We start from the raw sequence: 143,217 nt of genomic DNA, 5'->3' as shown, positions 1-143,217 counted from the left end.
GAGACATGACACATTTTTAAAGTTTTCATCTGGATCATTAACATTTTCTCCATCACCCTCTTAAGTCTACAATGAAAACAATCTATCAAGCTCTGATTCATAGCATTTTCTGATTTCCATGGCGTCCCTGCTTCCACCACGGCTGATTTCAAGGCACCACCATCCTTGAAGAGACACACAGCAGCACGCTGCTCTACAGTGTTCCCATCAGAATGATGAGAAGACATAAATAATCTCAAAAGCATAAAAACTAGTCAAATGTGGTAAAATAATTAGGAAGTGATGAGTTTTGAATATGTATTACCTTTCTATTCATATAATTCATTCAATCGTGAGTCTATATAGCTTGGTTTTAATAATGACTGTGCTTAACAACCAACTTGCAAAATTCCTAAAAATTTAATAAGCAGCTCACAGGAGTTTGTACAAGCTGGCCCAACACACCACTGCTTAGACCACGTCTGCCCTCAGCCGTACTCTCCTTCTACCCTCCAACACTGAAAGCATTTTGCTTGGGTTTCTAAAATATAGTGTGTAACTTTGGCCTTTCCTTAAAATCTTTCAAGTGAGTCTCAACTAACGGGTATTCAAAGTCCTTCTGACTCTGGCCCCTGCACACCTAATCACACCTCATTAACATGAACCTTGTTGCACTTCTAGTCGAGCCAGGCGCCGCACTGCCCTGCTCTTCACACAGACCTTGCACATTCTTGACTCCAGGCTGGCATCCTCTCAGATTCTCTGGAAAGCCTTCCCCCTTCCTTTCGTACTCAAGTTCCATCCTACCTCCAGGATCCAGCTCCAATCCCATTGGTTCTACGACAACTTCTCTGGGTACCTCGTAATTTCTCCTAGTGCTGTATTACACTTACAGCTTCTACCATAAATGCACCGCTTAATGAAGTATTATTTTGTATCATCTTTTATTGTCGTCACACGTTGTTCTTAATTTCCCATTTAGAATGTGTACATTTCCAATTAGAATGTAAGGAAAAGATGCATGTTTTATACTGTGTGAGGATCCTGCCTATGTGCATCCATACATTCAAAAATATTTATTGAGCATCTACTCTGTATCAGGGGCTGTGCTGGACGTCAGGGATAAATTTGTGAAAGTCTTTGTAAAGTAACAAGACAAGTTTATCTTTGCCTACCTTCATGACAAGGCACACTCTAGGCACTAAAAGTAATTAATTAGATTAAGTTTAGGGGTAAAGTACGTAATAGAACGACCGAATTTCAGAGCTGGCTGGGATCTTAGACCAGGGATTCTCACTGGGGACAATGGTGCCTCCTCAGGAGCTTTCAGGAAACCTGTGGAGGATTTTCGGTCGCTCCCTTGCTCAGAGAACGTCCTGGGAGTCATGTGTGGTTACAGGGAGAGCGGCCACCCTGTGAGGCGTGGACAGTCCCGCTCAACAAAGAATTGTTGCCTCACACACAATTCTAAAGTGTTTCACTGGGAATTCATGAAGATGAATTACAAGTAGCAGAGTTAGAACTGAACTCCACTTTACATGAAACAAAAAGCTTTCTCTTGTCAACTGAAAAGCAAATTCGCCTGTTATCTTACCCTCAAAATGAGTTTATTTGGGAATAGCCAAAAAAGTTGCAATTCGGGATATGTGCGCCATGGCGAACCATAGGCAAATCTGGATAACAAAAGTGGGGAGCTACCTTTATAGAGACAAAGGGAGAGAAGGGAGGTGCTGTTCTAAATGAAAATCCATGGGGGAAAGTACCAGTTCAGGGTGACAACAGCTTCTCACTGGCTGAGCTGCAAGGTTTCTCATTGGCTGGGCTGTTGCCAGGTGGGGAGAAAAATCTTCTTTCAGCAGTAATTTTACTTCCTGTCCAAGATGCAAGCATCTGTCTGTTCCTGTTTGGTGTGTTTGAGGATGTGTCATAGGCTGTGGGATGTCCCCTACAGGCCTTCTCCATGCCATTTTAGTTAAAGTTTCTTTTACTAATTTCCACACTCCTGTGTGGTTTTGGGCATACAATGAATTTTCCACGTATTCAACTACGATATAAATTGAGGGAAAACTGCTTTCTTCTGTTCCAAACTTTATTTAGAGCGGTTCATTGTTACCAAAAATCACATCATGAACAGCAATTCGGTTCACGCTGTTTGAGTCACCAAATCAACACATTGTATCATTCTGCATTCTTAGTCATTATATATCTATATCCATATCTATTTTTCTATCTATATAAAATCTCACAAAATAATATACTAATTTAGTCCTGATTTCGAAATGTCAAATATTTTAAAAGTAAAAAATATTCTCTTGAATATGAATAACAACATATTATTATATTAAATACTATTTAAATATATTGATATACAATAAAGATATTAAATACAGTAATATAAACACACACAACAATTAAATAAATTATTTTCAATATAAGTAGTCGCAAGCAGCTGACTTTTTTTTCCTTTTTCTTTATTATGGTAACATTGGTTTATAACATTTTGTAAGTTTCAGGTGTACATCATTGTATTTTGACTTCTGTATAGACTATGTCATGTTCACCACTGAAAGTCTAATTGCCATCTGTCACTGTACAAATGTGCCCCTTTACCACTTTTGCCCTCCCCTCACTCCTCCTCCCCACTCGTAACCACCAAACTATTCTCTGTATCTGTGTGTGTGTTTGTTGTTGTTGTTTTTTATCTTTCACATATGAGTACAATTATATGATATTTGGCTTTCTCCATCTGACTTCTTTTGCTTAGCATAATACCCTCAAGGTCCATCCATGTTGTCGCAAATGGCAAGATTTCATCTTTCTTTTTTATGGCTGAGTAGTATTCCATTGTATATATACACCACATCTTCCTTATCCAATCGTCCTTCAATGGGCACTTAGGTTGTTTCTAAGACTGGCTCTTGTGAATAATGCTGCAAGGAACATAGAGGTGCATGTATCTTTTTAAATTAGAGTTTTCATGTTCTTTGGATAAATACCCAACAGTGGGATAGCTGCATCGTATGGTATTTCTATTTTTAATTTTTTGAGGAATCTCCATACTGTTTTCCATAGTGGCTACACCAGTTTGCATTCCCACCAGCAGTGTGTGAGGGTTCCCTTTTCTTCACATCCTGTCCAACACTTATTATTTCTTGTCTGGTTAATTATAGACATTCTGATGGGTGTGAGTTGCTATCTCGATACAGTTTTGATTTGCATTTCCCTGATGATTAGTGATGTTGAACATCTTTTCATGTGCCTCTTGGCTGTCTGTATATCTTCTTTGGAAAAATGTCTGTTCATATCCTCTGCCCTTTTTTTAATTGAGTTGTTCGTTTTTTTGTCGTTGAGTTGTATGTCCTTCAGTATAGTTGTGCTGGGGTATTTGCATATTAAAATACATATGACTTTTTTAGATCAATTTTCTTGCTTTTCTCCTTTATGTTACAGTTGGAACATTATATTGATGTTTTGGAAGTTTGTAGGCAGCCTCTATTATTTATGAGTTCGACTTCAGGATGTCAAGGGGTGTTCCAAAATATTTGTTACGAGGAGAGGGTTTCGGTCTGCTGAGGGAGAACCACGGCTGCTGCTGCAGGACCAAGCCCGGCCTGAAACCACTAAGTGTTTTTATCTCTGTGACAGCGCTAGTTTCATTGCTGTGGGGTCTTGTTTATCTCTTGCCCTCCTCGAGAGCATTGCCCACCTGGGGCAGCGTCTGTGTTCTCTTGAATCTTGGAGGCTAGCACTCTGAAGTCAGGCAGGAACACGTGTGATGAAACAGAGGCCAAAATAGTGGTCACTGCAAAGTGCAATGGAAATATTTGGCAAATAAAGCAGGTACTTGCCTGATGTGTCATTTACAATGTCATTTTAAGATACTCACAAAGGGTGGAGGGAGGAGGGCAAAACGGGTGATTAAGGATATGTGTGTGGTGATAGATTGTAATTAGTCTTTGGGTGGTGAACATGATGTAGTCTACACAGAAATCAAAATATATAACGATATACACCTGAAATTTATATAATGTTATAAATCAATGTTACCACAATAAAAGAAAAAGTAAAAAAATATATAAAAACGGTACTCATAAGGATGGTATCTGGAAATGACAATGATGACAAAAGGAAACAAGGTCTTTGTGGGTAGTTCTAAGAACTGGAGGCAGACCCCAGGGCAATCCAGCTAAATTTTAGCGCCTCCTGTTGTGTCCATCTCGTGTCAGAGTTATGTTTCCTACAACAGAATGGAGGTTTAAAACTCATCACCTAGAGGAAGGTTCTGAATACCTTGAAGTTTTGAGTCAAGGTTTAGAAAATGATGAGAAACAAAATGCTTGAAAATATATCTGGAAAGTATTGAGGAAAAAACAGCCTGGTGTTTATTATTATTAAACACATACCACTGCAGCCTCCTGTGTCTCGCCCTCTTGCTCCAAACAACACACATAAACACTTAAACACACTAGCCACCGTTTTGCACAAACTCTGTTCTGCTTTCATTTCTTTGTGGTGTCCCCCCTTAGGTCTCCGGTCAAAAATGCAGCAGAGGGGCCGGCCCCGTGGCCAAGTGGGTGAGTTCATGCGCTCTGCTTCGGCGGCCCAGGATTTCACTGGTTTGGATCCTGGGCGAGGACAGGGCACTGCTCATGGGGCCATGCTGAGGTGGCATCCCACATGCCACAACTAGAAGGACCCACAACTAAAATATACAACTATGTACGGGGGGCTTTGGGGAGAAAAAGGAAAAATAAAATCTTTAAAAAGAAAAAATGCAGCTGAGATTCACAAAAAACTAGTAATCAAATGTCTCCAACTTGTGTTACCTAAACAAAATCACTCTTGATGTGACAGGGACAAACCTGACCAAAGATGTGTGCTTCGTGCTATACCCTGGGGATGGAAACCCAGGTTCTCTGGATTGGAAGAAGAACCAAACTTCAGAGGGGAAACAAGTTGCAGCTGGTCACCCTGCTGATTAACCACGGACCGTGATTTCCCCAGTTCACCTGCCTAGGGTGTGGGCACCCAGAGGGCAATGGGACTCTGGGGCAATGGGACCCAGCAGGGTGAGCCAACACCAGTCAGGCAAGAAGAGGAGAAGCCAACTGCAAAGACAAGCAACTGCCTGTATGTCAGGGGATTTTCTGGGATGCATTATGAATTCTTTAGGTATAATAGAAAAATAAGTAACTTTCTCTGTTGTCCCTAGGGTCAATGCATCAGTTTTTCTTGTCACAAATTTTTCCTACTTTCTATTCACTTGCCGTCACCCTTCTAAATACCCACTAAGAGAAATAAGGGTGAGATCTTATCTTTCTCATCCATTAGTGAAAAAATGGTATTTCTGCCTCTGCTCCTCCCTCAGAAACCATGGCAACAGCCTTTCTACCTGGGCAGCTGCAGCTAGGGTTTCACCTTTGTTCTCCTGAGGAAAAGGCTGCCTGTGTCACTGCCCTCGATCAGAAAAGCTCCTTTGGATTCAAGTCCTTCCAGTCATACATTTTGGGACACAATTCCAATTTTGTGGATGTTTTGTTTTATCTGGAGAGATTGACCAGCTGGCCATGTTCTGTTGAATTGTAGAAGGTGTGAAGATTATGAAATGTGACATTAGGAAATGCACTTCCATCTTACAAAATGCCCATGAAATTTGGCAGTTCTGCCCTGGCCTTTGGGAGAAACGTGCCAACATGGTTTTCATTGGACAACACTGACATCATGGTGCTAATTCAGGTTTAGAGAGAGGGATTTCTTTGTCCACAAATGTGGGCTCCCAAGGTCAAAGGAGTTATCTTCTGTTCCTTCAGCAGAACAGAGCCTTAGCACACAAGGGCACTGCGGACGCAACGCTGGCAGTAACAGTGGTGTTGGCTGACATTCACCGAGGGCTTACTCTGTATTCAGCCCCATGTCATGTACTTCTTATACACTATCTCACGTATTTATCACAACAGACCTGTGAGGCAGTTACTATTATTACTTTCATTTTAAGGGTGAAGATGCTGAGGCTCGCATGGCTAGTAAGGGACAAACTGGGATTTGAACCCAAGTCTGTCTGGCTTCACAAGATTCTTACCCTCACACACGGCCTTCGGTGGGAGTTGAGTGGATTGGAGAACTCACTTTCTGTCACTCCCAATCTTCACCCCCAGATCTGAGCCATTGGAATTTCTGGATCTTTTCTTGGTTCTCCTGCTTGTGGTCCTGTCTTCCTGGTACTCATTTTCTCTTGCAATTGAGGGCTCAGATTGCAATCATTACTATTGTCTGGTGACCTGGAGCATAGCTGTCTGCTCTTAGAAATCACAAGGTGAGCATAAGTTTCTTCTAGTTCTATGGTAATGATGCTTGGCTCTCTTTAGCTAAGGGAACATGAGTCCATAGCTGTCATCTTTCTTGCTCTAATTTTGGAAGCACTCTGATTAAGAACATAGCCACTCTAGCTGTCAGTCTACTTTACGCGTCTGAAACGACAAGGTTTTCCTTTGTTCGCTTGCTCTGGGCACAGACTCCAAACAACAGGAATGATGGTTCTGTGAAGGTGTTTCTCATAGAATGAGAGCTAGATGGACACCTGGTTTGCACATTGGCCATGGGAAATCTTGAGTTTCCCGGCAGGTTACTAGGACTCCCATTTGCATGAGAGTGCCTCAGGGTCTTGGAAAAACGGGGTAGTGAAATTGGGGACGTTACAAACTCCTAGAACATCAAGATGGAGAATCTCAGGCAAAGACATGATGAAGGCTTCCCTCAATTTAGGGCGGCTGAGGGACCCCAAAAAGCAGAGAATGTACCATGTCTTGAATGAGGGAAGGAAAATGGATCCCCGGAGAAGAGTTCAAGGGCAATAGGGGAGAAATACTTGATTACTTGCCCACATTTCTCTAGATCTGGGAAGTATATCCCAAATTCCCCACAGGAGCAGGCTCCCTTTTGAAGAGAGCTCAAAGAATAGAACAGCCAGAATAAGGCCAGGCCACTGGAAGTTAGGCCAAAAAAGCTGTTGGCTGGCAGGGGAGAAACTCTTCTTCAGCTTTAAGGATTATGGCCGTGAAAGAAGAGAGAGCTGAGAACCAAATCCCAGTGATAGGGAAGTAACAGTCATACAACCAGGCCACCAGAACCAGAACAGGCAAGGTTAACCACAGCCGTGTTGAGGAAGCTTTAGGAGCAAGACCGAGAGGGCTGCCCTGAAGCTAGTAGGAAACGAAGGAGAGCTTGGGGCCTCATCACCCAGGGACCTCCTTGGAAAGCTCAGAGTCCACGCTGGTGCAATTGTCCCCAAGGACAGGGAGGCCTGGGGAAATATGTTCACCCAGTGTTAGGGGTTGAATTGTGTTCCTCCGAAATTTATATGTTGAATCCTAACTCTCAGTACCTCAGAATGTGACCTTATTTGGAGACAAGGTCTTTACGGAAAAAATTAAGTTAAAATGAGGTCATTAGGGTGGGCCCTAATCCAATGACTGGTGTCCTTATAAAAAGGGAATTTGGGGCACAGACAGGCACAGACAGGTACACAGGGAGAATGCCTTGTGAAGATGAAGGCAGAAATCAGTGATGCTCCTGTAAGCCAAGGTACGATAAAGATTGTCAGCAAATCACCACAAGCTAGGGCTGAGGCATGAAACTGGTTCTGTCTCGTAGCCCTCAGGAGGAGCCAACCCTGCAGACACCTTGAGCTTGGATTTCAAGCCTCCAGAACCATGAGATGATAAATTTCATCTTACAGGTTTGAGCCGCCCACCCTGTACTGCTTTGTTATAGCAGTGCCAGGAAACTTATACACCCAGCAAAGCCCTGAGACCACCAGGTATTGGAACACTTTAGTTATAACAGAGGGAACTGAGAAGGGATGGCAGCTCCCAATGGCACAATGAGGTTATGCCCCTTAAATGCTGTTCTCCATCCTGGCCGTGTTCTGGTGAATGACTAGACTATCCTCTCCCCTGAGGTACAAGTGTAAATCCCATAAGACACGGTATACTCAAATATTCATTCAATGAACACTTACAGGGCAACTACTATATTCCCAGGACCTTTAAGAGTTAAAAACCATGACAAATAGAATTGGGTTAAACATACAGTTGTCTCCTTTTAAAAATGTTTCAATGAACACATCATTGAAACCCATCTCTAGCATTGCTGCCCTGGCCAACCCTCCAGAAGGAAGGTGGGGGGTGGAGAGAAGAACTGAGTTAGTACGTGTGGGCATACAGCAAGGTTTCGTTTGTTTCGACAACGCTTTATGGTTCCTGTACGGAATATATAATTGAGAGCTCTAAATGCTAGAGGATTTCCCTTTTTAGAGTGGAAATCCTGTATGGAACAATGATCAAGATAACCATCGCCTCTTTTTCTTGGCTTTTCCTTAAAGGTGAGATTGGAACAGAGATCCATTGGTCTATTTAATCTAATTTTGTCAGATTCCACTAAAGCATTTGAAATTCTTGCTTCTGAGGAGCATTTTCTCTGGTGTGTGGTTTAGGAATACAAAAGAGGATGAAGGTTGGACATAAGCCTTAAACAAAAAAACTTCTTATTCTGGATAATTTTAAACATACACCAAAAGAGACCGACTAGAATAGTAAACCTGAGTGCATCAATTATGTAGCTACAACCATTACAAACTAGGGCCCACTCTTGTTTCCTTTACTCCTTGTGCTGTCTTCCACACTGGAGTATATTGAAGGAAATATCAGCTGTGACATCATTTCGTCTGCAAATATTCCAGTACAGATCTCTAGAAGAGAAAGATCTCAAAAAAAATTACCACAAAACCATGACCACACCTAAAACATTAACAGTTTTAAATATCATCTATTGTCCAGTCAGTGTTCAAGTTTCTGTGATGGTCTTATAATTTTTTTTAAAAGTTGGTTTGTTGAATGAAAATCCAAAAAACGTCCACGTGTTACATTTGGTTTATGTGACTTGAGTTCCCTTTAAGCTATAGGTTCCGCTCCCCCTTCTCTTTCCTTGAAATATATTTGTTTAAGAGAACAGGTTATCTTTCCTGTGGAGTCTCCCAGAGTCGGGTTCTGCCTGTTGTTTTCCCCGGTGGTGGTAGCATGTTCCACAGGGCTCCGTATTTCCTAAAACCTGGTTCTGAGATTTAGATGTTCAGTCTGATTCAGGTTTGGTATTTTGGCAGGACCACGTTACATACAGATGGTATTGGATCTTCCACCAGGAGGCACGTCACATTCAGCTCTCTCTCTTCCTGTGATCTTAGTGGCTATTGATAGTCATAGCCTAGATCTTATTTCATCTGGGATTCGCCAAATGATGATATTTTAATTCTAGTATTCTTTGAGTGTGGAGGTACAGCTCACACAGGCAAGGCAGATTCAACGCTTGATTCTTTTCAGACTAATTAGTTGGTTCACTAACATCCTCCGGAGGTGACCAATGAGTTTATTTTTAAAATATCATTATGAACTCATGACTTTTTAGTTTACTTAATATGTTTCAATCCATCGTTTGTATTAATGCTCAAACTGTCCCTTCTTTGGCCATTTGGAGCTGTTTCAAGTTGGTTCTTGAGTCTTGGACATAAGCTTTTTAACTGCTTTTGGGAAAAGGGCATAGAGATCCTTTCCAGAACTTTCACTCATGGAGGAGTGGTGTCCAAGTTTTTTTGATTGTGAACTCCCATTAGGAAATATTTTCAAGCATGAATCCTCTCTGTATGTTTATTTCTAAATTATACACATGTTCTATTATTTAATGTACTGTGTACCTAATAAAACATCTTCAAATAGAAATTTTAAATGATAAGATAAAGTTGAAATAAACAATGTTATAAAAATAATACCACCTAAGAGATCACTGTATAAAGCTCTCTTCGCCAACACGACAGAGCGGGGGAAGAATCTCGGCAATGGCAGAGAGCTCCACCTTTGCCTGGTGAGAAGCCAGGCATCGTAAAATAGAGAGGCCGCTGGCCTCCAGCACTGGGGCCTGGAGAGCTCAGCCCCGTTTCCTGCCAAGAGGCTGGCTATGAGCAGGGCCAAGATCCCTAAAGGGTCCTGGCACCCCACCAGGCTCTTTCAATGTCCAACAATCTGGCGAGCAGGCCTGAGTTAGATGAATGTTCTGGAGAGGAGACACACAGGCTGGCTTCATAGATGTGGAAACAGCATCCTATCCATTTTCTCTCTGAGACGGGAAAATCTGACATTAGAAAAGTGTGACTTTTTTAAAGAAGGGCATCAGCTCTCATTAAAAAAGAATTGATAAAGCAAATTAGTGCAAAAGTAGTTTTTCATTGCCTTTCTATGCTGATAAAAGAAGCCAAAGGATAAACAAATATTTATGATTCACGCTGCTGACAAAGGACTTGCTTAAGGAATCTGGTTGAGACAAACTCTCAAGTAAAGACTTTGCTGCATCACAAGTAGCGGCTTTGCTCCGCTGTGTTGTTATGATATTGTTTAAAGGTGAAGACTCTCTTACTGCCAAATCGTTTTGACATCCATCTAAATTGCAAAGTTTTGTGTTTGTCAATAACTCTGAAACATGACTAGAAAATCCTAAAATGTTGGACACAATAGCAGTTTATGCAAGGAAACTGCTGTTGTCTCTTCAATGTATCTGAACACGAAATCAACTCTCATGTTTCCAACAAAAAAACATCTTTTGTTCTCCAAAACAATAAAAATGCCAGAACAGAGGTTGGCTTTTGAAATGGTGGCCACAGTTCCTTGCCTCTTTTGTAAAAAGTTTAAAAGCAAATTTGAATAAAATAAAAATTTATCTTCTGACAATTTCTAAATTTAAACACAGAATTTTGCTCGTAATCGGCAATTGTAGCAGAGAAAGTTAAGAACTGGAAGGACCTTTGAGAGTAAGACAGTTTTAGGAGAAAGTAGAAATTTCCAAGTGGTTCCTCATCTGAAATTTTACTCTGAGGTCGCCACTCCTGGGTGTTAAGGATTGCTGACCCTAGGAGAACGCACACCTGCCCGGGAAGCAGAACACCGTGTTGCTAACATTTTGTGTGCATGAATCTTGTTTTCCTACTGATCAGAGAGACCCAGATGGGGACACTTTGCAACTTTTGGGTGACAGTCTCTTCAAATGATGGGAAATTTTTTCACCTACTGATTTTTTTTTTATATGAACATTTAAGCCCTGTTTTTGTAATGCCAACCACTCTTACTGAAAAATAAAATTTGGTCAATTTTAGAATCTATACTAGAGATTTATCCCAAAAGTTCAATTCTCAAAATTGGAGACACAAGGTTCACACTGAAACCTAAAGAGCCTTTATTTTGTCACAATCACCTTCACCTGAGAGGAGGGCTGGCTCGCTCTTCAATCACGTGATACTACCCCCCACCCTTACTGCTTCATTTGGGATTCCAAATGATTTTTCTACAAACGATCAACATCACCAATTTATCCAAAAAAGGAGACAAATAGATTACATCATCATGGAAAAATCTCCCATTCCGTTTGATTTCCCAACTGGATTAAGTTCTTAGAGGCCCCGGGCCGGCACAGAGCTCTCCTTATAATGTAAACAAGCAAAAACAATTCCAAACTATAAAATACTCGCAGGGAATCCAGCAAACGATTTACGATTTCCTGTGAGGACTACAACTTTTTTTCAAATATTAAATTTTTGTAAAAAGAAGTTTTTTGGTGCTTCTCTTTTGCTGATCAGCATGCGCCTGGTCTTCCCCTGGCTGAGCCAGCCCCACATTTTCATCCCTAAAAACAACTTGCTCCATAAAGGTGGCTCAGGGCCAGGGTGTCAGTCTCTTGGGAACAGGCTCACCAGTTAACAAACAAGTTTTTATGAAGCGTTTGCTAATGCCCAGTACTGTGCTAAGTACCGCAGGGAACTCCAAGACTTACAGGTATGGGTGGTATTTCATTCAGGGTTTATAATTGGTAGAGAAAGGTAGTGAGTTATGTAAAAATGAGGGAGCAACCAGACGTCCTTGTTGGGCAGCGTGGATCTGGAATGGAGTACCCGGGAGGGCCCATTGGAAAGAAAACGGATGTGTGGGTTGTTTTTTTATTACTTAAATTTTATATTTTGAGTAAATAATATATTCCGAAGGTTTAAAATTCCAAAGATCTTCCTTTCTTGCCTGTTCTTCAACTCCAACTTCCCTCTTCAAAAGCAATCAGTGTTACTGCCTTTTAGTATGTTTTTTCGGAAACGTTTTGTGCATTTATAAATAAGTGTGAATGGCTATTTCCTCCCCCTTTAGGGTTATGAATGGTAGCTACTCTGTGCCTTGAAACACAGAGTGGTAGTATGGTATAACTATTGAAAGCTGAGGCTCTGGAGCCTCTGTTCCATCTTGGCTCTATCATTTTTGACTAGTGTGACCTTGGGCCAAAGTCGCTGAGGCTGTTTCCTGATCTCTAAAATGGAGGAAAATAGGAGTACCTGCCTCTTAAGGTTGCTGTGAGGGGCAAGTGAGCTAACGTAATCAAAAGCTTGGAACAGTCCCTGGCATGTAGAAAGCACAGTAATGCATGTTAGATATCACCATTTTCACTTCATATATCTTGGAGATTCTTCCATATCAGCACAAATAGAGGACTCATTTATTTATTTACACATGCTTAAGATTTCACTGAAGGACATACCTATATTGTGCTCGGCCTTAAATGATGAATAATATTTAGAGAATTAGGAAAACTGGTGTTACAGCGGTTTCAGGAGGTAGAACAAAAGTAACAGGTTATCATTAATACCTCTAATTGGCTAAAATTGAAAAGACTGACCATCCCGAGTGTTGGCAAAGATATGGAACAACTGGAACTCTCCCGCAGTGCAGACAGGAGTGTAAAATGGTGTGATTGTGTTGGAAAACAGTTGGGCAGTTTGGCAATTGCTTATAAAGTTAAACACACATCTGCCGTATGGTTCAAACATTGCACTGCCAAGTATTCACCCAAGAGAAATAAAAACAGATATTCACGCGAAGACCTTGTACTCAAATGTACTTAGCAGCTTTATTTGCAACAGGCCAAATCTGGAAAGAGAGAAATGTCCATCAACAAGTGAATGAATGAACAAGTTTTGGTAAATCTATGCAACAGAATCCTCCTCAGCAACAAAAGTGAGCAAACTAATGATAAATGCAACATGGATAAATCTCATAATAATGTTGCAAAAGAGTACCTACTGCATGATTTCATTTATAGAAAACTCTAGAAAATGCAGACTAATCTATAGTGAACAGAAAGCAGATTAGTGTCTGAGGATAGAGGTGGGAAAGTAGGGGTGAATTCCAAAAGGGCACGAGGAAACTTTCGGGGGGATGATGAACATGTGTATTGTTTTGTTGAGATAGTTTCACAGGTATATATACGTTCCAAAACTCATCAAATTATGCACTTTAAATATGTGCAGTTTATTATGATAAAACATACCTCAATAAAATTGGGGAAGGAAAGCGAAATTATTTGTATTCAAAACAAAAGAGTTAAAGCCCCCATAATAAGCTAGTAGAAAAACCGAAAGTTTTTGAATGTCCAAATACAGTTAGTTTGAGTATGCATGCAAATATAGCATAATACCAAAATCACCTAAAAATCATTTGCATTTGGTTCTTATTTTGTGCTTTTCCTTCCTTGCTCTTGTATCCAAACTAAGAATATTTGTAGGGGAGGAAAAATCTTTGAAATGATTCGGGGTCAGTGAGCCGAGGAGTCGAAAGAAAGATTTCTTGGACTCTCAAGATCTGGCAGTAGTGCTCTTTTATTTAGAGAATAGTGTGGAATAGCATGGGGACAGGACCCATGGGCAGGCAGAGGTGGTGCGTGGGGACAGGGCCCATGGGCAGTCAGAGCTCCTGCTGCTGCTGCTGCTGCCCCCGCTGGCATGGGGACAGGACCCATGGGCAGGCAGAGCTGGTGGTGGGGACAGGACCCACGGGCAGTCAGAGCTCCTGCTGCTGCCCCGAGTTGAGGGTTAGGGCTAAATTTAAGGCATAGGTATATGATTCATCTCTTTACAAGACAAAGGAAAGAACATGAAAAAAAGTTAAAATGGTATCAGTGCAGGTGGGGTCTGGTCATTGGGTGATCCCATGACTTTTAGACAAGAATCAAATCGGATTAAGTAAAGGTTAGAAAGGTTAGACGCCACCACCCTAAACCAGTTACATGAGATTGCCAGACAGCAACCAACTTAAGTTCTTGCCTTCCCCATTAAGAGTTTCTAGGGACAAGGTCATCTCTCCTCTTCTTCCTGTACAGAGAGGGAGGCACCTTTTACAGATATTTACCTTACAAATGTAAATGTGTCCCAACAAGGGCAAGTTCCATTCCCCAGAGCCTCCTTCCCTGTCCCAGTTTATTGAAAGCAATCAGCCCCAAACAATCCCGATGCCAAAGAGACATATCTTGGGGTGGCCAATTTCAGGTCCCTACAAGGTCATCCCCCCCTTCCTTCACAAATGCAAATGTCTATCAAAAGGGCAAGCAAAATTCCAGTCCTCGGAGCCTGCTTCCCGTCTGTAGTTTTAAAAGCAACCAGCCTAAAATCCTCATCATAAACCATTTTAAAATTAAGCAGCCTAAAAAATCCTCATCACTATCTTCCTGTGTTCTGAGCCGGGGCCCCTGTAACAAAGACAGAAATAGTAAGAGAAAAACAATAGAAGTTTGTGAACGTGTATATCTCATATATGCATGGGAGAAACTTGGAGAAAGAGAAAGTAACTAAGCAAGGTGGCTTAGAAGTCCTGCTTATATAGCATCTTCAACAAAGAACAGTAAGTTTGTGGAGAAATGACAGGTGAAGGAAAGCGGTTTCAGGTTTCCAAGGGTGGCGAATTGGGGAGGGTAAGTATGCAGGAGGGAACTGATGGAATGAGGTTTGGGCAGGTTCCTCTGGAGCTGCCTCTGGGCTGAGAGTCTAGGGTCATCTCCAGCAAACGAGGATTTATATCCTGCCTTTAGGCAGAACAGGGGGAGGGGAGAGACAGCTTTTCCTGCATGTGCTGCTTCTTAATTACCTTCAGCTCGAAATAATTTTTACGTCAGAGGTGTATTTTGGGGTGACATAGTCTAGTTTCCTCCATCCTCGTTACTCATTTGGGGAATTTTTTTTCTTTTATTTGCCTTGTTGAGTCACTTAATATTTACTTACTGAATTAAACTTTTTTCCCCTTAAGTAGGACATGAGAAAGAGCCTGACTGGGGTGTGTGTGTGTGTATGTGTGTTTGTGTTTGCTCTTTGAGGCAAGACATGTGGAGATGTGGCTAGTAAGTGGCAGGGATTGAAGCCGAGTACCTGAGGGGTACTATAGATATTAAATCAATTTGCTGTTTTTCCTCTTTAACCTGAGGGGTGACTCAGGGCCTTGAGGGCTTGTGAGCTTGTTTTCAGAGGCCTGGTGAGCTATTCTGCAGGAGAAAGAGAATGCCTTCAGGGAGGTTGCAGTCACCCACAGCCGACAGCAGCCTTTGATGCCCAGAAGTCAGATTGCCCAAAGGCTTATCGGGAGTGACCCCTTTGTTTCCCTGAAGCCCCTCCTGCCAAGCCCCTTAGCTCTGTAAAACTCCCTGCTTTCTGTTCTTGGGGAGGTAAATTTGAGCGAACCCAGGCTCCCACCTGCTTGTTTTGGCTGATTCTGATGAGGATTTTAGGCTGGTTAATTTTAAAACTGCAGATGAGAAGCAGGCTCCGAGGAGCGGAGTTTGCTCGCTCTTTGTTGGGAGGTATTTACATTTGAGGGGAAACCTCCGTCTGTGGGGTTGCCTCCCTCTCTGTGCCAGGAAGAAGGGAGATATCCTTGTCTCTAGTGTTGACGAAAATAATCCATAACCAATCTATACATGAAAATTTGGGTGAGTTTATTCTGAGATTAAATCTGAGGATTATAACCCGGGGCCTTTCTTCCCGAAGGAAGAAAGGGCACCGAAGAAGTGGGGTGCACAGAGTGGTTATATACCCCCAGAGAGGATGTTTCACATAGGATTGAAATGTCCCTTTTACAACAGTCGCGAGGCTGCTCTGTCGGCACAGCGATTGATGGAAACAGCAGGTAGGTCTCCTGTCTCAGTGGACACAGCAGGGTGGCAGTCTGTTGTCTCCAGCTGAGTGGTCACAGGTGAGCTGGGTGGTCTAAGATGAGTGCAGCAATCAGTTCCTAGCCTAAGGGAAGATGCTTATCCCTAAAGAAATGCCAATGTCGGGGGAAGTCACACCTTTATCTCAAGCGCATTTGTTCTTGCCATAGGAATTGTCTAAGCAGATATACAATGCGTGCTCAACAGCCACACTCAGGCCCTTTTGGAAAAAACAAAGTCAGGCCGAATTAGGTTTATACCAAATGGCTTCCTCGTATATTCCAATATATCCTATTGCTTGCCATTTTTATTTGTCACTAGAAACTCTTAATCAATGCCAAAGGCAAGAACTTAAGTTAGTTACTGTCTGGCAACCTCATGTAACTGATATAGGGTGGTGGCTTCTGGCCTTTACTTAATCTGATTTGATTCTTATCTAAAAGTTGTGGGACCACCCAATGGCCAAACCCCACCTGCACTGATACCATTTTGACTTTTTTACGTGTTCTTTCCTTGTCTTGTAAAGAGATGGCTCACATACCTATGCCTTAAATTTAGCCTTACTTTCCACCCATGTTTTGCAGCAGAAGCGGCAGCAGCAACATGCTGGCAGCAGCTCTGTCTGCCCATGGGTCCTGTCCCCATGCCAGCGTCGGCAGCAGCTCTGACTGCCCATGGGTCCTGTCCCCATGCTATTCCACACTATTCTCTAAATAAAGGAGCACTACTGCCAGATCTTGAGAGTCCAAGAAATCTTTCTTTCGACTCCTCAGCTGACCGACCCCGCATCAATTCGACTAAACCTTTCTCCATCTCCAAGCTCCCATGTCTCAGTGTTTGACTTGCTGGGCCTTGGGTGCACGAACTTGAGATGAAGGGGTTGGTATCAGGATGTCTCAATTCAAAGCCATTGCTGTTTTCCTTACATCAGGGATTCTCAAACTTTTTTGATTTCAGAATCCATTTTGCTCTTAAAATATATTGAGTGCCTCAAAAATTTTTGTTTAAATGGGTAGGTATATCAATATTTACTGTATTAGAAATAAAACCAGATAATGTAAAAAATATTTATCAATTAATTTAAAAATAACAACCCATTGCATAGCATCATATTTTTATGAAAAATATAATTTCAAAAAAATTTTAAGGAGAAGAGTGGCATTGTTTTCCATTTTTGCCAGTCTCTGTAATGTCTGGCTTCAAAGTAGATGGCTGGATTCTTCTATCTGGTTCTTCATTCTATCTGTTGTGACTTTCCATGTCAGGTACCCTCTGGAAAACTTCACTGAATAGTCCGCAATAGGAGAGTGAATAAGGCAGATAGCATCTTGCTATTGTTATGAAAATTGTTTTCACTTCAAGGACGTCAGAGAAAGGGTTTTTGTCTACCCAAAATCTCTTCTCTGGAACAGACCTTGAGCCCACGTCTGTAGGATCATATTTAAGTCACAACATACAGCTGAAAAATCTATCCTGTTTTACAAGAGTACCATTGAAAGAGAGTCAACAACTTTCCCAGTTGCACAAAATATTTACCAGACAAAGCAGCTGGAGCCTCAGAAATGTTAGGCTGGAAGAAACAGATATGAGGCCAAAGATTGCAAGGAATGTTTATATATATAATTAATATTTGTCCCCAAAGCCTTAAAGAATGTATCTCATACTGGATTTTAAAAATCTTTATTATGGAAGACGTTTCTGAAAATTGACCCACTAAATTAAACACCTGGAGTTGCTTTAGCAATCAAGGGAGCAGTCCCCTGACCACATTTTTCCTGAATGGCAACAGTTTTCACTGTTTCCTAGACAACAACAGTTAGTCATCAAGGGCTCTTTAAGGGCAGAACGTGGTCTTCCAGTCCTGCCCAAAGCAATGGATTAATTTAAAGTAATTATGTAGCAGAAACCCAGTATTGTGAGTAAATGATACTGTTTGTAGCCACAGAATTTGGAAATTGGTGGTGATTGCACCTCCAGAAAAGGCCTAACTTCGTTTAATGTATAAATTACATAAAGCCTATTTAAGGAACAAAAAAGTCAGTAGGTTTTGGTTGTGCATTAGTTCCTGAGGTTAATTACATGCTTTCTCAGTGGGGGAAAAATAAAATACGTTAAAAAGCAGAGCAAAATCCCTCCTTCCACACACTCCAGGAGTTCCTCAGAGTATTTTTGTTTCCATCCAATCATGTTTAATTTCATTCCGTCAGGGTAGTGAGCAAGGTACCTCATTAATAGGTATAGAATGTTACTTCTGCAGGCTTTACTGGAACTAGTGGTACAGCACTTTGGAACTAAAGAAGGAGCTTGTTTTCCAAATTTAGAACAAAGTAACTTACTATGCATTGTAGGGATCAAAGGGAACCTACAAAAATATAAATTGTTTCATCATCAACAAATGTTTATTGAACCCCCACGATGTGCTCTGCCAGCAGTTATCCAAGTGTGCTGTGTGGGCCATGTGCAGCATATCCCAAAGTATGAGGTCCCCTCCTAGTAGGGAGTTTTACACTCTAGTTGTAAAAATAAGCACACAAGGTAATATTAGATCAGAACAGAGGTGTGGTGGATACATTTTTATACACTCATATGCTGCATAACAACATTTTGGTCACTGACAGACCACATGTACGTGGTCTCATAAGATTAGTATCATATAGCCTAGGTGTGTAGTAGGCTCTAACATTTAGGTTTGTGTGAGTACACTCTATGATGTTTGCACAATGACGAAATCGCTTAATGATGAGATTCTCAGAATATAGCCCCATCATTGTGATGCATGATTATTATTATAATTATAATATTATATTATTTTTATCATATTAGATCAGAACAGAGGTGTAGCAGAATATTCAAAAGGCTGAGAGTCCCTTCCACTACAGACTGAATGTTTGGGTCCCCCCAAATTCCTATGCTGAAATCTAATTCCCAATGTGATGGTATTTGGAGGTAGGATCTTTGGGGGTGATTAGGTCATGAGGGTGGAGCCCTCATAAGGACGGTTAATATCCTTTGAAAAGAGACCCCAAAGAGCTCCCTAGCCCTTTCTGCCATGTGAGGACACAGTGAGAAGACAGCTGTCTATAAATCAAGAAGTGGGTCCTCACCAGACACAGAATCTGCTGGTACCTTGATCTTGGACTTCCCAGCCTCAGGAACAGCAAGAAATAAATTTCTGTGTTTGTAAGCCATCCAGTCTGGGTTGTTCTGTTAGAGCAGCCTGTAGGGGAGGAAGATATCCTCTACCCTCTGAGTCCTTTGGCTGGGCTATGAATCAAATTCACATGAGACAGAACAACAGGAGAAAATCAAACAAAGCTTTGTAACATGTGTACATGGGAGACACTCAGGAAAACTGAGCAACTCACCAAAATGGCTGAGGCTCTCATCTTAAACATCATCTTCAGCTAAAGACAAAGGAGAATGTTGGGGGTAGTGGTTTGGGATTTCAGGGGGGAGGAAGACAATTTACATGGAAACGGGCCAACTAAAGACAGTGTGACCTGAGAGACATGTTTTACATTACATTACAGTTATCTTCTGGTATTAGCTCCTTCCTGGAACAGGCCCTTCTCTTTCAAATTCTTTCAGGCAGTTGGGAGGTAGGTCAAAGTTCCTTTCATAGTTTTTTGTTATTACAAATAAACCAAAGAGAAACATTTTGGGGTGGTTAATTCGGATCCCCGACAAGCCCAAACAGACTGAGACAACTTCTGTCTGGGATTGCCCCAGAAAGCTGTGTGGATATGCTGTGATCTGAGTACTCAAGATCTGAAAGAATATGGTCCATGTGGCATTATTAACGCCAACGTTCTTATTCATGATTTCCTGGCCTGAAACTAGGTTTGTGATCATGTTAAATGTTTGAAATACCTGGTGTAAACTTCTTTACTATTTTCCCCCTAAGATTTAAAGAAGCAGAGGACCAAAGAATGTCCGTTGTGAATTTTTTTTAATGAGTTAAGTGTAAATGATTCAGAAACACAAGGATTTTATTTCTTTTAAAATAAACGGAGCTCCCAGACCAGGGGGAATATATGTGGTCCAAGGCAGCTTGCTGTTTGCCACAGGAGGCTTGTTCTGGCAGGGAGTGAGGTTGGGGGGATCATTTGACCAGGGTCCTGGCATGGTCTTCTCTTTGTCACATGTTGAACAAACTACTGTCAAGGACGCTTTTTGATATTGAGCAAATTGATGATAGTGCCTATGACTAAATAACTTTCTCAGAAAGAAATCGGATTTTATTAATTAGATGTTTCCCTAGAAAAATTTAATGGAATCAATTCTGTTTTTGGTATTGTGTAGTAAAGAATCTAAACTTGACTACAGAAAGAGGTCTGGCCTTTATCCTCAGCTTCCTGATGAGGAGGGTTTTTGTTAGCCTGGGGTCAGTCGGAGTCACAGTGGATGCAGGGTGGGGGCTTTGAGTCACGTGGTATCAGTTGACTTCCTGAGGGGCTGGAACCAGAGATCACCCGCTGGATGGGGCCCCAATAAAGACTCTGGACACCAAGACTCAAGCAACTTCCTTGGTTGGCGATACTCAATGCACATTGTCACACATCAATGCCAAAAGAGTGACAGTGTCACCACTTCATGGGGAGAGGACAATAGAGACTCAGCATTTCACCCTTGCTTGCGCTCTGCCCCCATCCTTCTTCCCTTGCCTGATTCTAATCAGTATCCTTTAGCTCTATTAAAGCATACCCACAGCATAACAGCTTTCAGTGAGTTCTGTGAGTTCTAGCAAATTATCAAACTGAAGAGTGGTCTTAGGAACCCCTGAACTTGCGACTTGTGTCAGAAGTGAGAGTAACCTCTCATGTGGACTGTTTCTTTCAACTTCTCAGTTAGCTAAACTCTCCCAGGTGTAAATGGACTTCTGTATGTCCCGAAAAAACCCCTACCATCTCAGTTTTACTGCCTGAAGTCTCTCAACCCTGGCCTGTCCTAATAAAGTATAGGCTAGGATATTTCTCCCAACGTTTTGGTCAGGAGAAATTACATCAAAATGAAGATTAAGGGCAGTTTGGGAAAAGAGGACATATAGACACAGAAAGATGTCCATTGAAGTATTTTTCATAAGAGTGAATAGAGAACTGATTATATAAATTATGATATTCCATAGAGTGGATGTTATTTCAGTAATCAGATAGATATATATGTGCTAATAGGAAAAGATCTCAAAAATGGTTTGTTAAACTATAACAGGAAGGTACGGGGCCAGCCCCGTGGCCGAGTGGTTAAGTTCATGCTCCGCTTTGGCGGCCCAGGTTTCTCTGGTTGGGATCCTGGGCGCAGCCATGGCACCACTCATCAGGCCATGCTGAGGTGGCGTCCCACATGCCACAACCAGCGGCACTCACAACTAGAATATACAACTATGTACAGTGGGGCTTTGGGGAGAAGAAAAAGAAGGAGGGGGAGGAGGGGGAGGAGGAGAAAGAAGATTGGCAACAGATGTTAGCTCAGGTGCCAATCTTTAAAAAAAGACAAGAGCAAGGTCCAATCAATTAGCCTTTTTTTTTCCCCTCAATAATTATCCCCGAAGCAAAGGGGTAAATAGTTTAATGAAGAAACAGGTAAAGAAGGTTAAACAGTTTTCTTTGGCGGGGATGTGTCCTATCTTGGGTATGAGGATGCTTATTTTGGAACCTGAAAGAGTGAAACAGAGGAGGGAGAAAAGCCAGTCTGGAGTGTGTTAAAGAGGAGGTCACTCCTATGGGCAATGGAGCTGCTGCACGTGTCTGCTGCATGTACCCCAAGTCCCCCCACGGCCAAGGTCTGGGCTGGGGGGTGCTGACTCCCTGGAACTTCCAGGCTTGCACGCACAGTAGAATGTCTCCCTCCTGCATCCCTCAAGGCGGTAGCAGAGAAGAGCTCCTGGGTTCAGCCAAGACAGTGCTGTCAGGTTAGGCCTGCGTGCTTGGTTGTCACAGCAATGGCCAGAGCAAACTGTGGGCTAAGAGAATGTCAGATGGGACACAAAGACGTCTGACGTGGAGTGGGATTCTGGTATTTATCCCAATGCTGGATTTCCTGGGAGATGTAGAATTTCTGGAATCCCAGGTGCAATTGTGACCTGGGGAAGACTCAAAGTCAGAACTGAGATGACCAGACCAATGGCAGGCCACCACTGGGTTAAGAGCCCTGTTTCAACATTTCTCCCCTGCTGCTTCAGCAGCATCCTCCCCACATCCACTGATGGTGGGGGCTCTCTCCGCGCGCCCCCCCCCCCCCCCCCCCCGCCTACCCCCCGTCACTGTTGCTGGTCTTGTTCCGCTCTTTCCTCTCTCAGGCTCCAGGCCTAGGAGGGAGATCCATACTTCACTGCCTGGGATCTGTCACCCTCTAAGCCCCGCTCACCTTCCACATCCCCCAGAGACCCTGACTACACACCTGCTTATGAGGCGCTTTCTCGCCTCTGATTGTTTTACTCACTGACCACTAATTCTGTATTTAAACATACATGATCATGAATTTAGGTAATATTTGGGGGATTTACATCTTGTTTCCTCAGCTGGAGGGTTATTTCCTTAAGGACAAGAGCCATGAATTGTATTTCTTTGCACCTATCAATACTTGGTAAAAGAGGAAACATGCAATAAATGTGTGGCGGACTGTGGATGCAGGCCCCATTCTGAAAAGCTCCAAGAGCAGCTCATTTCAATGCAAATGAATAACAGCACCAGCACACCCATGGTGCATGTGTAACAAAGGACTAAATCTGCTTGTCCTTGTTACGGCAGTGAATAGATGATGAGCCAGCTTGGGTAAGCAAATTCTGCTATTGACCAAAGTCCATTTTCACAGGGACATTTCTGGTAAAGCCCTGAGCTTAGGTCTGCCAAGATAAGAATGCACATTAGCCAGCAGAGAACATGACAATAAAAGTGCAAGGGGGAAAACTATGCCTTAGAACAAAGAATACAATGTGCTTGCTTTAGGAAGTAAAACTCAAGTCACCAGCAATAGACTAATCAATACTTCCCCCCATCCCAACCTGAATGTTCAGGTCAGCTTCATGGGTAGGGGGCTGCCGCAGACCAGTATTTGCCGCTCTCCTCCACTCCCTGGATCATCCTCTGGAATATAGGTGGCTTTGCGACTTGCTTTGGCCAGTGAAGTGTTCACGGAAGTGGTGCATGTTACTCCCATGCAGACGCATTTAAGAACCAGTGGCCAGGGCCAGCCCGGTGGCACAGCGCTTAAGTGCGCACATTGCGCTGTGGCAGCCCCGGGTTCCCCGGTTCGGATCCTGGGTGCGGACATGGCACCGCTTGGCAAGCCATGCTGTGGCACAAGTCCCACATATAAAGTTGAGGAAGGTGGGCACAGAGGTTAGCTTAGGGCTGGTCTTCCTCAAAAAAAAAAAAAAAAAGAACCAGTGGCCAACTCTCTAAGCTGTCTTCCCTTGCTGCAACAATCCTGGGAACGGGTATTCAGATAGAAATGCAAAAATATTGGAGCAGGAGGATGGAGTGCGTTCATTCAACCTCTACTTGCCCAGCACTGACCATGTGCAAAGCTCCATTAGACACTGGGAATACGCCAGTACACAAGGCAAAGTCTCCGATCTTGTGGATTTTCCTGTCTGGCAGGGCAAACATCTATTTTTAATTTCTGTAAATCAGCATTTAATTCTGGCTGTGACTCATATTATGAAGGGAGGTAGAACATGTCAAGAGAGCATGTATCATGGACATCCTGAGGTCTGAGATTTCATAGGAGGCTTGATTTAAGAACAAGTAGGAGTTACCAGTTAAAGAATGTTCCAGGCTAAGGTCCTGAGGCAGAGAAGTGTGTAATCTGAAGATGAAACGGCCAATGTGGCTGGAAGAGAAAGCGGGGGAACAGTCCAACAGGCTCATGAAACATGTAGAAACCACATCGTATGGTCCTTGTGGGCTTTGTTAAAGATTTCAATCTCATGTTCTAAAACTTATTTGGGCAGTCTTGAAACAAGCAATTAGTGATCACGTGTCACCCTCCTATCATACCTTTCTTTAGCTCAGCAGCTCTTGTGCAGTGGCGTTGAGTTGGGAGAGAGTTAAGCAAGTTGAGACATTGCGCGTGGACCCCGGTCATAAGATCACTGAGTGGTGTCTCCCACTCCTCCAATGGCTACTGATGCGGGTTTGGTGAGCCAAGGAGTCGAAAGAAAGATTTCTTGGACTCTCAAGATTTGGCAGTAGTGCTCTTTTTTTAGAGAATAGCGTGAAATAGCATGGGGACAGGACCCATGGGCAGGCAGAGCTGCTGCTGCCAGCATGGGGACAGGACCCACGGGCAGTCAGAGATGATGCTGGCATGGGGAGCTGCTGTTGCCCCCGCTACTGCTGCCGCTTCTGCTGCCAACATGGGTGGAGAGTAAGGCTAAATTTAAGGCATAGGTATGTGAGCCATCTCTTTACAAGACAAAGGAAAGAACATGTAAAAAGTTAAAATGGTATCAGCACAGGTGGGGTCCGGCCATTGGGTGGTCCCACAACTTTTAGATAGGAATCAAATCGGATTAAGTAGAGGCCAGAAGCCACCACCCTAAATCAGTTACATGAGGCTGCCAGATAGTAACCAACTTAAGTTCTTGCCTTCCCCATTAAGAGTTTCCAGAGACAAGGCCATCCCCCTTCCCCCTGGCACAGAGAGGGAGGCATCTCCACAGATGGAGGTTCCCCCCACAAATGCAAATGCCTCCCAACAAAGGGCAAGCAAATTCCACTCCTCAGAGCCTGCTTCTCATCTGCAGTTTTAAAATTAACCAGCCTAAAATCCTCATCAGTTACCACCACCTTCTGCTGTCCCAGGGTATCACACAGGTTCTTGGGCAGAGATTAGGATCCGCTCTGGTTAAATTGGTAGAAAGGGATTTGTTATGGGTATTAAATCACTTATGAAATCATGGAGAAATGAATTCTAAGTTGTGTTTCCAGGAAGGACTCCCAAAGCCACGCCACATAACTGGGCCATCAAGAAGGCTTCTGCCCTGTCACGATGAGGATGCTGCCTGTTGAAGCTGGAACAGCTCCCATAGCTGCTGGCTCGAAACCACACACATCAGGAGATTGGATGTCACATGCCCTGCCTCCCTCCCCATGTACCTCAGCTGCAAATTCAGGGCTTGCACAAATGCAAAGGATCAGCAGAACCCACATCACATCCAGATGCTAGCTTCGGGGTAGGTGGGAAAAGTCATTTCAACTTTGTAGTCTCTGCAGCAAGGCAAACCCGCGGGAAGAGGGTTGAAAGAGATTTTGAGTGTATAATTCATGGTCTTTGTCACACCACATGTCAGAGGAATCAGCGTGACCAGAGAGGTCCCCACTTTTGAAAGTCTTCCAATTCTTACTTAGGTCTTTAAAACACTATGCTTACCTAGTACCACTCTCCTTGTCCTTCTACTGTCTTCTCCCCTACCAAGAATAAAGCCACTGTAGAAGTGTGTATTTCTCCAATTCTTTTGCATTTGGTTAAAGCATATGCATTCTGTCTACCTATTCCTTGCTTTAGGAATATTAGAAGCTGTAAGAGGGCAAGTTCTCAAAAAGGAGCTTTGTCAGAACCCAGCCCTGTGTAATATATATACACGTATATATACACACACTTGATTATTATACAAATGTTATATGTCTCATTGAGTTCCTCTATAACGCAGTTGTGCCAGACCACTGCGGAAGGTTTAAAAGGGAGCATAAGTAATGCAGTTGGGATGAGCTACACTGAGCATCCAGCTTAAGGACCAGACAAGGGTCGATATTTCAAAACTTTCTGGGCCTGTGTTCTTTCCTGTGACTAACAGGACAGTGCTTTTACAGCTCTCTAATTTTCTTTGCATTTCCTTTATCTTACGCTGCTTTTGTGATCAGGATATGTCTAGATAGAGCTTTGATTCTCAGGATTTTGTGTGAGTCTTGATGTTCTCCTGGTGCTGGGCACAGGGGAGGTGATAGCCAGGTTAGGAGAATGTTGGGAGCATCTAGACCCATCTGGGGCCTTTTTGAACTAAAACGGGTAAGTTCGTTATGTTACGGTTTGCCTTGTCTGCTTGTGTGTAAGGAGACAAGTTCACTGCAGGAAACAACTGAGGACCAATGTCCCCACAGGGGAGTGAAGATCCCGCGGGCAGGCTTGTTATTACCTCCTTCATGACAACTCACTGCATAATAAGGGATGCATGGCTGTCTGATGACAACAGGGGACTCAGTGTTAGGGGCTATGGAGAGACCAGGAAGGCATTGACTGCACCTAAGATCCTCTACTCAAGACTGGTCTCTGTCCTTTGTTACCTTGGCACCCCAAAGAGGGCTTAAGTACAAGGGGAGGACCCTACAGCAAAGAGAAACCGTTATTCCTAGTCTCTGGCAGTTATTTCTAGATCTTCCCATGAGCATCCAATTACCCCTAATGGTTGGAAATGTTGAAGTAAATGCCAGCTACCTAATAGTCCTGTTGGTGGTGACAGTTATGATCATGATGATATCAGAATCTGACATTTATTGAGTTCTTGGTATGTCACAGACACTATGATAAGTATCTGACATGCATCATCTCATACAATTATACAAAAGTACTCTGCATTAATATATTATTATTGCAACTTCTATTTTACTGAAGAAAATATTGAGGCTTACAGCTTACAGATGTCTAGGATCACACAAAAAAGAAGCAGTTGAGAAAAACCTAAATATAATAAATAAGATTTTTGTTCAGGCAACATATTTCAACTCATTTATTCTTTTGTCTATTATTTACCTCTGCATTTCTAAATAACATACTTATACTGTTATTTAGATTCTAGATATTATCTATTGTCTTCCTGCTAGGGCAGACAAAGATTTATTTCTGTTACACGTCTACAAATTTCCCCTTCCCACAGCTCTCCAATACGGTTATTCCAGAATTTTGTTTACTATAATGTCTACTGTTTATGTTGTTATGGCCATGTAAAAATTGTTCACAGATTAACCAGAAAGTATTCAAAATGTGTATATTTTTTTCTGTGGTTAACAACTGCTTCATTTTTTCAGTAATAGCTCTATTGAGATATACTTCACATGAAATACAATCTGCCTATTTAATGTGTGCAATTCATTGGTTTTTGGTAGATTCACCAAGTTGTGCAACCTCTACTACAATCAACTTTAGGACATTTCAGTCACCCCAAAAAGAAACTTTGTACTCTTTAGCTACCCACCCCCCCCCCCCCCCCCCCGGCATGTCTCCATCCCTCTCAGCTGTAAGCAATCATTAATCTACTCTCTGTCTCCATATATTTGCCTATTCTGGATGTTTAATAAAAATGCAATCATATATGTGGTCTTTTGTGTCTGGCTTCTTTCACTTAGCATATTTTCAAGGTTCATCCATTTTCTAGCATGTTATCAATATTTCATTACTTTTTAGGACCAAATAATATTCTGTTGTACGAAATCACATTTATCCATTCATCAGTTGATGGACGTTTGGGTTGTTTTCACCTTTAGCTATTAAGAATAATGCTGCCATTAACATTCATGTACAAATTTTTATGCAGACATATGTTTTCATTTTTCTTGGGCAAATGTCTAGAGTGGAATAGTTGGGTCAAGTGGTAACTCTGTACTTAACTTTTTGAGGAAAGGCCAGACATTTCCAAAGTGGTTGCACCATTTTATATTGCAGGGGAGGAAGACATTTCCTCCAACCGCTCTGGGTTCTTCTGGCTGGAGAACGAATTAAATTCACATGAGACCAAATGACAGGAGAAAATTAAACAAAACTTTATAATGTGTATATATGGGAGAGGCTCAGGCAAACTGAGCAACTTGACAAAATGGCTGAAGCCACCACCTTAAATATCATCTTCAGCTAAAGACAAAGGAGGATGTTGGGGGTGGGGGGAGTCAGTTATGGGAGATTACCAGACAAGTACAGTAAACAGGAGTAAGATTATTATGCAGATTTAAGTCCTTGCCTTCTGCATCAATTAACAGTTTCTAGAGATAAGGTCATCCCCCTTCTTCCTGGTACAGAGAGCAAGACACCTTTACAGATGGAGATTTCCTTTACAAATGTAAATGTCTCTTAACAAAGGGTAAGTAAATTCTACTTTTCAGAGTTTCTTTCCTGTCTGCAATTTTTAAAAATAACCAGCCCCAAATAATCCTCATGCCAAAGAGACGTATCTTGGGGTGGCCAATTCCAGTCCCCCACAATATTCCCACCAGCAGTGTATGAAGATTCTGATTTCTCCACACTCTTGTATCATCTGACTTTTTGATTCTAACCATCCTACTGGGTTAGTGTGAAGTGGTCTCATTGTGGTTTAGATTTGCATTTCCCTGATGACGAATGATGTTGAGTGTCTTTTCATGTGCTTATTGGCCATTTGTATATTGTCTTTGGAGAAATGTATGTTCAGATAATTTGCCCATTTTTAAACTGAGTTTTTTATTATTGAGTTGTAAGAATTCTTTATATGTTCTAGATACAAGTCATTTATCAGATAAATGACTTACAAATATTTTCTCTCATTCTGTGAGTTGTCTTTTCACCTTCTTGATGATGTCCCTCAAAGCACAAAGTTTTAAATTTTGATAAAGTCCAATTTGTCTATTTTTTTCCTTTGTTGCTTGTGTTTTTGGAGTCGTATCTAAGAATTGGCAAATCAAAAGTCACAAAAATTTACCTTTATGTTTCCTTCCAAGAGTTTTATAGTTTTGGCTCTTACATTTTAGGTCTTTGATCTAATTAGGTTAATTTTTATAGTGGTGTGAGATAAGGGTCCCACCTCATTCTTTTGCATGTGAATACAATTGTCCCAGCACTATTTGTTGAAAGAACTCTCTTTCCGCATTCAATGGTCTCGGCACCTTTGTGGAAAATCAGTTGACCATAGATAAATGGGTTTACTTCTCAACTCTCAATTCTGTTCCATTAATCTGTATGTCTATCCTCATGCCGGTTCCACACTGTCTTTTTTTTTTTTTTAAAGATTGGCACCTGAGCTAACAACTGTTGCCAATCTTCTTTTTTTTTCTTTCTGCTTTTTCTCTCCAAATCCCCCCAGTACATAGTTGTATATTTTAGTTGTGGGTCCTTCTAGTTGTGGCATGTGAGACACCGCCTCAGCATGGCCTGATGAGTGGTGCCATGTCTGCGCCCAGGATCCGAACCAGTGAAACCCTGGGCCACTGCAGCAGAGCACTCGAACTTAACCACTTGACCACAAGGCTGGCCCCCTCCACTGTCTTGACTACTGTTGCTTTGTAGGAAGTTTTGAACTAGGGAAGTATGAGTCCTACAACTTTGTAATTCTTTTTCAAGATTGTTTTGACTATTTTTGGTCTTCTGAGTTTCCATATGAATTTTAGGATCAGCTTATCAATTTCTACATAGAAGCCAGCTGGGATTCTAATGGTGATTGCATTGAATCTGTAGCTCAGTTTGAGGAATGCTGCCATCTTAACATATTAGGTCTGGTCCACGAACCTAGGCTGTCTTTCTGTTTATTTAGATGTTCTTTAATTGCTTTCAACAATGTTTTATAGTTTCCAGAGTATAAGTTTTACACTTCTTTGTTAAATTTATTCCCAAGTGTTTTATTCTTCTGATACTATTATAAATGGAATTGTCCTCCTAATTTCATCTTTGGATTGTTCATTATTGATTTTTGTATATTGATTCTAAAACTCTGACAAACTTGTTTAATACTTGTAATAGTTTCTAATTATTGCTACAGTTTAAAATTTGCTTTCTTGTACTTATTACTAATTCATCCACAAATTCTGGCAAAGCTTCAAAACTCCCTCCAATATGGCCAGATGAATCAGAAATTATTCCCCCATCCCTTTATTTCACTGAATTAACCCTCTTAAAGTCCTTTGTTTTTGACTACTAATGGACTGGCTGGCCCTAGACCTGGTACCTCACTCATTCTGGGATTCCCCTTTATAATCATCTTGGGATCCCTCTTCCTTTCGAGATCCCACGTTTTTCTTTATCTTGGCTACTCTGTCATTTTCATGGAGCACATCACCCACTGGCTCCCTGAGAAAGTGTACACAAGAGGGAAATATTTTGAGAATTTATTTGAAAAGATCTATCTCTTATCTTCCGCAATTCAGTTTACTTGAGAATAGAGAATTCTATATTGGAACTCACCTCCTGTAGAGTTTTTAAGTCACTACTCTATAATCTTCTAGCTTTTAAAGTTGGTGTTGACAGTCCAATGCCATTTTGAGTTGTGATCCTTTTTGTGTACCTAAGTTTTTCCTCATAGAAGCTTTTAGGATCTTCTATTTGTCCTCATTGTTTCAAAATTTCACGAAAAATACTTTGATATAGGTCTTTTATTTTTCTTCTTTATTCTTTTGATGGCTACTCAGGAGGCTATTTCAATGTGGAAACTTATACCTTTTAGTTCTCAGAAATTTCCTTATGTAATTTTTCTTCTTTTATTTTTTCTTCTCTTTTTCTGGAGAGAATAGACTATTGTTGGTAGTTTTTATTGTAGCTATTTATTTTTAGTTATTTTTGTAGTATAGAAACCATACTTGATGCTGACCCTGATATCAGTTCCCCTACATTAAACCCAGCATATATGGGGTTAAAACCAAAGCACTCTTTCCCTGCTTACTCCCTGGCTCCAGAATCCACTATCCACCATGGACACAAACAGCTAAGGTCACCCATCGGATTCCTTATCATCTCCTCCTCCCTGCAAACAGTGTCCTAAGGTCTGAATGCAGGCTGGTGGGAAAGCTCCAACCAGCAAGGGCACTGACTGCCCACTGACCCCTCACTACAAGCAGCCACATTCCTCACAAACCTTTAAAACCCCTCACCCCCCCCTCTTTTGGGGAGATGAGATGAAATGAGACAAATTTGAGGGCTTACTCTTGTCTCCTGGCTGGCATCATTGGAAAGATAAACCCTTCCCTTGCCATAAGCCTGGCATTCCAGTTTTTATTTGGCCTTTCTTGTGTGGCGGGTAAAGAACCTATGTTTGTAGGTGGTAACAATCTGGCGAGCCAGCCATGAGGCTCTTCCCCATGGCTCCATGGCCCTGGGCTGTCTGGGATTTCCTGGGAAGCAGTCCAGCAGCTGCCTAGATGATTTGCCCTAGAGACTGTCCCCAGTATTTTTCGTCTGACCTGGCACCGCTGACCCTAGGCACATTTTCTTATGGCAAGAAAACAGGTTCTAGATTTGTTTGTTTGTCTGTTTGTTTGTTCTTCCTTCTGGGGAGTCAACAGACTCTGAAATAGAGTAAGTATCCTTGGGGACACCTGTGAACTTCCTTCCCCTCCTCTGGGGTCCCTTCCATTCATGGAGGGGCCATCTTGGGTCCTTTCTGTTCACAGAGGGGCCATCTGGGTGCACATTTGGAGTGGGAATAGTTGTAGGACTTTCTACCCTCAATCTGGGAACCGGTTCACTGGTGTCTGGTTTTTCTGTGTCTGGGTCTGTGTGTCTGTCTGTCTCTGTGTATCAGAATGGGAAACATGCTGTCTGTCCCCAAGCAGAGCCCATTGGGGTTGATTCTGAGTAGATGGTCTAATTATAGTTATAAGCCAATGTCTAAAATGGATAATTTTATTTTGTAACACTGCATGGCCACAATATTCTTTAAACTCCAGAGGAAAAAATGGCCAAATAATAAATCCTTAAGTTAGAAAATTTTTAGAGAGCTCTTGTCATAAACAGCTGTTTTATTGGTACCTATGAAAAGACCAAATTCAAAGGAAAATACAATGACTAGTCTTAAAAAACTTAATCGAACTTGGGGTCTCAGCTTCTTCTTGTGGTTTTACAGATGCTAATGAAAACATTAAGTTAACAAAGAGAAATCAGAAAGAGAAGAGTCACAGGACTCATCCCAATGGGATGAAAATCTTTAACTAGTTATTAAAAAGGAAAATAGGATGAATAGAACAGACACAAGTTAAAACAAAGGTTTTAATAAAACACTGCCTAAGGTTAAATGGGCTAAAGGGAGCTCTTTATTGGCCCCTCAACATTAAAGGACATCAGACAAACCTGTTCTATTCATCTATTTGAAAAAATTTTTAAAAATCAGGAGGCAAAAATCACAGTGAGAAACCTGACTAGCAATTGTTTGGGGCAACAGTTAGGCTGTCGGGTTAATAAAACTATAAAGATTCAAGTGTTTTAAGCTAATATCATGTGAAGAGGTTACATCAATTTTGCTTGTACTTTTGGGGGGAATAATGTTATGTCTAACTGGGAATGCTTCCTCTACACAACATTGTAATGCCAAAACCTGTTAATGGAATTCTAATATAAGTTATAATTAGGAGTATAAGAGTTGGAAAAATTAAGATAAAGGTTTTTAAAAATTGGTATATTTAAATGGGGCAATTTTAGTTTACCCAAACTGGTGTATTTACACATGGAATTGGAAAAAGCCAGCTACAACAACAGGAAGCCTGTTTTAATCTTTTGAGCCTTCTAAATAAAATCGGAAATACTTTAGTACCTCTTTAAGAGAAAACAATTAAATAATTAAACATGCCAGCAGCCGAAGCCAAATCTGCTGCTTCTCTCGTTGAGATGCACCACTTCAGCTCCCCCGAAACTCCTGATCTAAAATTAAACAAGTGAAAATAAGTAAACCTTTGAGACAATTTGGAATTGTAATGGCCATTGCGGGGAGCCTCTGTTTCAGAAGAGTCCACCTTAGGGGTTAGCCTTAAAAGAGAGGATTCAAAATCTCTCAGAATGCAGTCTTTGATTAATATACAAAAGCTTCTAAAAGACAAAGTTATTTAACATGATATAAAATGATCTTTGGTAAATAAAAGCCTGTTTAAGTTTACTGGTTTGATTTAAAACAGACATGTCCTCTGAATTATCAGCATTGGATATGATGCAGACAAACAGCCTGGGTTTACTGGTCAAATGAGCTCATATTATCTCTGTTACAAAATTTATTAGCAAAACTAATAACTCAGTATAATAGCTGATTTTATTTAATGTCTCATGAGGTTTTTATAGACGATATAAATATAACTGTTGAGAACAGGTAAACTAATTAAATGTAAAAGGATAAATGTTTGAGGAGAAATTTTTTAACAATAATTATGTGTTATGATGTATGTACTTAAAACAACTTAAGATAATGGCTAAGTGATTTAATGTCATGAAGTTTTTGTGAGTAATCTAAACCTAATTCTTGGGAACAAATAATTTAGGTAAATAAAAATGGGCAAAAGTTTTTAAGTACAGTAATTGTGTTTTATGGTTTGTATACTTAAAAAACAGCTTCCAAAATCTTTTTGGTAACTTTAAACTTTAGAGTTTTACTAAGTTAAGCTAAGTAACAAAATCTGTTGAGTATCTAGGTCATTTTTGGATAGGATGAAACACTGAAACATTATTGCTTAACATGTCTAAGTTTATTTACTTTTGGCTTATTACAGAGAAACTAAAAGGTGTTTGGGTCTGTTAATAAACACATCTTGTGTTTTATTACTATAAAGTAACATGTTTCTAAAAATTATAGAAGGTATTTGAAAATTTGTCAATCCACAGAATGCTCATGTAAGGAAGGGTTTACAATTGCTTACTTGGTTTTTACTTAGAAATTAAGGTTTCTAAGGGTTAAAGATTCTAATTAACACAAGTAATCAAAGCTACTAAAAATTAATAATGAAATGTCTTTGTATACAAGGAAAATAAAGTATATGTTTTAAGTAAAAAGGTCTAAAAAATTTTTTTACTTGTTTTGTTAAAAAATAAAAAAATAAATAAATAAATAAATTTGTCCTAAAGTACTAAAAGGGAAAAAACAAAACCTGGGACAAATTCTAAATGTAAAAAACAAGTGACAAAAAGTTTATAAAAGTAAACCCCTGATGAGTTTTATGTATGGTCAAGTTGACTGAGATTAAAATAAATTTACTTAAGTAAATAAGTTTTAATGTCAAAAGTAAACTGTTACAAAATTAAAACTTGGTTTCCTCTTTCATAAAAAGATAATTTTCCTAAACTTTTAGTCTACCCTTGATAAAAAAAGATTACAAAAGGTTTTTTTCTTTGAGTAGTCTACCAGAAGGATAAGGGTTTTATGTTTTAGCAAAATAAATTTCCTACATTGTTTTTATCAGGTCCTTAATCACAGATGCTAAGGTTTTTCTTACAACTATTTAATTCTCTGCATTTTCCTAAAATTCTTTAACTGTCATCATGGTTAAAGGGATAAATAAACATTGTTTCATCAGGATCTATGATATTATATGGGTAAATGTCATTGATATAAATGTTTTAAAAATTGTATAATGTTAGGGTCCGGCCCAGTGGCGCAGCAGTTAAGTTCGCACGTTCCGCTTCTCTGTGGCCCAGAGTTCAAAACCCATGCTGTGGCAGGGTAGAGAAAATGGGCATGGATGTTAGCTTAGGGCCAGTCTTCCTCAGCAAAAAGAGGAGGATTGGCAGCAGTTAGCTCAGGGCTAATCTTCCTAAAAAAAAAAGAAAAATTGTATAATGTTACTAAAATTCTGATCTGTCCTGGGTAAGGTCATAATTCTGGTTAGTTTAAAGTATTCTATGTCACAAAAATGGTCAAGTGTCTTTGTTAATTGCAATTTTAAAATGTTTATTATTTACCGTCAGTTCTTATTTTACTCTGATGTTTTTGCAATTATGTTTCATCTTCAGATAAATTCAAGACTTTACTGAACCTCCCTTTCCAATAAGGTACTCAAGACATAACCAGTGTCTCTGAGTCTAGATCCTTATGTTTCAACCTGTCCCCAAATAAACTTTCTATCTTTTGCCAGGATGGGGAAGAGACAGTCTCCAGCCTGCCCTGGGTTCTCCAGGGAATCCAAAGACCTATTTAAGTAAGGACTTCAAATCTATGACAACGAAAAATGAAAGAAATGGGAAAGAGGAGAAGAAGCAACAGAAGAAGGAAGGAGATGGGGAGAGAAAAGGAGAGACAGAGAAAGGAAAGAAGGAAAGAAAGAAGTGAGGGAGTAAATTAAATTTAGAATGATTTCAAGATTTGATCTAAAAACTAATTTAATGGTTTAACTTCTTACAAATTTTTAACTAATCATCCTGTTTTCAGCCCCCCGTGCACTATACCCCTCTCTTCCTTCACAGTCAGCTGGTACCGTTACTGGTTCACTTACTGAGCCTTTTGGGATTCTGATATTGGAAAAATTTGTCCCCCAACCCTTGCAGGTAGTCAACTGTGAAGTCAGTCAAACTCATCCTCATGCTCTCCAGATTCCAAAATTTTGTTGGCATCTATCCAGTTCTCTTGATCTTTATAGATTTATGAAGTGCTTTTTTAAAAAAATCCCTTAATTCTTGTTTAAATGAAGTTCAAAAGGAGTGGAGATAAACACATGTTTACCTCTACCATGCTTTTTAATAGAAGTTCTGTCATCCTTTTGATAAATTCCTTTTCTGCTTAAATTAACGGAGAATAGTAGTATCAACTAAAATGCTAGAAATATATCTACAGTAATGCATTTTCAAGACAAGAGTTTTGAATAGGGCTGAATTAAGCCCATCAGACGCATAACTCAAGACACTGCCTGCCACCCGGTTACTTTAGAACTGAGTGACTGAGGTAAGGTTTTAAAAATTACCTAAGGTTTTTACTTTATACTTATTAACCTATTCAGACATATTTAGGCAAGGATTTTAAAAAATAATATCATACTTGTATATACATAAGAAGGAAAGTAGAAACAGAAATTGATTAAGGTATTCTTCCTACAACTTCTTTACATTTAGAGTCCTAGTCCTCCGGATCACATTTTTTTTTTTTTTAAAGATTTTATTTTTTTCCTTTTTCTCCCCAAAGCCCCCCGGTACATAGTTGTGTATTCTTCGTTGTGGGTTCCAGTTGTGGCATGTGGGATGCCGCCCCAGCCTGGTCCGATGAGCAGCGCCATGTCCGCGCCCAGGACTCGAACCAACGAAACAGTGGGCCGCCTGCAGCGGAGCGCGCGAACCCAACCACTCAGCCACGGGGCCAGCCCCTCCGGATCACATTTTTTAATATATATATTCTTTAGTTTCAATTGTGGTAAAAAAAAACTCTCACATGACATAAAATTTACCATCCATCATTTTTAGGTGTACAGTACAAGAGTGTTAAATATACTCACGTTGCTGTGCAACAGATCTCCAGAACTTTTTCATTTTGCAAAACTGAAACTCTGTCCCCATTGAACCTCAGCTCCTCTGCCCCCGCCCCCGTCCCGCCCCGTCCCCGGCCCCGCCCCCGCCCCGGCCCCCACCCCGGCCCCCACCACGCTCCCCACCACGCTCCTTTCTGTTTCTGTCAGTTTGACTACTTTAGATACCTCCTGTCGGTGGAGTCCTGCAGTATTCGTCTTTTGTGACTGGCTTATTTCACTCAGCGTCATGTCCTCAAGGTTTATTCATGTTGTAGCATGTGTCAGAATTTCCTTCCTTTTTAAGGAAGTAAGTTTTGTGGAGAAAGGAAAGTGCATCTCCCTTCAATAAGCAACGCTGGAAATATATTCGCTCTGAAACGCTGGATCAAAAACTTTAACGCTGTTGAAAGCATTCCTCAAAAATTTTAAATATATGTTAAACCCAAACCTAAGGACAGAAAAGAAAGGAAGGGTATTCCTCACTTTTGCAAAAATAAATAAATACAAGGGAAATACGATATCAAATATATATTATCCTTGTGGTTTCACGGCAAATAACCTCACCCACAGATAATGTGGTAACTATCAGAAGTAACTGCTTAACTAGCATTGTTAAGTGGAATTGAAATGCCAGCCCTTAGTTTTCCCAAAGGGCTCTTAGTGCCTCTGAGCCTGGAAGGACTGACAAAGCCCAGCGTTTAGCTGCTGTCGCCTGGTCGTTCTGTTGTGATCTGCAGATTTCCTCAAAGTCAGTTTCTAGGGTTGACTGTCACAGAGCAAAACCGAGTGCAGAGACACGGGGCAAACGGAAATTTTGTGTGAGCCGTGTTAGAGCTTGAACTGGCACGGGAAGCCTGGGCACTTGTTAGAGTTTGTATATAAAGAGGAATTGCCGAAACACATAAAAAAATATATATACATATTTTCCCAGCGAGAGCATTAGACTCCTGTGTATTAAGACATATGCAGCTGCTTGGCCCTTCACACTCACACGGCTGCTCCTTTTCGGAGTCCCTGGGAGCCTCCCGGCTCTTTGCTCCTCTTGCGTTTCTTTCCTTCCTGCCCTCCCTGGTTCTGCCACAGTTCTTTTCTTTTCTGTTCTGTTTCTTGGGGCCTGTATTGTTTCCTGCCGTCCCTGGTTCCCTGGCCCTTCCCCTTCTGCTCGCAGTGGATTCCTCTGCACAGAAAACTCAGCAGCCTCCCAAGCTGGGTGGGGTTCACTTGGGTAAATCACCACATCCTGGAGCTCCATCCAGCAGTGTTTTCTTAAGACCTGGAAGCTGGAGTCAGCGCATTAGAGGGGAAAAAAGTGAAACCATTTACTGAGATGGCTTTCCAGAGAATGTTTCTGTATAAATCTGCAAAAGGTGAATTTGACTGAAAATGGCCATGGAGGTAAGTCTTGGGTGGGGACCAGAAAACCAGTGAAAGGAAAAGAGCCCACGGGGTGAAGGTGGAATCCAGGTGGGGCAGACAGGCCTGCAGGTTGTGGCTGGATTCATGAACTAATGGTCTTTCTTTCTTTCCCATCTAACCCACTGAGGCTCGGTCCGCTGTGGGGCTGTGGCCTGGGACAACTGTCTGGTTCCATTGCTGTCTATTCTTGGGTAAACCTGGGCTGGACTCTGCTCTAATTTGAAAAGGATATTAAAAAAAGAAAGAAAAAGAAAAGGATGCCCAATTGTGACTTCTAAAATAGTACTCCAGGTGTATGGAAGTTTCTCCGCAGGGGTGGAGGCCGCTCTGCAAGGTCATTTTCAGGAGCCCCTGTGCAAATGTTTCTCAGCCATTCTGCAACATAGCGTTACAGAAAGACCTATTTTATAGGGAGGAAGCCATGAACATTGTAATTTCAAGAATACCTATTAAGCCCTGGCCCAAAGGCGGGATCTAAATTTTGTTAACAGAATCTAAAATTCCATTACACTTTTATCCCTTTAGTTTAAGTCTTTAACTCTCCCTTAAAAGGTAAGCAAATCCCAGGAGGGATAACAGATTGACCCTTAGGAATCAGACCAGACCACGCCCCCAACCTCTGTCCCCCACACCCCTTGCTCCGGGCAAACCAGAATTCACTCCTGGAGCCAAACCCAGGCTCTTTTAGTTCTTCATGCCTGGGAGCTTTTGAGCCTGTTTTTTCTGCCTGGAACACTTTCCCTTCTCTTCTCCTTTTAGCTAACTCCCAGTTCTTCAAAACCCAGACAATGTCAGTCACTGCTCAAAGTCTGTTCTCCAGGCAGCCTTAGTCCAACCGTGTGTTCCCTGACTACTTGGGTCTCTCCTTGCTGACAGCCCTTATCCCCATGTCGTCACTGGCATACAGGTCCATCTTCCCACCAGGTTAAGACTCCATCAGAGATATGAGCTGTGTCTTGTTCATCATGGAATCTCTTGCATCTGCCCACAGTATGTTCTGTTTCTGGAGTGAATGAAATCTTGATCGCCAATGTGTTTTCAATGGTGGGGGAGAGGGTTGCAGGGGGGTGCAAGGCTGGAGTAGAGAAAGTGAAAATGCCTGGAGAAAAGGAAGCAGTGTGCAAAGAGAGGAGGCTGGGGTCACTGAAGGCAAACTCCTCTGGGTGACAGTTTTGCAAAGGGCCAGACAGCTTAGAGAACGTGCTAAACCCTCTTTTACTACCGTCTCTTAGAAGGTAACTCTCATGGCTGAAATTTAAAATGTATTGGCACATCCGATGCATTTGCCAAAGTGGTGTTTAATGACTTGTATCTCATGCAATAAAATAGGGCAAAGTTAAAAACTCAAATTTGCTTTAGATCTCTATCTGCCACCATCTGTTGGTTCCCGGATCCTCGGTTACATCGTTCTTATTTTTACGTTAAACATTACCAGTAATAAAAACACAAAGAAAGGGGGGAAATAAAAACTCACATAGGGAAGTTCTGATTTCACACGGGCCTGACAGAGTCTTACTTTCTTCTCAGAAATCCTAGAGAGCAAAAAACAACAGGAAGATGTCCTATTGAGAAACACCCCCTCAACTTGACCATGAGTCAGACAAGCAAGAAAACTCCCTCAGATGGAGAAAGTAAATCCGAGACTTCATTTGTCAACAGATTCCTCAGGGGCTCAAACCTCGGGTCCTCCAAAGCTGACAGCAGGAAAGAGAACAATGACCCTACAACAGCTGATTTCCAGCCCAGCGACGAGACACAGAAGACAGCCGCCTTAGACACTGGTAAACTCCTGACTGCTATTTCTTTGTTTTTTAGAATAATGTTTTCCCCTAAAGAGATCATATGGGTTAAACCAAACCTAATATGTATGAGTCTCTGTTCTAAACATTTATTATATTACATAAATGCTTTAAATAGTTCACTAATTTTACTTTTGAATTATCAAAAGTAGTATACCACTACAGAAAGGTTTAGAGAAAATATCTTATTTCCTTTCATTCTAACATGAATGCCCATTTCTTTCAGCTTCTTTTCAATCTTTTGTTCGTATGCATGCATTTATGATCAGTCAGTCAGTCAAGAAACATTAATTGAGTAGCTACTATGTCCCAGCCACTGCTGTGTTAAAAATATAGCCATGAAAAACAGGACCTCTAGTACACAAAGAACCAAATGCAGACATAATTTCAGTGTGATGAGTGACATGAAGGAAAATAAAGCAGGCTGAGGAGATGGAGGGTGACGGGAAGGGGTGCTCTTTTAGATGGTGTTGGAGGAAAGGAGTCTGATTTGTTGGCATTTGAGCAGAGATCTGAATAAAGTCAGCCGTGGAGAGTGAATGAAACCAGCCACATAGATATCTGTGGGCATAGCTTTCCAGGCAAAGGGAACTGAAAATGCAAAGGCCCAGGGTAGCACTGAGCATGGAGTGCCTGAGAGCCAGCCCGGAGGTCAGGGATGCTGGAGCAGGATGAGAGATGGGGAGAGGACCAGGGTAGTAGGAAACAAGCCAGAGAGGCAGCTGGGGCCAGAATGGGCATCTTTTGCACAGTTATTACAGCTTACAAATCCCTCTTGAGCTTACATGGAGCTGTGATCCTACTCCTGGAACGAATTATTATACTGTTCAGTTCCCACGTTGCTACATGATGTTTGTATTCCTAATTTTATCAGCTGCGAAATACTCCATTGCACGCATCTGCCATAAGTACTTTAGCTCCTTCTTGCCCTTCATGACCATCTTTCCCTCCCCCCTATTTCCTGCTTACTGTAATTCACCTGTTTTTTAGTATAAATTCCTAGAACAGAGATTACAAATCCAAGGATTACGAAAATAAATATTGCCAAATCTCTAGTTATGTCATGCACAATGCCATCAATATATTTTCTGTTAGCTTAAATATATTTTTAAAACATGTTAAACTTTCTATGCAAACATATGCAACAGTAGAGAGAACAGCATGAGGAGTCCCCATGATCACCCCCCTCGAACATTATCAACCCAGGGCCAATCTTGTTTCATTTATACCCACCCTCATTTCCATCAGATTATTTCCATCAAATACCGAAAATAATGTCATTTTACCTGTAAGGAGATTAAATATATTTTAGGAAATAGAAAGCTAAAGTCTACCTTTAAAAGAAAATCTCTATCAGAAAATTGTTGTTTTCTGGTCCAGAGTAGGATTTGGAGCTTCAGGCACGTGGTTAATGAATACCCAGAACCATGATTAAAGTAACAGTGCCCGCCCAGGCAGCGGGTTATGCTGGCTGGGCAGCACCAGCCACTCAAGCTGTGCATGGCTTCTCTATTTCCATTTCTCCCAAAATTCTGTGGCTCCTGGAGTCACATTAATTCTGGTTCCTCCTCTCCGCTGCTGTTCTGCTCTCACTGCCTTTGCCCGGACCACTGCACCAGCTCCCCAACTGGTTTCTCTGCTTCTTGTCTTGCTCTTTAGCCAACCTGTCCTCCACACCGCTACGGGAAGTCTTTCTAAAGCACAGATATGATGGCATCTCTCACCTGCTTGACATCCTTCACTGAGTCTTTCTTGCCTTAAAGAGAAAGACTACACTCCCAAGCTCGGTCTTCAAGGTGCTGGCATTCAGTTGGCTGCCTCTTCGTGACCTCTGCATTCCTCCAACCTCACGTTCATTGTTTGCTCCTGACCTTCTGATTTACTTGCAGTTTCCTGAACTGGCCACGTTTCCCCAAGTGGTTCCCTCTGCCCAGGAAGAGCTCCCCTTCCCGGTTTATCCCTCCCTCACATCCACCTACCTGGCTGACTCCCACTCACCCTTTGAGGTGCAATTCATGCCCCACTTTCTCTTGGAAGCTTGCCAAGACCCACCCACTGGACCTGAGGTGCTTACTGTCGCCTGCCTGTGCTTCCGTGCACTGGTGCATGCCTCCACCATTGCACATCTCCTCTGTATGGTGACTGTGCCTTTCTTGTCTGTCTCCTCCATAAGACAGGTAGCTCCTTGAAAACAGGAACTTGTTGTCTTGGTTCCCTGTACAGCAGCACGCATGTTACAGGCATGTAATAATGTTTTATGAAAGCACTGAGATTCTTGGTCATAAACAGCAGAAACCAACCTTACATGTTTAAGTTGGAAGAAAACTTAATGAGAAGATACTGCTTAGCTCCCAGAATCATCCGGAGAAGAAGAGCTTGGTTCAGCGGTAAAGCAGCCAGGAAAAGGCCCCGAATTACCCCACAGAACTGCTCATGTGTGATCACCTTGTACCCTCCGCTGAGCACCGGCCCTCCCACCTCAGCTGGCCTGTAACAGCTCTGCCTCATCTGTTTTATATATTTAGTGACATAAGATATCTTTTGAAGAAAGAGTTTCATAGATTAAAAGAAAAAAAATGTATATATATACACACACGCACAGTCTGTAAGGAGATGTGTAGTTGGTACTCACATTTATACTTAGGTGTTTTGACAAAGGTTCATGATGTTGATTTATTTTGGTAGTTGAGGAAGGAACTGTAAAGCTAATATTCATTCACTCTTTCAGTGATTTATTCACTCAATTATTTGTTCATTCCACAAATATTTACAAAGTACCTCTCATGTATAAGGCAATGCAGAGTCCCCTCTCCCTGGGAGGCCCCAGTAAATTTAAGTCACTACACTCCTGAGAAATGAATCAGGCAGGAATTATAGTCTCCATTTCGCACATGAGTAAACCAAGGCTCAGAGAAGTTCAGTGACTTGCTCACCCGATGGACCCACGATTTGAACCAGGTCTCCCGTTGTGCTGTCCTGGACTTGCCAATCATATCAGACATTACAGAGCAACCAAGTAGGATGTGGTCTGAGAAGAGATTTCTGAGTGGGTCAGTTGCTAGGGCATTGTTGGTGACCTTTGAGAAACAATTTATTTGGATAGGTGAGTGTGGCAGCCAGAATGCAGAGTATTGGTAAATGCGGTGAAGAAGCGGGGCCAGCAAGTACAAACCATCTTTCCAAACATTTGACAGTGAAGGAAGTTATTGACAGAACAGTGACTTGAGGAGAAAACAAAGAAAAAGAAGGTGTGGTGGGGCTGGAACATGAGCATGATTGTAGGTTGAGCCCATAGAGATAAAAAGCTTAAAAACAAAAGAGAGAAAGCAATAAGATAACATGCAGAGAAGTGTTTTGAAACACAAAAATTTTAAACAACACCCACACTTAATGGGCTTTGGTACAAACTGTTCTGGGTTCAAATTCTGGTTCTGCTACTCACTGATTAAGAGTCTCTCTGAGTCTCAGTTTCCAAATTTATGAAATAGTGTAATTGTGACTCCTCGCATTGCGTTTACGCAAAATGTCCTGTACTCTCTGGCATGTGAGAGGCAGCCCCTCCCCGTCCCCCATCCCTACTCTCGTCTGCTCCACTCAAATGAGGGTTGCCAGATGAAATACATGCCCTATTTGGGATATACTTTTACTAAACAATGATTCCTTGATTAGCTGAAGCTTAAATTTAATTGGACGTGCTGTTTTTGTTTTTCCTAAATCTGGCAACCCTCCCCAAAATAAAATACCTTGTGTCCAGTGTGCCGTGATGAGAATGGAAGGCCGGAGGAACAGGTCAAATGGTGGATGCTGCTGCCTCCTACTGGTGGAATGTGGCAACACCAACCACCCCTGCAAAGATGTACACTCTGCAGGCGGACAGTACACGCTGTGGAGGAGAGGTGGAGTTTTTATTATCCTGCTAATATTTTGGTCTAGATTTATTACTACTGTAATCCTACTATCTTTTAATTTTCACGACTACCAATATATTTCTTTTTAGCTACGTCGTTTTACATTTTTGGGTCAGGGTTAGTGGATTAATCACTGCACATTCAGAACTATACTCTTTGTATGTGTTTTAAATTGTACGTTTTCACTTACAGACCCTCTATAAAGTCACTATCAGCACATGCACATTCATTTTTCCTTACCGCGGGATAATGTGTTTCATATGTGATATAAATGCTGGCACATGAAGGAGGTGAGGCGCTTGTGCATAACAGGTGCTCAAGAAAGTTATAGCTGGGGCCGACCAGTGGCAGAGCTGTTAAGTTTGTGCTCTGCTTTGGCGGCTGGGGTTCTCCAGTTTGGATCCTGGGTGTGGACCTACGCACCGTTGGCACGCCATGCTGTGGTAGGCGTCCCACATATAAAGCAGAGGAAGATGGGCACGGATGTTAGCTCGGGGCCAGTCTTCCTCCAAAAAAGGAGAAAATTATAGCTTTTGTTCTTATAGTGATGTCATGCTAATGTAGCGTTATTACAGAGGAACTTGGTGAGGGTGCCGTGTCAGTGGTCCCTAATAAAAAGCAGGGCAAATGAGGCTTTCTGAATGTATTCTTTGGCAAGAGTTGAGGAAATGCAAAAGCTCTTCCTCGCACTGCTCTCGCTGGATTTGTCACCTGAATGCTCTAAGAAATGGGCCTCAAGTGCTCCACCCGCTGCCTGTAGCCATCTCAAGCTCGCGGGCATGACTGCACTGCTTCCCCTCCTTCCTCTGTTTGGTCAGGAGGCAAATTCCTGTGCTGCCCCCCAGCAGCTGCATTCACCAAGGATGTCTGTGCAACGATAGCCAGCAGCGCTCGTCTTGAATGCTGTGCTAACATGTACACCTCTTCAGCCAGGAACACAACTCCGTCTACACCCTGAGGAGCCCAGGCCAGGCCATGAAAGAAAAGCCATTGAGCTCCTCAGGCTGCTTTGTAAGAAAAGGGTCCCTGGAGGGGTCAGTGTTGAGCACCTGGCAGCAGGAGCAGAGGTGAAGTTTGTCCCTGGTAAAAGCTTCTTCCTCCTCTTTGAGCTTTCACAAGGGGCCAGTTCAGGGTTGTCGTCCGTCATTCCACTTGTCTTCTTGTGCTTGTTATGCATCTTTAATACTATCTGTCATTAACTGCAAATTCTTTTTTATTCTTGTAATACAGCTAAGCCTCTCACCTCAGAAATGGACTTGGGATCCAGAATGGAGAAAAATGAGCAGTTCCTGCAGAAGCTGGGCAAAAAGGCTGTTGACAAGTGTCTCGATCTGAATAACTGCAGATTAACAACAGCGGACATGAGGGAAATGGGTCTGTATGCAGCTGACTTCACACAGAGGAACATGGGGTCTCTAGGTCAAGATGAGCAGGGAAAACACGCTCATTACTCACTTGGTATCCCGAGGTCTGCAGGGGGCACCAGACAACTCAGGAATAGTGGCTGCACCACTATTTGTGTGTGAGTGTTTATTGAGGTTATGATAGTTTACAACTTTTGACACTACTTTTTTTTTTAAAACAAGTTAATTAATCCTTCCTCAATCTTCAAAGATTTGAGCTGGGTCCGACCCAGTGGCACAGCAGCTAAGTTTACATGTTCCACTTCTCAGTGGCCTGGGGTTCACCGGTTCAGATCCCAGGTGTAGACATGGTACCGCTTGGCAAAGCCCTACTGTGGTAGGCCTCCCACATATAAAGTGGAGGAAGATGGGCATGGATGTTAGCTCAGGGCCAGTCTTCCTCAGCAAAAAGGGGAGGATTGGCAGTAGTTAGCTCAGGGCTAATCTTCCTAAAAAAAAAATTTGAGCTGAGTTTAGGAGGAAGCATTGTTTGTTTGTTTGCTTTTTCTGAGCAATTTTACCTCCCTACTAATTGCCTCTTGCTCCCTGAAAAACATCTGTTCTCGTATATGATATGAATTCATGAAACTCATCCATAAAATTGAGCCCTGCTGGGAATATAAAGGGCTTTTGTGTTGTTTAGTTATCTGTGAAATGAAAAGTATACCAGCAATTATTGCTTACACCTTTTGTGCACAAAAGTGTAATTACTATTTGTTAAAGCTGTGCAGGAGTTTGGTTGTGAAGAAATCCTTTCTTACGCCACCATCACCACCTTTTTTCCCCCTCTTTTTCTCAGATACCTTAAATCAAGCCTTTAATCAAATTAGACGTGTTTACCAACAGACAGGTACCAAACGAGCTTTGTTTTGAGTGTGTGTGTGTGTGTGTGTGTGGGTCCCTCGACTATTTTAATTGAAATCCATGCCACTATATTTGGGACACATGTCTTAAAAGGGGACCCTAACTGTGCCTGTGGTTCCCAAATCCCTGTGTGTCTCAGAATCACTCACAGAACTTGTGGAAATGCAGACACTTGAGTCCACCCCAAACCCACTGAATCAGAATCCCTGAGAGTGAGCCCCAGGAATTTTGGGTGTTTTTTTCCTTCTTAATGTGTTCAATGGACTTTTATACTTTAGAAAGTTAGGATCATGGTGAACAAGACGAAATTGCTTAAGTGCTTTGAATGCTGGTAAAAAGAAAACAATTTTTCACTTGTAAGTGTGGCTTTAGGATGTTGGAAAGGCTGGAGGAGCTGCAGCTGTAACTGTGGAGGCTCCCCATGCTCCAACTGCCGTCACCATTGTAACGTCCAAGACACCGTTTAAAAGCAAGCAAGCAAAGATGTTTACCCCTCTGCTTGGGCATTTCCACTCTCAAGTCTTGTTGCTTCAGGAGATGAAGGTGGCCTTTGAGAATCTTTTTTCATGGAGAGTGACTTCACTTTTAACGAGCAATGACAGACATTCAGACGGTTCCAATCAGGCTTTATGCCTCTCTAAACCTCCACATGTTGGTCCCTTTAAGTATAATGGGAGCTTTTTAAGGTGGTGATAGCTGGGTAATCAAGATTAAAAAGAAAAGTTAACAGGCACCCTCACTCTCAGCAGTCCTGGCCAACAGAGTGTGCCCCAGGCCTCCAGCCTGAAGATCCATAAGATGACAGGGTGATGGACATCAGAGGGTTTGCAAAATAAAAGGACTCGTACACGCATTACAGTGACAGTGGTAGTAGAGTTGCAGCAGTAGTATGACCACTCCCAATGCAATAAAGGAGGTCCTATGAAATCTTATGGAGACACTGCTGCATTTTCAGAGTGCAGTTACTTGCAGAAATAGAAAACATCCTGGGGAGGTGACATCAGCATCATAGCAGAGTAAGTTCTCCCAGTAATCTCTCCCCTCTGACATACAATGAAAAGGACATTCATACTCCAACAGAGGACATCCAAGCAGAACACAAAAGATGCCTGAGAGACCCACGCAGCCGTATGATGGAGGGTGGAGAGGCTGGAGCATCCCTTGGAGGAGGTGGAACAGGGTAAGAGGAAACTTCCCTCCCTCCCCTAAAGACTTTGATCTGGACAGCAGGAGGCCTCTGAGAGGGAAGGAACGGGGGGAGGGGACGTTTGTTCATGGAAACATCAAGGATTCCCTGAGGGCCCTTGCAGCCTAGAGGGAAGCCCTCTACCTAGGCGAAAGATTTTGCAGGGGGTGACCTCATGAAGCCAACACCCCAGGAAAACGGATACTGAGAGCAGACCAAGAAAACCCGAGAGCATGAAAGAGAAAGTATCCCCCCCCCCCCAGCACCTGGGATTGCGCTGAAGGCAGAGGGCTCAGAATATGCAGCTCTTGACCCCCTGGCAGTGACAATAGGCAATAACTGCAACCAAACAACACCAGGATGTGAAAAAACAGAGCCACTCCCTCTAGCAATATTAAACATTATATCGGATCTCCAGACCAGAGAGAAAATAACAAGTACCCGGAAATACATCCTGAGGACACAGAAATATGTAATCTAAATGACAAAGAATTCAAAATAGCTATCATCAAAAACCTCAACAAATTAAAAGAGGATGTAGAGAAACAACTCAATGACTTCAGGAGCTACTTCACAAAAGAGATCAAAACTATAAAGAAGAATCAATCAGAAATATTAGAGAGGAAAGACACAATGGAATAAATAAAACAAAATATGGATTCCCTGAACACTTAAGTGGACATCATAGAGGAGCATATCAGCATAATCGAAGATAGACATGTTGAAATGCTCCAGATAGAGGAGGAGAGAGAACTAAGACTAAAAAGAAGTGAAGAAAGTCGCTGAGAAATAGCTGACTCAATTAGGAAATGCAACATAAGAATTATAGGTATTAAAGAAGAGAAGAGAAGGAGAATGGAGCAGGAAGCTTGTTCAAAGAAATAATAGCAGAGAACTTCCCAAATCTAGGGAAGGAGATGGAAGTCCATGTGGAAGAACCTATCAGATCTCCTAAATATGTCAATGTAAAAAGACTTACTGCAAGGTATATAGTAGTGAAACTGGCAAAAGTGAATGACAAAGAAAGAATACTAAGGGCAGCAAGACAGAAGAAAATAACCTACAAAAGAACCCCTATCAGGCTTTCAGTGGTTTTATCTGAAGGGACCTTACAGGCTAGGAGAGACTGGAATGACATATTCACATCTTTGAAGGACAAAACCTTTCAGCCAAGAATACTCTATCCAGTGAAAATATCCTTCATAATATGATAGAGAAATAAAAACTTTCCCAGACAAACATAAGCTAAGGGAGTTCGTAGCCACGAGACCCACTCCCTCAACAAGAAATCCTCAAGAAGACCTTCATACCTGGAAAAAAAAAGGGAGAAAGGGGTTGCAAAGCATGCAGGAAGGAGATAAGTAGGTAGACAGAATCAGAACAGGATAGCAAATACTCAAGCATAGCATTAAAGACAAAGGGAAGGAAAACACAAAAAACAAAGATAATCTTGTCATTTTAACCACAAACTCATAACACAAGATGGAATAAGATGTGAGAACAACAACTTAGGAGGAGAAGAGGAAAGGGACTGACTTGGTTTGGTCTAAGGAAATAAGAGTCCATCAGAAAAGGGACTTTTCTTATCCACGAGATTTTGAATACAAACTTCATGGTAACCACTAAACAAAAAAGCAGAACAGAGATGCAAATAATAAATAAGGAGAAAACAAGGAAACACAACATAAAAATCTACATAACTCGACTGGTAGACCAAAGTATACATGACGAGAAACAAAGGAAATGCAAGAAAAGTGGAAAATGAGTGATAAAAGGGCAGCATCAAGCCCTCATATATCGATAATCACCCTAAATGTGAATGTATTGAATTCTCCAATAAAAAGACACAGAGTGGTAAGATGGATTAAAGAACAAGACCCAAAAATATGCTGCCTCCAGGAAACACATCTCAGCTCCAATGACAAACACAGGCTCAGAGTTAAGGGATGGAAGATGATACTGCAAGCTAATGGCAAACAAAAGAAAGCAGGTGTTGCAATACTTATATCAGACAAAGTAGACTTCAAGATAAGACAGGTAAAGAGAGACAAAGAGGAGCAGTATATAATGATCAAAGGGACTTTCCATCAAGAAGAAATAACTTATAAATATCTATGCACCCAACACAGGAGCACCAAAGTACATAAAAGCAACTATTAGCAAACCTAAAAGAAGTTATTAATAATAACACAATAATAGTAGGGGACCTCAACACTCCACTCACATCAATGGATAGATCATCCAGACAGAAAATCAACAAGGAAACAGTGGAATTAAATGAAAAGCTAGACCAATTGGACTTAATAGATGTATATAGAACACTCCATGCAAAAACAGCAGAATACACATTTTTCTCAAGTGTGCACGGAACATTCTCAAGGATAGACCATATGTTGGGAAACAAGGCAAGCCTCAATAAATTTAAGAAGATTGAAATAATAACAAGCATCTTTTCTGATCACAATGCTGTAAAGCTAGAAATTAATTATGAGAAAAAAGCTGAGAAAGGGACAAAGATGTGGAGACTAAACAACATGCTATTGAACAAGCAATGGATCATTGAAGAAATTAAAGGTAAAATAAAAAAATATCTGGAGACAAATGAAAATGAAAACATACCATACCAACTGTTATGGGATGCAGCAAAAGCCGTTTATTAGGAGGGAAATTCAATGCAATACAGGCTCACCTTGACAAACAAGAAAAATCCCAAATAAGCAATCTCAAACTACACTCAAGTGAATTAGAAAAAGAACAAACAAAGCCCAAAGTCAACAGAAGGAGAGAAATAATAAAAATCAGAACAGAAATAAATGCTATGGAAACAAAGAAGGCAGTAGAAAGGATCAATGAAACAAAGAGCTGGTTCTTTGAGAAGATAAATAAAATTGACAAACCCCTAGCTAGACTTACAAAGAAAAAAAGAGAGAAAGCTCAGATAAATAAAATTGGAAACGAAAGAGGAGAAATAACAATGGATACCAGAGAAATACAACGGATTATAAGAGAGTACTACAAAAAACTATATGCCAACAAAATGGACAATCTAGAGGAAATGGATAAATTCTTAGACTCTTACAACCTCCCAAAGCTGAATCAAGAAGAAATAGAGAATCTGAATAGACCAATTACAAGTAAAGAGATTGAAACAGTAATCAAAAGCATCCCAAAGAATAAAAGCCCAGGACCAGATGGCTTCCCTGGGAATTCTACCAAACTTTCAGAGAGGATTTAATACCTATCCTTCTCAAGCTATTCCAAAAAATTAGGGAAGATGGAATGCTTCCTAACACATTCTACAAGGCCAACATCACTCTGATACCAAAGCCTGACAAGGACAACACAAAAAAGGAAAACTACAGGCCAATACCACTGATGAACATAGAGACAAAAATCCTCAACAAAATATTGGCAACCCGAATACAGCAATACATCAAAAAGATCATACATCATGATCAAGTGGGATTTACACCAGGGACACAGGGATGGTCCAACATCCGCAAATCAATCAATATGATACACCACATTAACAAAATGAGGAATAAAAACCACATGATCATCTCAACAGATGCAGAAAAGGCATTTGACAAGATCCAACAGCCATTTATGATAAAAAACTCTTAACAAAATGAAGATAGAAGGAAATTACCTCAACATAATAAAGGCCGTATATGACAAACCCACAGCCAACATCATACTCAATGGGGAAAAACTGAATGCCATCCCCCTGAGAAAAGGAACAAGACAAGGATGCCCACCATCACCACTCTTATTCAACATAGTACTGGAGGTTTTGGCCAGAGCAATTAGGCAAGAGAAAGGAATAAAAGGAATGCAAATAGGGAGTGAAGAAGTGAAACTCTCACTGTTTGCAGATGACACGATCTTATATATAGAAAACCCTAAAGAATCCATTGGAAAACTATTAGAAATAATTAACAACTACAGTAAAGTTGTGGGGCACAAAGTCAACTTACAAAACTTAGTTGCAGTTCTGTACTCTAATCACGAACTTACAGAAAGAGAACTCAAGAATACAATTCCATTTACAATCACAACAAAAAGAATAAAGTACCTAGGAATAAATTTAACTAAGGAGGTGAAAAACTTATACAGTGAAAACTATAGGACATTATTGCAAGAAATAGATAATGACATAAAGAGATGGAAAGAGATTCCATGCACATGGATTGGAAGAATAAACATAGTTAAAATGTCCATACTACCCAAAGTAATCTACAGATTCAACGCAATCCCAATCAGAATTCCAATGACATTCTTCACGGAAATAGAACAAAGAATCCTAAAATTCATATGGGGCAACCAAAGACCCTGAATTGCTAAAGAAATCCTGAGAAAAAAGAACAAAGCTGGAGGCATCACAATCCCTGACTGCAAAATGTACTACAAAGCCATAGTGATCAAAACAGCATGGTACTGGCACAAAAACAGGCATACAGATCAATGGAACAGAACTGAAAGCCCAGAAATAAAACCACACATATACGGACAGCTAACCTTCGACAAAGGTGCCAAGAACATACAATGGAGAAAGACAATCTCTTCAATAAGTGGTGTTGGGAAAACTGGACAGCCACATGCAAAAGAATGAACGTAGACCATTATCTCACACCATACACAAAAATAAACTCAAAATGGATTAAAGACTGGAAGATAAGTGCTGAAACCATAAAACTCCTGGAAGATAATATAGGTAGTACACTCTTTGACAATGAACTTAAAAGAATCTTTTTGAATACCATGTCTTCTCAGACAAGGGAAAGAAAGAAAAAATAAACAAGTGGGAGTTCATCAGACTAAAGAGCTTCTGCAGAGCAAAAGAAACAAGCATCAAAACAAAAAGGCAGCCCACCAATTGGGAGAAAATATTTGCAAATCATATATCCGATAAGGGGTTCATCTCCATAATATAAGGAGCCCACACAACTGAACAACAAAAAACAAACAGCCTAATCAAAAAATGGGCAGAGGATATGAACAGACATTTTTCCAAAGAAGACATACAGATGGCCAATAGACACATGAAAAGATGTTCAACATCACTAATCATCAAGGAAATGCAAATCAAAACTACACTAAGATACTACCTTATGCCTGTTAAATTGGCTATAATCACTAAGACTAAAAATAACATGTTGGAGAGGGTGTGGAGAGAAGGGAACCCTCATACACTACTGGTGGGAATGCAAACTGGTGCAACCACTATGGAAAACAGTATGGAGATTCCTCAAAAAACTAAAAATAGAACTATGATATGACCCAGCTATTTCACTACTGGGTATCTACCCAAACAACTTGAAATCAACAATCCAAAGTAACATACGTGCCCCTATGTTCACTGCAGCACTATTCACAATAGCCAAGACATGGAAGCAATCCGAGCACCCATCAAGTGATGATTGGATAAAGAAGATGGGGTATATATACAATGGAATACTACTCAGCCATAAAAAAAGAAAAAATCATCCTATTTGCAACAACATGGATGGACCTGGAGGGTATTATGCTAAGTGAAATAAATCAGACTAAGAAAGACAAAGACCAGATGATTTCACTCATATATGGAATATAAACAAACACATGGACAAAGGAAACAGTTGAGTGGTTACCAGGGGAAGCGGGGGGTTGGGCACAGGAGGTGAAGGGGAGCGCTTATGTGGTGACAGTCAAGAAATAATGTACAAGTGAAATCTCACAATGATGTAAACTATTATGAACTCAAATTTTTAAAAAAAGAAAGCATCCCAAGAAATAGGAAATGTAAATGTCACAATTTCCCCAATTGCACGGCTGAGAGATCCCTGCTTTGTTGAAAGTCAACATGCCTACCCCTGCTCTATTCTCTTTCAGCGCAAAACTGTATCTTGTGCATATAGGCATGGAATCCTATTTATTACAAATCACGAATTACAGATGCAAATGTGTGTTTTCTTTTGTTCACTTCTAGTTGCTTTGCTGCCTTTTCTCCCAGACTTGGAAGAACTGGATATTTCCTGGAATGATTTCATAGGAGGAACCCTCCATTTAATCACCCAGCAAATGCATCTTGTCAGCAAGTTAAAAATCCTAAGGCTGGGTAGTTGCAGACTTACCACTGATGATGTTCGAGCACTGGGTATGATGAATGCTTCCCTTAAAAGACGGCTTCACTTGAAGCATCTTTGCAGCCTGACCCCCAGCTGCCCCTATGGGTGCTCAGAGAGAAGAGCACTGTGCCTGATGCAATGCTATGCTGAGCACTTGCATAACTTGTAAGGTGCTCTGTAACCTGTACCTGCCATTGTGCTAAGTCCTGGGACAGAGAAGAGAATAAGGCTGACCAGCTGCCTGCTCTGATAGAGTTTAAGTGGAGATAATTGTAAAACTTGCTCACTCGGGATCTGTTACCTCATCTGCAGAATAGAGGAGTTGGGGTAGATAATAGTTAAGTTCTTTTCCAATTCCAAAATAATCTTTTCTATCTTCCACTTCCATTTTAAAAAAATTTATCAAAACAAGATTTTCAATTAAAAGCAATGGTTTAAGTAGAACTAGAATCTCAAGTTAGTTTATATACTGAACATAGAATAACATAGAACATAGGGTAAGATGGGTCATGCTACCAGCCCAACTGCTTTACTAAAAGGCTTGCTGGTTTTTAGATGTCATTAATGTTTTTTTAATTCTCTTTTTGGTACGAAGTTTTTTATTTCAATGACGTATTTTGATCATTTACATCTTTGCAAGGATTTCTGCAAAAACAACATAATTCATGCCAAATGTCTTCTCTCTAGTCCCTCCATAGGAGACGGGGGCCAGCTGATGGCTCCTGGCCCTCCCTTCCTATAGTTGAGGAAAAACATCATGCATCTCAGAGCTGGCCAGATCCTAGTCCCACTTCTAACTAGCTTTGTGACCACGGACAAATGATTTAACCTTTCTGAGCCTCAGTTTTCTTATCTCTGAAATGGGGTTGAATTCATGGGGTGGTTAAATAATTTCTGTGAAGTACCCACTATATGCCTAGCACTTAGTAGGTGCTCAATCATTGGTAGTTCTTCCTTTCACTATTCCCTCATCCAAAATTCCCTTTCTGTGGTTTCACATGATTGATTTAGGCCCCCTGGTTAGCAGCTGGTTATTGTGTAGCAGAGTCACAAATTTAACATACTGTTACTCAGGCATGAAAAGAAAATGTCATTTATTTTCTATGGTTAATCTTTTTCATGATCCTCCACTCTTAAGAAACCAGGAAATGGACTTTCTGCCCTGCGCCCCACTCCACACTTCTCTGGTCCAGGAGAGAGTCTGCACCTTTGTTGCTCTCATGTTTTTTGCTCTCTCCCCTCTCCCAGAGTCTTTCTCTTCTCTGGAAGGACTTCTGCATCCTCTCCCATCAGAAGGGGCTTTCGTTAGCCTGACTGGCAGATGGAGTACAGGGAGGATAAATGGTTTTCTGATAAGAGAACATAAATCAGGAGGCGTTTCAACATTATTACACCTGTTACAGTTGCTTAGTGCGGGTGGGCAAATGCCTGGCACTCCAGGACCGTGTGCCCTGCAGTCATAGCTAAGCAATCATGCACTCTTTCACCCCGATCCTGGGGGACACTTCAGGGCTATAGAAAGCCACCTGCAACTGACTGGGGATGGCACACGAAATAACACCTGTGCCGGGAAAACATGCATTTTCACATGGGGCTCCTGGACTCTCAAAACCTTAATCTGTACAACGAATAACCAATGGGAGAAGTCTAAGCCCAGTAGTAGACAGTGGAAGAGAGGCTTCTGGACACAGGGGACTTTCCAGCACTCTTTTTTTTTTTTTTTTTTATAAAATCTGCTTTTTTTTTTTTTTTAAAGATTTTATTTTTCCTTTTTCTCCCCAAAGCCCCCCAGTACATAGTTGTATATTCTTCGTTGTGGGTCCTTCTAGTTGTGGCATGTGGGACGCTGCCTCAGCGTGGTTTGATGAGCAGTGCCATGTCCACGCCCAGGATTCGAACCAACGAAACACTGGGCCGCGTGCAGCAGAGCGCACGAACTTAACCACTCGGCCACGGGGCCAGCCCCCTTTCCAGCACTCTTAATTGTTTGGTGTTAATAGTGACTGCACATCGAGAAGTGCATCCTCCACGTGTGTGGCCCTCCACCCTCTTCTGCTCAAGGCAGTGAAATCATTCCTAAGGCTGACCTCTCTGTCACTTCCCCTCTCCTCTCCCAGTCTCCACTCCGTAGCCCTTGGCTGCTTTCCTTTGTGAAATGGACTCAGAAATGTCATTTCGCCTCTCTCCCTGCACCCTTGTCTACCCACAAAGGCTGTGTGTCTGTTAGGAGCTGCTGGGGCCTGATGCCTTATTATTAGTTCCCCTCAGCAATGGTTGTTCAGTTGTCTGTGATATTCTTGGTGTCAATGTGAGCTTTACCCCTGTGGTGGCCAGGGCCCTGCCTGGCCTTACTGCTAACTCTGGCCGAGCTTCCCAGCAGTGCTGATCCCAGACAGGTGGATGCCAGGAAGTAGATGGACCAGTCCAAAAATTTTCTACCACAAAAACAACTCAGGAAAACCACCCTGCTGACAGGTGGATTTTTTTAACAGTAATTTTTGCTCATAGGCGTGGCTTCAGAACTTCAGAGAGATTAGAACTGCTGTGTCTGTAAATAGGGAAGCTCGCCCTGTGGGGGGTGGGCCGGAACTGGACCCTTTTCTCCGTCTGTTCCTTGGCATCTAACCAGCCCCAGCTTCAATATTCCATAATTGATGGTGGGACTGATTTTGAAACCAATTCCCTGCTTTGTGAACTAGCAATCAACCTGATCTTTGGGCCCTTTTACAACAGGAGACGCAATTAAAGTGATACCTCAACTTGAAGAGCTGAATTTGTCCTGGAATGGTAAAGTGGGAGGAAACTTGCCTCTCCTCCTTCAGAATTTCCAAGAAGGGAGCAAGATACAAACGCTTGAGCTTGTGGATTGTGCCCTCACGTCGGAAGATGGGGCGTTTGTAGGTAAGTGGAATTTGGAAGAGTCCTTCCCAGAAAAGAAAAAAGTGAACTGCCCATGATTGGATAGCTGAGGAGTCTAAGCAGCTGTTGTCTCTTACCCTGGATTCTAAGAGCGGCTCACTACCTCCTTGGGTCACTGGAAGCTGCACCCCCCTGCTGCCTGCCTTGACTTTCACACCTTGCATTCTTACTGAGTTGCTCTCCTTGCTTGGATTCCCTTCCTTCCAGGTCGGTTGCTGCCTGTGCTGCAAAATCTTGAAGTCCTTGATCTTTCCATTAACGGAAACATCGGCGGCAGTGTAAACAGTATTGCTCAGGGATTAAAGAGCACCTCAAATCTGAAAGTACTCAAGTTACATTCATGTGGATTATCACAAAAGAGCGTCAAGCTGTTGGGTGAGTTAGCTATATGTGTGTAAGCATATATATGTATACAGATATTTAATTTTAGTTTTAAGCTGTTAGGAAATAAAATATAAACAGTGGTTGTATTGGAGAATAAGATTATAGGTAATTAAAATCTTCACGTTTTATTTATTTTCTACATCTTTTACAGTGAGCATATACTTTCATGATTACAATAATAACCTTTTAAAACAGCTGACTCTGAAAAGGCCAGGATATTTTAGGTTTGAGATAGACTCTGGGCCAAATAAAAGTTTCTGTGCTCCTAAAGCTCTCTATTTTTCTCTTGCTTTTGAAAACATCAGCATTATTTTCTGCTCAGTGCTAGGAAGGAATTGGTACTGATAAAAAGAATGGCTTCAGAGGCATCTGTAGTTAAAACTTGCTCCTCTAGATAAAGTAACCCTATTAAGGGAGTATATGAAGTGAAATTGTGTTTTTCCCTTCGACTTACAGAGCCTGGAAAGTTCTTCTCACTGGCAGTTTGAGTAAGTCTAGAATTCTGTGAAAATAAATGCCAGTGCTCAAGAGTAGCTGGAGGAGAACCAGACTTGCAGGATTCCATTCAAAACCGTTGCCCATCAGTGCAGATCACAGGGAACACGCATTTGAGGCCGTGGTCAGGCCCAAAGAGGGCTAGATGGTAGGAAGTCTAGAGTTATTCCTCTGTCTTGGCTTTTGTCAACCGCATGTGTTTTCTCAGTCTTCCTTCTGCACACTGCCGCCTCCCCTGCTCACCTCCCGCCTACCATCTTGTAATTGGCAGAATGGGATTTTGACTTTCTTTGTAGATGCTGCTTTTGGACACTTGGGTGAGCTGAGAAAATTAGACCTCTCCTGCAACAAGGAGCTGGGGGGAGGCTTTGAGGACTCGGCAGCTCAGTTGGCCACGTTGGAGCGTTTGGAAGCCCTGGATCTTCACCAGTGCTCGCTAACGGAGGATGACGTGGTGTCGCTGAGTAAGCACGAGCTGCAGGGCCAAGGGAGGACTTTTGGAGCCTTGGCTTATGTTTGGAAACTTGGAAAACTTGAGACGTACCCTTAAACTTACTGTTTATGAAGTTATGGTTATGGGAGGATCAAACCACAAAAGTTGTGTGAATGCCCCAATGTAGCGTTTGTCATGTATTAAGTGCCCAGGCAATGTTAGCGAATCTACATTCCTCCTATACACGTCTGCAAATGAGAGATGTGGCACTTGAAGGAGAAAATTTTGCATTTATGTTGCTGTTTGGAAATGAATCTGTTAGTCTCACAAAGTTTATTACAAACAGGGATGTAGAGAGAAAGCTAAAACGAAGGGTGTTGAGGCTTTCAGACTAACAAGAGAAGTCAAGTCACTTAAGTACAAATGAAGTTACAGAAAAAGTCAGTGGGGTGGTGCGTAATGGGTGTACATTACAACTTCAGGTAACTACACTTACTCTCCTGCCGCAGACACAGCCCTGTAATTACAACGTGTAATGGACAAATGCGGTTTCCCGTAACAAACAGCAAGCCTAGCCTTGAGATTGAGGGTTTTGTTCCATTTGCGGCCACAGTAAACCTTCAAAATACATCCAGAATCTGACTGTGGCTCACCATCTAGACTCTACTACCCTGGTCTAGGCCACTGTCATCTCATGCCTAGATTTTTGTGAGAGTCCAAATGGACTCCCTCTTCCTCTGTCACTCTGACTTCATTCTCTCTACTCCTTCCCCTCATTGACTCTGCTCCAGCCACACTGTCTGTGCTGATCCTCATGTACACCAGCCATGCTCTGTCCCTGGGGCCTTTGCCCTTGCAATCTCCAGAGAATGAGCTCCCCTCGGGTAGGGGTGTGTCTTCTCCAGCATCTCTCCATTGCTCAAGCACAAGGTCTGGCACATAATTGGCACCCAGTAAATGCTTGTTGAATTTCGGATCGATTGAATGAATGACTCAATGAAGAACAAGAATGAAAAGAATTTTTTAGTACAATTTGGGGAGGAAAACACTAAAATAGATTTTTAGGTCTAATATCTATCTTTTAGACCTGGTGAGTTATTTCCTAGACTCTTATCCCTCAATTTGGGAAAATGAGAAGAGTTCAAGACTTTCGTGAAGATTTTAAAGTAATAAAATCCCTTTTTGGGCTCCAGGTGGAGCGTTATGGGGTATAACCATCCCCTTTACTTATGAGGGTCAGACCTGAGGAGGCACTCCTGAGTTATCAGTCCACCACATCCGAATAATGAATTTCCCTTGGTACAACTGAACAACGCAAATACCACATCTCATTTCTCAGAGGAAGATTAAAGTGTTGGAAGACCTCAATTGTTACCGCTAGTACGCCAGAGGGATGAGCCTCTCTTATCTAGATTCGCAGCCACCAACATGGGTGAACAGCCCTGGAACGCCAGCAATTCTTTAATAACTGTAGAAAATTGCATTTTTCTCCTTCTGTTTAATTTTTTAAAGATGGCAATGAAAATGCATCCTGTTTATACCTCTGATGTTAAATAATTTAACATTCTTTCACCTGATCATTCTAGATATATCTCCAAAGAAATGGAATTATAGATCATTTAGCCAACAACTTTTGATTGATCTTCTAATTGTATGAGGCACTCTGCTGTGGACTGAGAGGAATTCACAGTCGAGGAGCTTCCGTCTGGTCAGGGTAGGACTCAACCAAGGACACGGTGAAATATGAAGTGCTGTGGGGGTTAGAAGAGGGAGAAATCCTTCCCTCTGTTGAGATCACAGTGCCTGCCTGCCTTCCCTTCCTTCTGTGTCCTCCTTCCTTCCTTATGTAAATGCTTGTGCCTCCGATGTCCCAGGTTTCGATGCACACACCGGGGACGAAGCAGGCCGACACACACAGCTCACCTTCAGTGAGGGAGGACAGAAAACTGACACACACACAAACAAAAAGATCACAAAATGCCGTGCTGTGAGAAAAATAAAATTGGGTGACGTGATAGGGACGATGGGGTACCTGTGGCTTCAATGGCCCTGGGGGGCTCTGAGGGGGTGAGCCAACCCCCCAAAGGCCCCAGGATACTGCATTTCCCACCTTGGGAAGAACTGGGGCAAAGCCCTGGAGGCAGGAAAGGTAGTGGAGAGAGCGAAGGAGAGTCACACCTGGCACAGCGGGGGCCCTCCACACCCCTTCTAGTGCTGTCACCAGCACTGTCCTGATTGCTCAGTTCACTGCCTTCCTGGTACTTAGCAATCATCTTCTGAGAAACGAATGATAAGAGCGAACAGATACTCAGCAGTTAGTGTCCCACACATGTACCCAGCCCTTTCCATATACCAAGTGGTTTTATCTTCCCTATGACTCTGAAGTAGTATTGTTATTAAAAACTGCGGTTCAGAAAAGTTAAGTAACTTGTCCAAAATCACACAGTTCTTTGGTGGCAGAGCCAGGATTAGAAGCCAGTCCTCTCTGTCTCCAGCGTCTTTGCTCTGAACTTCCAGCCCGAAGAGGCTTGAAGTAGGAGAGCCCAGGCTGCATACCGGGCAGAGTGACTGCTGTGTGTGGTGTGGGAGGTGGGCGGGGTTCAGACTGGGGAGGGGTGTGCCTGTCAATCAAGATTGTGGGAACTTACCGCCCAGAAGACCCTTGGCGAGATGGCGCCTAAAACCTGTCGCGGGTGGTGTTTTCACAGCCCAGGTCATCCCCTTACTCTCGAGTCTTCAAGAACTGGATTTATCCGCCAACAAAAAGATGGGCAGCTCTTCTGAACACCTCCTCAGCAGGCTCCGATTTTTACCGACATTGAAGTCGTTGCTAGTCAACAACTGCGCTTTGCAAAGTGAGACCTTCAGCGCCCTGGGTAAGAGAGGTCCCCAGGTCCCGCGGGCCTGGGGCAAGAGCAGCTGCCGCGGAGGCCGCTCTGCCCCACAGAGGAATTTCAGCCCGAGGCTCAGCCACAGGCAACTTTGGGAAGTACTGATTTGTCTTCTTTTCAGGAAATATGCTCTTAAAGGTGACCTCCTGAAGGCCACATGGATGACTCTGGCATTTGCAAATTTTATACTTAAAATTTAAAGTGTATATAGCCAACTCTGGAGGTCCATGGTCATAGTAACTTGTAAATTCGCTGAGGCGCCAATATAAACGGGGATTGCTGTGAGTCTGATGGGGAAAGGGAGGCAATCTGAGTGCATGAGCCTTGCCCACTGCCTTGCATCCGCTTCCCAACAGGGTTTCTTGTCCTCTCTCAGGAATCTGGGTGCGCCTGAAAGTCATGGATTCAGCCCAGCCCACATCAAGGGTTTACTAAATCTGACATTTCTTGGACAAGAGCATCACCAGGAAAGAGAGGGGGATGTTTTGAGGCAAAGAGACTTTGCAGCATTTTCCCAAACATACACCCAAGCAACCAGCCCTTCGGACACACGGGGCCTGCAGGGGTCCCCACCACCACCTCCAGGTTCAGTGATTCGCTGGAAGGACTCACGGCTCTCAGCATACACTTGTGCTCACTGTTAGATTTATTACAATGGAAGGGTACAAAGCAAAATCAGCAAAGGGAAAGGCGCGTGGGGCAGAGGCCAGAGGGAACCAGGCACAGCTTCCAAGAGTCCTCTCCCAGTGGAGTCACACAGGACGCGCTTCCTTCCTCCAGCGAGTTGTGATGACACCTGTGAAATGATGTCTACGGGGGAGGCCCACGTGAACCTTCCAGTCCAGGGTGTTTACTGGGGTTAGTCATGAGGCACCCTCTACCTAGTACGTACCAAAATTCCAGGCTCAAAGGAAAGCTGGTGTGCAGCACAAATCATACTATTTGTACACAAATGCTTTAGCCACCATGAGCCACCCTTATCAGTTGGGGGTAGGGGACTGCGGTGAGGGTGGGTGGGAACACTTCCGAATTCCAAGTTCCCCGGATGTCAGCGGGGCCCAAGCTCACAGGAGACCCCCATAGGGATCGCAGCCTCAGGCTTGCTGGCCTAACTCTGTTTTGCACACGTGCTCCAGATCAGAGTGGTTGGATTCTGGTGCTTCCTGGATGACGATGAAACTGAGTCCTTCTCTCTGACCTCCTCAGTGTTATGTCAGTTAACACTTCCTTAAAAATGAACTCCAGGGGGCCGGCCTGCTAGCGCAGCGGTTAAGTGGGCATGTTCTGTTCTGCGGCCTAGGGTTCGATGGTTCGGATCCCGGGTACGGACATGACACCGCACGGCAAGCCATGCTGTGGCAGGCGTCCCACATATAAAGTGGAGGAAGATGGGCCTGGATGTTAGCTCAGGGTCAGTCTTCCTCAGCAAAAAGAGGAGGATTGGCCACAGATGTTGGCTCAGGGCTAATCTTCCTCAAAAAAAAAAAAAAAAAAAAGAACTCTATTATGGACAAGGCCTGTTATTAATGAAATAAATGTATTCTGTTAAAAAAAAAGCTATTTACTAATATCTATTACTAAAAATAAATGCATACCATTTACCCAAAATTCCAAGTATTGGGGTACCCCAAATACCCCAATACTTTCTATTTAGGGTATGCTTGCCCTCCTTTTCGGCCCAAGTATTTTGTTCAACCCGTATGGACTTGGTCCTTTCAGTGTACTGCTCCCAACTTCCCCCAGCATTGCTCATCTTATGGTCCATGTGTCTGGATGGAGAAAAGTAGCAGAATGTGTGCCTTTCAGACCTGGAGTTCTTAATCTGGAGGCCACAGCCCCCCTTTAAGAGAGTCGTCTATAGTTATAGCTGGGGGAGAGGGCTGTGACCTCCCTAAAATTGATTGCAGTGTTTTTGTGGGCAGAGTGTATGGTACATTTTCTGGCTCTAACGCATCTGCGATCAGACTGCCTGAATTAAATCCTGGCTCCGGCTCTCGTGACCTGAGGTTCTTAACGTCTCTGTGCTGCGGTTTCCTCGTCCGTAAGACATAAAATGGAATAATAGTATCATAGCTCATAGGATTGTAAGAACTACCTGGGTTAATACAGATAAAGTTCTTGGAAAGGTGTCTGGCACGTAGTAAATGCCCAATAAATGTTAGTTGTTAATATTATTATGGGGAGAGAGTCTATAAATGTCATTTAAAAAGTAAATTGGATCTTATCACTACCCAGTTTAAAAAAAGTCAATGGCTGCCTGTAACACCTCCAGTAAATCCAGATTCCTTCATGTGGCCAGATGATGTGGCCCCGCTACCTCCTGGCCACTCCCCCTTTGCTCCCTGAATCCAGCCTCAGCTGGCCTCTCTCGGTTCCTTCCTGTCACCGGGCTCTCTCCTGGCTGCAGGCCTCCTGGTCTCTGGAATTCCCCACCCCATTCTTTCCAGAGAGCTCCGACTTCAGGCCCCCATGTAAATGGCCCCTGTTAAGACATCCCATCTCTATCTAAATCAGTAGCTCTGTATCTTTTTTACAGCTTTTATGGGAATTTATAATTATGTCTTTATTTGTGTGATCTTTTTAATGTCCATTTTTCTCCCAGATTCTAACCTCCTTGAGGGCAAGGATTGTGTTTATTCTTCACTGCATGTCCAGGGGACATTTTAGGTATTTCTACATTTAAGTAAGTAAATAGGTAGTAGGTAGACAGACAGGCAGGCAAACTTCTCAAAGAGGTCTGTAATCCCCCAAATGGTTAGGTAAACACACACGCAACATATTCTATTGTTCAGACTAATGTTCAGTTAGGAAAGTTCCACAAAAAATAAATTTGGGGACACCATGATGTTTTATAAATATGCTTCCTAGTTGGAAAAGGTTGAACTTTTTAAAGAAAATTTTGTTCTTAATTTTGTGTCTTCTGCCATCAGAAGACACGGCTCTTTCCAATTACAGCTGCTCAATCAATGAATCATAATCAAGGAGATATGTTAAATTCCATCATCTGACATAAATCTATCATTTAATTTGAATTAAGAAGTAAATCAAGTAAATATATATTTCTCTACATCGCTTTTAGAAGAAAAATTTCCATTTCTTATTAATAGCTTTCTGTATCATATGAGTGGGAGGGGTTTACTTATTAGATAGTATAAAAGAATATATATTTGTCCCTTGAACATATATTATTTTTTAGAAAGAAGGTAGAATAGTTTAAAGGGTAGTTAACTACCATAGCTTGTGAATAAAATCATTCTGGTTAATTTTAATGTTAGAGGAAACTGAGAATTAAGCAGAAAAATTTTAAATTTCCTTTAAAAATCTTTCCCAAATACATTACTTCCCCTCCTTGTCTCTGTAACTGCAGTTGAGTAAACACAAATGCATTTTGGGGTTTCACAGTCCTAGGGAGGTTTGGCCCCATCTCTGAATTTCAGCAGTGACTATACAGTGGCTATATAGACCAGGACACCCTCAGGAAATCTTGACTAGCTGTCCAGACTCCTTGCCTCTTTCTCCTTCTTAAATGTGAGCTGAAGGAAAAAAATCCCCATCAATAGCGAATTCCGCTTAATCATCTTTTACTTTACCGAAGTTTCCAAGATTTCTCCCAAATAAAAATAGACAACATAAATTGAGGCCATGAATTTAATGCACGAGAAAACGGTCTCTACAATGTTCTTAACCTCAGTTATATTAACATGTTGCCCCAGCTTAGGTTCCTCAAACTGAAGGCTCATGACCTTTAGAAACCTAAATTATTGCTATTCTTATCTCTCTTAATTTTAGCTGAAGCCTCCATTCACCTCCCTGCTCTGGAGATATTCGACCTTTCTTGGAATAAGTGTGTTGGTGGCAACCTGAGTCTGCTTCTGGAAACACTAAAGCTCTCCACGTCCCTTCAAGTGCTAAGGCTGAGCAGCTGTTCCCTGTTGACAGAGGACGTGGCTCTCTTGGGTTCGTATCTCCTGGGTCCGTGCGGTCCAGGCACTCGGGGCCCAGTGTGCCTGCCCTGCAAGCCCAGGGGGAGAGAGGTGGAAGAGGCTACGTGAGCCTTCAGCGTTCTCCAGCCAGCCCAGTGTAATTAGATTTCAGTCATGTGCCGTCTACCTTCATGAATTTTACCCTGTCCACGTGGTACCTGCACCTTTTCTTAATTTTTTCTTTATATTGACTCTTTAACTTAATTGCTTTTATTAAGCAGGAAACTGATCATCACGGTAACTGAGATACAGGGATCCGTTCTCATCTGGAGGCCCCTGGGATAAATCCACTGTCAGGCTCACTCGGAGTTGGCAGAATTCAGTTGCTTGCAGCTATAGGACTGAGGTTCCTGTTTTCTTGCTAGCTCAGTTTGGGGCTTCTCTCAGCTACTAGAGGCTGCCCACGTTCCTCGATACATGGCCCCCTCATTTTCATGGAGCAACAAGGGGGTCAGTTCTTCTGTTGCTTCAAATCTTTCTGTCTTCTTCGTCTTTGACCTACTTCCTCCTCTGCCACCAGCTAGAGAAAATTCTCTGCTTTCAAAGGGCTCATGTGATTAAGTTTAACCCCACTTGGATTTTCTGTGTTTCTTAAAGTCAACTGTGTCATATAATATAACCTAATCATGGGAGTAAAATTCATTGTATTCATAGTCCTGGGGATTAGGGTGGAAATATGGGGGCCACCTTAGAATTCCAAACTACCCCAAGAGGTTTCTCAATGTTATCAATCTTCTCAAAGAATCAGCTTTTGGTTTTATTTTTTTTTCCTGAATTGGACACCATTAAACATATCTAAGTTATTTCATTTAAAGTCTGTAATTAAAATTTACTTCTTCAACTTTTTTTAATCTGTATCAAATTGTATTAATCATGGCTTGAGCCCTTATATATTTTTTCTTAATTTTTACTACTTGGTTTTTTCCTTAGGTCAAATCTATACTTTTACATTTTGTCAAGGATATTTTTTCCTTCTTTCAATTTTTAGTCAATAACAGGTATTACTATGTGTGATTGTAACTGTTGCCACTTTTATATTGCTTTGATTGTTTATAACAGAAACAGTCTTTAAGGGGCCGGCCTGGTGGCGCAGTGGTTAAGTCCACATGTTTTGCTTCGGCAGCCCGGGGTCCGCTGGTTCAGATCTCAGGTGCGGACATGGCACCACTCAGCAAGCCATGCTGTGGTAGGCATCCCACAAATAAAGTAGAGGAAGATGGGCATGGATGTTAGCTCAAGGCTCATCTTGCTCAGCAAAAAGAGGAGGATTGGCAGCAGATGTTAGCTCAGGGCTAATTTTCCTCAAAGAAAAAGAAACAGTCTTTAAGAATTTGTTAATCACTAGTACTTATGTTTTATTCTTTTATAAATAACAGCATTATTTTTTTTTCATATACTAAGCTACAAAAAAAGTATTTCCATGGCCTGTGCGCTATTACCCAGGTTTTTTTTTCGTGAGGAAGATTGTCCTTGAGCTAACATCTGTGCCCATCTTCCTCTATTTTATATGTGGGACTCCTGCCACAGCATGTCTTGATGAGCAGCGTGCAGGTCTGTGTCCAGGATCCAAACAAGTGAATCCTGGGCTGCGGAAGTGGGCCACATGAATTTAACTGGTACGCCACAGCGCCAGCCCCTCTATTACCCAGATTTAAAAATATACAATGAATAGAAAATAGTAAAATATTATAAAGTACTCACATGATTGGAAAATTCAAACAGTATAGGAAAAGTAAAAGGATGTCTGGGATTTGCTTTAATATACTAAAAAGCAAGAAAAAGTAGAGGGGAGGGAACCAGATGAGCCAGGATTGGTTCATGAAGACAAACCTTGAAGCTGAGTGAACAGGACATGGAGGTTCACTCTCCTAGTCTGTCTACTTTTTGTGTGTTTGGAAATTTCCATAATAGAAAATGTTCTAAAGAGAAAAAGCATGCACATTGTCTTAGCACTTAGTTGGGTCTTGAGACCATGGTGAATAATGTTGTGAGAGGAAAGACAGGAAGGAAGAGGACACCCAGGGACGAGTGCAGCTGTTGAGTGTATGGACTGCGAAGCTCTCTAACAAACGGTGGAGTCAAACTGCCGCCAGTGAAGTGACGGGGATGGAGCATCATCCTGCTTGGTCTAGAAGCCACGAGTGGAGGGAATGATTGAAAGACCAGGGCACATTTTGTCCTACAGAGGAGAATTTGAGGGGACCTGACTGTTGTCCAACACTGCAGGACTGGCATAAGGAAGGATCTGAGGTTTCTAGCAGGCTCGGGGGGCAATGAGGGAGAGGCACTGAAGGCAGATTGGCACCCAGAGGAAGGGCTTCCTCCTGCCAAGAGCTGCTTCACTCTTGGGGGCAACCTGAAAGGATGCTTCAGGCAGAATAAGGATGGGTACCAATAGAGAAGCTGTGAAAGGGATCCCTCTCTGCTCATCGATCTGGAAGTTGGATGAGGAGACCTCCAAGGTCCCTGCCAACTCCAAGCTTCTACGCTCCTCATCTATCTCTGTAATCCAGTCCTGCTTGTGGCTGACACAGGAAGCACCTGCTCTTTGACTTGGCTGTCTCTCCTACTTCTCCTTACGGAAGTAATTATCTTTTCTTAGCTTCAGCATTAACTATTATTTATTAAGTGCCATCTTAGGCAGTACTGTGACATGTGCTATTCAAAGGGAAAATTGTCCAGTGTATTAGAGGTCTTTAAGGTGAATTAGAAATTAGCCAGGTATATTTTGTACATGGAAAGTGTTCAATTAAATAATTGTTGAATGAAGAATGACTGAGTGAATAGTGAACAGTTAAACAGTATTAAACAGCAAGAAGACTATTTACAAATGGTCCTCAGTTAAAGCCAACATGCCATCACTCCTCACATTTAATTAGAGAAAGTCTGTGGGAAGAGCTGGGACCCCAGTGGAGCAGAGAGCAGGAGCCAGACAAAAAAGAAATTCTTTGGGTTGCAAATTGCAAAGGGAGAAAAATCCATTTCAAGTTGTACTTGGGATGCACAGAGAGGAAGTTTGTTACTAATGTAATTTCAGACGCCTTGAATAAAGCTGTTAGCTAGTACAAATCATTAATCAATACAGTCTCATCGTTACTAATCCTGGAGCTACTGTGTTGTGTTATTGGAAGTGGGAAACAAGCATGGTAGAAAGTATTCCTGTATTTTGGCATTTAGAGTGATTTTGTTTTTCAGCATCGGTAATACAGACAGGTCATCTGGCCAAGCTAAGGAAGCTCGACCTGAGCTACAATGACAGCATCTGTGACGCAGGATGGACCATTTTCTGCCAGAACGTGTGGCTCCTCAAAGAGTTGACTGAGTTGGATATTAGTCTTCGGCCATCAACTTTCCGAAACTGTGGACAATGGTTTAGGCACTTGTTATGTGCTGTGACCAAACTTCCCGAGATCACCGAGATAGGAATGAAAAGATGGCTCCTGCCGGCTTCACAGGAGGAAGAACTCGAACGCTTTGACCAAGATTCCAGAAGCAGCATCCACTTTGACCATGGTGGGTTTCAGCAGGCTGATTTCCCTTAACTCAGCCACCGACCATTCTCCAGAGGAGGAAAAGAACACAAATGAATCCCAGTGTAACTAAAGGACTATCAGTTTCTGGGCCATTTAATGGGATTTATGTTACAAGAGCTTTGTAAAAGCATGTATATAATAATAGGAACATGTCTTTATCTTATGAAACAAGGATGACTTTTTTTGATGGATTTTCAATTGTTTTCCATATATAATTAGTTCACTTACTGTTTAGAAGGCCTACCAAAAATGTTTAGATTCTGGTAATACATCTCCTTTTTTCTTGCCCTGGAATTTTCTGCCTCGTCTTTTCCTGTATGTTAAATGTCCTAAATATAAGGGTGTGTGTGTGTGTGAAATTCTAACATGAAAGGCACTAGCTTTGTAAATTTGTAATCTTTAGTTTCATGTTATCTTTACTATTCTTTTATGTACCTCAATGTAGTCTATTTACATTTTTTATCAGAAAGTATACCCTTCTGTGGTTTATTATTTTATGTTTTGGCACCTTTTATTCCAGATATGAACCAAAAAACTAATAATGATCACTGACATAAATCTTAGTAAAAAATGGTCAAAAATTCAAAACCCAGTATCAAAAACACATCTTGTTGGGCCGGCCCGATGGCGCAGTGGTTAAGTTCGTACATTCTGCTTCTCAGTGGCCTGGGATTCGCCGGTTCGGATCCCGGGTGCGGACATGGCACTGCTTGGCAAAAAGCATGCTGTCGCAGGCGTCCCACGTATAAAGCAGAGGAGGATGGACATGGATGTTAGCTCAGGGCCAGACTCCTCAACAAAAAGAGGAGGATTGACAGTAGTTAGCTCTGGGCTAATCTTCCTCAAAAAAAAAGCAAAACAAAAAAACCCCACACATCGTGTTAAAATAAAATCTTTTATTGTTAAAATAAGCAAATTAACATATTACCTCTGTGCATTTCTTTGGCATGGAATTTGCTAAATAAAACTTATTTAATTCATTAATTAAAATTTTTTGTTGCTCTAAGTGATTTTTGAGATTTTTGGTTTTCTTTTCCTAGAGTGTGAAACTCGTTGCACAGCACAGGTGTCTGCTCACACATTTCTACTCTAATATACTCTAATCAAGTTATGTTTTACTTTCTTCTTACTATATTCATAATTAGTATTGCAATCATTGCTTGAAAGATGTAGGATTTGAAAGCAATACTACTCCAAAAGAAAAAGTTATCAGGATGAGGAGGTGTTGAGCGGCGTAAATGAGGATGTTTTAGGTAGTGTGGTACTCTTCATTTTTCTGGCCATTCCCGTGAATTCCCTGAAGACCTCTGCTCATGCAAAAACCTATGAACAAGTGTTCAAAGAAGCTTTATTTGTAGTAGCCAGAAACTGGAAACAGACCAATGTTCTTCAGGGGGTGAATGGTCAAACAAACTATGGTACCAGGTAATACTACCCAGCAATAGAAAGGAAGAAACTATTGATAATGCAACAACTTGGATGCACTTCAAGTGAATTATGCTGAGTGAAAAAAGCCAATCCCAAATGTTACATACTATGTGATTCCATTTATATGACATTCTTTTTTTTTTTTTTTTAAATATTGGCACCTGGGCTAACAACTGTTGCCAATCTTTTTTTTTTTTTTTTGCTTTATCTCCCCAAACCCCCCCGTACATAGTTGTATATCTTAGTTGCAGGTCCTTCTAGTTGTGGGTGACATTCTTGAAATAATAAAATTACAGAGATGGAGAACGGGTTAGGCATTAGGAGAGGGGTAAGTGGTAGGTGTGACCGAAAGCAGTACCACAAGGGAGACGCAGTGGTGGGACGATTCTGTTTTTTGTTGTGCTGGTGGCTACAGGAAGCTACATGTAACAAAATTGCATTGAGATACACACACAGATGAGTGCCTGTATATCTGTGGAGGGTACTGATGTATATTTTCTGGTTTTGTTGTTGTACTATAGTTCTGCAAGATGTCAACACTGAGGGAGGGGGAAGGGTGCATGGACCTCCCTGTACATTTCTTTGGAACTTCCTGTGAATCTACAATTATTTCAAAATTAAAAGTTTTTAAAGTAGACAAGATAGTATAATGAACCTCCCTGTACCTATTATATGCTTCTATTATCAGCTTATGGCCGATCTCGTTTCATTTGGATGCCCCGCGCCTACCTCTCCTTGATGATTCTGAAGCAAATCCCAGGCATCATATCATTTTATCCATAAATATTTCAGTAAAAGTAAGAATGTTTATTTTTATACATAACCATAATTCTGTGAATAATTTGAGTGTGGTAGGCATCCAATTCTTAGATATTTTGCCTTCTTAATCCATCAGAGTTCATTACCTCAATTCAGTAATCTATAGAATTACTTTTTATTTCCCTTTACAGGTTTTCCTTTTACGTCCTTCTTTCCTTTCTTATCTTTCGGAGAATTCTTTCCTTTCTTTTGCATTTTTACCAGTTCTTCAAATACCCCAAGTCCTTTCCGTACCATCATTCCACGCCACCATGCCTGAATCTGAAAACAAGATAAATGCAGACAGCATCAGCTGGTATCGATATGGACTGGGGAGGGTTACAACTCTTTGTTCTGGTACATGGTTTTAAAGATGTGGAGAATGGAATGTGATTAGAACTCTAAACCATATTTTCTCTCTTTCTCAACCGGTCAGTCATCCAGGCAAATTTTGAAAAAAGTATCTGGTGCTTTTTATGTGCCAGGCGCTGTTCTAGATATTTGGGCAACAGCAGCTAAATACCAATGTCACTGACTTTGTGGAGCTCACGTTCCAGTGAGGGGAAGAGACAATGAACAATGAACATGGCAATGTATACTTTGACAGATGTGATAAGTGACATGGAGATGACAGTGCACAGTAAGGAGAATCGGGAGTGCCTATACTCAGCCTTCCCTCGAGTTCCCGGACTGTCTGTGCTCCTACCTACAGCCAGCTCCTAATCCCCCAGCATCTTGCTGCCTCCCACCTACTCAGGAACAGCCCTCCTCCAGGAGTAGACTCTGAATTCCAGTTGTTCGCCATTCCTCCCAGAATAAAGGCTCAAGTTCCTACAGTGGCTTACAAGGCCCTGTCTGATCTGCCCCCTCCCTCCTGTCTCCCCCTTCGCTCCCTCTGCTCCAGCCACGCGGGCCTCCTCACTGCTCAGACCAACAGGCACAGCTCAGGGACTTAGCATTCACTGCTCCCTTGGCCTGGAACACTCTTCCCAGTCTTCAGATGGCTCGCCCCTCCACTTCTTAAAGTATTTATTCAATTGTCATTGCCATGGACTGAATTGTGTCCTGTCCCCCTAACTCAAATTCCTGTGTTGAAAGCCCTAACCCCCAGCATGATGGCATTTGGAAACAGGGCCTTGGTAGGTAATTAGGGTTAGATGAGGTCATGAGGGTAGGGCCCTCGTGACGGGATTGGTGCCCTTATAAGAAGAGACACCAGAGAGCTTGCTCTCCTTCTCCTGTCATGTGAGGGCACAGGGAGAAGGCAGCAGTCTGCAAGGCAGGAAGAGAGCTCCCACCAGAAACTGACCCTGCTGGCACCCTGATCCCAGATTCTAGCCTCAGAACTGTGAGAAGATACATTTCTGTTGTTTAAACCACAGTCTATGGGATCTTGTTGTGGCAGCCTGAGCTGATGAAGGCAGTCACCTTTCCAATGAGGCCTACCCTGACCACCGCATTTAAACTGAAACACCCACAACACACCCACCCACACACTACTTCTGGGAAACTCAGTTCCTCTTAGCTTAAACTTTTTCCCAATACCACTTATCACTTTCTAACACAGGATATAATTTTATGTTTTATATTTCATGTTTTCATTCCTTTCCCATTAGACGTTAAGCAACATGAGAATAGAAATATGTGTCTGCTTTGTTCCTTGATGTCTCTCCAGTGCCTAGAACAGTGCCTGGCACACAGTAGAAGATCAACAAATATTTGTGGGATGAATGAATGAATGAGGTGGGTAGGGGTATGCAGTTTTATAAGGTGGATCAAGGGCAGGCATGAGGATACTGAGCGGAGACTGAACTAACTGAGGGCTGGAGGCTTGTCCATATCTGGGGGAAGCGTCTCTGGGAGACGGAGGAGCCAGTGTTCGCTCTGAGGCAGGAGTATGCTCGGGCCTGGGAAAAACACCAAGGATTGCATTTGTGACCGAAGGAAAGTGAAGATGGGAAAGACGGGATGGGGAGTGAGAGCAGCAGATCAGTTAGGGTGGTGATTTTCCAGGGGGACAGTATTGTCCTCTAGAGCATTCTGGAAATGTTCAGGGCTTTTTGTTGTCTTAAGGTTTAAAGTCTTCAACCGTGTGACATGCACCCTGGTCGGCAAAGATTTTCCGAGGGTTGTGCAGGCTTGGATAGTCTGGAGGCAATCTGTTTCCAGAGCTTCAGCTTCCACGTGTACCCCAGTTCTGAAATGTACTTACCTAGGAACACAGCTGCTGATCCTCCATTCCCACCCACCCCTTCCCACCTGCCCCCCGGCACACCTCTCACCCACCTGCATCAGACTAGAGTGTGTTGCCCTGGACTCCACAAAGCTCTGGGACACCAAAAAAAGGGGCAATTCAAAATAGCAGTATTGATGTTGGCCCTAAGGACTGGGTAACCAATCCTTCTGCAAGACGGGTGGTTTCCAACTCTTGGCTTCCAAGAAAATGGAAGGAAGACCAGTTGGTTTGCCAGCTTAGAGCCTATTGTCTGATTTTTTGGGATACAAATCTAGAAGAAGTTCAGAGATGTGGGAGGCATGGTCATTTAGAACAAAATAATATTGATAAAAAAGGGAAAAAAAGCTTCTTCCATTCTTGTTAACTTTTCTATGGGAACAAGGTTTCTTAGTGCTTCATCTGTAAAAGGAAAAATAGGAGTAGAACCGATGCCAAACCCTGTCTCGTTCCAGCAATAAGTAATATTTATGCAAGGACACACAAACTGTGGGAAGAAAGTCTCTCTCATTTGTTTCTGTATTTCCCCCAAATCCTATAGGTCAAATAATTAAATTCCAAAATTTGTAATAGATTTTATATTGTTTTGGTCAATTTTATACTACTAATGACTGTAACATGGCTCAACCCAGAGTATCAAAAACCCTATAGTCACAGAAAAAGTTTTTTAATTTTAGAATTTAATTGGTATAAATATTTTTGTTGCCTGAAAGTATGAAAGGTGATGTGACTTAAAAATTATATATGTAAATAAAACATTAAAGTCAATTCTGAGGGGAGAGCCGAATGGAAATACATGTTCTAGAAGAAAAAGAAGTGACAAAATTTCTGCTTGTTCAAGTATTTTGTAAACTGATGTTGACCGACATATCAAATCATAATATGTATTTAGATTCCATTGGATACATTTAAAATATTGAACTAATAGCTCTATTTTAAAATATCAATATTTAAATTCACTAGAAAGTAAATCCTTTGCAATGATTTAAATTTAGTGGCAAAAAAGTGTAAAATGTGCAAAGAGACTACATGATTTTTCAAAATGCTTTTAGGAAATCGCCAAAAAGTATTATTTCCGTTCTTGCAGTGTAGTCATTCTTGAGTATATCCATCTTAAAATAAATGTTTTAATATAAATTACTCTTCTTTTTCCTTTATGTTGCAGCTAAGACATTAATTTATTAAAAGTATGCGAATTTGGTAGGTTATATTATCTATTAGTTTAATTTCAGAAGAGTAAAGGAGGTTCACATAATATTTATCACAAAAGGGAAGCGTGAGGTCTGACATGGTTGAGGGCCATTGATAGGCGGTCTTGCAGACCAAAGACTAACTTACTCCAGGTAAAATGGAGAAGCATTGATTTCAGCAGAGGAGGGGCAAGATCTGAGCCATGTTTTAATAGCGTCAGTCTGACTGCTGAGTGGAAGGTGCTATTGTAGGGGGAGTAGATGTGGAAGTAGGGACACTAGTCAGAGGACAAATGCAGCCAGTACCACTGGCTTGGGCCAACTGAATAAAGAATATTGAATATTGGCTGAAGTGGAGACGTTCCTGGTCTGTCTGGGGTTTCCTGATGTCTCCATGGGCCTGGTGGGCAAGAGGAGAGGGCCAAGTCTCTTAGCCCTTTGATTCGAGTTAGTGGCAGGGCAGAGCTCTGCTCTCTAGAACACTGTTCCAGAAATGCTTTCAGTTCTAATATTTCAGCCTTATCTTACTGACTTTGTTAATATAACCTTTTCACTCCAGGGAACAGTCCAGGAATTTTAGAGCATTTGGGGACTTGAGGTTTTGGTTTCTTTTGCCTGTTTGTTGGCTTCTTATCTGACAAAGAGATAAGAGACATAAAAGACAAAAATGCTAGGATGATGTTCAAAAATTCACTTAGCCCTGGGGGACACAAAAGGAAACAAGAGTCTACTCCACAGGGAGCCAAAGGATAGACGTGTGGAGAGCAGCCCCATAATGTATTTAACGCTGCTAAGCCCTCTCCAAAGCAAGCAGAAATGTGACAGCCAGAATTTTCACTGATTTTACCTTTGTTGCCATAATTTTCTCCTTTCTTTTTTTCCGGAGGTAGGCCCGTATGGCCTCAGTGCCTTCAGCGCACACTTCTTTTGGGGGGTCTTCCATAGGATTGTCCGTCAGTGTCAGGGTCTTTAGATTCGCTAGACTATCCAAATTCTCCGGAATGCAGGTGAGCAAGTTGTCCTCCAGCAGTAATTCTTTCAAAGCTGAAACGATTTTTTTTTTTTAAATGATGGATTTATCTTTAAGACAAGCAAAATTAAAATGTGCCTTCTTTAGTTCAGTCCCTTTGAAATGTTTGCTTCCTGCTGTGCCGTGTAACGATAGACATCAGATTTAACGAGGCAAACCAAGTTCTCTTTATAACAACTCAGAGTTGTTGGAGCCAGTGTAAATAAGTATTAGAGACAAGAAAAGAGCAAACACTAAAAAGTGCTGAGATCGTTTTCCTCCCAGGGACCAAGGACAGGATCAAAATGTATGGTCGGAGCATCACATAGGAGTACCGTGTACCCACCCCTAGCTTCTAATCATTGAATGTCTTGTGCGTAGGCAGCAGCTTCCACTTATATTCCTTCATCCTCCTTTCATTAAAGAAGAATAGTCATAGTTTGAAAACAGGTCTATAAACTCGAAAATTCAGCATGCTATGGCAAAAAAATTTTTCTTAATCTGGCCCCAGTAGGAGCTCAGCAAAAACTTGTTAAGTGGATGAAGGGACTGATGGATGTACAAATAAAGAATGGTTTAGCCTAGTGGAAAATGTTTTGGTGTTTAAATATGAATCATATATGATTTATCATGTCAATCATGTAGCTCCAGAAAGTGCCCCCTCCTGATTTCACCACTCTGGGTCAATATGTTTTTTTATTCAAGTGACTTAGTGACCTAACACAAATTTACTGCAAGACCCTCAACTCCAGATTCTTGCATATAGTAGGTATTCAGTTAATTATTGTTGGTGGTGTAATGACTATATAGATGAATGCTAATTTTCTTCGCAGTTGCTATTTACTTTTGTTTTCAGTTCCCAATAAACAATCTTACTGCCTTTGTGAGGCTCTTAGCTGTATTAAGCAGGTACCTGGCCTTTCTCACATTGCTGGTGAGTCCTGCAAGGAGGTAATGGGGTAGGTGTAAGCTCTCTAAACACTGAGACTGGCCTTTAGTAAGGCAAAGAAGCCTTCATCACAGGAAATGCTGGCCTCACACTCTACTAGGCTACAGATCTACTGAGATTCCTCACCTTGTGCTTGGCAAATGGCATCTGGAAGTTGCTTAAGCAGATTGTGGCGGCAATCCAGAATTTTCAAGTTAGGCATTGATCCCAAGGACACAGGCAGGTACTGCAGATGATTGTTCTCTATATGCAGCTCTTTCAGACTCTGAATAACATGAGAGTACACCACAATGATCCTTACATCGAGAAATGAAATTATAATAACCAGACCCACCTGTGAGTTCCCACGCTCTTTCAATGGGGGCCATTAGCCACTGGGATTAAGGGGAAAACCTATCTAAAGAACATGATCAAAAAATAAAATTATTTTTGAGTTAAGCCATTAGACGTGGTTCTCATTTATGCAGGGAAAAGAGAGCATGGGAACCTAGTGTTTATTTGTTTTATGAGAACTTTATGGAAAAACTATTGGCCCCGGGGGTTGGTCAGGAAGGCAGTGGAAGCCTCTAAGTGTAACGAGGACTGCTTACTTGCAGCTGGACTTCCAGCATGGATGAGTCCACATGCAGCCCGGGGGGACACTGCCATGCTTTCTCAGTGTCAGCCAACTGAAGGAATCAGTGGTGTGTACGTCTTTGCCTGCTCATTTGGGGAGGCTTACCTGTAGTCTCCTGATGGATTCTGGCATGGAGGTGAGCTTGGTTCCCTGATCTTGCCCAATGTATAATTTCTCTAAAGACTCTAAAGAAAGGATTTCTTCCGGAAATGAAAAGAACTGATTTCCGGTTAGTCCAAGCATCTTCAATTTTGAAAGTGAGCTGAAGTCTGGAGGTAACTAAAAGTATTCCAAAAAGATAGGTTTCAGGTCAAGGTTATTTTTAATAGCAAGACAATAAATTGGGCTTTTAGTTTAGGTTTTTTTTTTTCACTTTTTTTTTTTTTTTTTTTTGCTGTGGAAGATTGGCCCTGAGCTAACATCTGTGCCCATCTTCCTATATTTTATATGTGGGATGCTGACACAGCATGGCTTGATAAGCGGTGCATAGTCTGCACCCAGGATCTGAACTGGTGAACCCTGGGCCTCTGAAGTGGGACGTGCAAACTTACCATTGAGCCACTGGGCTTGACCCAGGCTTTTAGTTTTGAGGCAGATTATTAAACAAAAAGTAGAGCAATTTTAGCAATTCCTACTGATGAAAACTTTGCATATATATTTGCATATATTGTATTCATACTTGCAGATCTAAAGCCTGGAGTTCCACTTTTTCCCTGAGCCTCTCTGCTCTTCTCTTTTATGCACTCCTTTAAATTGGAGCAATTTCTAACCTACTTTATTGCAAATTTTTGAACTGTAGTGTAGCAAATGCTTGACACTATTGAAAGAAAACAGTACTAAAGTTAGTGTAATATTGCAATGAAAATATTCATAATGAATTTGGTTATTGGAACTGATCAATTTAGTGACATGACCTCTTATCCTAAAAGGCTTTAATTCAGAAACTGTGAAACTTCAGTTGAAATCTCAGTTGGAAGCAAACACCGAAGGCTATCACGGTTTTATATCTTGTCACACCCTACCCTCCAGTGAACACCGAGGCTGAGTGCCCGTGCGGGTATCATCCACAGACTCCAGGCTTGCAGAGTTGGAAGGCCTTAAAAAGGTCCTCTAATCTAACGCTCTAATATGGTGGTTGAATACGTTCCATAGCTAGCCATCCAGGCCAAATTTAAACATCGCCTCCTGGAATGAAAAGCTCCTTACTCTGGAGGGAGACCTCTAATCATGTTATTTCCTTCCTTTGTCAAGCCAAAATCTGCATCACTATTGTGTCCACCTATTGCTCTCTTTCTGGCTCTCTTAAACCACATGAAAAAAATCTCATTTTTAAAATAATGTCATAATCACCTTATTGATTATGTTAGAGATATCTATTTTCTTGTAGAAGAGAAAGCCCAGCCATATATCTCAACAGCTTCTTACCTCCCTCTGAACCACCGTTCCTTCATCTGGCTTTATTCCTAACTGGGAAACCCTTCCTCACAGGTGCCTTAGGCTGGGTGGAAGGGACGGGTGGAATAGATAAATAATTGGTGAATAGGTCAAAAGAAGGCCCAGTGCAGGCAGGCACGATTCAGAATTTAGTGAGTTTTTTTCCAGTACATATTTTTATATTTTTATGACATATATGAATATCCATAAAATGTGTTGTGTGTATGCGTATAGGTAGTTTTGTGTGATTAAAAATTTATAAGTGGTATAAGGTTCTGCAATTTGGTGTTTTGCTTTTTAATAAACACCATGATTTTGAGATCCATCCACGTTGGCACAGATAGCTCCAATTCACTTAAATTATTGTATAGTATTCCATTTCACAAATACGCACAAAATTTATTTGCACATTCCTCTACCACCTGACATTTAGATTGTCTCCCATATTTCATGATTATCAACAAGGTCATGATGAACATTTTTGAACACGCTACCCTGCACACATGTGGGAGAGTTTCCCTGAGACAACTCTGTTCTGTTTGTCTAGAGACAAATCTGTTGCATTTCTCCCATGAGCGGAACATTAAGGCCTAAGGCTGTATGTGTCAGAAAAGGGCGCTGTTAAGCAAACCCTGCTAGGAGGTGGTCTTTGTTAGGAATATAGACCCTGGAGCCCAGCAGCTCTGGGTTGGAACTTGACCCTGTCAGGTACGGGTGTGGCCTTGACAAGTTAGGGAAGCTCGCTGTGCCTCATTTTCCTCATCTGTTATCGAGGATCGTATCACCCACATCAGAAAGTCATTGTGAGGATTAAAGGAGATAATTCATGTAAAACACAGCCTTGTGACTGGCACATACACAATGCAAATAAACATTAGCTACTATTTATGATTCCTATTGTTATTTAGGGAGAAAAAAGTAATATAAATGATCACCTTTTGGATATATTTGTTAAACCTGGACTTTTGCCCATCAAGTCAGTTGGAATTTGCTGATGTTTAGACAGAGAACCACACCAACTTAGGGCAGAAAAAGCCCGTGAGAGCATAGTGACGTAGCCAGGAGGGGAGTCAGTACCTGCCATATTTTATTATCATCCAGTGCCAAGATCTCCAGGTCCTTCAGCGCACAGATCGGCAACGGACAGTGTACTAGGTGGTTCTGGCTGAGATCCAGGAAGCGCAGGTGCACCAGCCTCCGGAAGGAGCGCGGCAGCGAGCGCAGGCCGGTGCAGCGCAGGTAGAGCAGCAGCAGCGAGGTCCACTTGCAGAGGAGGCGCGGCACCTTCTCCAGGTGGTTCCCGCTCAGCGCCACCTCCGTCATCCCCGGGAGCTGGGCGAGGGCGCGCGGGATGGTGTGGAGGCGGTTGTGGGATAAATCCAGCACTGACAGTTGTCTGCACTGGCACAGCGACTCGGGTAGGCAGGGCAGGCTGTTATAAGCCACAAAGAACTTTTGCAGCCTCTCCAGGTTCCTGATCTCTTCTGGGATGACACTTAGTTTGTTCTCATCCAGGTCAATGATCTCCAGGTTGTAGAGAAGACACAGCTCAGGAGGGAACACTTCAAATTTGTTTTGCTTCAGGTAGATCTCCCTGAGTTTGGTCTCGTTCACTATTTCTTTGGGCAGAGATTTCAGGTGGTTTCCAGCCAGTCCCAGCAGCTCGAGATGGTGAAGGAGTTTAAAGATGACGACGGGGATCTCCTCCAGGTCGGTGTGGTAGAGGCGAAGCTCGCGCAGCGTGCGGATGCCGCTGAGGACGGGAAGGGAGGACGGCAGCAGAGGGTTGTCGCTCAGGTCCAGGCCCTCCAGGCTGCTTAGCTCCCCCAGCTCGGGGCACAGCGTCCTCAGCTTGTTTTTGTTCAGGTAAAGGATTCTCATGTTCTTTAAACGCTGAATATCCCTGGGGATTTCTTCAATCTGGTTGTTTTCCAGATGCACTTCTTCTAATTCTTGTAATTCTAAGATCTCTGACGGAATGGTAGCCAAGCTCTGATTCGAAGCATCCATGAAAAATGTTCTATCAGAGGCCTGTTGTGGATCATTTTTCTGAGGAATTTTAGATGACTGTTCTACTGATTTTATGATGTCATTTGCCATTATTTTGATAGTAGGTTGAAATATTCAAAATCTGAAACGTGTATTGTCAAAAGAAAAAGAAATTCGAGTTTACCTGCCACTAGACTTGGTATCCTTAAGAGAAAAAATTAAAATTTAGTTGATTAAATGCAGTGCTTGACATTATGACGCAACGTAAAATGCAAGTTTTTGTGTTTCATGTTGGGAGAAGTATTGAAGCATAGATTCCTCTTTCTCCTAAAAGGTTGACTCATGACCAAAAAAAAAAAAAAAAAAAAAAAGGATTGTCTATTTTCAGCTTTTAAAAATGCCTATCTTGATTCTATTTCCAGGTAGGATGTAGAAGTTTGCAAAAGATCATTGCTCTTACCGTAAACACTGAGAAAACACTAGGAAAAAGCAATATTTTAAAATATCGTATTTTTCCTTAAAGCCACCTGAGTTGTGCATGCAAAGAAGGCCAAAAAAATTAAATTCTGGAGATGGACTAGCCTCTCCTAAACAAGCAGAGACCAGAGGGCACTTTCACGCCTGGCGGCATTTTCAAGTTTGGGGACTGGCAGTTAGGAGTCGAGCTGTCCACAGGCATAGGCAAAGGAACTTCTGGGACACGGAGAAACCAGCCCAACTTGTAACCGCCACATGTGAGCCAGCGTGGTGGATGAGAATCTGGAGCAGCCTCAAATGCAGGGCCAGGTCTCCCCACCTTAGACTGGGGTTGACTCAGTGGCCTTGGGGAAAGTTGTCGGCTGGACTAAAAAGCAGAGACAGACCCTGTCCTCTCACGGTCTCAGATCCCTAAGCCTGGCTGCAGGGAGGGGCTTAAATCCCTAAGCAGGACCTTTGCAATTGCAGTGAATCAAAATGCACTAAAGCTGCAACCCAGAAAGAAATTAAATGAAGAGAGAAATGATGCCCAGGGATTAGAATACTCAATAATGTTAAGATGTCGGTACTATCCAAATGGATCTATTGTTTCAATGCAATCCCAAGCAAAATCTCAGCAAACTTTTTTTTTCCTTTTTGGTAGAAGTTAACAAGCTGATTCTAAAATCTATATGAAAATGCAAAGGACCTAGAATTGTGAAAGACAGTCTTGAGTAATAAGAACAAAATTGGGAGATTTACATTACTAGATTTATAAATCTTATAAATCTAAGATGTTAATATTGTATTACAGAAGACCACATCCTTTGTCACTAATACACACCTACACGTACACCCAAAGCCTAAGGGGGAAAGGGGAGAAGACTATGACATGATGGTGGCCAGGCTGATTGTAGCATCTTTGACTTGCCTTCTAGGATGGGGGCTTTCCTGCTGGAGTGCTGGGCCTCTCATTCGGCACAGAGGCCCGGTCCCTAGATGGAGGGGGTGTGTTTCCAGCCCCTCACTTAATATTACTGCTCCTTGCAGCACAACAGTTCAGACCCTTGTTACTCTATTCCTAGCCTCAAAAAGAGCTCTGGGACAGTGTTGGTCTCTATTATTTAAAGAAAGCAAAATATTTATCGTTGATTAAATTATGTCTAGAACGAGCTGTCTCCAACATTTTTGTCATTTGGTCATCAGACAGATTAAATTAATCTAATACTGTTCAGTCCTGTAGGATAAAAATCTCCAGTTTCCTATACACAAACTCCTGACAATGCTGAAGGCTCCTAGATCATCCACAGTATCCAGACTGAGGCGATGATACAGACAAAATAGAACACCCAACACATTTATTACGTGCTCTAGGCTTTACTTAAGTTATTCAATCTTCCCAAGAACCCGAGGAAGGTGGCACCGTTATGAGCCCTGTTTTACAGATAAAGAAACTAAATTCGAGAAAGGCTCCTCTCAGAAGATAGGAGGAGGTGGGAGGAGGAGCGGAGATTTGACTTAACCTCGCTGAGGTTTTTAACATCATTTGTTCACAGGAAGCCTGGTTTTTATTACAATCATTCTTCTTGGGTGTGAGGTTTCAGCCTTGATTTTCTTTTTCAGCCTTCCAGTGGTCATCGGGGGAAATTTGTGTGGACCGGCCATCCTGATTAGGGTTAACACAGGTGCGTCTGGGCTTCCAGACACATAGAAGAACTTATTTCTCCAAACGTTCATCTTGCTGCCTGATGAGACCTGCCTAGGATTGAAGGGAGAACTAAGGAGTTACACAATCTTCCGTGGAGCAAAAACGTTAAGATAAGCTGTGCTCACTACAGCTGTGCATATTCAACAGGATCAACTGTTCAAAACTAACCAGGCCTTTCTGTCCCTCCTTAGTATATGAGTGAGCTGTCTTTCCAGGAAGTCAAGGTCCAGATGTCAAGATTTAGCCTTGCAAGGCCAAACGCAGGCCGAAGATAAAAACTAACCAGAAAAGTCCAGAGAGTCAAGGAAAAAGAAATTCAGTCTTCAAGGCCAGACGCATGCTGGTGGGAAGGCGCCAACCAGCAAGGCCGCATGCTCCCTCTCCCCTCCCTAAAACCCCAGCACATGCTCTCCCTCCCTTCCCTAAAACCCCAGATTAAAACCCCTACCTTTTTCCCTTCAAGGAGGTGGATCTGAGTTCTAACTCCCATCCCCTTGTCTGGCTGCCTTTTGATAGTAAACCTCTTTCCTTGCCACAAGCCTGACGTTTCAGTTATTGGCCCTACTTTGTGGCGCATAAACGAACCTGTGTTTGTGTGTGGTAACAGAATGTCTGAAAGTGTGTGTACATATATTGTTTCTCCTTAATGATATATCCCACATGTGTCCCGAACCAATTTGGCCCTCTAAAAGCTATATATAGTATATCTATTAGCAGACTCAATGAAAGGAGGTTGTAAAGCCAGGATTTGCAATAGTTATACCAGTAATTCAGCCACAGTAAATAAGAATGGGGAAGATTGATTTCTTATTGGCATTTTTTCCTAGAGATTGCCACCTGAATGTGGTCAAATTACCTTATTACAAACCAATATTACTGTGGAGTTTCTGTTGCATTGGAATAACTGTTTCATCATCATTAAAAGGAGCCAGGGTTGGGTAGTTTAATAACTAGCCCTTCTTTGTGTACCTTTAATGTCTGAGAAAACCATTTAGGAAAATAGTCAATCCTCTCAAATTGACATCAAGTGTTGATACTTTTGTTTCCAAGTCTGATTACAACTGGCTAGATAAGATTAGGGTCCCGAGGTTAATATGGTGTGTGACTCTCTCTGATAGCATAAATAACCATTTATGATTGACCTAGGACTGGAGAATCATGTAATGGTGACACTACCCTTTGCTTTGATAAAAATTTCTGGGAAACTATTAGATCCCATGGAAAAATTTTAAGTCTCCACTCAGTACTGAGGTGAATTCCCATATAAGCTTCGGACTTGAGTAGAAAACTTTTATAAGTAAGAAACTTTAGATTTTCGGCAGGGGCAAGAGGGAATCTAAATGGCTTAGCCAATTATAAAGGCAGGATTCTGGGTATGATATTACGATATAATAAGAAATATATATTTGGTCTTTGTTCTCACATTCCTGATACGAGCTTCTAAAACGCTTGGAATTTTCTGAGTGAAAGGAGCATCTTTTGTTATTCATAATAAGCCCCCTTCAAACCTACCTGAGTTTATGCTAAGGAGGTAACTCTTGCTGGTCCCATGATAGCTTCAGGATAGCGGCTTGTTGGCAGAGGAACCAATCATGTGATTAGAGTGTTGAAACTTTCAGGCCCCCCTACCCAACTCCAGGGAGGGGAGAGGGGCTGGAGATTGAGTTAATCACCCATGGCCAATGATTTAGTCAATCGTCAATCATGCCTATGTAATGGAACCTCCATAAAACCCCTCAACAATAGGGTTTGGAGAGCTTCCGGGTTGGTAAACACATCAAGGTGCCGGGAGCGTGGTGTGCCCCTTCCCCATACCTTGCCCTATGCATCTCCTCCATTTGGTTGTTCCTGAGTTGTGTCCTCCATGATAAACCAGTTATAGTAAGTAAAGTGTTTCCCTGGGTTCTGTGAACCATTAAAGCAAATTATTGAACCTGAGGAGGGGGTCGTGGGAACCCCTGATTTGTAGCCCATTGGTGGAAGTACAGGTGACAACCTGGGACTTGTGACTGGCATCTGAAGCGGGAAGCAGTCTTGTGTGACTGAGTCCTCGACCAGTGGGGTCTGTTCTAACTCTGGGTAGTTAGAGTCACAATTAAACTGTAGGACACCTAGTTGGTGTCCAGAGAGAACTGGAGAATTGCTTGTTATGGAAAACCCACACGTTTGGTCTTACAAGTGTTCTGTGAGTAGAAACTGATCATGGTTAGTACTGGGCTATTGACATGCTTGATATGTTTTCTTCTTATGAGAAATGGTAGAAGGGAAAAAAAAGCTATAATCTTGTAATGAGCTCTGAAAGTTTTGTAGAGCAAAGAGTTCTCCCAAGCTGGGATTCAGTAACTGTGTCCTTTTGAAAATCTCTGATCAGTCATCTGAAGGTGAAAAAGGCCTTAGAGGAACGTTCTTTAGCCAGAATTGTTGGCTCGTGCTGAGCAGTGTGCGCCCATCCCCATCGTCGCCAAATTATTGATCTGAAATAACTTCTCACACTTGTTTCCTTTCAATAGATCCCAAAGTGGTATTTTATCCCTTTTCAAAAATGTATCTTCCCCTCATTCCTCTGCCCACACCGCTAGACAAAACCTTTTCTTTTTCTTTGGAATTTGGTTTTTCAAACTGTCATCTTGCCTAATGAGCATGAAGGTTTTGGGCACTATTCCACCACTAAGCACTGAGAAAGTTTCTCTTCTCATCAGATAATGAGAAGGTAAATTTTTCATACAATTCAGTCATCTTTTATCCATGGGCCAAACCATTTGTAATAACAGAACACTCATTTTGCCATCTGCATACTCAGTACCTAAACAACACGTATGCAGGAACAGCACCGGAAGTCAGCACTTCAGATGCTCAGCAGAAAATTCAACCAGAAATTTCCTCTGTTCCGGCATTTGTTGAGTCATCTGATAGTTGGGAAAAATAGCTAATGGATGTTAGCTACTAACTCCCCCAGATCCTTCAGTTCCACTTCCATATTATCAGGAAACAACGTAGCACATTATCTGTGTTTCCTTCCCTAAGTCATAAGTAAATACCATGTTGTTGGCTTTTCAAACAGAGTTACAATAAAAGAAACAATCATTTGAAAAATATTTCTGGATCTCCTACAAAACTATAGTCAAAGATACACCTGTTAAGTTACTAATATAAAGATCTACCTACTCAACCTTCCTACTACAAGGGGCCAGAGGAATGTAAATGCTGCCTTTTATTGAAGCACGGGGATTCCACACCCTCATATATTCTCTTTGGTTTTGACTTCTAGTAAAGCTCAGATTGAAGTCAGACCTCCACTCTGGGTTCTGGACACATAAGCACCTAATGAATCAACTTAAGTTTCCTTAAAGCCCCTCAGCAACATTTCTCTCCCCCACCCCGCTACCCCCAATCAGTGGTTCTCAAGGGGAGGGTTTTTTTCAAACGGCATCCCTTCTCTGTCTGGAAATCATTGGGGATAATGAGAAGTGTACCCATGGAAATGAGTTTTACAGTTGATCACCCTATTTGATGTACATTTTGACATTGCAGGCTGTAGTTCTGTGTAAATACTTTTGTTTTTGTCTTGCTAAGGCAGAACAGTGCTGTGGGTGCTGTTGGTCTGATTACAGCAGCTCTTTTCTGTTTGTTCTGTTCTGACCCTGTTTATGAGTCACTCTCTAGAACAAAAGTCTGATTTTGCGCTTCTTGCTCCCTTGGAAGAGTCTCTCTCCCTTCTCCTGGAGTAGTAATTAATTAACCCTCAACCTCTCTTTACTTTCCTCCACCTTCTTAACCCAGAATACTTTAAAGGAGGCATGGGGAAGGGCAGACGCTGAATTGTACCTGCACTCACACTTTAGTATTTAATCCACCTTTCAACATTGTTGGTAGCACATGGAGAAACGAACACATAAGTGTCTGTTTTCTACCATCATCATGTTTAACTTGAAGAAATGTTATTTTGAGTGATGTTTAAAATATTTGGGGTACACAGGGTTTCAAGAGACCCCTGACTTGCCGAGGACAACAATTTCTTAGCAGTGGCGCACTGGTCTGGAATTGCCTGTGGGGAGCATGAGGGAGAGAGGACCGGGACGCTTTATTTGTCCTTTGAACTGTGTTCATAAACGGTCTGGTTTCACCTTCTCACAGGCAAGCAGTCTCTGGCTGGCTCCAGAGTCCTCTACAGGGCCCTTGGACTTCCTTCTCTTTGATCTATGGCAACCCCAGACAAAAGGCTTTTCCTTCTCTCCTTCCACTTCTTCTTCCTCTCACATCCAAGTACCAAATCCTGACCACGTTACTATGTAACTATCCTGGGTTCTGTCCCCTTCTCCTTGTCCCAAGTCCAGCCTTAGCTGAAGCCTTATTACCTCTCCTGGGCTCCTGCAGCTACTTCAGATTTCGTCTCCCCTCGGCCATATCAAACCCATCCTCCATCAGCTGACCCCGATCTGAGGGCTCCCAGCGCCCTCCCCCATCGCAGTTGTGCTTCTCAGAGGACGCACAGGACTCCACGTGGATCTGGCCTTGCCTGCTGCCGTGCCCCCCGCCCCGTATTCATCTGGGCAGCCCCAAGTACCTGCGCTTCTCCAGCACGCACCAAGCCGTTCTGCCCTCAGGCAGGTTCACTCGACCAGTCAGGATGTTACCTCCTCCCAGAAGTCCTCTTCGATGCCCCTGCCCTTCCACAAGACTGATCTACATGGCCCTTTATGCTGCCTAGCTCCGCGCCCTATCCATGCAGGTGCTCTATCTGCTTTTGCACTTGGCCCCCGCCGGTCTGTGCGCACTTTGGGGAGGGGACTGTGTCATAATCGTTTTTGCAGCCCCGGCCTCTAGCCCATCACCCGTGCTCCCTAAACCTCGAGAACTCCTCCCTGAAAAGGAGCCGGGGCGCCCTCCCTCAGAGTGTCTTTAAACCAGGGCGGGGTGACCTGGACCCAGACGTGGTGACCAGGGAGCCTCCATCGCATCTGCGGTCACTGCCTACCCACTCTGGCCTCAGGACTCAAGCGGATAATGGCAGGGGACCGCGCAGCCGGCTCGACGCCGCGCTCGGGGTTTTGCAGACCGCGGGCACCCCCACGCGGCACGCCGGCGGCCTGGGCGAGGCAGGCGCATGCGCGCGGTCGTCATGACAACGCCGCCGCCGCGGCCCGCAGGGTGAGAGAGACATGTGGACCGGCGGCGAGGAGGCTCCCTGGACGGAGTCCCAGTCTCCCCCTCCCGCCCCCGCTGCGACCCCTGCCTCGGCCGACGGCCGCGGTAAGCTGCAGGGTGTCCTTCGGCGCCGGGGCGAGCTCGGGCCCGTTCCCCCGAGCAGGCTGCGGCCGGAACTTTGGGGCGCCCCCAAACGCGGGCGGAAGGGGAGCCCAAGTCCCAGCAGCGGGGCCGCCCTTCGCGCTATAGGTTGTCCTGACGGAAGGTGTGTCTGTCGCTTTGCTCTTACGGTCTCCGGGAAGGATGTCTGGATGCTCTTCTCGGGCCCTTTTCTGGGGAAGCTCCAGCGGGGCCCAGTGGGCAGGAGGGTCTCGAGAACATTCCGACTGTGCATCTCTGTGCCGCTCCGTTTTAAATATGTCTGCGTCCGAGGATTCTCTCTAGCAAAGGAAGCACAGCTGCACTACCTTCGTCCCCCACCTTTGCAGTTTGGATGCTTGTTTTAAGTCTGTGAATATGGCACTGTACCAGGAGCCTGACGTACTCCTCAGTGCACCCGTGGGATGGGCATAGTTATGCTCTGCCTTCAGCATCAGAGGAAATTTAAGATCGGAGAATTTAAGTCACGTGTTCAAAGTCACACAGCCGATTCTGGATAGGCACCCAAGTCTGACCCTCGACGCTTTGCTTTCCCAGTACTTGCTGTTCCCGTATAGGAGGGCGTAGGGAACCACCTCCAAAATGAGCCCTGTCCCTAGAAATTTTAAAACGTGCTTCTAGGTGAAAATTATTTGAAATTCAAGACACAGGTGTGGATGAAAAATGAAGTTTGGGTTATACGTTCTTAACATTTTCCTGTGTAACTGGTTATTCCTAGTTTTTGCTTTACAAATTGTAGACTGATTTATGATGTTTCTCCTAATATGAATACAGTATAGGGAATAAATTATTGGTGCCATAAAATCCTGACTACAATATTTAGGTGAATTTTAAATAAAAGAGAGAGTAGCTGAAAAACAGAGCAGAAACTTTTAAATACTCTAAATCCAATGCCAGTTAATTAAATAGGTAAATTCTTGTAACTTTCTTTGGCTACTTGTAGTCTAAGATTACTTCGTGCCTTCACAGAGTCTTGAGTTGTAAGGCTGACACATTTCTGCTTGTCCTGGGTGTTGCAGCCACCCGCTCTCAGTGATTTTCTCGGGGCGTCTGTCTTATTTTTAATACCGAGGAAGGCAGTTGGCAGAAGGGAGGAAAGAAGCCCAGTGGGAGCCCAGCTCCAACAAGTGAATCTGTTTGAGATCTACTTGCTTTGTTTCCCGTTGAGGACACTAACGTAGCGTTTTCTAGATTGCATTCTGTGTGAACCGTGGTCACGTAAGTCTGGGAAATGGAGCGGTTTTATCTTCCCTCCCCTCCAGGCTCAACGATTTGAAGAGTTTTTGTGCACCTGAGTGTTTTAAACGTCCTGAGAAGTGTTGTAGATAGAGAGGTCTGTCTAGCCTTGTTTAGTTCAGCACTTCTCGAACTTATTTGACAATAAAACCCATTCTATTTAGAACATCTTTGGTCATCTTGCAGATTAGTATTCCACAGAACACAGTTTGGGAAATATTGTGCTAAAAGATTTTTTAAGCACATGAAAATTTCCGAAAATAAGTGAAGGATTTCTTATGTCCATCATCCGTGAGACAGAAATTATGCTAACATTAAACATTTTCAGAGAATATCTGATGACATGGAAGATTGCTCACAATATAATGTTAATTGAAAAAAGATATAGAACTATACTGAAATATTCCAGTTTTGTTTAAAAATGCTTATATGTGCATATAAAAGAAAAGCAACAGGGAGGAAATACCCCAATCTCAATTGTAGTGGTTCTTTGGCAGTGGGATTAGCTGATGAATGTTTATTTTGTTTTTGATATTGAAATTTCAAAGTTGTCTAGAATAAGTGTGGGTTAAATTTATTTTTAAAAAGCTTATTTTATAAGCCAGACAGAGAAAGACAAACTCTGTATGATTCCACTCACATGTGCAAGATAAACACATGGACAAAGAGAACAGTTAGTGGTTACCAGGAGGAAGTGGGATGGGGGTTCGGCACAAAGGGTAAAGTGGTGCACCTGTAATATGACTTACGAATAATAATATACAACTGAAATTTCACAACGTTGTAAACTATCGTAACTTCAATTAAAAAACCCAAATATATAAAAAAGTTTATTTTAAAAAACTGTAAGAAAAGTTTATTTGCTTTCATTTTTAATATAATGTTCCTCATCTTTAATCTTGTTTGCAAATTTTTAAGCAAACTGATTAGTTCATATAGTGCAGAAATCCACTCAGCAAAGAACATCTCTGAGATGTAGAGACTTGGAGAGGCTGGCTCCTAAAGACACCAGGCTGGTTCAGTAGTGAGATCTCTGAGCACAGATTTTCCAAGAGACGTACACAAAAGGTAGGACAGAACCAAAGACAGTGGTATGTGCTCCTAGGAAAGTGACAGTGTTGTTTCCACCCCAGAAATTCTGGGCCTTGAAAAATGCTTTTAAAGTAATATTGAGGGGGCCGGCCCCGTGGCCAAGTGGTTGAGTTCGTGTGCTCCACTTCCTCGGCCCAGGGTTTCGATGGTTTGGATCCTAGGCGCCGACATGGCACCACTCATTAGGCCATGCTGAGGCAGCGTCCCACATGCCACAACTAGAAGGACCCACAACTAAAAATATACCGCTATGTACCAGGGGGCTTTGGGGAGAAAAAGGAAAAATAACACCTTTAAGGTAATATTGAAAACATAAGACGATTAAGGAAAGCTGCAGGTATAACAGAGGAAGGGGATCTCTTCTGCTTTGTTTCCCTCTTCTTTATTAAGGACTGAACAGGGAGAAAATCACCTTTAAAAAGAGGAAGTGGAAGGCCAGGGTAGGTGAAGAGCTTCTCTGAGCCAGACCTCCACTTGGTGTTAGGAAGAACTGACAGCTATATTCAAAAATGCCTTCCACTTGCACGGTGGAGAGGGTATCCAAGAAGCCCACGGAGCTTGGTGGCTTTTCAGATCCCTACTGAATTTAGATTCTCTGATAAAATTGTCTTTTTATGAAGCCATTAAAGAAACCTTGAGTCACCGTAACCCAGAGCGGCAGAGCAGAAAGAGGCTTTGGAGTCAGTTGATTCTGTACTCTGCACTTATTAGCTGGATGATTTTGGACGAAATATGTAATTTCTGTGGATATCATTTTCCTCGCTACCAGGCCTGTTACATAACTGAGGTTAGTTCTCCCTTTATGTCACTTCCAAGTTAGTGTCTGCCCACCCTCAGTGGTGCTCCTGTGGCTCTGGTTCTCCAAACAGCATTTTTATTCTCTCACGTTCCGTCCTTCTTTTTCTCTAGTCTTCATTCTGTCTCCCTTTCTTCCCCACCCCCGAATCTCTACACACACACAGTCATATCTTTGAAATAAGTGTAATATATCTATATCTGTATCTATACTTATTTTTTTTTTTGGAAAAAAAGCTCCTGGGATAACTTATATGTAATGAAGCATAATGCATTTATTTTTCAAAAGCTCCAGAACCGTTTGACAGTCTCCAGGAACATTATAATAATCTATGTATGGAAAAGTCCCAGAAAATTAATCCTTTTATATTGCACATACTCCAAGAAGTGGATGAAGAAATTAAAAATGGGTAAGGAAGACAAATCCTTGATTACATGTGTAATATTCACTGATACAGATTTGTGTGAAAATCCTGGAATACTGAGTGATTTTATACTTGCAAATCCTTGGTGAGACAGACCTCTTTTTTGATTCAGAGCAGTAGATGACTGACGCTGTTAGTAGGGCTTGGAGGTAGTGCAGGATTCTGGGAATGTAACTGTGGGCCCTCCAGGACCAAGTCCACTGTCCCCATCCCTTATAACAGAGTGATTAAGAATTGCCTTTCAGAAAATTTGCAAAGTCACAGAGCCAGAGCATGCACAGAAGAAGAAGTCTTGACTTGAAATGACCACGGAACCAAAGTTTCTCCTCCCCATGGAAACAAAGGACCAGGACATGACCGGAACGTAAAAGTCAGACTCTTATCAGAAGTGAGAGGGTCCCTCATTCAGGAAGATCCAACGTTAAAATTCCTTCCCCATCTCAACATAAGTGTTTAGAATCCTATCATAAAAGTTTAGAGCCTCATCATAAAAGTTTAGAACCTCACCATAAACATTTAGAAACCCTGTCATAAATGTTTAGAAGCCCAACAATCAAAATCTGTCCTGCCAGCGTTTCCGCATGCCAGCCTGCTCTCCCTAATCTCTTAAATTTCACTCCAAATCCTGAATGAGGGAGACACATCTGAGGGCACGTGCCCCCTGTCTCCTTGTGGATCGATCTTGCAGAATAAAGCTGCTTTCTTCCCCAAAAGCTGATGCTGTGATTAATTGGGCTCTTCATGTGCATTGGGTAAGAGAACCCCAATTTTGTGCAGGAACAGGAAGATCCCTAGATCAGCAGTCTCCAAGTCTGGACTCCGGATTTGTCCTTAACTCCTGTGAGCTGCGGTTATTTAGGCAAATTATTGAAGTCTTCAGTGTCATTATCTACCAAGTGGGATACTTTGTTTTTTTGTGTGTGTGTGCAAAATTATATAGCGTATATTAAATTGCTTTGCAAAATCTAGAATATTCAGTAAAGTTACTTGGTTTAAATCTATATTGTGGTATGTACTTGGTTCCAGTAAATGCTATCCGTGATGTTACTTTTCACACATGAAGAAAAAATACTTTTCTTTCTTTACTGGGTTTCTTTTTTTGTATTTTAACAGGTTGGAAAGAATCACATTAAACATTGCTGGTAACAGTCGCTTAACACCAGTAGAAAGAGTAACAGGTGAAGATTTTTGGATTCTTTACAGAATTTTAAAGAAGAATCCATATATTACTGGTATGTCTCCTTAAGAACCATTACCTCCTGTTTTCATTGTCCTGATTTTAAGTATTCATTACAAGAAGTATCAGCTTCTATTCGTCTGTGTTCTTCAGGTTTGGATGTTAGATATAACCTCCTAAGTGATGTTGGCGCATACTATGCTGCAAGACTGCTTCAGGTATTAATTTAGAACAAAATGTTCTTCGTTCTGTTTTGTTTTTCTCCCAGGAGCCAGTTAAGAACGAGTCTGTTCTCTCGAACGTGCAGGGTGTGAGCACCCCACGCTTGCTAAGTTAACCTGTATTGCAGACTTCACTTTGGAGACCCCCCGAGCTGAAATGCTGCATTATGGTTGCATTCTATTTAAGAACGACTGTGCTCTGCCAATCAGAGTAGGTGTACTTGAAGAAAAGGCCCTGTTTCAACCTTAGAAGATTGACAAATGTGTTTATCTGTGCTTTCAGTTACAATGTTTAAAGCAGCATATATCATTGTTTTGATTCCTCCCTTGAATTGGCTTTTTAATTTCCTAACTTCTTGTCCCAATCTCATCTGCTAAAAGTGCTTCTAATAGCTTAAAATGATCTTAAAATTCTCATCCATAAAATGGCATACAACATAACGACAGAGTGAAGATATAAAAAAATAGGAAGTAGACAAGTTATTCTTAGCAATCACAAATAAAAATGCTGCAAAAATCATCATCATCAAAATGGTCTTAGTTCTGTTTACCATGAAGCCGCCTAGTCAATGGCACACACACAAAACACTCGTCTTGCAAAATGTCTATGGTCCTGACCCTGTGCTGTATTTATAACACTTGAAATACACTGAAAGCCTGTTTATGGATTTAGTCTCAGTAGAGCTGGTACCTAGAGTTCCTGAGTCATCTTTTGCAAACTTGTTGTACACTATGCTTAAATACATAAAGTACATCCATACTTTGAATCATTGGTCAAAACTGAATATAGTATTTTTCTTTCATTTATATTGCAATTATGTTTAAATGAGAATGGTGATTTTTTCCTTAAAGGTAGTTTCTTTTGCTGGACTTTCAGATTTTCTGGGTTATAAAGATTTTCTTTGGAGGTAAACACTTAAAGCAGCTCTTGTATATTGTTGATTGGTTTCTAATAATACATGTGTAAAGCCTTCTTTTCTTTCCTTATTTTAGAAACAACCTTATCTCATTTACTTAAACCTTATGTTCAATGATATTGGCCCAGAAGGTGGAGAATTGATTGCTAAAGCACTGCATGTAAGCATTTCTGTACCTTACACGAACATCATTTTATGTGGGAATTTTAATTTTGGATAGCTTGGAACCAGCAGAATAAAATGTTAATGTGTATAAATGTAAATTGTATAATGTAACATATTATTTTAATATTGTGGGAATGTCTATTTTTATTGCACTTCAATTTATTAAAATGTGGACATTATATGAACAGTTTTGAAATAACTTTTAAAAATAAAAAGCTTCATTAACATATAATTCACAGACATAAAATTTACCTTTTTAAAGTGTTCAAGTGAGTGGGTTTTTTAGTATATTCACAGAGTTGTGCGACCATCAGCACTATCACTGTTTTTAGAACATTTTCACCCCAAAAAGAAGCCTTGTACTCATTAGCAATCCCTCTCATGCTTTTCTCCCCCACTCCCCAGCCCCTGACAGTTACTAATCTACTTTCTGTCTATAGATTGCCTATTTTGGACATATAAATGGAATCACACATGTGGCCTTTTGTGACTAGCTTAATGCTTTCAAGGCTCATCCATGTTGTAACATACTTCATTCCTCTTTATTGCCGAATAATATTCCATTGTATGGATATATCACATTTCGTTCGTCCATCAATTAATGGACATTTGGGTTTCCACTTTGTAATGAACAATGCTACTATGAATATTTGCACACATTTTTGGGTGCACATGTTTTCAGTTTTCTTGGGTATATACCTAGGAGTGGAATTGCTGGGTCGTTTGCTAACTGTTTAACCTTTTGAGGTACTGCCAAACTTTTCCAAAGTGGCTGTCCCTTTTTACAATTCTACCAACAATGTATGAGTGTTCCAGTTTCTCCACATCCTCACTGGCGCTTGTTATTGTCTATTTTGATTTTAGCCATTCCTATTGGTATGAAGAGGTTTTGTGCTTTTAATCTGCAATTCCCTAATGAATAATCATGCTGAGCATCTTTCCACCTGCTTATTAGCCACTTGTGTATTTTCTTTGGAGAAATGTCTATTCAAATCCTTTGTGCATTTTTAAATTTGATTATTTGTCTTTTGAGTTGTAAGAGTTCTTTATATATTCTGGATACAAGTCCCTTATCAGATATATGATTTTCAGATATTTTCTCTCATTCTGTAGGTTGCCTTTTCACTTCCTTAATAGTGTCCTTTGAAGCACAAAATTTTTTTTTTTTTAAAGATTGGCACCTGAGCTAACAACTGTTACCAATCTTTTTTTTTTTTTTTCCTTCTGCTTTATCTCCCCAAACTACCCCCCGCACATAGTTGTATATCTTAGTTGCAGGTCCTTCTAGTTGTGGCATGTGGGATGCCGCCTCAATGAGGCCTGATGAGTGGTGCCATGTCCGCGCCCAGGATCCGAGCTGGTGAAACCCTGGGCTGCCGCAGCAGAGCATGCAAACTTACCCACTTGGCCATGGGGCCGGCCCCTGAAGCACAAGAATTTTTAATTTTGATAAAGTTCAATTTATCTATTTTTTCTGTTGCTGTTTGTGCTTTTGGTGTTATATCTAAGAAGGCTTTGCTTAACCCAAGTCATGAAAATTTACACTTACATTTTCTTCCAGTGGTTTTTTGTTTTAGCTTTTTCATTTAGTTCTTTGATCCATTTTGAGTTAATTTTTGTATATGATGTAAGGTAGGAGTCTAATTTCATACTTTTGCATGTGGATATCCAGTTGTCCCCATACCATTTGTTAAGACTATTCTTCCCCCATTAAATTTTCTTGACACCCTTTTTGAAAATCAATTGATTATAAATGTGAGGGTTTATTTCTGTACTCTTCATTCTAGTCTATTAATCCATATGTCTATCCTTATGCCAGTCCCACACTATCTTGATTACTGTTGTTTCATAGTAAGCTTTGAAGTTGAGAAGTGGGAATCATCTTTGTTTGTTTTTCAGGATCGTATTGGCTCTTCTGGGACCCTTGCATTTCCATCTGAATTGATCAGTTGAAAAGATCAGTTCATTGATTTCTGCAAGAAAAGCAGCTGGGATTTTGAGAGGAATTGCTTAAATCTTTAGACCAATTTGGAGAGTGTTGCCATCTTAACAAAACTAAGCCTTCTGACCCATGAATGTGGGCTGTTTCCATTTATTTAGATCTTCTTTAATTCCTTTCAGTGATGCTTTGTAGTTTTTAGTGTGCAAGTCTTGTCTTTCTTTTGTTAAATTTATTCCTAATGTTGTATTCTTTTTGATGCTGTTGTAAATGGAATTTCTTTAATTTTATTTTTGGATTGTTCATTGCTGGTGAATAGAAATACAATTGATTTTTATATACTGATCTTGTGTCCTGCGGTCTTAGTTCTAACAGCTTTTTTGGTGGATTCCTTAGGAGTTTCCATATATAAGATTATGTCATATGCAAACAGAGACAGTTTTACTTCTTTTCCAACCTGGATGCCTTTTGTTTCTTTTCTTGCCTAATTGCCCTGTCTAGAACCTCCAGTACAATGTTAAACAGAAGTGGTGAGAGTGGACATCCCTGATTTCTTCTTGCTGCCACGGGGAGTTTGAGTTAATTTTAAAGATAATTTTTTGCACTTATACGTCCTAATATTTATTCATTAGATCAATGAAATGTCTGTAAATTTTCTTTGGGAAAGATTTATCAAAAGTATGGAAAAAGAGGAATTAAGCTTTGCAAATGCCTGAGAAATTGTATCACTTTAAAAGTGAAACGGGGGAACGTGGAGTGGTTGCTTAATGGGTACAGGGTCTCCTTTGGGGGTGATGAAAACGTTTTGGAACTAGCTAGGAGTGATGGCTGTACAACATTATGAATGCACTAAAAGCCAGTGAATTGTACACTTTCAAATGGTCAATTTTGTGTTATGTGAATTTCACCTCAATAAAAAAAGTGGTATAATTTTCTTAGAAGATAAATGTATAGCTTTTCCAATGAAAGGAATGTTTATTAAAATCTGCTTCATTTACTGGTCATTGTTTGGACAGCTGTTTTCTGGGCATTCTTTCTACTAAACTATTAAATTAGATTTTTATCTACTATGGGACACTGAATGTTACCTTTAAGGAATATATTCCATTCTATCTCCATGAAAAACTGATGAGTCTACAAATAGTAATACAGTCTCCTAACTCATGTAATCTAAAGAGAACTCTGTGGGTTAAAAACTTAACCAAATTTTGGTTCTTTTCCTTTTCAGAAGAATAAAATTCTGAAACACCTAAAAATGACCGGAAACAAGATTGAAAATAAAGGTGGAATGTGTTTTGCTGCAATGCTACAAATTAATTCATCCTTAGAGAAATTAGATCTGGGCGACTGTGACCTGGTGAGTAAACCGGTTACGAGAAAATCACCCAGATATTGGATCATTCTCCCTGGAAACCAGCATAGAGGATCGTTAGGGAGACCAGCTAAATGACAGTCTTATGAATGATTAAGCTTGCCCCTAATGTCTAATATGAGAGAAAATGCTTTTTTTTTTTACCTAGCCATAATAGTGCTGTTAATAAAATCAGATTGTAGTAAATACTACTATAAAGAACACTCACAGTATAATAAAAATCTTCCTAAACTTCCATCCATAACCCTTCTTAACCTGTATGGGATTTTTAAAGAAAAAGATTGTGTTCATTTTAATTAAATACTACTTCATCAGTATAATATAAATTTTTTACTTTAGGAAACATTTTGCAGTGAGTATTTATGTTGTAGTGTAAAAAACTAAAATGATGATGCCAAAAGCTGCTCTGGGCCTTCATCTGGCCTGATAATGAGAAATGTGTGTTTTTTGCATGTCTTCAAATTCCAGGCTTCATTTTCTCAAACATGCTTTCACACCTTGAGGCCTACTGTTGGGAACCCGTTGTAAAGCCTCAGATTAATACAAAAGCACTGGGACACACAAACAATAAGACAGCCCAGGAAACTCTTTTGGGTAACAGGTTCTGAAGCTTAAAAAGGTTGTAGAAGCAGCCAGTACGGTTCTGGGAAAGCATTAATTCAATATATATTATCTACTCATACCAAGTCTAGATTCTAAGGATACAAGAGTCTAAGGATACAAGAATGCATTGGATATGGTCTCTGCTCTTATAAAGCTTACATTTTAGTTGGGAAGACATCTATGAACAAGTAGAGAAAAGTGCTACAAAGATGGCCAAGTACTCTGATAATAGCGAGGAGGTAATCTGCATGATAGGATGGTTGTATAAGAGCTGAGGAAGTAATACTTAGGAGTCATGAAGGATGTGAAAACCTGCCTTGGAGAGGGTCCATGGCAGAACATCCCAGGCGGGGGTCCAGCACACAGACTCTAAGACACTGCGTCCCCAAAAGTGGTATCGGTAGCAGTACTGATACACACTAAGGTAATTTTAATACTTGTGTATTTATTTTTTACAGATGCTTTCTATTTATTTCAAGGGATTATGGTTTTCCATTTATGGTAATGATACAGTTTTAAAATATAAGTGAAAAAGTGAGTTGATTTAATGGAAAAGTATTAGATAAATAGTAAACTGAATTCAGAGATGGCAAAAATCATGAGGGAGGTACATGAATAATGAAATTTTGAATCTAGTGAGTTTTAAGAACTGAAAAGTCAGAGTGGCTGGGCGGAGGGAGTTAAAAGGTGCCTCAAAGTGAAGGTGGAGAAGTTCACAGAGGCCAGATCCAGCAGTTTGTGTGGGTTGTGGTTGTGGTTGTGGGTCACGGGTCAAGGGCCAGAGGAAGAAGAGGGGATTGTATTATAAATGCAAATCAAGGAAAGGCTTTGAGGGGTGTCATGATCTGACTGGTACTTTCAAAAGATCATTCTGGTTTCTCTGTGGGGAATTAAGAGAGTGGCAAGAGGAAGCCCACTGACCACTGAGGAAGTTACTACAGTAGTCCAGGTGGGTGACGAGGACTGGGGGTGGGGTGGTGGCCATAGAGATGGACTAATTTGAGACATCTTTTGGAGGCAGAATCTGTAAGACTTACTGATCACCTGGGTGGGAGGGCAAGAGGAGGGGTGGAGTGTGAGGAGGCCCAGGTTTTCTGGCAGACAGCTGGGTGTGTGTGGTGGTGTCCGTCACAGAGATAGGGGAGGATTAGGCCTTTCCAATAAGGTAGAGAGGGAGGCCTGTGGGAGCCATGAAAAATGTGGTTAGTATCCCTTTCCCGTCCTGCCACACACAACGAGTATGAATAAAAGAATGCTGGGCAAGGAAACGTGCTCTAAGCAGCCTAGAGCCCTAGCTGTGATCCACGTGAGTCTGTGTGTCTGAGATCTGCATCCAGAACCTTGGGGAGCAAACCTAGAGGCAAACACGCTAGGAAATGGATACTGCAACTTTAAGAAACTCCCCATGCCTGTTGTAGATAGATTTTAGGGCAGGAAGAACACAATAACAATTCATTTCTGAATTTGATCAACCTACAATTTAAGGAGGAGGAAATGCTTAAACTTTTAAAAACACAATTTGATTTATCAGAATCCAGATTACTGATCTTGAAATATTTATTTAGGGAGATTAATTTATATACTCTGTCAGTTTCCTTAATGTATTTACCTGTTTTTAGGGAATGCAAAGTGTGATAGCATTTGCTACAGTTCTAACTCAGAACCAAACAATTAAGGGAATAAACCTAAACCGACCTTTACTGTATGGTGAACAGGTATGTATTCAAAGTGATGGCAATTAATACTGCTACATGCCAAGAAAACGAAGGTACTGCTTACTTCAGGTTATGTCAAGATACATGAATGCATTGTATTTTTATAATTGTAAACCACTGTTTACAAAGAAAAACATTTTCCCCCTAAAGATTGGCACCTGAGCTAACAACTGTTGCCAATCTTTTTTTTTTTTCTGCTTTTTCTCCCCAAATCCCCCCAGTACACAGTTGTATATTTTCATTGTGGGTCCTTCTGCTTGTGGCATGTGGGACGCTGCCTCAGCGTGGCCTGATGAGTGGTGCCATGTCCGCGCCCAGGATCTGAACCCGTGAAACCCCGGGCCGCTGCAGCGGAGCGTGCGAACTTAACCACTGGGCCATGGGGCCGGCCCCAGAAAAACTTTTATTTAAAGGAAAATTATTAATTCTTGCTAAGAGTTTAACTAAATATGATTTTAGATGTTGCTTACTTAAGCAGTAAACATATCTTTTTTCTCATAAACGCAAATTCTCAGTGAGTAAACCTGTGAGGGGCAAAGTAGTTAGGATGAAAGCATAAATGACTCAAGTTTTAAAGACTGGATTAGAAGAGCCCAGTGTGAACTATCTTATTGCTTGTTTGTTGTATTGATGTGACTGAAGCATTACATCTTTGAAATCATGAAATGATGGCAAAGTGTGTGTGAACCGCAGTCGGGCAAGCCTGGACTTGACCTGATAGGTAAGCTGCATGCTGGGGACAGAAAGAGTAAAAACGTGGTTCTTACTTTGAAGAAGGCTTCTCCTTGCTCCCGTGGCTTTCCTTTCTTATCAGTTGTAAAAAGCCAGGGAATAGGAACTCATTTTATTATTGATCTAAACAAAAACAGAATATCTCCTAAAAGGAAATGTCCAAAGCACTTTACTTTATATAGTCTTTAAATTATCTACTTCACTGTTCGCCATTAATGAGCAATTGAGAACTAGCCATATTTTAAAGGATTTTACATATTCATAAGTGTATTTTGCATTCTTTGCCTACATAGATCTCTCCCTTTAAATTATTACTGCACTTTTCTGTACTAAAATTTTTGGAATTTTACACGTTAATTGATTCATGTACATAAATCTAATCTGTTCAACAACACACCCGGAATCCTCAAATACAAGAATGCTACTTAAAGACCAGCAAAATACCCGGCTCAAAGTAAGCATCTAGTGAATTGCTTCATTCATGCTTCATTCACTCAGGAAGTATTTGAATGGAGCCCTAAACCAGATGCAGTGCTGGGTGCTAGAGATGTCAGCCCTTGTCTTCAAGGAGCTTTCAGTCCACGTGGAGGGAGACCGACAACTCTGGAGACTGCTATGTTCAGGATGCCTTTGGGAGCATGAGGAAGGAGATCGAAATCAACACAAGGGGACAACAGGTGGCAGGGAAGGTGCTCAGATTGAGGACGTGACAGGAGATCTGAAGGCTAAATCAAACTTTTCTGGGTTAAAGCCCTGAGAAAATATGTTAAACTATATGAAATCACATTAGAAGCACAATTCCTCTTTTAAGTATGAGTGGTGTCATTAGTCCTAAATCCATCTGAGACTAGTTATTAAATTTAAGCCCAGGGCCCTTTCTCAGGCCCAGGCCCTTGCTGTCAGCTTAACTATAGCAGCTTTCTACTCCTTTCCAAGGCAGCCACCATCCTCTCCATCCTGAGAGTACTATTCTCCTGTTAAATGGCTGTGGAGTGAAATCCTCCTGTGTTTCTTGATATTTGCTGTTTGCAAATATAAGCCTGCAAACCTATTCCATTTAAGGGTTTTACTGTTCATTATTTAGGGAGCTTGGAAAAATACCGGCGCCAGTTGCCACCCTAGGCAAATGATTAAGTCACAAACTCTGTGAATAGAGCTAAAACCCTCTTACTATTTCTGACACTGGTTCCCTCCCTTAATAAGGGTGGTCGCTCTTTCAAACTTCATCACCTAAAAATGCAATCAAAGCATAAAACATGAATATGTATTGAGTATGTTCTCCGTTCCAGGCACCATGCAGAGCAATACTGGACCCCCTAATTGATCAGTTTGCATTTGTTAAGATCTCAAACCACGGCTTCCCGTTGGTTCTATCTTTTCAGTGTCAAAGCAATAATTTAAACAGATCAGATACAGGATTATAGAATACTGAACAATAATAAATGCTTTGCAGTTTTCTATAGAACACTTATTTTGTGCCAGGTACTTTTTGTTAACTAATTCTTTGAGGGAACTATAATTTCACCTATTGTAAAGAAAAGGAAACTGAGCCTGAGATGAAAGGTAATGCCAGCATTTGGACAGTTTTATTATAAACCTCATGTACTATCTGCTATTACTATGTGGCTTCATTTAACTTCTAAAGTTTTTCTCACAGTACTTTTACTTAATTAGAGCATATATAGTTATCCATGTTTGTGATCAGCATTTCCAGTGACTATAAAACTTATTACAAGTACAGCAATCATGTGAGAGGACTCCTCCTGACCATAAAATACTCTGGCACACTCATTTTAAGACATGCTTTGATTTTGTTAAAAATTTAAAGTGCTTGGTATTCAAATCCTCACTGAGGTTATATACCTTTTGCCTGGAAGCAGCTAGATTTTGGAATTAAAAAAAAAAGTCTTCCAGTAAGACTGGAGAAAAGACTGACCAGAAAACAAAAGTAAAACATATTTAGAAATTTGGGATGATTATAAAAGGGGGGAACTGGATATATCCCAGGGTTAACAAGTCTATTTTTAAGACAGAATCGAGATTGGGGAAGGTCTTTGTATTTGTCTAGAAACTATTAAGAGTGGAGATGAAGAGCGCAGTTCAGGAACACATGGAGGGTGCAAGAAAGGTTTAAACTCTTGAGAGAACAGCAAAAGAGAGCTCATATGCTCAATCCATCATGGGACCAATTGTTTTGATTTTTTCCCTTCTGGAATGATTTTTAAAAGATGATTATTATGTTTTTTTTAACCAGCCTCTTTTGCATCACTTACTCACTGCATTTTACAAATGCAGGTGCCTCTTTCTAAGTTAACAAATCATTTGTGGGAAAAATGTTTTTTTTTTAAACAGCCTGGCCAAACAAATGCAAATTGTAGACTAACAGTCTTAACTGATATAATCTTTTCAGAAAGCTAATTTAAATAACAGCATATGTTTGGAATAAAAATATACAGCTTCAAAATTATATTTTAGAAAAAAGATTTTATCCTTTTAGGAGGAGTCTACAGTTCATCTAGGCCACATGTTGAAAGAAAATCACTGCCTTGTTGAACTACACATGTGTAAGCATCAGATAAAAACTGATGGCATAAGACAGTTATGTGACGCCCTGTATCTCAACAGGAGCCTCCGCTACCTTGATGTCAGCTGGTAAGTGATCATTTATACAGTATGTAATTCGGAAGTTAAGTTGTGGGAATAATCTATATAAATGTTCAAAGTACATAGGATAATTTGTTAGACACTAATTCCAAAGATTAGAAAATGCAACCATTGTTGTGGCCTTTTTATCCTAAGCCTTAGCATTTATTTAGTTTATACTGATACTATATCTCCTAATAGACTGCACAATTATGTGCAGTCATGTGCTGCATAACGACATTTTGGTCAACAACAGAGTGCATATATGATGCTGGTCCCACAAGATTAGTACCATATAGCCTGGGGGAGTAGTCAGTATACTATCTAGATTTGTCTAAGTACGCTCTATGCTGTTCGCACAACAATGAAATCACCTAATGACGCATTTCTCAGAACATATCCCAGTCGTTAAGTGAAGCACGACTTAAACCAGAATGGAAACAATATTTTACGGCGTATTTTCATTAACTCTTTTGGAAATTGAGTGATTAAAATAAATCTTTATTAAATTAGAAAGTACAGTTTATTACTCTATAACAGTTTTCAAGCATGTTATCTCTATGAATAAAAGAACAATACTTCATCTTTTCAAATATACATATTTTTCCTTTTCCAGCAATAAAATAACTCATGATGGAATGGTGTATTTGGCTGATGTGCTGAAAAGCAATACTACCCTGGAAGTAATAGATCTTTCTTTTAACAGAATAGAAAATGCAGGAGCAAACTATCTCAGTGAAACTCTTGCTTCACACAACAGGAGTCTTAAAGCGTTAGTATGGTTTTATATTTAATCAAAATAACAGAAAACCTTAAATTTTTAGAAGACTAACCTCAAACCCCTTAAAGCTGTTAAGATTCATGATAAAGAATGAACAGTTTCTGATGTATTAAGTTGCAGTAAACATTTCAATTTCTATTTTTTTAAAGTCATGCCTTTTAAAAATTAGACTGACTCCAATTATGACTGCTTAAGATTAATGAGAAAATTCTTATTGCTTATATTATTTATCCTGAATTCTAATAGAAAAATCATAATCATTCAATGTGATCAAGACTTAAAAATCAGAATGAATCAAAGAAGAAAATATTATTTGGATGACTTTATCCTGAAAAATATATCTGTAATCCACCCAAACATTTACTGAATAATATAAAACAGACTGTCATTTCCAAAATGTAGGTAGTTTTACTGGGTGCATGAAGCATCTAGTTAGAAAACTACGTTTCTTGGATTTTAGGAATTCTATTGTCAATATTTTGACTACTACATTAAATATATTTAAGAGTAATGCCAAGACTTTACACAATAAAATGTTTGTAATGTTGTTCCTACCTTATGCATTCTCTCTTTGTGGAACTATTAGTTTCCAGGGTGATTACTTCTTGGTTTTCCATAGATTGTCGGTGGTCAGCAACAACATAGAGGGAGAAGGACTTGTTGCACTTTCACAATCAATGAAAACAAATCCCACTTTCTCTAATATCTACATTTGGGGAAACAAATTTGATGAGGCTACATGCGTGGTAAGTTTTTTCCTTCACTGAAGGCTTTTTCTTGGGTCTTCTCTATAACGTCAGACATTTACAGGTACCTTAGAAATGGCTACAAAGTATAATGAGACACTGCAGTTTTGATTAATTTTAACATAAGTCCCAAAAATTAGCTCCTGGAAAGTTTTGTGGTTGAAATAGCAAAAGATAGCAAATACTACATGAAAGTACAAAGATCACTGAATTACACAGTCCCAATTCCTTCAAAGTTAAAAAATTTTAAAAGTCACCATTGTTGACTTATTCTAAATTTGATGTGGCACAATCCCCAATCTGCTACCACTAATTAAACCAAGACATGGAATTTGGAAAGATATAAGTTGCCAAAATATTTGGTATGTTGCTTATGTAAATACAGAGAGCACTTGCTACTTACTTTCAAAACAAACAAAAAGTGTAGTAACAAATAGTTTTCATTTGGAAAGAATGAAGAAAATTAGATGTTAAAATTCTCAAAATCTGCAAAAGGAGTAATCAAAATTCCACCACTAAAAAGAGTAATAAAATGTACGCTGTTTTTCTTTTTACAAAATCCCTTAACTTTAGCAAAACATCATATCCATATTCTACTCATTAGAAGCTGAGTAAGCTGAGTTTGGAAGTACTAGTGACAAGCTGAAGCAGAAAGCAACTAGACTTTTACATCTTTTATTGGCTAAATTTCTGCCTATAATCACCACCTTATTGACAAACCAGTTTAACATATTTGTATGACATGCTCACATAGGTACCAATGTTCCATAAGAGATATCCAAAGAAAATTCTGCAATGAAGAAATAATTAGGTGGCCAGCCAGGCCAGCATCTAATACTATGGGAAGTGTCCTTCTCAAACGAAATCTGTAGATTAGCTTCAGAGGGTTCATGAACTCCACAGAGTTGTATGCCAAAATCTGTGATTGTTTATTTTTCTGAGAAATGCGTCCCTGGCTACCATCAGATCTTCAACGGCATATACAACAGCTCTCCTCTCTCATTTAAGAACCCCTGCGGGACTTGAAAATTTTGACCATGGGACCTTTGGTCCACAAAATTGGTAATACAATTATTAACTCTGTGAGTCATACAACAACAAAACGTACCCAATACATTAATACTTATAAATAAGTTTTGTAAGATTATAATTTCATGGTGTGGAATTAAATCAATAAAGGTCTACAATAACTGGAAAATATTAAAATTCAGCAATGTTATTCAGAATATTTTATTTTAAACTGCAAGTTAGCATAGCTAATTTGAATACTGAAATTTGTTTAAGCACTGTAATATGAATAAATTATTTTCTTAATGATAATAGTTTTTCTTTTCTTGAAAATCCTAGGCATATTCAGACTTAATTCAAACGGGCCGTCTAAAACCAGACAATACAGATGTGGAGCCATTTGTGGTGGATGGACGTGTGTATCTTGCAGAGGTCTCCAATGGCCTTAAAAAGCATTATTACTGGACACCAACTTATGGAGGAGCTTGCAGCGACTCGTCTAATGCAGGTTTTACTCTTGTGCCAGTAGGTCAACATCTATGAAAAACAAGCTCTAAAATGATTTTCACATATTTGTCTTACTACTTTCACAGAGGTTAATATTTTACTTCTTATTAAATTTTTCTTTCATAAATTAGGACAAGTTACTTTTGTCAGATGTGTTAAAAGATATGATGACTATATTAAATGTTATATAACTGTCCATTGTGAAAAACTGAGTAACTTTTTAAAAGAAATTTTACAAAATGGAGACTAAAATTTCAACCCTGGAGAAAGAAATCAAGGAACTAAACTTATTTCTTTTTATAAGGAAAATATAATCAAGTAGTAAAAATAGCATACAAGAATCATAGGTATATAGGTATCCTAACTGAAAATTGTCATGAAGTGGTACAGTGGTTTCAGGTGGCAGATTCCCAAGGCATCTCAAGGGGTTTAGAGGCTGAAAAAGTACTTTATGTATCTTATTGAGATATTACAGATGGGTGTTGATACAATTTCACAAACACAGGCAAATATATATAAACATACACATATACAAATACGTATCAATCAACGTATACTTTCCAAACAAGTCAGTGCTGCCAGTGAACTTTTTAAGATAGTTCTCTTTTAGAGGATGCCAGTAACGTTTTAATGATTTGATAGCAAATAATTACTAGTGTCTGTGGCCAATCTTGTTTTCAAATTAAGATTCCTATAAAGAGGCAATTGACACGATGATCCTTTGATTACAGACCTATATTCACAAATGTATTAATTCATACGTACCAAGAAGAGGCTGCTTGATCTGAATGATTTATTACTGCTGAGCCCAGGCAAAGTGTGAAAAAAATATGTAGATAGTTTTAAAAGGTAACTTTGAGGTTCTACAATCTAAAAGAAAATAGCATTTATCTCTAAATGTTGAGAGTGAGATGGCGGAATAAAGGGGGCGGTCAGCTTCACAGTTGTCTAAGTACTGGCCTTCACTTAAAGTACTGTGAATTCCTCAAATCACCGCTGCGTTTACTACAAAAATTTAACACTGCAAAAAAAAAAGTCACAGCTGACACTGCCCATTCCTTTAGGTTAAACAAGATAAATATCCCCTACACACTATTTAATGACTTCTGAAGTTTAACAGATCGTTCCTTATATTCAGCACCTAACACCACCTTTCCGTACTCTCGGGGAAAGTGGGCACAGATGGTGGTGGTGGTTATGAAATGGAAAGAGCATCTGGATAAATTGTATGAGGCATTATTTTCACTTAATGTTATAGTTATTGAGCCAGAAAAGACCTAAATGCCTTACCAAATCCATTCTCACGCTTTCAGAGAGATGAATTTGAATTATCCAGGACAGACGGTTGCTATCAGGTTGAGTCTGTGCTGAAAAACAAAATCTTAAAACATCTGGAATAGGTTGAAAAATACACAAGAATTCATGTTAATAATAACAAAACATGTGAAATGGATTTCAGGGTTTTTTTTTAAAAGACGTTGTCTATATGTTTTATTAAAGAATACCACAATCTGGTGATGGAATTAATAGAAATATGACCTTTCATTGATGCGAAAAACACTTATTGAAGATTTGCTGTCAACAAATATTTACATTAGAACTGACAAAACTAGACAGACCACAGAATTCTACAAGTGCCTTTATGTATCTTGACACTTACACTGATTAGTTTTAGTAGTTACTGATTTTACTCTTAGTTATTGGGTTTTATCCAACCTTATTCTACAATGTTCTTCTCTACATGTTCCAAATCTTATTTTCTTTCCATTTTAAGATCTCTCCTCTGCAGACAGGTTTTTTACGAAGTTCTTTTACATTATTACATGCTGAATATATCTGGAACTAAATATCTGTATCTAAAAAAGCTATTACGTCCCAGGAAAGTCAAATGTCTCTGTATTGTTAAAAATGCAATAGGAAATGAATAAAATTTTTTCTTTTAATCAAATTTGAAAAAGTGCAGAATTCAATAGATGTAATAAAACCACACTATAAGGATAAATATAAACATTTTAAACTCTCATTACATTTGGAAAACATTAAGCTGGTGAGGAAATGCCCCTTCTAGCAATTGGAGAGCCAGTAAACTTAAACTTGAATTTAAACTGACAAACTTCTTACACGCGAACCGACAGGTGCTAAATCAGCATTTTTTAAAGTGCGAACGAAGCATCAGAATTACCTGGGGCAAAGGTTAAAAATACAGATTCTTAGAGTCAGATCTACTGAATCAAAATTTCTGAGGATAGCCTGGGGAATCTGCATTTTCACAATCCAGGTAATCTTTAATCTCATTAAAGCTGAAGAACAAATGTTCTAGTATTCTTATTCTTCAAATTAGATTTTATACTTTTAAATGGAAGTATAGCAATCATACAGAAAAGTACAGAAATCTTAAGTGAACAGCTAGATGAATTATCACAAAGCTAACTTGTGTTAACTATGACCCAGATAAAGATAGTAAATGCCAGAAGCTTCCCAGAAGCTCCTCCAATCCTCTGCCAATAGATAACTGCTATACTAACTTCTAACACCCGAGTACTTTTGCCTGTTTTTGAATTTTATATAAATGGAATCATACAGTATATACTCTTTCTGTACCTGAATTTTTTGCTCAACATTTTATTAGTGTGATTCATTCATGTTGCTTAATATAGCAGTAGTTCACTCATCTTTTATTGCTTTGAAGTATTCCATAATATACTGGGTGGCAGAGGAGTCTACATGATTCTGGAAAGAGAGAGCCTCTCAGGCTAGGACACAGCCACCATCAAAGCAAGCCTTAGTAAAGCGGTTTGCTTTTCTAGGCTACTCTTTGTTCCTGTATGCTATGCAAGAGACCCACAAACTCCTATATTCCCCCAGGGGAGACTCAGAAGGTAGCTGAATAGGAAGCACATAGGCTTATCTCGAGCCTGCAGTGGGGTGGCATGTACTAAACCTGCATCCTGACCTCTGCAGCGGACTGCTTGAGACAGAGTTAGAAATCTCCAAGTTTTCCACACCCAAGAGAACTAAGGGGAGGCCAGTTGAGCCAAGAACTACTGGGCTCTGACCAGGCTAGGAACAACTTGATCACATATTTTATAACCCATTGCCTGTTGCATCAGAAGCCAGTAAGATGCCCAGAAGATGGAAGAGATGAAGACACTGTCTTCACTAATGTTATTATGTCATGTAAGCCTCTTCCTCCATATATCTGGACACCATTTTAGAGAGAAGACAAAGGGCAGAGACAAGATGGCAATTTTCCAAAAGTTTCAGCATTACCTTATGATATTATAAATTATATTCCCTTTATATCAGACTATGTTTTAAACTGGCTAGGACTAAAAGTTAATTTTTTCCAGACTTCCCACTGGGTGGGAAGGACATGTAAGTTCTTGTAGGAAAATTCCACTTCCTCTGCACATCTGAATTGCAGTGAGTAAACCTGCAACCATATATCAGAGTTTCTTTCCCTTCTCTTCTTGGCAGTCACCCTTTAAGATCCAGCTCAAGTGCAGTCTTGCATTTCAGTGCTGCAGATCGTCTGCTCATCATCTTACAAGGGTTCAAATTTGAAAGCAAAATAGCAAGAAATACAGTGGTTTCTACTTTTCTCCCTATACATACACACCTATGATACAGTTTAATTTACAAACTGGCATAGTTAGAGATCAATAATAACTAATAGTAAAAATAAAAATTAGAACAATATGCTGTAATAAAGGTTACTGTAGGTCTTAGCCACCTTAGCATACGATTCTTTTTCCTTATAAAGTCAAGAACTTTTACCTTTTCACTTAAAGGAAGCACTTTATGGCTTCTCTCTGGCATATCCAAATTGCCAACATCAATACTTTCACACTTTGGGGCCATTATTAAGTAAAACAAGGGTTACTTGAATACAAGCACTGCAATACCATGACAATCAATCTTAAAACTGAGACAGCTACTAACCAGCGGGTAGCATATACGATGTGGACACACCGGACAAAGGGATGATTTGAGGGACAGAGTGGGACAGTGACAGACTTAATCATACTACTCAGTACACAATTTAAAACATGAATTATTTCTAGATTTTTCCATTTAATATTTTTGGACCACAGTTGACGTGGGTAACTGAAGCTGCAGAAAGTAAAACCACAGATAAGGGGGAACTACTGTGTGTCTTATCTACTACTTAAACCATATCCACCTGGCTTCTACTCCCACTATTATTACTGCAGCTGCCTTCTCAAAAGATCATCATGCTCCAATTAACCAATCCAGTGTAGTCTTTGATATCATCCTATGTACCATGTGACCAGTACCAAGCCACTTTTGTCTTCATGAAACTTGTACCACCCAGGTTTTCTTCCTGTTATCACTCTCCATCTTTTTATTTGTCTTTTGCTCATTCTTTAAATACCTTTCCCCCAAGATTTGTCCTCATTTTTTGTCCTTCTGTACCATGTCCCAGGGCTGCTTAATTATTTCTATGACAATGATAATGCTGCAAGATCTTCATCTCTAGCTTTAATCTCTCCTGGGTTTCAGGCCCCATTTTCAACTACTGCTAGATGTTTTCACATGGGTATCTCACCACCAATCAAATTCATTACATCCAATGTAAAGTCTTCTCTTCCATAAACCTCCTTATTTTCCCTATCACAGTTAATGGCATCACCATCTTCTCAATTGCTAAGGATCAACATTTAGGTGTCTACATCAGGGCTGCCTAACTGCAAGGAACACAAACTCAAGTCTGTTTAAGAAAAAGGGAATTAACTGTAAGCATGTAACAGGCAAAAATCACTGGTATCCAATGACAGGAAATGAAGTATAGCTGTGCCACCTCAAGAATGGGACTACAAAGCCAGCAACCATGGCCACTTCTATATCTCATAGGGCCTCAAGTGCTTGTTCTGCAAACCCACTTCATCCCTTTGCTCTGCTCTATAAATCAGCTTTCTCTGCTTATTCATAATTTCCTTTAGACTTAGACTTGCTCCACTGCCTCTGGACCAGTTCTAAATTACCTTTTCATTTATGTGTATACCAATACCTAAGTTTCTGAATGTCACAGCTCAGATTCTTTAGGAAGAATCTAACTAGCTCAGTCTGGCTTAAGAACCATTTCTCCCTACTAAGAACTGTTCAGCTCGCTGTGGTCGCAAGTATGGAATCGTGTTACAAATGTGGCTGTCTAATCCCTGTCTTCAGCAGTCCACTGTGGTTGGGTGTGTGAGATCACGGGTTATAACCTGGCTATGTAATCCACGCCTTCAGCACAGGCTAAGGATAGAGGACTATTTCAAGTAACATGGTATACGTATATTGCTAAACATGTCTTTAACTCCTATCTCCTCTCCATTTCATACTTCCTCTCCATTCTGCCTATCTCGGTCAACTGTGTGAAAATTCCTCCCATCAGCCATCTCTTGTCTGCCCATCCAGGGGAGTAATGGCCCTTTCTCTGTCCAGTCAACTCCTGTTGACTGCTCAGCATTTCCTTTCCTGCCTTCTGCCACTGTAACACTCGACACTCTGGCTTGCTTTATTGCTAGTTATATTCAGACTTGTCTTTCCCGTTTGACTGTAAACTTAAGGGTGGAGTTTATCTTACTCATCTTTGTAGCTTTATGTATTCTGATTTCAGTAATTTTCCAGCATTTGAAATACTGGCCAGATATTTTAATCCAAGTATCTGTTCACATCCACAATGTTTATTTTAGTAATTCTTCTTGAAATTAAACACCCTATTTCTGGATGGTTACTATATTTACGTGCTAATTACCTAATTCCTTAAACAAATATACCAAATCTCTCTTGAATGAATGGGGGCAGAGGTTGCAGAGAGAACAGAAGACCACATCATGGTCTTACGAAATTAATGCTCCAATAAGTAAATCTCGATATTGTTCATAAATAATGAGTAAAAATGTAGAACTGACAGAAATTGCATTAAAATACAATTTCTTTTTACTTGGTGGTATTTCTGTCCAAGTTCTGAAGACTCAAAATCTCTGGGTATAAGATGGCAAGTTATATCAAGAGCTTCATTTTTAAATGCTTCCCAAAGGAAGAACACTAAGAAATGGTTAGGATAATAGTTCTCAATGTTTGGTCTACCTTAAAATCACCTGTGGGGCTTTTCCAGTATGTACGTCCCAGAGACTGTCTGATTCAGTAGGCCTAATGTAGAGTGGGGTTTGGATGTCATTATTTTTTAAATATGTTTCTGATATGCATCAAATGTTAGAACTATTATTCTAGGGTATTTTAAAAACAAGTACATTTCAACTACTCTCATTTGCACAATCTCTGTAGAATTGAAACATACAGAACAGTGATAAACTGTTGCAATAGAACTGATAGAATCTTTTCTTTTGAAAAAATAAAACAATTTTCTAAAATTTGTCTATCAAAATCATCCTATGAAATTAAACATAAAATAAATACCATTTAAAACAGCAAAAATCACTTATATATAATCTCCTGGTTTCTTTTTAAAAAGTCTAAAATCTAACAATACGGTAGGAATAATCTAATATATAAATACAAAACAAAATTAATTTAGAAAATAGTTTGTTTCTCAGTAAGATCATCAGCATCCTAAACAGACATTCAGAAAACTTAGTAATACTTGAATAATTAAGAATAAATCTTTCCCAAAACACTGCATTGTAACAAATATACATAACAATGGACTTAACTAAAATGATAATTATGAGAGTTAGAATGATACCAGATAACAACTAAAATATATGCATATTATTATAAAAGACTAGTAGTACTATGAGAAGAATGAAAACACAGGATGGTCAGTCTTCAAGCTTTCTTTCTGTCATTCTGGAAAAGCATCAAGCCATGTCAATTTAAAATAAAATTATTTTAGCTACGAAGCAGATAATGTGATGAAGAAAAAGCACTAATAAATCAACCTTAGCTACTCCAATCCACTAACACTAAAAATAATAATTTGAAGGCTAATCTATGCAAAGGCAAAGTGCTAATTACCATATTAGAACACCTTTGGTAACTACTGCCCTCATAGAATTATGACATCACTGTAGCAGTTTTAAAAAGAAACTTTGTTCATTAGATGCTTGGATTAATGAAGATGTGAATTAAATATAACCTCTCCATTTCAGCAGACTTCTTAAAGAGGCTGTCTTTTAATTTTCCTTAATTTCTTCACATTCCAATAAATTCCTATTGAATTTAAACCAGAATAGATTAGTTGAACATTTTATAACTTTATAAATTGTATTTAAACCCAGTATATGAAGTTAGTACACATGCAGAATTAGATTTCTTAGAAAAATACTAAGTTTGATGTACATTATACAAAGGCAATATTTCACTCTATTCAAGTCAGTCAATCCCACTGGTGGCAACTTATGTGAAAATGCTGAGTGTGCTGTGAAATGGTGATGGTCGCTACAGTTTACAAGAATTAAGTAGTTTTATTATGCCCTCTAGTTGCTTCCTACGACTAGGACCCAGAGAAAATATGATTAAAGAAATCAATACCAATAGAAAATACATTAACTTTATTACAGGTGTAGTTTAAAACCAGAAAACAAATAAGCAACAATTAACGCACAGCAGAAATAAGAAATAATGTCACCACAGTGTTTAATTAGCAGTATAGGAACTGACTTTGTGGAACTGGTAATTTAATGTCCAGAGATCAGGCAGCAAAATAAATCAATATGTGGGAAAAGTGGGGTGGGGAAGAATGGTAGTAAATATCAGAATAATCTGGAATTTTCTACATTCATTAGGAAGGAAGAGGACTACTGTGAAACTACAATAACAATCAAATGTGATTTAACTTATAAAATTTTAAAACAAAACTTACAGAAAACTCAAATATAAAACGTTTAATAAACAGGCTTTCCAATGTTTACTTAAAATTGAAGTTAATTTCTTAACTCTTTATGTAATATAATGTATCAAATTCAGAAGCCAAGTGACTTATACTATGCATTAATTTTATATTTAAAAAATTCTTTTTAGAATTTAATATTTTAAAAAGTGCGTAACAGGTATAAGAGAGGCTTATCAAAATTTTCAAAACTCAGTATATTTTCCTTATTTCCAGTAATCTAGAAACCTATTAAAAACATAACCTAAATTCTGAAACTGTCTTTTAAGAAGATAAAAATGCCAAATATCTATTTAAAATTCATTTTTAAAAAGTAGTCTGATAACTCAAAAGTACTGACCATTGGTTTTCTCCAGAATACTAAGTTCTAAATTAACAAAAATTTATATACAGTTTTCCAGCTTTTAAGAGAAACACTTTTTGTTTCATTAGAAAAGTGACCTCCAATGGACTATATTAACAGAGAAACAGCACAATTCTTATTCAGTACTTAGATTTTCTTAGGCAGAAATGAAATTTTATTTTTTCCTCCATAGTTTATGTGTTGGTCTATAGGGCTTAGTAACAACAACACTCTTGGGCTGAGACTATCATGGATTTTGCTTAAATTTTGAGAGGAAGAAAATTTAAAAGTCCCACAGGTCAAAATTGAATCATATAAACTGACAGATTCCACTTCAGTAAATGAAAGGCAATTCTAAAATGCAAAATAAAAATGGAATTAAGGCAGCTCTAAAAAATAATAAAACTTATCCACCCAAAATAGTGCTATTGTAGTATATTCCTTAAAAAGCTGTGTGTATAATCTAGACATAAAGGCCAAATATCAAAACAAGCATTGCACAGTTATGATGCAGCATCAGGTCACAGCTCCAATGAATGGTAATTTAATGCGAACATATGCACCTTACCAGAGAGGTTTATGTTTGCTACCAGAGACGTCTTAGCAATTCCATAATCCTCACAAAGTCAGTATAATTGCTGTAAAAAAATCAATTGTGGTTCTGAATACCCATTCACAGTTGACCTCAACAACGTATCCGATGTGGGAGACTGATTATCTGTGACAGGCAGAAGCATGTGGTGGTCCTCAGTCCCAAGTGGAAGAGCTAGTGGTAAAGTCATATCAGAAGGCTTCACATCCAAAGTTTCTGATAATGGACTTTTTTGTATGGAATCTTGTTCATTCAAGGGATGATCCTCTATACTAGAATCTAGAATTTTATCTGCACCTGAAATGGAAAGGAAAAAAATTTACACCAAATTTAAAAACAGAACAAAAACCCTGAGGTAGACTAAATCCACTTACCATTCCCAGAACTTGCGTTCCAACCTCCACACCTTTACTCACGCTGTTTCTCTTCTGCTGATCTGCCATCCTCATTATCTACACAAATCCAGTATGGGACTCAAGACTAGGTTTGAGCACCAACTCCACTATAAAAATGGAGCTAACTGTCCTCAACTATGGTGAACTGCTGATCTATTTTATCACCCATTTGTCAATGTTTTACATAGTGCCATATGACATCCACCTGTCTTATTACTATTTCACATTCGATTTAGGTATGCCTTGAATCTTCAACTAGACTGTAAATTCCTTGAGGGTAAATGTCAAGTTATACTTCTCTAATTCCCTCAAAGTACCTAACAGTGCTATACACATAATATAAACTCTATTTGTTCATTCATTGTATTAATGAGTAGTTCATACCATTCTGTAAGTTCAAGTTCAGAGGTATGGCACTTTCAATACTTTCAGAAGTCAGTAATTCTGCTCTACAGAAGGGAGTAATTATCACACTAACGTGTAAAGATACACTTTTGCTTTCAAATTTTCCACTAGCTTCACCATGCTCTTGTCATTCCAAAGTACTGACAGGATTTCATTATCCTCATTAGACAAAATTGTACATTTGCTTTGATAAAATTCTAACTCTCTCTGTTCTTGCCAGACTGCTCTTCAGTTCAACCAGCCAAGAATATAGCCTGTGCCTTCTTATCCCAGTTACTCTCTTCTTAATGTTGGCTCTGCCTGGGATGAACCCTCCCTTTCCCATCTCTGTCCTTTGAACTCATCTCCACCCTTCAAGTTCCTAAAATTAAGCCTTTCCAATCTCTCCACAGAAGGACTTAATCTCTTCTTCAGCACTTTTATGTCTTTACGATATCATACATTTTGTTCTGTGATCAGTTATTTAGATTTCTGGTCTCCCACGCCAGACTGTAAGCTCCTCGAGGACTAGGACTACACCTTGTTCAACTTCATATACCCTGCACAGTTATGTGGACTTGAGGTATTTAACAAATGTTTGTTGAATTAACGACTACAGTTTTCTGATGTTACTAATTTAATCCTTACAATGTTTATGTTTACTATCAAAGACTATCACCTCTACACACTTAGAAACCCAGTGTTTTGTTTCTAATCATGACAGAATATAACAGTAAGCACAGTAACTTTTCAAGGATTCATTTTAAGCAACAGACTTAAAATTCTGTAGTCTGGGTTTCCATTTTTATACATGAATGACAACAATCTGGGGCTCCCTATTTCCTCTCATATATTTCTGGATTAGTGTTCATGGTGCCCCTTTCTCCACATAACTACAGTAAACTCTACGTAACCCAGACTCTAGTATGGGAAACAGAGATAAATAGTTTGCTTATGTATTCCTTCATTCTTGAAATTATTCATAAATTAGGTTTTTAGAAGGTCAATATGGAAAGAAATTCCGAGTGAACTTATCTGCAAATTATAAAGCTACCTTCCTCGTATGTGTATATCTAGTTTTTAAAAATATATATCTAATTTAAACTGTTATAATGTGCATCTCAACATTTTAAGGAATAGCACCAATATGAGAGCACTAAATTTTTAAAAAACAAAAGCATTTACCGGAATGGACTTTTGTTTTGTGCTTCTTTAAGTTTTTAATATCTGTGTAAGAATTTCCACATAATTCGCAGATAAATGGTCTTTCTCCTGAAAAACAAGTTAAAAAGTTTAAAACCTCAATATCTCAGAAGCTGCTAAGACAAAAACAGCAATGTTCATGAACGCAATGCAAACATTATTATACTGTTTAAATTTAGTTTCAAATTACCAATTTAATCACTTGATTCTAATATAGTAAAATGGAAACCTCTATACACATAGGCACTCTGTAGCATCACCATTTCAGGGAAAATTGAGCATCTTCATTAACAGAAATTTTAAACTAAAAAAAACTTACTCTTTTATTTCTATCAGACATTTAGTGAGTGCCAATTATATGCCAGACCCTGAATAAGACATATAGCTAGGGGGAAAAAATACATAACCATAGTTTCTGCTCTCAGGTAGCCTACAAGTTAGAAAATCCTTAAAAAATACTCACAAGATAAAATGCTACATAATTATAATTCTTCCAAAATAAGAACTGTTCAATGCTTTATCATGTAAATTAAGGAGCAGGAGAATATAGCAGTTGCCAATAAATTTATTAAATGTCTACTAGGTGCTGCTCACATTACTCTAGATAGGAATTATGAGGAATAAACTTTAAAAAGAAAAAGTCAGAACAGTACATTTTCAAAGTGGTGTTTTCCTATGTTTTAAAAATTTTTGTACATTTAATATTTTCTTCATACTACTTACATGCTTTTACAATAAACATGTATTAAAATTTATTCCTAAAACTTGCATACTGAACACTGTTTAATAAGAAAATCTGATACTGTCTTGGTATTATCTATTCTTTTTCATTTCTTGGTTTATCTGTGCAATTTAATCAAAATCATTGAAAAACTACTGATCTGGCATATTTCTTAGAAAATCTACACAATTCTTGACCAAATTTAATTCACACTCCAAACAACTAAGAAAATGAAATAAGCGAATAAAAAGTTGATATTTAAACATTAAAATACTGCTATAGGTAGAGTATGACTAGATACCATATAGTCCATAATGGTTTAAAAGTCAAGGTTTACATAAGAAGAAATTAGAGAGAACAAAAAATAATACGTTCTCCCTAAACACAGACCTGTATGGGATCGAAAGTGTTTGTTGAGCTCTCCTGAGGAAATAAAACTTTTCCCACAAATACCACATATGTATGGTTTTTCACCTAGATGGAAAATAAAAGATAGCGAAGTGGTGTACTATACCAATATAATATTTATCAATTACAATAATCTAAAGTAATCTGTTCTAAAATATTTAAAGTAAAACCTCTTTATATTGTATTTTAGAGGTATTTTCAGTGTAATCCAACTTCAATGAATACTGGTAATTATTTTACATGTCATGTAACCTGATGCTTTTCATATAATCAAACTTTATTTCTGCAAATGTCCTCCTGGTGCACTAGAGTTGGGCAAGAAGTTTGATTTTTATATGATTAAAAACCTGAAAATTCATCAATCCATATTTCAATTCTTGCTATCCTCTATATTATGAAAGGGGAATAAAATCATTTAGGAAAGATCTATGAAAAAATGAACCCTACAAAAAATGAACATCTTTGAACAATGGAATTTGCTTCAAAATTGATGCTCTGCATTTGAAGTATGTTTAATTTGCAAATCTTAGAATGCCTGTGTAGGAGAAGTCCTAAGAAGTTATAAAATCAATGTTCTACCCAAACCCAGCCCCACCCCTTAACTTCACTCTATAGTTTTATCTAGGGAAAACGAAGCTTCAAGAGGCTAAGAAGTTTTTCTGAGGTCATAAAATAGGTCTCAACTCAAGTTTATAGAGTGTCAAAATTATCTGACTTTTGTATGTAAGTGACATGATAAAAAATTTCATCTACCGTGTATTATTCTAGAAAATGTCTGCTTTTATACCTAATATTTATGTGAAAATCATAAATATAAAAAGCTTCAAGAAGCACAAACACAATGTATATAACTACAAAGTCTATAATGTACTTTCTGTAAAGGCTCAATTTCCCTTCTTCTTTTATTTCTAACTGCCCTCATTTTAAGCAGTCTCTCTGTGTCAAATTCTTACCTGTATGTTTTCGAGAATGAGTGATAAGAGAACTAGAGACAGCAAATGCCTTCCCACAGGTATCACACACGTAAGGCTTTTCTCCAGTATGCCTTCGAACATGATAGGTCAATGTGCTGGCTTGGGCAAATCTCTGTCCACACCTATCACAGACATATGGTTTCTCTCCACTATGCTTCCTATTAGTAAATAAATATAAAGTTATGCTGGTAAGTAAAACAATTTGGGGGTCAACCTATATAGCAAGCATTTTTCATACAATTTTTGATAAAGTATTTTATTTCATTTCATGTTAACAGACCCAGAATGTGTATTTAAACAGTTTCAATGTATACTGTCAAAAATAAATGCTTTGATTGTTATCAAAACATTAGTTCTGAGATCAGTTTAAAAAGTTTTGTCCTCATCTTTATATGGTTCTCAACTGCACCCCTAATACTGCAGGCAATTATTTTCGCTTTTTTTTTTCTCTTCTATCCACATTCATTCTCTTGGTGACCTCATCCAATGTTAACACTTTAAATTCTATCTATATGACTGATAACTCCCAAATGTCTATCTTCAGCTCAAACCAGTTCCCTGAACTCCAGACTTAGAACCACCTGTCTATTCCACATCTCCATTCAGATGTCTAACAGTCATCTCAAATTTAACAAGATCAGAACTCTATTCCTAAACTCCTGTACTCCAGCTTAAACCGCTCTATCCCCAAATCTTCTCCATCAGTTAATGGTTATTCCATCTTTTCAGGCGCTCAGGCTCAAAACCTCAGAATCATCTTTGATTCTATGCTTGCTTTCTTTCATACTCCACATGCAATCTGTACAAAATTCTGTTTGTTCTTCCTTCAAAATATGTCTAGAATCTGACTACTACTTCTCTCTTCCACAGCTACCACTCTGGCCTGAACAATCATCACTCTCATTTGGGTTTTATCTATAGCTTCCTAAATGCAAACGATTTCCACTCCTGCAGTCCTATAATCTTTTCCTAAAATAGCAGCCAGAGTGATCCCCTTTAAATGCAAGCAAGATCACATCATTTGTTTCTCAATCTCAAGAATAAACTTTATAATGGCCTACAAAGCTTACACCATCCGGATGCCCTATCACCATTCTGATCTTATTTCCCTCCCTCGCTTATTCCCCTCTAGCCACCATGGCTTCCTTGTGGTTCCTTGACTGTGCTACAGATAGTGTACGGTGGAACCACAACCAGAACGCTACTGTCCTGCGTTCTAAAACAGTAGTCTATTTAAGACTATGGTGAATTGAACTAAGATCAAACAACTCTTTTTTTTTTTTTACCTTGCATGAATCTTGAGATTGCTAGAAGTTGCAAATTGTAAATTGCATACATCACATTTATAGGGTTTCTCCTCACCATGATGCATGCGACTATGGAAGACCAGCTGGCATTTTTGAGCAAATCCTTTATCACACAATTCACATTTGTATGGCTTCTCACCTAAAAGAACAAGTAAATAAAATTTATATTTAGAAGGAAATATTCTGTTTTAGTTGCTTAAGCCATATAAGTTTTCAAGAGTTCATCAATGGTACTAGTTTTGGTATTCAGAAAATGTTAACTGCTATAAGTAAAAAGGCAAATACGATCTCTTTTTCCAGAAGGACTACTGGAAACACTGGTAGAGTTTAAAGAAATTAGGGCTTCTCAATTCACAACGGTAAAAGAGGATCAATGAGAGATATACATATTGCATCTTAAAAAGTATAACTCTAAATGTACCAATAAAGGTAAATATAGAGGCTGAGGAAGGAATGTATGTGCAATTGTAATAAATGTGTTCAAAAGTTGACAAAGTCTAGGAAGCAGGTGGTGAGATGTGCTGGCAAATCTGAGAAGTGGCCTGAGTTATAATTACTTTTTCTCCTGATCAGTTTTACTATCTCTGTTAAATACTTAGCAAGTTAGAACCAAGTTTGTGCTTATTTTAACTATGAGGGAAAATGGTATAAAGAGCTCATGTATTGGGACCTCAAAATATCAGTTATAATAAAACAGCATTAAATACTTGGTCCCAATTACAAAGAAATTTTCAAGTCTAATATGCTAAATACTTCTATGAATACAAGTGTTAAGCAAATTTTGGTCACAAATAGTCAACACTGTATATTAATATGTTCTCTATAAAAAATATTTCAGTCACAGTAGAAAAACAATTCTATCTCCTACAAACCAGTCTTACCTGTATGAGTTCTTACATGTGTTTTCAGCTGGTTACACTGGGTAAATGCCTTCCCACACAAGTGGCAGACATAAGGTTTGACTCCTTTATGTATTCTCATGTGCCTTCTCAAGCTGCTGGCTTCTGAAAACACTTTCCCACATGTGTTACACATTGGCTTGGCTTTGGAATATCTCTGATCCAGCTCTTCCCCAGAGCTCTCCAGCTCATAAGAGTTCTTGACACTGGCGATATTAGACATAGAGTGTTCTTTGAGAGCACAGTTTGGCTGTGATTTTCCACGCTTCCGTTTTACTGTAACAGTTTGCACACTATCTTGTGTTGGAAAAGTATTTTCCACAACTGATGTCAACTCAAGTTCTGAATTATCATTTCTTGGTGCAACTTGTTCTATTCCAGGTGTGGACAATTTATTTGCATCTAGGAATAATTCAACTGATGCATTTTCTAAAATGTCACTGGGATATTGCACTGTTTTGTTCTGTCCTGTTTTCTGGGAGTTGAAGGCCTTCTTCTTTTTTTTAGTTTGAGATGACCTCTTTGCTAAAGCTCCTTGTTTAGGATTTGCCTGAACTAAATCTGAAGACGCTTCTGATTTCTCCCGACTATTATAATCTCGTAGAGTAAGAAGACAAGTCTGTTGATTCAATTCAATGTTTCCAGTAATACTAGATATCTCTGTAGAAGAGGGATTAGCAATAAAAGCAAAATCTTCCATCTTTATTTTACATTTAGTGACCACCTCTTCCACTTTGAGATAGTCAGCAGCCTGATGAATTTCTTTAACATTCCAACTGTAAGGAAACAAGGCTAAATGACAATATTCTGATCAAAGAAAAACTGTTTTTGAAACAGAGCTGCACACATATTTCAATGTCTTTTAAAGACCAAATGAAACAGAACGATGAAAAACATATAACTAAGAGAATAAATTTACAAAATTCATTCACTCAGAACAATGTTTAGGCAAAAATCTCCAGTTTTACAGAACTTGAAAAGATGAAAAATAGTGGTTATTCATAGCTACCCACATACCACTACAGAAAAATAAAATGATAAAATTTCTGCCTGTTTTAAAAAACACTTGGAACACAAAAGTAGCTGCTGGCAACTTACTGTCTCCTCCCATTCATCCCGGGGCCTCTTCGGATAGCAACCAACTTTTCTGGATTGGCAACAGGAGGAGTCTAAAAAAAAGTGTTTCCTATTATCTTCCTCTGCTCCCCTGTGAGGGACTTTAACTATGCTTCTCAAACTTTCCTGTGCACGTGAATCACCCAGGGACCGTGTTAAATGCAGACTCAGATGCAGTAGGTCTTTGGTGAGGCCTGAGACTCTACATTTCTAACAGACTTGCTGGTGTTGCCAGTGCTGCTGGTGCATCACTCACACTTGGAGGAATAAGGTTTTAGAATTCGCTAAGTTCCTTCTAGCAACCCTCCCATTGTTTTGTACATGATACTCAATCCAAGTTAGCTGGAGAGTTTGTCATGTTAGATTTATATAGAAAGACTTAAGTAACCTTGTTCAACATTTAATATTTACTGGGCATCTGCCATGTGTGGTACTAAGAGGGATATTAAGAAATATCAAATAGTCCCTGCTGTCCAGACGTTCACAATGTAGGGAAAGGTGGTCTGATTACTCTAGCAGTGGCTCTGGCATTACCAGCTGAATTAATTAGGGTAAAGCAGCATTTTGGCTGCTTCAATTTTCTTAGCTGTAAAATCAGAGTTCAGTTGGTATTAACACTAAAAATATAACCCTTTTTTTATTTAAGAATGGATACACACACACAACACACCCATACACTCCCTCAAGTAACTTTCCTACTTGCCATTTTACCCAAGTTTTAATTCTTCAGGAAAAAAAAAATCTCTCTTTCCCCTCTTGATTATATGTATGAGCCAGAAAAAGGTTTTAATCATAGCTGATAATATAAACATAGTGCTATTAATACATTTTTATTAAAAAAAGAGAGTAAAATTTGAAAGAAAATTAAAAATAACTAGGGGCCGGCTCCGTGGCCGAGTGGTTAAGTTCGCGCGCTCTGCTGTGGCGCCCCAGGGTTCAGATCCTGGGCGCAGACATGGTACTGCTTGTCAGGCCACGTTGGGGCGGCGTCCCACATCCCACAACTAGAAGGACCTGCAACTAAGATATACAACTGTGTACGGGGGGGGTTGGGGAGATAAAGCAGAAAAAAAAAAAAAGATTGGCAGCAGTTGTTAGCCCAGGTGCCAATCTTTAAAAAAAAAATTAAAAAAAATAACTAGTGTTCTGAACCTCTCAGATCTTTGAGAGAATATTACAGAATCTACAAATCTCTACCCATTTTCTCATCATCTAATTAAACCTGCTTGCCTCAAGTGCCACCTGTATGTTTCCTTTTTTAAAATTTAGCATTACAATGGCTTTTTAAAAATTGTCTTTTATTATACACATAATCATTTTTCAGCGATTAAGTAGATGTACAGGTTAGTTTGGAAACCTAATCACATGTTATGGGAACATTTTATTCTCTGGGAAAAGCTCCTAAACACACTACAAATAAACTTTTGGAACATAATCTGTTTGCAAATTGAGTCTTTCCCCTAGATAAGAAAACATACTTAAGATATTCTTTTCTTACGGTCTTTGGCTATAATTTTGGAATATATCACGAATGATTTTTTAATCAACTTAATTCTCCATTTGCAAAGATATAGAACAAATGCCCCAAATATAAATACAATCTTATTCATCTTTTATACAAAATGTTTTCTGCATGTATATAGCTTTGTCACACTCTAAAAATATGTTTCTTCTTAAGCATTTTTAATTTTCTTACAGAATCTACTATTAAATTACAATAAATGAGAGACACGACTACAACAAAAACCAAATTTACTCTATCACTTATTATACGTAGGTCTCAAATTATAATTGCGCTTAGTACTCCATGAAATGAACCACCAAACAGATAACAAGGTCAGGCAGCCTTTAAGAGCAATACAAACTTGCACTGAGTCACACACTAATTGCTCAACACAGAAACAGTAATTCATAGCAATTATTTATCTATCTCATAGACAGCCTGTAATCTCAGTTACAGCTAAGAGAACCAATCAGCATTTGTTTCTGTCAATAAGTCATTGGCCTCTGTTTGCAAGCATGAAGTTACAGTGCTTGCAAACTGCTTTCACCTTTTGAACAGTCACTGAAAGTCATTTAATTACAGATTGCCAGGTAGACGGTTATATGCTTTATATAAGACAGTCTTTTAATCCTCAGGACATGCCTATGAAATCTATTATATCCTCATTTTACATACAAATGAAGGAGCAGAGGTCCAAAGAAATTAAGTATCTTGTCCAAGATCAGAGTGTTAGAACTAAGATTTGAGCAAGGTAACCTGGCTCCTGAGTCCATTTAATTCTCTATTATTCCGTTTTCTTAATCACTAAGTGGTAAAGGCTTTCTAGTTTTGGTATAAAACTTCTCTTACACTTTTGAGTGGGCTCAAAAAATTAGCTCCCCAGCAAAGATAAGTACCAAAAAAGATGAGCAAGGGCCAGCCCAGTGGCACAGGGGTTAAGTGCGTATGCTCTGCTTCTTGGCGGCCTGGGGTTCGCCAGTTCGGATCCTGGGTGCAGACATGGCACTGCTTGGCACACCATGCCGTGGGAGGCATCCCACATATAAAGTAGAGGAAGATGGGCACAGATGTTAGCTCAGAGCCAGTCTTCCTCAGCAAAAAGAGGAGGAGTGGCGGCAGTTAGCTCAGGGTTAATCTTACTCAAAAAAAAAAAAAAAGATTGAGCAAAATGTCTGGCTCCTTCACATTGGTTCTTTGCATGAAGGCTCCAAATAAGGTGCTCTTCAGTGTGTTCAAATCAATTCAAGATTTTTCTGGCAAAATTAATTGAGAAAGGGAAACCACTAAATTGAAGATCAACCAAAATACACTGGTTTTGTTGTTACTTTATATAATGTATTCTAAATCTTTAGCTGAGAGGCACTTGTATAATCAACTCGTCAGTAAATTTATCATGTGAAATTAATCTACGATACTGCTTTGTTCCTTTAACTGACTTATACAGAACTGACTCAAAGATTTCATTACAGCAAAATTTAAAAATAATTCCAAAATAGCATGAATGTTTCCTGTTCAACAGGATTAAGGAACATCCTGATTCTAGGTTTTTAAAGACGTATGTTTCCATGATAAGCTGCAATGTAAAAGAGAAGGAAGAACTGTGCTTAATGTGGAGGTGCATTACCTATAGAGAGCATCTGGAAAAGAACGGAAGAGCATTTATCAAAATGTTAGTAGTTATCAGTGGGTGGCAGAATTTCAGGTGTTTCCTTTTCGTTTTTTCCTAATTTTTCTCCAAGAAATGCAGAATTAAAGGGGGAAAGGAGGGTAGAGAGGAGAAAATAAAGGAAGGAAACTAATGTTCATTAGGAGGTGGGCCTTCAGGTAAATCCTCTATCTTCACAATAACACCAGGGTAGTTGTTATCATCTCATTTTTACAGATGGGGAAACTGAGGCCCAGAGGGGTTGCATCTTGCTCAAAGAGACACAGTGACTGACAGGCAAGATCTAATTCTAAGCCCATAATCATTCCATGTCAGAAGATTAAGATCTATGTATGTTCACACTCTCATAAAAGCTGGAAGAAAGAAGGCAGGAGTAATTTGATTGGTTCCTCTTTCCTTTTATCCTCTCCACTTTTCCGCCCACAACTAATAAACGCATTGGTATTAATCTCATTACACAGGTCATTATGTATGGGAGACACGGTGCCTACACTATCAGGTTCCTCAGAACCTACTTTTTCCCCCCTTCCCAAAGCCCCAGTACATAGTTATATATCCCAGTTGTAAGTTCTTCTGGTTCTTCTATGTGAGCTACCACCACAGAATGGCAACTGACAAGTGGTGTGGTTCTGCAACCAGGAAGCGAACTCAGACCGCCAAAGCAGTGAGAATACCGAACTTTAACCACTAGACCATCAGGGGTGGCTCAGAACCTACTTCTTGTTAGTGCAGTGACAGCATTAAGCATCTTAGAGAGGCATTCTAGCACCTTGAACCTGACTTAAACATTAGTACTCATAGCTTTACAGACATAACAGGAGTCACTGCCATCTACATTCCAAAGAAAGTTCTTTTCCTGGATCAAGATCAGGAAGAGGTCTTTCACACTGCTATCTATCGTTGGAAATGGGAGCACTATTAAATGAACACAGAGGTTCTTCCTTCTTTCTCCATCTACACTCACCCACCCCAAAGATCTTAAGAGGCAGGGAATAGAGGGTGAGGGGAAGAGAAGATCAAAGGAACATAAAGACCAAAAAGCAAGGGGAAACTGGAATTCACTTAGAACTCATTGTGTTTGATCTTCAAGTTTACATAGCTGAAATCCCAGGCTTTGTTTCAGCAGATAAATCAAATGTGTCAGAAACAAGGCTTTAATCCTATTAACATCTGTGTTTTTTGTGCTTAAAAAAACGTAGTCTGTTCATTCCAAATCAGTGATACTGACTTCTTTATTGAAACAAAACAAAAATATTGTGCGCATCAACATTCGAAGACTCTGAGTTCAGGGACTGACTGGAAAAAACACAAATCTACTTTAGCTCTAAAGACTATTGACTAGCTTTTATAAGTGAAAATAAAATGTGTACTTTACCTGTCAAGATTTAAAGTTCCTGTGTATATAAATTCCAACAGTTTCTGAAATCCATCGGCCTTCACCTGACTCTGATCAAGAAAGACATTGTTCTCAGAAGTGCTTCTGTAGATCGCACCAAAATACTCACTGAACGAGGCAAGCACATTCCTATGAGCTTTAAACTGGAATTCCCCAATCACTACGGTGCAGTCACAAAGAAAACCTGCTTCCCGTTGTTTGTTCAGTCTCTCTAAAAGGTGCTCACAGTGGTGCGAATACTGCATTTTGATATCAGAATGGAATTTTACCCTTGTTCTAAATAAAAGACAAAAAGAAATAGTAAGTCAGTTTAACCCTAAGTTTTCATCAAACATTTCACTCAAGCAATTGGTGAGGGGAGAAGGGACACAGAACAGAACACGAACAAGTCTAAAATCAGTTCTCATCTTATCCCCCACAAAAATTCCTATCAAACAGATATGGCTAAAAATGCCAACGGGGTAAGTGCCTTTCTATCTTCGATTCATCTAGGCCAACTAACACAATCGTTTGGATAGGTCAATAAATGGCGAGGACTAAAAACATTTCATGAGCTGGAAAAAAAGGACCGCAAAATTTCACGCTTTTGCATCAGCTGAATCTTCAAATTTTCAAGCTCAGTAGGCATGCATATGTTAAGGAAAAAATTAACAAACCACTAAGACACGATTCCCTGGGACAGATGGGGAAAGAACACGGTACGAGTCTTTAAAAGTGCTTTCAAGTCACTGAAACCTGTTAGCTTCCGCGGTGCACAGCTGCTTCCAAACGCGAGGCGGGTGGCCAGGGGGCGGAGAAAGAGCAGGGCCAAGAGTTGTCAAACGTTCTGTCACTCGCCCCGAGGAGGCCACACCCTCCTTCCCCCGCTCCACTTGAGGTGGCATCGAAGAGTGACAACCAAAGCCGGTCTCTCCCGGCTTCGGCCGCTCTGCCCTTCGCCTAGCTCCCACTCCTGCGAATTCCCACAGCGCAGGTTGCGGCCAAGGCCAGCACCGGGGGCTGCCTCGCCCGAGCTTCCCACGTTAACACCTTGGCCCCGACCTGAGCTCGAACCCCAAGGAGCCTGCGCCGCAGTGGCCCGGGGTACGAAGAGAGCGGGGATGGCGGGCGCGGGGTGAAGATAGAACTCACCTATAACAACCCAAAGGGGTACACAGTTTCTTCACTCTCTCTCCGCCATCTTGGAAGGACGTCACCGCGCCACGCTCCGCCTCTCCCTTCTTCCTCCACGGCGACGTCACCTCCGGCTCCGGGCGTCCCGTGGCAACGCAGGAGGCTCTAGGACCGTGAAGGTCCGACGCGGGCCTGGGCGAAACCGCCTGGCCCATGGAGACCCCCAGCGCTGGCATGCCTGGGGCCCACGGAAACAGCAGGCATCATGGGCGCGAGGGCTAAGGGCTCACTCACAGCGCCCCGCCTGTCTTCCTCCTTCTGAGCATTCGGCTTGGCCGACAGTCAGCATCTCTCACTCGGCCCGCGCTGAACCGCGGACCTCTTCCCAGGAGCCCAGTTTTGCACTGCATGCTGGGGCTTGTAGTTGCTCGTCTTCTCCCGTCATCCTCCCCTTCCTCAGGGCCCCACGAGTGGGAGCAGCTGCTTTGTGTTCTCCAGCTCTCGATCATGGGGAATTTTTGAGCTGAAGCTGATCACCCCTTCTTAGTTGACGAACCCGAAAGCTCTTGGGACCCCCCCTGGGTTTTGTCTGCATTAGCCAACAGTAGCCCAGTTTCCAGGATACCCTTACCTGGAGATAGAAGTCTGAGACGCACAAAAGCGGAGCAAAGCAGCAGCGCACACTGAGCACGCGCAAGGTTGGAGGAAGGTGGGCTTTATACCGGAAAAGGTTCTCCTGCGTCTGGACCAGAAAAATTTTAATACAGTTATTTACATCGAGTTCAGATTTTGTGCAGTGAAAGAAGATGTCAGTTATCCGCGTAATGTACAAAAGGCGCAGAAATAGTAAGATCAGTCGTGCTGATATATTAGGGTGGATTCTTTACTAGTACCCGCACAGTATAAATCACAGAAAACCAAAACTTCAACGTTTTTTCTTGTTAAAAGTTGTGTCAGGACCATAGGAAATTTACTCGCGACTTTATTTTAAAGGACAGTCTCAACTTGAATTTATTCTTTTCTTTTCTCCTGAGATTTTTCCACCAGATTCTGTTTGCTCTCTTTATAACTTCTTTCCTCTCAGCAAGAATCCTATTTGTGAATAAAACCACAAACTGTTGTTTATCAGAAAAACAATTAAAAAATTTGAGGCTGGTTCTTTGTTGATTTCATCTTTCTAATTTTCTTTTTGATCTTTTATTTTTGTTGGAACCCTTTTCGGTAATTCATTAATTCAGAAATATGAGTCTGTACCAGGTGTCAAGCATGACGCAAGTATATAGAATAAGAATAAAACATGGTCTCTGGCGTTTAGAGAAATCTGCAATCTCAAGGGGAAAACAAATGGAAAACCAAATGACTTGCAATACAAAGTGCTCAGGAGGCGACAGGGCTATTTTTATAGTGTTTGGTCTCCCTTTCTGGGGTGTACATTACATTATTTTTTCAGTATCAGGTTGTGAGTTGAATAAAAAAAATTCTTTTGAAGTCTCGGGCACTTCCACGTGGCAAGCCGTCAATGAAAACATTTGGGAAACAGATAAAATGACACCCAAGTTTAAAGTTCAAATCCCCAAGGTTCTGCAAGTTACTATCAAGCTTATGTCTTTTATGAAATCTTGCCGTTTGGGATAACATGGATGGACCTTGAGGGTATTATGCTAAGCAAAATAAGTCAGGTGAGAAAGGCAATTACCATATGACTTCACTCGTATGTGGCAGGTAAACATAGATGTGGAGAACACATTGGTGGCTACTGTAGGGGAAGGGGGCGGGGGAGGGCAAAAGGGGTAAAGAGGCAAGTGTGTACGGTGTCGGATAGCAACTAGATTTTGGTGGTACATGATGCAGTCTATATGTGTCAAGATATGATGTACACCTGAAATTAAAAACAAACGATTGTGTCTTTACTTAAACAGCCAGCGTGATTGATGAATATCCCATCATCCAGCTAGGAAAACGTTGTTTCCGCCCGGTTTCGAACCGGGGACCTTTCGCGTGTTAGGCGAACGTGATAACCACTACACTACGGAAACCCAGCTGGCTGAAAACCCTCAGAAAGTTCTTGATATCGATACTGTAAGTGAAGTTCACAAGCTCTTCATGTCGAGTTAAACAAGGTTAATGTAGTTTTTAACAGAAAGAAAACAGAAAAGGGAAAAGAACCATTTGTCCAATTGAACATTGCTACGATTTCAAAAGTTGGAATGTGTGCACTTTTTTTTAAAGCCTCTTGGGTACCACTGTAGAAATCAAGCGCCCGCTAGTTGCCCTTCCTTCGGGTACCCATTCTTTTATGGGAAAGAAGTCTTACGTATCTTTTCCCCGCATCGGGATGCAGAGAGTCCCCGGCGAGTTGCGGGGTGTCGGCGGGCCGCGCAGCACCAAACCCCGGAGCTGCTACTCGGTTAGCGAGAAAGCGGCTTTTTCAGCCTCTGGTGGAGAGAGACGTGTAAATAGCTTTTGAATTTCCTCCCTGCTTCTGTAGACCAGCCAGAGGTTCTAACTTGCGTGTTTGTTTTAAAATCCTCAGAGTGTGCAAATTGAGGGGGTAAAAAAAATCAGACACCTAGATGCAGTTTTTGGCACACGATGTACTTAAATTTTTCTAAGCCTGAACTTCATTTAACCGAAGGACTATCATTTTGCCTGCAGAGGCAGACACGTTCTTATGTCGAGACCAAGAATTTTTAGAGAAAGAGAATGGGCTTCCGTATTACACGGGGGGATATCCCGATGAGATTGCTAAAAAAATTAAAAAGCGAGATGCTGCCCTTTTGGTTTTGAGTGCATTTTGCTTAGAAACCACAGAAAAGAAACACAACAAAGTATTGCCCAGTATATAGAGACAATAATAAAAGTATTTAAAATCAATTTAAATCCTAGCATTTTTTTCCTTTCTCTTTTTAGAAGTTGACGAGGGTTTCAGAAGCACAACTTTTCTTGTCAAATCTTTCCACCTTTTCCCGGTTTTAAGGGAGCATTTCAGAGCTTCTCTCAGGCCCCAGAACAAACATCTATTAACCAGAATTCAAAGGCCTTGGGAAATAAAACTGTTTTTATGGCTCATCGAGCTGTTAGAGAAAGCCTCTTGTGAAGGGTTAGGTTTGTATCTTTGGGGAGGAAAATCAGTGTTGTTGATAGTGGTATTCCCGGCTTCCCAGGGGTGGGGAGAGGCCCAGACCCGACGAGCACGTCGCGCCCGCAGAGTCCAAGGTGCCTGGGCTCCCTGGCCCCCGGCCCGCACCAGCCAGGCTCGGCGGGGCCCCGCCAGGGCCTTTGTGACGCGGCGTTCCAGGCGGTGGGCCCCGCGCATCCCTGGGGCCTGGCAACACCGCCGGGGGCTGCGCCGAGCGCTGTCCGCTCTCCCCGCGCAGCCTGCAGCCGGGGCGGCCGCAGCGGCCGGGCTCCGGAGGCGGCGGCATGAGCTACTACCAGCTACCGGTGGTGATCGATAATGGCTCGGGAGTGATCAAGGCGGGCCTGGCCGGCTCCCGGGAGCCCCAGTTTGTCTACCCGAACATTATCGGCCGCGCCAAAGGCCACAGCGGGTCGGCCGAGGGCGCGCTGGAGGTGTGCGTGGGCGACCAGGCGCAGGACCGCAGAAGCTCGCTGTCCATCAGGTACCGCCGTGCCCCCGCAGGCAGGGCCGGGGTGCAGCGGAAGGAGCGAGAGCCCAAGGGAGGGGCGCAAGGATGAGAGACAGGACCAGGGGCGACCAGCAGGAAGATCACAGCCAGCCTGCGTTAGTGCAAACGCGCGGACCCCAAATCTCAGAGGGTACCAAACATCTAAAGAGGGAACATTGCTTGCTCTCTGCGTCTGCACAAATGTATCCAAACGTGTAAAGTTATCGTTCATAAAATACGAGTTCATTTAATAATGTTACTTAATTCAAGGTACCTTTGTCATTCGGGTTATTTTCTTCAATTAATTGATGCTAAAACTGTACTATTGTGTGAAGATTTCCCTTTTTTTTTTTTTTTAAGTCAAAAGGGTCTTCGAAAGGGGGTAAATGGAAAGCAAGGAAAATTGCAGAGGAAGGTAGTTGTGCTAACTATTCTCTGAGAGAGTGTGGTAGTCCCTCCCTATAAAGGGATACTGCTAATAAACATGGGGATTAACTCAGGTTTGAACAGAGTAGGAACTAGAAGAGTTAAAAGTTGCTATTTATCTTATTGCTCTTCCTACAGCTACCCAGTGGAGCGTGGTCTCATTACTTCCTGGGGAGACATGGAGATCATGTGGAATCATATGTATGACAATAACCTGAAGCTAAAGCCCAGTGAGGGCCCAGTCTTGATTACAGAGCCAGCCCTGAACCCACTGGCCAAGCGGCAACAGATCACTGAAGTGTTTTTTGAGCAACTGAGGGTTCCTGCCTTCTATATGTCCATCCAGGGGGTGCTGGCTCTCTTTGCTGCTGGCCTCACAACTGGCTTTGTGCTGAATTCAGGTGCTGGGGTTACCCAGTGTGTACCCATCTTTGAGGGTTACTGTCTGCCTCACGGTGTCCAGCAGCTATTCCTGGCAGGCCTTGACCTCACCAACTACCTCATGATGCTGTTGAAGGACCATGGCATCATGCTGCTTAGTGCTGCGGACAGAAAGATTGTTGCAGATATTAAGGAAACCTCTTGTTACGTGGCGATGAACTTTGAAGAGGAAATGGCCAAGAAACCTGATTCTATAGAGAGAGTCTATCAACTACCTGATGGGAAGATGATCAAGCTCCATGACCAGCTCTTTCGTTGTCCAGAGGCCCTCTTCTCTCCACGTCTCATGAACCTTGAGAGCCCTGGCATCGATAAGATGTGCTTCAGCAGCATAATGAGATGTGACACAGATCTGAGGAATTCCTTTTTTTCCAATATTATCCTTGCTGGGGGATCAACTTCTTTCCCTGGTTTAGACAAGCGGCTAGTGAAGGATATAGCAAAGATGGTGCCTGCCAACACCCCTGTGCAGGTGATAGCTCCCCCAGAAAGGAAAATATCCGTGTGGATGGGAGGCTCTATTCTTGCATCCCTGTCTGCCTTCCAGGACATGTGGATCACTGATGCAGAATTTAAAGAAGTTGGACCCAACATAGTACACCAAAGATGCTTCTGAATACACATAAAATGGCTAGAGGAAAATGTTTTGAGTATATGTGACAGAAAACTTTTGGGAATTAAATGTTTCTGGGAGAACAAAGTATTTCAATTGTTGGAATGTTCATGTCTCTAGTGCATTTCTATAATGGGAGAAAATTATGGTGAAGCAGTCAAACAACATGTTTATTGAGTAGAACCAAATTAAACGCTAGAGGAAACATTATTCTTGACCTTGGAGATCTTACATTTCCCTTGGAGAGACAGCAATTTGTAGTACGAAATAATATGTGCCAAATGGGTGATATAGATTTAATTTTGTCGGAGTTTATGGAAAGAAGGTTGCTATGAGGAAAGATTTCGTAGCAGAGGTGTGCCATCATGGATGATAGATGGGGGCGGGGGGGGGGGGAGGGGGGAATCCAGAAAAGCATAATGGAAATGAGCAAGGGACTAGAGTTGAGAATGAACAAAGCATATTCAAGGCATGTTTAATAGACCAGTTTTGCTAAAATGAAGACTTATATAGAGCAGACTAAGCAATGAGTAGGAAGGCAAATTAAGGTTTTGTTCAGTGTCCTAAGGCAAAGGGGAACAAGTAAGGACTTAAAAGCAGGAGACATAAGGAAATTAAGTTAAGATGAATGTGGTGGTAGTTTGGAGGATAAGCTGGACTGGGAAGGCCCTGGAGATTTGGTGATCAGTTAAAAAGTTACTGCTCTAGATATAAAGCAGTCAAGTCTTACACTCAAGATTATAAGCAGAAGGAATTAAGAAATTATGAAAAACTGACAAGTCTTGGTGCTTAATTAGATAGATATGAAAGAGAAAGAAGGGTCTGAAATGACCTGGGTAGCTGAGAGAATGATGGCAGGACTGACATAACTCAAAATATTTAGTATCTGCTCTATGCAAAGCATTGTGCTAATTGAGATTACTAAATCAGGAGACAGATCCTGTCCTTAAGAAGCCAGCAGTTAAGTCTAAGAGGTGAAACTCATACCTTAATTACAATGATACAAAGTAGAAAGTGATTTAGTATCCTAAGACAAGTACAAAATGCTCTGGGGCTTCCTAGGAGGGAAAATACCTCGAGGGCAAGGAGACTTTCTGGTATGTAGATTTAGCTTTGAGGCTGGGCTCGAAGGACAGCTGGAGTTTAAATCGAATGGAGGGCCCTTCCCTCTGAATTTAGGGGCAGCATATGTGGGTTTAGGTCCAGGCCCTGCCACCTACTAGCTGCCTGACTTAAGCAAATTGTTTAAAGATCAATTTCCTCCTCCATAAGTGGGGCTGCTAATCCCTATCTGTCTCACAGGGTCATGAAGTTCAAATGAGACGATGTCCCTACAGGCACTTTTAAAATACAAAAAATATGTTATTTTTTGCTTATCGAATTAGATAATTTATAGGTCCAGCTCATGCTGCTTCCTCCACGGAGTCAAAATTGGTTGTTTCCTGCAGCACATTGTATTTCTTGTACTGGTATTGACCACTTAATTTATGCAGTCTTCTCTCTCTTGATAAGGTCTGCTTGTCTTTCTCCCTCACTAGATCTGTTCCTAGAAGACAGGGATTGTGGGCTTTCTCTTTTCATCTCTGTCCCTTCCTTGATGCCTTCTATGGTGCACTCCCAGTAGGTATGTAGATATATATTGACCATGAGCACAGTGCTGGCAGAGGGAACATTAGGGAAAAGCTTCTAAGGTGCAAAAATGATGGACATGTACAAGCAGCAGGACGTAACTCAGTTTGACCTGAATCAAACACTTGTGAAGTGATTGTAAGCAACACTACTCGATTGGACAGGGTGTAGAATATGATTATCTGAGGGCAGTTTGCACAGTGGATGGTGCACTGCTAGATTCACAAGCACTGTAGAGAGAAGGATCCCAAGCTCCTCACTTAAGAATTCTTAAAGAGCTTTTTTCTAAAAGAAAATAGGGCTAACCATACATTTATCTAATTTAAACTTCGACATCCCAGAGAGATGGGCAAGACAAGTATTCTTCCCATTTTACAAATTAAATTAAGATTTAAAGAGGTTAAGAGATTTAAACGTAAAGCAATCCCAAAGTAGCTTGCTAGGTTAGGTGGGTGCATAATCTTTAATCTTGGTCTTTCAGGCAGTTAAACCAAAAACTAGTCTGGATTATTCTGTATAGACTGTAGCCTCTTCCACAAGGTCATAGATGATTCTTTTCAGGTAATCCAGGGAAAGGGCACACAATGTGAAAATTCCTTTCAGTTGTATTTTCCCTGATCTTAAACCGTCTCAAATCAACCCCTCTAACGTTTTACTTTTCTCTCAGATTGGGGCGCCAGTAACTCCAACTCCACGGAGTTCACCCAACTGAACACACAAGTCTAACTTTTAAGATCAGCCAGTTAAATGAAAAACAGCCTTAGACCGGCCATTATAAAAACCCGGTACAATTTATGGTGGACCGTTCCTCTTAAAAATGGAGGTTAAAAAACCTGATTATGAGACAACAGTAAAGCAAAGTCAATGAATGAAAGCCTTTATTTCCTATTAAAGGGAGATGCGGTTAATGTTAAGATTAAGAATGAAGTAGTTACACCTAATAAAACCCATCCTCTGCTCAAAAAGTTGAAGAAGAGAAGGCCTTCTAAGAAGAAGGGAGCAGGACAGGAACACGTAGGCAGCCCAAGAGTCTGGTTTAGTCAGTGCTGCTCAGGTACGTATATTCCTAAAGCTCCCTAACAAACGTGATGATCAGAATTGAGAATCACTGTTTTTGTCTCCCCAGCCCTAAGATTTTTCCACGAATTCCGTTTTCTTAATACAGTAGCGTACACCGCGCCTGATCTGTAAGGGAGAAAAACACCGCTCGTAAGCACTGAAGGTAGTTTTCACCTTTAAAGAAGGTCGGAAGAAACGACCCGAATCTTCTCCCGAATACCGTGGGGGAGGGGCGACGACCGTCCTCATGGCCGGAAATAGAACTTTTGAAAAAAAGTTCGCGAGGGCGGCTCTCGCGATAGCTCCGGCAGGCGGGCCTCGGCCAATGGGCGCGGGCGGCGGTGCTCCCTTTATAAGGAGGTGCGGCCAGGCACGCGGCGGGTGGGGGAGAGTGGGTCTGGGCGGGGCGGCGGTCACGTTTTGTCTAACCCTAACTGAGCTGGGCGGAGGCGCCGCGCTTTTGCTCCCCGCGCGCTGTTTTTCTCGCTGACTTTCAGCGGGCGGAAAAGCCTCGGTCTACCGCCACTTACCATCCAGTCTGGAGTAAACAAAAAATGTCAGCCGCTGGCTCGCTCGCCCCTCCCGGGACCCTGCGACGGCTCGCCCGCCCAGCCCCCGCGCCCCGCCTGGAGGCCGCGGTCGGCCCGGGGCTTCTCCGGAGGCGCCCAATGCCGCCGCGAAGAGTTGGGCTCTGTCAGCCGCGGGTGCCTCGGGGGCCAGGGACGAGGCTCTGGCCGCAGGGAGAGGAACGGAGCGGGTCCCCGCGCGCGGTGCGCTTCCCTGAGCTGTGGGACGTGCACCCGGGACTCGGCTCAAACACGTGCAGCCTGCTGGGGGGCTGCGGAGGCGCGGGTCCGCCTTCCTCCTGGAAGGGGGACTCTGATCGTGCGCCACCCCCTCCCTTCGCCGCCACTGGTGGGCCTCTGGACCTCGGATCTGCAGATTGGACCTGGGTGCGTGCAGATTGGCAGGACTCGTCAAGCCACCTCCAGAACTGGCCCAAATGAGTGGGCAATGAGCCGAGTAGCCAGCTAGCCGTTCGTGCCTGCGGTTTTGTATCCTATTAACCCTCCTCTGGTTTTGTTACCGTTTCTTGTATCAGATCGTAGTTCTTGCAGTGCGGTTTCTGTTGAGGTTTTTGCCTCTCCCAAAGGAGATCTCGACCAGTTCCCTCAATCGGGTGTGAAAGAGCAGTGATTTTTTTTGCGAGATGGTTAAACGTTTCGTTAAGTATTTGTTAACTAGAAGATGTATGTTCTCAAAACAATGAAAGTTATGTCCTTTCACGGTCGTTGCTTTTCATCTTATTTGCCTCTGCCTTTGGATGCAAAGTATTAAGTGGTGACAGACGGAAAAGAAATTTACAAGGAAAGCTGTATCCCCTGCTTCCCAAAGAATTGGGTTTGGTTTTCTTTCAGAAAAGAAAATAAGCTGAAGGCCCACTGGGTTAAAGGAAACAACCGTCGGGCCGTTCTGCCCACGCACCCCCAAAACCTCACTCCAGGCTTGCGTGTGGATTCGTGCCAAGTCAGTGCCGCCTCCTTAGAACTGCGATTCTGGCAGCTGTTGCTGGCAGAGGCCAGCGGCCTGCGTTATAAAGGCAAATTTTCAGGGTGGTACCCAGCCCACTCCTGAGGGGTCAGTTAGGAGTACCTAGTCAGTAAATTTGTGAAAGTGTAGTCTACAGCATCTCAGCCTATTACCTAAAGTATAGTCCCTCAATGTTGTCTAACAAATAAAATTCCTACCCCTGTTATAGTTAAGAAATGTGAAAAAACTGAACTGCGCTGTTGCTAGTCACGTTCTCTAAGTAAGAGGGGAAAAGTTTTTTCCCCAGTCGGCGTGGGTTTGTGGAAAGAACACAGGGTAAGTAACTGAATGAAGCTCTAGTTCTGATTGTGCTGAGGATTTTTCTAGATTCTTGAAGTAACTCAGCAAGCTTCACTAAGCTTCCATTTACTCAGAAGGTGATCTTTCAAGACTTCTTGAAGGCTGCTGGGGTTCCTTGAACTACGAAGACGGTGAATGGATGTCTTTTGTTCCTGCTCCATCTAGCGGTGCGTTTGCTTCTTCACATGTACAAAATTGGGGCCCGAGGCAAGGATGGCTGTCTACTGGGAGTGCTTTTTTCTCTTTTTCACTTTGAAAAAGAAGATAGTGATTTAATAAATAAAAATAAGCCTTCAGCTGTTGTCTAGTTCTTATATTTGAAATCCCCTCTCTGACTAATGTAGACATTCCAGAGGAAAATTCTCAGTATTGTAAACACTTGATATTATTTTTTCTGTTTTGGCGGAGCAGTTCTCTTTCTTAAGTTATATAATTTTGGAGTAAGAAGCAGCCATAGAGCTTATCCAATGAGATAATTTATATGACAACCTTTTGTAGATAATAATTATGGCAAACGTGACTTCTTGCTACAAGATTTACGTCCCTCCGGCAGATGAAGAAACCCCCTTGCCTAAGTTAATTTTTTGCAGAGTTGAGACCAGCAACTAGGTCCCCCCACTTCCAGTCCAGTGTTCTGTCTACCGTGGGGCGACTTACTGATGCATTGGCTTACCTCGGAAAGATACTAGCGTTAACTCCTCTATTATTTTCTAGTTTAAAATAAAACCCTTAAACAGTTTCTTGCCTGTGAGCTTAGTTTCAGTCCCCCGCCTCCTCTTCTGCCACAACCTTCTTTGATGTGATTTTGTGCTGGAAAGTCCAATGTGTGTTTCACTATTTTACAAGTACGGTTGATTCTTGTTATTTGTGGTAGTTATGTTCTAGAAAGTCACGGTAAACACTGAATTAGTAAGTACTGAACCGTTTGTCGTAGGGGAAATACAGGATTAGGTTCTCGTGAGCCTCTAGTTTCAACGTTTTCATCGACAGGTCAATGCGTAGTCTTATGTGTTTTTCTGTTTAAAGACGCCTTATTTAATATATATTATTGATCTGTTAATATGAAACTCATGTCCAACAGCACTATAACTCATGCCTGTACAGAGCTTATCTACACAATGTATTTTCTCTGTAAGGCGCATCATGGCCTTTTTGCCCGTAGAACTTCAGCACTGTGCTTGGAGGTCATTTTAAACTGCAAAATCACCCCCCAAAAAAGCACAAAAATAAAAAATGTCATTAAATAGACCACAAAAAGGGCACTTATTTTCAGTGGTGTTTTGGGAACAAGAAGGAAGAGTGTCACTTGTTTGACCTCAGCTGGGAACTTTAGTGTCAGATGCCTCAAGCTTTTCACTGCACGTGTCCACAAATGACTATGAAAACACTGCAGGTATTGATTTTGAGGTTACAAATAAATTTTAGTGAGTAGGCAAATTTACAAATGCAGAATCTGAGAATTTTGAGGATCGACTGTCTATGTGACACCTGCACCTGAGAGAGACTAGAGGTGTCCATGTGGCCCTTGAAGTACTTGGGGCATGTTTCATGCCTTTTATATGATTTAAACAAGTGATTTGCAAAGGGGTACAATGAGAGAAGGGGTATATGGAGTTTGAAAATAACAGTACTTGTTCCATTTATTTGTTACTTATGTTGAATTTCAAGTAATAAAGGAGGATGTGAGAATTTTATGCTCATAAAGGAAGTTTGACTTTAAAAATACTGAGAAACGTAGGTTTGGTTTTTTCTTTAGAATGAGAGGCTTCTTTGCTAAGGTCCCTGGTTGGCTACAGGTTTTGACTCTGAAGATGACGTGAGTTTTAATACAGCTTGTCCTGGTTCTGCTGTCAAAAATTCCATGTTAGCCTGGCTTAAGACTTAAGAGACAAATAGATGGCGCAGGCCCGCATGTGCACACACGTGCACCCACGCTCTTACAAAGTGTAGAGGAAGAGTAGTTTTAAACTAAGATGAGGATGAAATGACGAAAGGTAATTGTCATTCCTTGCCCGTTTATTCTTTTAAGGTAATAATGTGTGATGGAAGTGAAAACAGCAAAAATACCTAAAGCTTAGGCCAGGGTTTGTAAATTTAAATGTGTGCAATGGACCTAGGACTGAATCATGCCAAGAATAAGAAAATGGAGACTATGGAGATGGCGGGGAGAATGAGTGTCCCTTTTAAAGGGGGTGGCAGCCTGTGGGAATGGAGGACTAAAATTGCCAATGCTTCAGGGGAGGACAGAAAATTTAGATTTTTCTGTGAACACTGATTTTTTAATGTTGGTAGCTACTTTGAAATAAAATTTAAATATTGTGTGGGTATATAATAAAGAATTCAGCTAGCCTTGGTCCCTGGGTCCTGGGAAGGAGGTTCTATATCCTTGGAATTTTCTGAGCGGCAAGAATACTTTTCTTATTCCTGATGGGCCCCCCAGACTACACCTAATAGTTTATGAGATGATGTGGTTCAACCAATCAAGCTGACATGATGAAGCCCCAATAAAAACTGTACACACTGAAGCTTGGATGAACTTCCCTGATTGGCAACGCTCTGTGTGGTCACACATCAATGTGTTGGGAGGATAATATGTCTCTGAAGACACAGGAGAGAACGATGGAAGCTTCACCTTTGGGGCCCTCCCAGACGTCACCTATGTATCTCTCCCTCTGGTTGGTTCTGATTTGAATCCTTTTGCTATAATAAAACTGTAATCGTAAGTATTGCACTTTCCTGAGTTCTGTGAGTGATCATTCTAGTAAGTCATCAAACCTGAGGGGGTAGTGGGAACCCTTGAATGTGTAGCCAGCTGGTCAGAAGTGCAGGTGGCCTGGGGAGCCCTGAACTTGTGGCTGGTGTCTGAAGTAAGGGCAGTCTAGTGGAGGACTGTGCCCTTAACCTGTGAAGTTTGGTCTAACTCGGGTTGTTAGTGTCAGAAGTCATTGCAATGGGTCAATCAACAAACCTTTTGAGATAAAATCTGGCCCATTACAGGCTACTAATTTATGACCTTTGGCCTACGCAAATTCAATGATAGAAATCAGGAATGCCTTCCCTAGAAGTGGGGGAGTTTGGGCCATCCCAACAGATGAAGGGCTGCCAAAGAATATCGTATTTGAGAAGAGGCTAGGCTGCTGGGCTCTTGTAGGCTCCTGGGAATATCTCTAAAGACAGACGTTTCAAAATTAAACTTCAGGAATATTCTGAAAATAGTAGTGCTACTCCTTCCCCACCTATAGGGCTGGGGACATTTGTTCCCGTGGTTCTGCCTGAGGGATGGGCCTGTCCCTCAGGGTCCATTCTGTTAAATCCTGGGGGGCTGTGCGGAGGCTTCTACCGCCACCTGGAGGAATTGAGGCCATTTCCTCATGCCCTATAGGTATAATTATACCCATAATTATATCCATCCTGGTTTAGAGCTCCCCTCCTAGAATCAGTGTGCAGTGTCTTCCTTGTGTGCCTCAAATTCTCATTTCTTCCTTGAGAGAAAAAGGAAACAAGAAGAAATGGGAATAATAATATCCTTGTGGTCAAACGTTTTTAGCCTGTGTTCCCACCTAGCTAGGGGATCTCGTGCAAGTCACCCACCTTCAGATTCCACATCTGTCAAGTGGATATACTAAGACTTATCTGGAAGTGTGTTCTTTTTTTTAAAGATTGGTCCTGAGCTAACATCTGTTGCCAATCTTTTGTTTTTCTTCTTCTCCCCAAAGCCCCCCAGTACATAGTTGTATATTCTAGTTGTAGGTCCTTTTGGTTCTGCTATGTGGGATGCCACCTCAGCGTGGCTTGATGAGCGGTGCTAGGTCCACACCCAGGATCCAAACAAGCGAAACCCTGGGCCAAAAGCGGAGTGTGCGAACTTCACCACTTGGCCACTGGGCTGGCCCCTGGAAGAGTGTTCTTAAAGAGAGGAGAGGGAGGTCTTATTCTCTTATTTGCAAGGAATGATTTTATAGCACTCTGATGGCAGTGCTATAGCTACTCAGGCAGGAAGAGTTTTGATTTGTGTTGGGTATATAGGTAAGAGATGTGTGGATAAGGATGAAAGTGCTAATGTTTATGAGGTTTTTTCATATAACACTAATTATGAACTCGATGTACGTCTGCAGTAAGAAGTGTTATTCTAGATGTTGTTTACTACCCTGTATTTGATCTTAAGGGCTGTAGGTTTTTACTTTGGTGATATTTATGTGTCTACTATGGCTGTCTATATTAGAAACGTTAAAATGCTATTAAAATCAATTTTAGGAAAACTCATCAGGAAAAAATACATTGATGAGGAAATAAAAATACTGAATTTTTCATATCAATTTTTGAATGAGGATATTACAGCTAAAGTGAAAAACATTTATCCATATCATCTGGAAAAAATAGTTATATTCGCCTCACAATCATATTTTAGAATGCAAGTAGCTCACTAAAGTAAACCACGTGACTTATTTTCAACAGTGGAAGAAAAACTCAATTAAAGCTGCAATTGAACGGTAATGGCACCAAGGAGTTCAACTTGACCTCATATGCCAGATGATAATCATCTTTCAAGTGTACAAACAAGGAAGCATAGTTATCAAAGAATGAGAAACGCATTTGTTCAAAGACGATTTACTGCTTTAACAAGAGGTGAAAGCTTGCCAGAAATGTATAAACACCTACCACGGTGCTATTCATAGGCTTAACATGTTCAAAGACTTGGGGGGCAATTTAAAAATATCTTTGAAGTTGTGGGTATTCATCATCATATCTAACAATGCTTACTTTCTAGAGCCCCTCTCCAAGGAGGGCAAAGCAATTTATCTGACTTATTTTCATGACATCCTGGTGAGATAAGGCAACTACCATTATCTCCCTTTTGCAAATGGAGAAGCTGAAACACTGGGAGCTAAAATCACTTGAAGAAGGTCAGTAGCAGGCCCAAGAATTTAAACACACACATTAATGCTTTTAACTGGCATTTTAGTTTACAGAAAACTAAACAAACAAAGAATTAAAAAATAAGAATCTCATACTTTTTCTTTCTCTTTGTAAGTTAAAGAATGATTGATGGTCAATCAATTTTTCCTTGTCTGCCTTGGTAAGGAATACTGTCTAAAATTAGGCTTTTCACAATAGCTAGAATCCTATTACACTGGAATGAATGAAATATTTGCAAAACTGTGACATTCATTTAACAAATACTTGCTAAATGACCAGTCTGTAAGATGTTGCATTATTCAGGATGTTGAGATTTAAAAGGTGAAAAACATATTCCCTATCCTTAAAGATCTTCCTGGACAGAAAGATTATGTAAGAAGATTATATATTGCAGTTCAGTGTTATTTAAATTTAACTGAATTCTTCATTTTATCCCCCAAATCTATGTTTTCCTTGCTTTACGGAGTGGCACTCCATAAGTGCCACTGCTGTATACCCAATTGCTCAAACCAGTAATCCTGCAAAGACCTTCTTGACTAGTCTCTGTTTCTTATCTTGCACCCTACTCACCATCAAATCATTCTTCACAATGCAGCCTGGATGACATTATTAAGATGCAAACTGAACCATGTTTCTTCTTTATATAACCCTTCAGTGATTTCACATTGCACTTGGAATAAAATCCAAAATTCTTATCAAGGTTTTGCATAATCTGGCCCCTGCTTGCCTCTCCAACCTCATTGTAACCCTTTTCCCTTGCACTGCACTCCAGCCACATTGGCCTCTTCCTTTCAGTTACCAGGACACGCCAAGCTCTTTCTCACCTTAGGTGCTCTGCTTGAATGTCTCTGCGCCGGCCCTTGCAGTTCCTGGCAACTTCTTATCCTTGTCGAAACTTAGATACCATCTCCTTGGAAGCTCTCTGACCCCCTTTTAAAGCAGGTTCCCCCTCCTATGATATTATGTTGGTTACATTGATACCACGTTTTACTGATTGGTAGAGAATTCTTTGCTTGTGCTTATTGTGTGTCCATGGGGCTGTAAGGATAGGGAAGAGACCAAGCCATTCATCTCATTGATACATCCCTGGTGCCTGGTACATAACAGGTGCCCAATAACTATTTGTTGAATAAACAAATGAGTGCCGTTGGGACAGAGGACAGACCACCTAATTGTAACTGCTCTTCCACCAGCACCAAGGCAAACTGCTAAGTAGATATCTGCCAAGTAATAATGCCTTCTAATTTTTTTCAGTTATAAAATTAATGTAACAGTATCACAAAAAAGTTGAGAAGTAGAAAACAATCACATTTCAGTAAAACTCAAGTATCTTTGGTGTATTTCTTTGTAGTCTCTTTTTACATATATATTTTACATAATTGTATCTGATATGTACATTTTACATAATTATATTTCAAATTTTCTGCTTTCTTCACTTAAAAGTAAATCATAAGCATTATTTTGTGATATTACAGAGCCTTCAGAACCATTACTTCATATTGTTGCCTAATGTTCCATTGAATGGAGGTACTATAATCTATGTAACACTTTGCCTACTGATGGATATTTAAGTTGCTTTCAAATCTTTTTCTGCTATTGTGAATAATCATCGTGCACAACATTTGCCATATTTTTAGATTATTCTTTTATTTAATTACTAAAAGCGCATGACTAACACAACGGGTAGTAATTAGTTTGAAGGAGAATTGTCCAGACTTGTATAATACCTCTGGGTAATCTACCTATTTTGTTTTCTCTTCTAAAATTTCCCGAAGTAGAATTTTCTTAATCACCACATACATCTGCTTATCCAGAGCACTAGCCCTGGCCACAGCTGCAGACTTTGGATGACCGTGCAGATTGAATCACTGAGTCTTCTCCAGAGTCCTTCTACTAAAATGAGGGACACTTTCTACCTTCCCTGTTTTATCTTCCTTCATCCTCTTTCCTACCTTGCTTCCACTGTCAATCAGTTCTAATAGAGCAGGAAATAAAGACAGCAGGGAGGATGAGAGAGAGAGAGAAAGAGAAAGAGAAAGAACGGCTAAAAGCACT

General features: G+C 40.9%; 5 protein-coding genes, 1 long non-coding RNA gene and 1 other non-coding gene across 20 annotated transcripts; 3 read left to right on the top strand and 4 right to left on the bottom strand.

Moving 5' to 3' along the window:
* Positions 1 to 33,403: 33,403 nt before the first annotated feature.
* LOC138919107 (uncharacterized) lies at positions 33,404 to 40,843 on the bottom strand. Its single transcript, XR_011429010.1, has 4 exons — positions 40,717 to 40,843; positions 39,058 to 39,115; positions 36,354 to 37,447; positions 33,404 to 34,487 (listed from the first exon to the last, which is right to left on the bottom strand). It is a non-coding gene; the product is annotated as an uncharacterized lncRNA (long non-coding RNA).
* LRRC31 (leucine rich repeat containing 31) lies at positions 37,334 to 68,478 on the top strand. 5 transcript variants are annotated; one of them, XM_014732738.3, is made up of 10 exons: positions 37,334 to 37,562; positions 39,111 to 39,364; positions 44,521 to 44,664; positions 52,712 to 52,879; positions 55,584 to 55,751; positions 55,977 to 56,144; positions 56,945 to 57,112; positions 59,790 to 59,957; positions 63,762 to 63,929; positions 67,151 to 68,478. In XM_014732738.3, the coding sequence occupies exons 2-10, from the start codon at positions 39,175 to 39,177 to the stop codon at positions 67,495 to 67,497; spliced, it is 1,689 nt and encodes a 562-aa protein (XP_014588224.1). In that variant the 5' UTR covers positions 37,334 to 37,562; positions 39,111 to 39,174; the 3' UTR covers positions 67,498 to 68,478. The 5 variants fall into 5 exon arrangements, with proteins under 5 accessions (XP_014588224.1, XP_001494685.2, XP_070099324.1 ...); XM_001494635.5 differs by having other exon boundaries at positions 37,371 to 37,562; positions 39,243 to 39,364; XM_070243225.1 differs by lacking the exon at positions 37,334 to 37,562 and adding an exon at positions 38,435 to 38,573.
* A 1,348-nt stretch (positions 68,479 to 69,826) lies between these two features.
* LRRIQ4 (leucine rich repeats and IQ motif containing 4) lies at positions 69,827 to 86,534 on the bottom strand. Of its 2 annotated transcripts, XM_070243226.1 has the most exons (7): positions 85,863 to 86,367; positions 82,811 to 82,868; positions 78,223 to 79,276; positions 75,817 to 75,990; positions 75,222 to 75,360; positions 73,985 to 74,181; positions 69,827 to 69,996 (listed from the first exon to the last, which is right to left on the bottom strand). In XM_070243226.1, the coding sequence occupies exons 3-7, from the start codon at positions 79,243 to 79,245 to the stop codon at positions 69,844 to 69,846; spliced, it is 1,686 nt and encodes a 561-aa protein (XP_070099327.1). In that variant the 5' UTR covers positions 79,246 to 79,276; positions 82,811 to 82,868; positions 85,863 to 86,367; the 3' UTR covers positions 69,827 to 69,843. The 2 variants fall into 2 exon arrangements, with proteins under 2 accessions (XP_070099327.1, XP_001491455.1); XM_001491405.5 differs by lacking the exon at positions 82,811 to 82,868 and having other exon boundaries at positions 85,863 to 86,534.
* Positions 86,226 to 108,120, top strand: LRRC34 (leucine rich repeat containing 34). Of its 8 annotated transcripts, none has more exons than XM_023623284.2 (12): positions 86,397 to 86,548; positions 89,551 to 89,717; positions 90,015 to 90,135; positions 91,264 to 91,382; positions 91,481 to 91,545; positions 92,542 to 92,625; positions 95,798 to 95,926; positions 98,164 to 98,259; positions 101,489 to 101,643; positions 102,251 to 102,406; positions 103,035 to 103,161; positions 104,509 to 105,749. In XM_023623284.2, the coding sequence occupies exons 3-12, from the start codon at positions 90,062 to 90,064 to the stop codon at positions 104,710 to 104,712; spliced, it is 1,209 nt and encodes a 402-aa protein (XP_023479052.1). In that variant the 5' UTR covers positions 86,397 to 86,548; positions 89,551 to 89,717; positions 90,015 to 90,061; the 3' UTR covers positions 104,713 to 105,749. The 8 variants fall into 8 exon arrangements, with proteins under 8 accessions (XP_014588223.2, XP_023479051.1, XP_023479052.1 ...); XM_070243228.1 differs by having other exon boundaries at positions 86,421 to 86,708; XM_014732737.3 differs by lacking the exon at positions 89,551 to 89,717 and having other exon boundaries at positions 86,226 to 86,548; positions 104,509 to 107,261.
* Positions 108,121 to 112,184: 4,064 nt separating this feature from the next.
* Positions 112,185 to 127,711, bottom strand: MYNN (myoneurin). 2 transcript variants are annotated; one of them, XM_023623281.2, is made up of 8 exons: positions 126,577 to 127,711; positions 125,425 to 125,721; positions 119,746 to 120,539; positions 118,844 to 119,003; positions 117,537 to 117,715; positions 116,566 to 116,649; positions 115,437 to 115,523; positions 112,185 to 113,769 (listed from the first exon to the last, which is right to left on the bottom strand). In XM_023623281.2, the coding sequence occupies exons 1-8, from the start codon at positions 126,792 to 126,794 to the stop codon at positions 113,507 to 113,509; spliced, it is 2,082 nt and encodes a 693-aa protein (XP_023479049.2). In that variant the 5' UTR covers positions 126,795 to 127,711; the 3' UTR covers positions 112,185 to 113,506. The 2 variants fall into 2 exon arrangements, with proteins under 2 accessions (XP_023479049.2, XP_023479050.2); XM_023623282.2 differs by lacking the exon at positions 116,566 to 116,649.
* Positions 127,712 to 128,521: 810 nt separating this feature from the next.
* On the bottom strand, positions 128,522 to 128,594 carry TRNAV-AAC (transfer RNA valine (anticodon AAC)). Its single transcript has one exon. It is a non-coding gene; the product is annotated as a tRNA-Val (tRNA).
* Positions 128,595 to 129,669: 1,075 nt separating this feature from the next.
* On the top strand, positions 129,670 to 131,757 carry ACTRT3 (actin related protein T3). The gene is made up of 2 exons (XM_001491136.5): positions 129,670 to 130,181; positions 130,752 to 131,757. The coding sequence occupies exons 1-2, from the start codon at positions 129,982 to 129,984 to the stop codon at positions 131,668 to 131,670; spliced, it is 1,119 nt and encodes a 372-aa protein (XP_001491186.1). The 5' UTR covers positions 129,670 to 129,981; the 3' UTR covers positions 131,671 to 131,757.
* Positions 131,758 to 143,217: the final 11,460 nt, after the last annotated feature.

The sequence above is a fragment of the Equus caballus genome, chromosome 19 (genome assembly GCF_041296265.1).
Source record: "Equus caballus isolate H_3958 breed thoroughbred chromosome 19, TB-T2T, whole genome shotgun sequence".
NCBI classification, from domain to species: domain Eukaryota; kingdom Metazoa; phylum Chordata; class Mammalia; order Perissodactyla; family Equidae; genus Equus; species Equus caballus.
Note: the sequence above shows the minus strand (reverse complement) of the source record. Positions and strands in the feature narration are given on the sequence as shown.

Coding starts and splice junctions, on each gene's coding strand:
- LRRC34 (XM_070243227.1), top strand. CDS start 86,458: ATGTGGACCGGCGGCGAGGAGGCTCCCTGGACGGAGTCCCAGTCTCCC. Junction 86,709..91,263: donor ATAGGTTGTCCTGACGGAAG/GTGTGTCTGTCG, acceptor GTATTTTAACAG/GTTGGAAAGAATCACATTAA. Junction 101,644..102,250: donor CGCTACCTTGATGTCAGCTG/GTAAGTGATCAT, acceptor TTCCTTTTCCAG/CAATAAAATAACTCATGATG.
- ACTRT3 (XM_001491136.5), top strand. CDS start 129,982: ATGAGCTACTACCAGCTACCGGTGGTGATCGATAATGGCTCGGGAGTG. Junction 130,182..130,751: donor AGAAGCTCGCTGTCCATCAG/GTACCGCCGTGC, acceptor CTCTTCCTACAG/CTACCCAGTGGAGCGTGGTC.
- LRRC31 (XM_014732738.3), top strand. CDS start 39,175: ATGAGTCAGACAAGCAAGAAAACTCCCTCAGATGGAGAAAGTAAATCC. Junction 44,665..52,711: donor AGCGGACATGAGGGAAATGG/GTCTGTATGCAG, acceptor GTTCACTTCTAG/TTGCTTTGCTGCCTTTTCTC. Junction 57,113..59,789: donor GGATGACGTGGTGTCGCTGA/GTAAGCACGAGC, acceptor GTGTTTTCACAG/CCCAGGTCATCCCCTTACTC.
- MYNN (XM_023623281.2), bottom strand. CDS start 126,794: ATGCCAGCGCTGGGGGTCTCCATGGGCCAGGCGGTTTCGCCCAGGCCC. Junction 115,524..116,565: donor ACACTTTCGATCCCATACAG/GTCTGTGTTTAG, acceptor CTTGTTTTTCAG/GAGAAAGACCATTTATCTGC. Junction 113,770..115,436: donor CAAAACAAAAGTCCATTCCG/GTAAATGCTTTT, acceptor TTTCCATTTCAG/GTGCAGATAAAATTCTAGAT.
- LRRIQ4 (XM_001491405.5), bottom strand. CDS start 79,245: ATGGCAAATGACATCATAAAATCAGTAGAACAGTCATCTAAAATTCCT. Junction 75,361..75,816: donor AATCCATCAGGAGACTACAG/GTAAGCCTCCCC, acceptor CATGTTATTCAG/AGTCTGAAAGAGCTGCATAT. Junction 69,997..73,984: donor AGAAAATTATGGCAACAAAG/GTAAAATCAGTG, acceptor TCTTGTTTTCAG/ATTCAGGCATGGTGGCGTGG.